Genomic DNA, 119,112 nt, shown 5'->3' with positions numbered 1-119,112 from the left:
GGGACAAACAGGAAGATTTTCAACTGCGAACTGCTGTAAAGGGTATTAAAGGGATTTTTTTTTTCAGCCTTAAATGATTTGCAAACTCAGCCTGAAAATGTATCTCCACCGGGAACAGCTTTCCGAGACCATGCTAACCTCCGTCAGAATTTTAGCAGAGGAGATTCATGCACGAATCATGGAGCGAAAAGCCAGCAATGAGTAATCAAAGGCACGCACCAAACTCCAAGGACGATCTGCAGCATGCGCAATCTCCAGCGGTAAAGTTTTCCACTGAATAATTACTTCTGAGAAAAAGGAATTCGTTGAATGCTTGGTCTGGCAATTGCTAATACATTTTTTTTTAAAAGAATGACCTACTCACTGGAAAGAGAAGGCTGCTCAGAAAGGCACTGGTATTTATTAATACCAGCTCTACCATTTTACATGAGTATCAGGTAGCTTTTTTTCCCCGTCTTCTGTTTGCAAACACAAAGGAAACCAGTTCCTTCCCTGCACGCTTTAACTTACAGGCTCTTCTTCAGCACATCTGTCGGAAAGAAGTTCAGCGGCTTTCCTCCGCGTTGTCTCCAATTTATTAATCAACACCTTCAGCTCCCTACTGAGTTACAGCCAAATTATGGTCCCCTTGAAGTCCATGGCAGCACTTCCACTGCCTTCATTAGGACCAGAAACCGCCTCTTGAAGTCTCTGCCAATTCCTTAAGTGCTTTAACTTCAGCGTTGGAGATTTCTTTTTTAATCGTCTTATGCCTGTTTCTGACACGTCATGTGCATACACAGACTGCCTTTCTGAAACTAAAAAGGCCTTAAAAGTGAATGGAAAAGCTTGCTTTTTTTTTTTTTTTTTTTAACCTGTGAATGGCTGCATTTGAGGTCCTGAATTTCTCTTTGCCAGGGCTATTAGAGGACAGATATCATTTTGGGGGCCGGGAGCTGTCGCCCACCCGCCCCACAAGAGCCCAGACTGCAGACCCTGCTCCGCACCAGGCAGACAGCAAGGGTTCAGCCTCCGGGGAAAGTTTTGGCCTCTTCCAGCTCCAGTCTCTGCTTTGAGGCCATCAGTAAGGCCACCAGACCGGTGGCTCGTGGGAATGAGATGCAGCCACAGAAACAGTGACATCTGAGCGCCAAAAATTCCTGCTTGCGGGAAGCCCGGAGCTGGGGTCTTCGCAGGTCAGGCCAGTCACTTCCCGCTGAACCCTCTCAACCAGGACTGGTTTACCGCAGAGCCAAAGCCCGGGCAAGAGAAAAGGTCGAGAGCCGCGTTTCCATTTGCCTTGGCTCTCGGGCTCCCTTTTTGTTTAGTCACTGGCTGAGTTAGCGTCACTGTGTCTGTGGGTTTCCCATGGGCTGGGGAGGCTCTTACCAAGGAGCAGCTGGAATGTTAATTACCCATCAAGGAACTAAATCTGGGGGATTTCTCAAAGCAAATAGACAGGTCTCTGGCACTGACCCCACCACCGCCTGAGCATCCTTCCCTGCCAGGCTGGAGGACGCAGTCCTTGCAGCAGTCCTCACTCATCCCAGCCTGGGAAGGTCCTCAGTGCTGTCCTCGGCAGCTAAAACAGCCTGGTCGGGGCTGGCATTCAAACCCCAGGAACATTTTGCAGGGCAGGCAGTTCCCTTGCAGACACGCCAGAACTGGTACAAGGCAAAGCGAAAGGAAAGAATTTGTCCCGGGGAGCAGAGAAAGCCCCATCCCGCACAGAGCCTGGAGGGACTGGGAGCAGCCTGCCTCCCAGCTGCTCTGGGGCTGAGGGCAGCGCTGGATTTTGAATCGCTGTGTTGTTTTTTTTTTTTTTTTAGAAGCTCATCTGGTTATTTCAGCCTGTTCCCCCATGAGTGGAGGCTTGCTCGTTTCCTTGCCTCTGGCTTGCATCTGTTTCAGGGGAACATCTGTAGGCTGGTGCAAGCCTCGCGGCAGATTATCACAGCCTGCCCTGCACGCATGGCTTCTCAGGGAAAAACCCACCCTGCCCGGCTCAGGCTGCCCACGCACCCTTCGCCGTCCCCACGGCTCCTTCCCAGAGGGGTCACCCGCAGCCACCACGGCACACGTGGCACGGGCTGACCTCTGCAGCGCTCGCCTGCTGCTAGCCCCTTTCTTCAAATCAGGCCACGGCCGGTGTCACTGGAAGCCCTGGCTGGAATTACAGCAGTCCTGCCAATGTATATTTTAAAAGCCTCTCCTTCAATATTTAAACAGGAAGATCCCTGATGCAGCAGCAAACTGCTAACAAAAAAAGGGTGGCCCACGGGGCCAAGGCGGGCGTTACGGTGGCAGCCGTGAGCACTTAGGGACCAAAGCTCTTTCCCTGGTGGCAGCTGAGAGGTTTGCGGACTGGAGGGACCTGGGATGCTTGGCCAGGGAAAGGAAAAGGTGGCCCAAAAGACATCAGCCTCGCTGGGCACGTGGACGCTCCCCTAAAAACACGCAGCACCCCGGAGCTGCGGAGCTGATGGGCGCGAGAGGGGGGTCAGAAGTTTCCCATGGGCCAGCAGCAAACGCTGTCGGTCGAGCAGAGGTGCTGGACCCTCCCTGACGATGTGTTTTCAGGCCTTTGGGCTGTGTAATCCCGCTAGTGGGGCCATTATGAGGAGCTTCCCTCATACATCTGCAGCCGTCTGCTTCTCCTCCGGTCAGATCGGCTCTGAACGCAGCTCCTGGGTGCAGATCCGAACACCTCAGCACCCACGGGTGGGCTCCCGGTCTGCCACCCATGACGCAGTCCCACGTGGCTCTGAGCTTCCTGCTTCCTGGAGGGCTAAGCGCCGGAGGCAGCCCAGCACATCTGGAATCAGGGCAGGATCAGGCCCAGGAAGCGTATCACAAGCACTACCAAGTCAGGTTCAATCTGCCTTTTTTCCAAAGGTCTTTGATGTTTCCCATCCTGAGCCCTACTTAAATCAATTGGAACCAGACAATATTCGCTTGCTGGACCACCTTAACGTAAAACTTTACAAATTTGCATTCTCTTTGCTGTAGAGGTAGAAAAAATCTCCCCCGCTAAGTGCTCCAGGAGAGGGTCCCTGCACCATCGCTCACAGCTGCAAAGTCTGCGCCACTCACATCAGCCGCCTGACCTCCCGACAGAGAATTACAATTAAAGAATTAAAATTTTAATACCGACGTGTATTAAAATCTCTCCTCTTAGCTCCTTAAGAGAAAATATGCCAGACTTCCACATATATGTATATATATTCCCCCTGCAATGGGCACTGGTGAGGCCGCCCCTCGAGTGCTGTGCTCAGCGCCGGGCCCCGCACTCCAAGGCGGCCATGGAGGGGCTGGAGCGTGGCCAGAGCAGGGCAGCGAGGCTGGGGCAGGGGCTGGAGCACAAGGCTGGGGAGGAGCGGCTGGGGGAGCTGGGGGGGCTCAGCCTGGAGGAGAGGAGGCTGAGGGGAGCCCTCATCGCTCTCTGCAACGGCCTGACAGGAGGCTGGAGCCGGGGGGGGTAGGTCTCTTCTCCCAAGTAACAAGTGATGAGGGGAAATGGCCTCAAGCTGCGCCGGGGGAGGTTTAGGTTGGATATTAGGAAAAATTTCTTCCCCGAAAGGGCTGTCAGGCCCTGGCCCAGGCTGCCCAGGGCAGGGGTTGAGTCCCCATCCCTGGAGGTATTTAGAAGATGGGCAGATGTGGTGCTTAGGGACATGGTTTAGTGGTGGCTTGGCAGTGCTGGGTGAGCAGTTGGACTGGGTGATCTTAAGGGTCTTTTCCAACCTAAACGATTTTGTGTTTCTGTGACTCTATTAAACTGCTATGCACATCCCTTAAGGGTAAATTCCCAAACACCTCCTGCAGTCAGGGGCAGAGACCAGCAGCTCCCGGACCCCCCCGACACCCGGCCGTGCTCAGCCGCCCGACAGCGGAGCGGGGGGGCACGGCCCCAGCCGAGCCCGGGGAGCAGCGACTGCGGCTGCTTGGCCCGGAGGAAGCGGGCTGCGTGCTGGCACCGCACCGATTTTCCTCCAGCTGTTTTTTTCAAAGCGATTGGGGCCTGGGTTTCCCAAGCTCTGCCGGCACGGCTCTGCCAGGAGCACACGCTCCGCGCCATCTTGGGGAGGGACGCCGGGAAAGCGGCGGCCGCCGCCACCTTGGGGAGGGACCCCGGGGAGGGACCCCAGGGAGGGTGGCGCCGCCATCTTGGGAAGGGACCCGGCCGCGCCATCTTGGAGAGGTCGGCCCGGCTTGGCGTCGGGAGCGCCGTTCGCGGTTTCACGGCGGCGGCCGATCGAGATCGAGATCGGGATCGGGATCGGGATCGGGATCGCGGCAGAGTCCTGCGCCTGCGATCGGGGAAACGCCGCTTGCCCCGCAGCCCCCGGCCGCCTCCCGCCATCACTTCCGGGTGAGCCGCGGTGACCTCCGCCCCCCGACCCCAGCCGCTTCCTTTCCAGCGGCGGCCGCCGGAGGAGACGCGCAGGTGAGTGCGGGGCCGCCGCCATCCGCCGCCATCCGCCCGCCCGCGCGTCGCCGCCGCCCCCTCCGCACGCCGCCCGCCTCCTCGGGCCCGGGGCTCCGCGGGGCAGCGCGCCCGGCGCGGGGGAGGCGCGGCCGGCGGAGCGAGGCGCTAGGCCGCGGGCGAGCCGGGGGCTGGCGTAGCTGGGCGCCCGGGGGTGGGCCGGCGCTCCCGGCTGGGGGTGGAGGAGCGGGCAGGCTGGGCCGCGGGGCAGGTGTGAGCCCCCTCCCGCCCGCTGGACCCTGTGCGGTTTCAGGCGAGCAGCGGGTTCGTTGCCGTGAGGTTAATGCCGGTGTTATGGCGCCCGCGGCTCGGCGTTTGCTCTGCCTGCCGTGTCGGTGTCGCTGGGCTTTATGGGCCCCGGTGGGGGACGGTAACGTCCACGGGGCCGTTGGCTGGCTGTGTCCTGTCGGCCCCGATGTAACAGTCGGTGCTCAGCATCGCTCTCCAGAGAGCGGACGGTCGGGCTACGGCCTGTGGGTGCAAGCAGGTTGTGCTTGGGCTGCTTTCCTTAATGAAGCTGCTAGACTTTTCTCTTCTGCGAGGCGCCAGGTGTAGCAGGTATTTGGCAGGAGAGGAGCAATATGGAACCGTGTTCCCGTGCTCAGGAGCAGATGCACGGGGTCCCCAGCCACCGTACCAAGCGCTGCCAAGTGCCCCGGCTGCTGTCTTCCACAGCTGGGTGTGGACTGCAGAAGGCTTCCCTGGGCTGGTCCCAAGGATGTGGTTAGGGGACCGATAACATGGAAGAACCCAAGTTGGTACTTGAAAGGTCTGCAGAGTCAGAGCTTCGCAATAGTACCCAGGTCTTTAATAATTGTTCAGTTAGGTATTTTCTTTGCGTAAAGTCATATAAATGAGCAAGGGGAAGCTCAGCATTGCTGGTTCTCAAGGAAAGGAGCTTCCTTGTGCTCTGCTGCGGTGGTGCCTGGGGACATCAGCCGCCGTGAAGCACAGCGTAGGCAGCTCCTGCTGTGAAGTGCAGCAGGAGAGACCCCACTGAGCAGCTGCGGGTGGTGACCCATCTGCCAGCCTACAGCAAAGCTGGGAATCCTGGGTTTTACAAGAAATCCGCTTGTACCCCAAAATGACTACCTGTGGTTTACCAACAGTAACTCATTTATCTTGCTTGGTAAAAAGTTGCAGTAGCAGGGAATTTCATAAAGTCCTGTAAGAGGATCCCCCATCGCTCATACTTCTTTTTTGTTGTTGTTCAGAAATGGCACCTCGTAAGGGCAAGGAGAAGAAGGAAGAGCAGGTTATCAGCTTGGGACCTCAGGTTGCTGAAGGAGAAAATGTGTTCGGTGTCTGCCATATCTTTGCTTCCTTCAATGACACCTTCGTCCATGTGACCGATCTCTCTGGCAAGTGAGTACTGAACGCTGGGCACATCCCTGCAGTACCGGGCTCTGTTTTGAAAACAGAAATTAGATTTGGCAGGAGGCTCCGCTGAAATCCTTGAGCTTCTGCTGAGCTGTATGATAAGATGGCGTGCATAGCTGAGCATAGACTAGATGGTTTGGTGTGCTCCTCTGTGATGAATATTGCACTCAAGGTACTGGACGGCAGCTTATTGATCCAGTAACGTTCAAAATAACAGGTTCTGTCTGTACCCTGAAGCTGGTTTGTGGGGAGGAAAGAGGAGGGGCTCTTTTCTGAATGCCTTCTTTCCCTTCTGTAGGGAAACCATCTGCCGTGTGACTGGTGGCATGAAGGTGAAGGCGGACAGAGACGAGTCTTCTCCCTACGCGGCTATGCTGGCAGCCCAGGACGTTGCCCAGAGGTGCAAGGAGCTGGGCATCACGGCCCTGCACATCAAGCTGCGTGCCACTGGTGGAAATAGGTACGCTGGAGGGGCTGGGCCCTGGCATTCCCAGAGGATGCGTCCGGTCTTAGAACCCTGCCAGATTGCACCACGTCCCTTCTTTGCGCTGCCTCAGCTGGGGAGGTGGATGCACCCCAGGAATTTGACTTTAAACTCGACCCGAAGGGTGTCTGTCACATTGTATGGTGACTGGGTGACGTGGTCATCTCTCGCTGAGCAGCTGGGACCCGCTCTGAATGGGCGTCTGGAGCTGACTGGCGCTGCGGTGTGCTCTTATTCATCCATAGCGGATGGGGAGGTGCTGGCACCGTGGAGATGTGTTACCTTGGCGTGACAGCGACGCGCCTCTCTGGTGGCTGATAGCGTGTGAATGATTCGGGTCTGGGGACAGGAGGAGGGTGAGCTCTGGTATCTGGATGTTTTGGGGTGGGGAAACTGTGATTTTAAGTCAGTTGTTTGTGAACTGTGTTCAACTTCTGAGTCATTCAAGGGACCGTGGGTTCTGGTTCTCTCCTCCAGGACCAAGACTCCTGGACCTGGTGCCCAGTCAGCCCTGAGAGCTCTGGCCCGATCCGGAATGAAGATCGGCCGCATTGGTGAGTGATGGAGAGAGTGATATATCAGTGCGGAGCCTTGCTACCTCAAAAAAATCAGTTTTGAGGGATTATTTAGTAAAAGGAGCTCTGCAGGCATGTACGCTGCTCGGTATGAGGGTTTGAATTTGGGATGCCCTGCTTGGCCTCTGTCAGATGCCGCTGCAGGGATGATTTAATTTAAACAGATTCTCAAACTGAGGGTTCGCCAGGAGGTGGCGTGAGCAGACTTCAGCAATGAAGTTTCTGTCTGCGCGATAAACCCCCGCTGTACGGCAGGGTGCTGCCGCCCCTCTGATGTAACAGCATTTGTGCCAGAGCCGTTCAGCCACCCAGAAATACTGGGTTGGTTTAAGAGTGACTCAGTAGTAACGGAGTTCCTTCAACTCCTTGAGGGAGAGTCCCAAACTTTGTAGGGGAGTCAGAAGAAGCGGTGGTGGTGGCTGCTCTGAAAGTTACATCATGTACCTTCTGTTTCTTCGGAAACGCTGTGGCTGCTTGGTTTAAGTGGGATGGGAGATAAGGATTTTTTGCTTCCTAAGCGTTAACAGCCCTGGGTACCCAGCCCTCGGCGAGTTCACAAATATCTCGACTCCCCCGGTGCGTTCGTTCTGCCCGTGCGTGGCTCCTGCGGTGGCTGAGGTGCGGCTGTGGGATGTCGGGGTGGCTGCGCCCGGTTGGTTTCTGGGGCTTCCTCCGGAAGGTAACAGCGCGGGTCGGGTTTCTTGTCCCCGCAGAGGATGTCACCCCCATCCCCTCCGACAGCACTCGCAGAAAGGGTGGTCGCCGTGGACGTCGCCTGTAAACAACACCGCACCTTTTGTCATTAAAGCTCTCTTTTAAACCTCTCCTCAACCGTGTGTTTTCTTACTGAGGTACGCTCAGAAGTTGAGCGGCTTTGGTTTAATTACATCCACAAATGGCGTATCCTCTGGGGCGGGTTGGGGTGGTACCACTGCACCAGCGGTGCTTTTGAACGTACATGGGAAAAGCTTCTGAAAGCACTGGAATTACGTGCAGCTCCCTCAGCCGCTCTCTTTATATATTTATACTTCCAGAGTTATTTAAGAAAAATGACTCCTCGCTTTGTCACACCCTGCCTCCTGCACTGCTGTTTGCCCTCTGCGAATGTGCTGCCATCACCTGGAATAAATAAATGCCCATTTCCACTTTTGCCAATGTTCTCTTCCTAGCTCTCCAGGCTTTGAAATCGCTCCTGTTTCTGTCACTTCCTCAGCTGTAGCAGGATTTTAGACTAAGAGAAGATTTGTGGGCCTACAAGACTTGAGTTTGAGTTTGAGATAGGCGGGTTCTGTGTGCTTGTGGTGTTGGGGTTCTTTGTGCTCGTGGTTAAAGTTGCTGTGGCTTCTACAGCTCCAGAGAGATGAAACGGTCAAAATTCCTCAGGTGAAACGGTGACTTCAGCCCTCGTACAGCGTGGTGCCTGTTCCGGCGTGGGTCTGCGCGGCGCTGTCTGCGATCTCCCCGGCAGCGCGGGGTGCCGTCGGCAGGAGCTCGCAGAGGCAGCCGCAGCGCGTCGTGCTTTGCCTCCGCTGTCGCAGGCACGTGCTGTTCAGTGGGACTCGGCAACGAGCGAGTGAGCTCATCTGGAGCTGGTAAAATGATTGTCCAGGAACACTTGTGGTCAGGTTTAAGTGATGGTTATTTAGTAGAAGTGGTTGAAAGACCTTAGGATTCTTAGCGTGGTTATGTGGCCAATGCGAGTAGTCTCATACGTGATGATGTGTGACCTATGAAATGAGGCTGGAAGGGGACATTCTGGTGTCCTGGGCTCTTGGGCAAGGTCTGCCTCCAGATCCCGAGGCTTGAGAACCTCCCTGCTTCTGCGTGGGCTCTTTCCCACGCCTCTGCATCTCAAAACACTTCACGGGGGATTCCTTCACCTGCCCGCTCCCGAGCCTGCCTCCCCTCACCAGGAAGGACGCTCCGACGGACGGAGCTGTCGGAGGCACTCTGCTCTCAAAGCAATCTGTTCAAGTTACTCAGCCGGGATGGGATCCAGGGCGTGTTGCTCCTGCCAAGCTCGGCCTTCGGTTGTCGAGCGCTAGCTCTTCTTGCGTGGTAAAAAGGGGATGAGTTTCACAGCGCAGGAAACCAGGCTGGCTGATCCGAAGCCGTGGCGCGTCTTGGTCTTCATAGCGAAAACTGCTTGGATGGTTGCGGTTTCAAAGTGAGTCACGATCTCTTGGAGGTGTCCCTGCTGCGGAGAAGAAAGCTGGGCTTGTGAGCGAGCTAACTGCTGCTGGGTTTTCTGCAAACTTGCTTAATACATGACTTCCCTTTTCTCTGGAAAAAAAATCTCTGCCTGGACAGATGTTTCTAAGCCAGCATTTCCCTTGGCGCAGCCATGGTGTTTTATTTGTAATTTTATATGTGGCCATGGAAAACTTTAGAATAAACTTCCCTTACTGTCTTAAAAGTGCGCTATTTGCCGTTCAAATCACTGTTTTCCTGTACTTGAGGTGTTCTTTGAACTCTGCGTGGAGAAGGTGCTGAAAACGTGAAACCAGCAGCGGCTCAGCCCAGGTGGAGCTGAGCTGGGGAGGGAGCAGGGCCGAGGCGCGCAGGGGAGCGGGAGGCAGAGCGGTGGTGTGTTACTAACGGCTTCAGTCGATATTTTTTTAATACATACAGTGAAGCTTGTTGCTGTTCGGGTAGGTGTTACTTTGTCCCAGGTGCCATTAATGCTGCTGCTTCACAGGGTACGTTTGGGGAAAGCTCTACAGGAATATAAAATCCAAGGCAGGACCTTCGCGCGGGACAAATTTAACAGAGCCCTCTTGTCTTTTTGGGTGCAGGTCGTGGTGGTTTCTGACCAGTTCCCTCTCCCGCCTGCTGCCCACCAAGGCGCTGGTTGGTTCAGCCCCGCTGTTTTTAAGGGCAGATGTGGAAATGGGAAGGTGTCTGCTCAGCACTGCGCCGAAGCTGCGAGAAGGGAAGCGGCTTTTCATCTGTCTGGTGGGTTCCCCCGCACGTAGCGGGGTCAGGACAGCCTCTGGGCAGCAGGGACCTGCCTGGCACTCCGTGGCGGTGGCAGAGAGCAGGGTGCCGAAGCACCAGCTGAGACCTTCGTGTCTAACCCAAGGCAGGAGGAACCCGCACCTACAGCCCTGCTTGGCGTATCCTCCCCCAGGGAGGTTTTCTGGGGCTTGCACAGGTGGCAGGAAGGTGGATTTGCTTGTTTAGCCCTTAATCTTTGGGAGCAGGAGGTCCACTGGGTGCGCGGGGCTGTCGGGGCCGAGCTGATGTAAGCCCAGCCCGTGCCATGGGCGGGGTGTTCCCTGGGCTTTCTGCACAATTAATGGCAAAAATGGCTTTTATTTCTTAGCCGATCTCGTGTCTTTGAAACAACTTCCCGTGTCGGTGTGAAACCCCCCAGGGGAGAAACGGTGAATGAGGAAGAGAAACCGGAGAGCCCGACGGGTCCCTGCGCAGAGCGGGCTGCCCGGCGCGTGTCCCGGCGCTGACTGGAGGGAAAGGCTCTCCCGGCTGAGCGCTGCGGATGGGTTTCATGGCTCTCGCCTGTTCCTGCCGCTACCCGGCTGGCTTGTCTTGCGTGATCCGGCGAGGAGACCCATCACCTGCAAACCCCGGCTGCAACACATGTGGCTGCCCACCCTGCACCTCCCCGACGGGGATCACAGAATCATTTAGGTTGGAAAAGACCTTTAAGATCACCAAGTCCAACTGCTCACCCAGCGCTGCCAAGCCACCACTAAACCATGTCTGCAAGCACCACATCTCCCCGGCTTTTAAATACCCCCAGGGATGGGGGCTCAACCACTGCCCTGGGCAGCCTGGGCCAGGGCCTGACAGCCCTTTCGGGGAAGAAATTTTTCCTAATATCCAACCTAAACCTCCCCTGGCGCAGCTTGAGGCCGTTGCCTCTCGTCCTAGTGCTTGTTACTGCAGAGAAAAGATCGACCCCCCCCGGCTCCAGCCTCCTGTCAGGCCGTTGCAGAGAGCGATGAGGGCTCCCCTCAGCCTCCTCTCCTCCAGGCTGAGCCCCCCCAGCTCCCCCAGCCGCTCCTCCCCAGCCTTGTGCTCCAGCCCCTGCCCTGCTCTGGCCACGCTCGTCCCGCCGCGGGCGTGGGGCTGCAGCACATCCCCAGCCCACGACGTCCCCAGGGACGGGTCTGCGCTCGCTGGCGAGCCCTGTGGCTCGGCCGTTCCCCTCGCGTTTGCCCGGAGCCCACCCTGGGCTGGCGGAGGGCGTTGTTTTGCGAGCAGTGGGAAATGTGGGTTTGTTCCCCAGACGTCAGTCTCTGCAGGGGCTGAGGGCTGCGAGACGGAGGCTGAGCTGGTAACGAATGGCTTCACGTGAATGCCCGCGGGGTTATTTCCACCTCCCCGCCTGAAATAATTGTTCTGCCGGCTTGGGTCGAGGCCCTTGGGGAGCGGGCAGGTCCGAGCTGAGTCCTGAGACTGCTCCCTGCTCCAGATGGCCTCTTTCCCCTCAAAAGACAGCTGGTTCCCCGGCCTCCTGTAATGGTGCTTGGCAAGTTTTTCATGGGCAGCACAAAATACAAAGCCCTGGGGGTGACGGGGGGGTGAGGAGCCTCTGCTGGGTCCGGCTGCGGGCCTCAGGCTACGGAAGAAAGGGGGAGGGATAAGGCAGGCTGAAAGCAGCTCTGTAAAAGGGTCTGCATCTTCCCAGGAAAATCAATTTATAGGCTTAAAACACTTTAGATGCCACGGCCCTGTTCAGAAAGGCGTAGTGGGGGGGGAGTACCGAAGAAGTTAATGGAGATGTCTGTGTGCAGAGCGAGGGCTGATTCGGTCCCCAGCTGGGCTGGGGGCTCAAGGGTTCCCCCCCCCAGTTTATCGCCAGCGTTTGTGGTTTGCAGAGTCGGGCCCAGCTCCATGAAATCGCTGGAGGTTTCACTTGCCCAGTTCCTGTTCAGCTTTCTCCTTAGTTCCCCTTAGGGCTGAGCCCAGTCACAGAATGTGCCGGCACCGTGGTCCCCAGGCGGGGGGCTTGCTGCCCCACGTCCCCCCAGGCCCCCCAGCACCCACCGTGGGCTGAGAGCCAAGAAATTTACGGAAGGGATTTATGTGCTTTTTGCTTCCTCCCCGCTCCTTTTTTTTCCTCCTTTTTTTTTCCAGCACCTCGGATGGTTTCTAAATGCAGCATCACCTAAAAAGCAGCAGATAGATAGTTATTTGTCTTCAAAAGAGCCTCCGGGGACGTGGGGGCCTGGGCCAGGCTGGTGGGCGCCCTTGGGCAGGGGCCCTGTGCGCCCCTGGGTGCCCCGGGGCTTTCCCGGCTGGGTGGCCTGAGCCTGGGGATGGGACCGGGCTCCGAGCGCCGAAGCCCTTCCCTCGCACCATGGCTGTGATTTCCCACCCGGGAAGCCAGAGCATCGTCCCACCAGCTTCTCCTCCGTCTGCCGGGAACCCCTGCCCCGCTCCTTGGAAATGCTTTTAGGTTATTCCTTACCGGGGCTCTCCCAGCGTGCAGCCGGGGGCTGGCTGTGCCGTGCCCTCCGTGCTGGCGGGATGGCTCTGGGGCCGATCCGGGAGAAGGGATGGAGTCACTGAAAGGGCCCGGGCTCATCCCAGCCTCACCACTTTCCAGCCCTTGGGCCGCGCGTGGGGAGCTCTGCCTGGTAACCGGTGATGCCCGGGCGGGTTGCTTTTCATTTCGCACCCGCGGTTTCACTTTTGGCTGAACCCCGGCCACGGTCGCGCTGGGTCGGTGCTGGAGCTGACTCGGTGCTGGACGTGGCATGGCCGGCGAGGCCGAGCCCCATGGCGCAGCGCTGGCATCGGGGACGTGTTACCCCCGGGGCTGCCCCAGGTCCTTGTCTAAAATCACCTAAAATGAGCGTTACGGGGGTGCCTGGCTGCTCTCGCCCACGTAGCGCTAGCGGGGCCGGGGGTGGGCTGGGGACCCCCGCCGCCACGCTGCCCCTTTGGGGTCACCCACCTCGAGGGGCTGCTTCTCCTCTCTTGCATTTGGGGGTTCAGCCCCCCGAAGGTGCTGCAGGCAGGGTGAGAGGGGTGCCCCGAGAGGGAGGGGGACCTGACAGCACTTGGTGGTCCTTTAACCATTACCCCCGCAGCCCGAGAGGCGCTGGCCGAGCACCCCCACCCGGGGGGGTCCAAAGTGACCCTCGAGGCGGGGGGTTTGGGCCGAAGCGCGGCTTTTCCCTGGCAGTGAAGGTGAGCGAAGGGCAGCTGCACCCTGACGGCATCCCCCCACGGGGGGTCCTGCTCAGACCCTGGTGTGGGGAGCATCCCACCCCTGCATCCCATCCCTGCATCCCACTCCTGCATCCCACCGCTGCATCCCACCTCGCCTCCCACCTCCACATCCCACTCCTCGCACCCTGCACCCCGTATCCCACCTCCTGCCCCCCCAGGGCTACCGGAGCCCCCCCGTCCCCAGCCCACCACACCGGGCATGGCCAGGTTGGGCGTCGTGACCTGCCCACGGCGGTGCGGTGGGAAGCGACGCCCCGCAAAGTGGCTGTGGTGCTCATGGCCAGATCCAGCACCATTTCTGGACTGGAGACCTGCTGAGCAGAGGTCTGCCTGGCAACAGGTGATGCAGATGCCAGCAGCCAATGGGGCTTTTTTTTTGGGGTCCCCCCCCGGGAGTGATGGGGCGGGGTGGGGGCACGGGGGGTATTTCCAGCGACAACACTCGGGGTGCTCATTGCCCATCGGGGTGCCGACAGCGGAGCCATGGCCGAGGAGCAGCGGGACCTCATCTCTGACCGCGGCAGCGGCGTGCTCAACGTCGGGGACACCCAGAGGTGCCGCTGCCGGGGGCACGGGGGCGCGGGGATGGGGGGCACAGGGAGGGCAAAGGGGGCACCACGGGGACGTGGGGCAGAGGGGGCATTGCATGGCCGCGGGGTGGAAGGGATACGGTTGGGCCAAGGGGGCACAGAGTGGCCATGGGGTGGAAGGGGGGTCACACCGTGGCTACGGGGCGCCGAGGCAAGGGGGGATGCAGTGGGGCCGTGGGGTGGAAGGGGATACGGGGCTGGGGGCCGTGGCGTGGCTGTGGGGCAGAAGGGGCCGGAGCATGGCTGTGGGGCACGGGGTGGCTATGGCATCAGGGGGGGGTCAGAGTGTGTCTGTGGGGCAGATGGGGCCATGGCGTGGCTATAGGGTGGCCAGGTTCACGGCATGGCTATGGGGCAGATGAGGGCATGGCACGTCTGTGGGGCAGGCAGGTTCAAATCATGGCTATGGGGCGGACAGGAGCACGGCTGTGGGGCAGGCAGGCTCAAGGTGCGGCTATGGGGTGGATGGGAGCTCGGCGTGGCTATGGGGCAGGCAGGTTGATGGCGTGGCTATGGGGCAGGCAGGTTGATGACGTGGCTACGGGGCAGGCAGGGACACAGCGTGGACCCAGAGCCCAGCCGGTTTTGTGGGGCTACCCCCCATGTCCCCACCAGCCCCCATCTCCCAACCCCCTTGGCGGCCCCCCCCCCCAAAAAACCACTTCCAGCCAATCAGAAGCCCGGGAGCTCTGACATCATCAGTCACCAGGCAGACATCCAGGCAGCAAGTCCAGCTCTGGACATTGCCTGCAGCAGCAGTGGCAGCAGGCCAGCACCCATGGGTGCCTCCACCTCATCGGGCAGCGGAGGCAGCTGGTGGCTCCCTGGGGCACCCCTGCACCCCACCAGTGCCCCGTTCACCCCCGTGGGGCAGGATATGGCCCGGGGAGGCCTCAGCAGCGGGACAGGCAGCCACTTGGTGCTTGGCTTTGCCTTCCCTTGGCATCCGAGCGCGACAGCAGCGCTGCGACCCACCTGCCCGGCCTGCCTGCGTGCTGCCTGTGCGCTCGGGGTGCCCTGCACCTTCGCTTTTTGCACAAAATTTTAAAAATTAAGTGCAGTCCGGCATCCGATGGGATATGTCCTCTGTCCCCCGGGACCAGTGAGGCTTCAAGTGGCTTCATCGTCCTGCAAAAGGCAATGCCCAGAGCGATGCCATGCCCCAGAAATCCCCTGGCAGCACCCTGCCTGCAGCCCCCGTCTGCCCACGTGCTCCTCGGGTGCCCTCCCGCCCCCCCCCCGCCCCCGCCATGGGTTTCGGTTCCCCCGGCGCGGAGGAGTGACCTTCACGCTGAGATTTCACTTCTGCACGCCACAATGGGGGAATTTGCATTTGTCTGGCTGCAAACCCCCCGGGAGGGGGGTGTTTGGGGTGGTGTGGGGGGGTGATGTGGGCTGCAGGAGGGGTTTTTGGGGTGGGGCGTGATGGCAGGGTGTGAGGGCGGCTCCTCCAGCCGGCGGCCGGGACTGAGCTCCCTCTCCGTGTCCCGCAGGTCTGCGTTGGGCCGCAAAGCCGCCCTCTCCACGCTCTCCATCCTGGTGGCCCTCCTGATCGCCGGCCAGGCCGTCACCATCTACTTCGTCTACCAGCAGAGCGGGCAGATCAGCAAGCTGACCAAGACCTCCCAGACCCTGCAGCTGGAGGCACTGCAGAGGAAGCTGCCCGCCAGTCAGTAGCCCCACGGGCACCAGTGTGGTGGTGGGGGTGACCGGGGAGAGGGGACGGGTCCCCCCAGACCACCCAGCCCGGCACCCCTCACACCACTCCTTCCTCGGCAGGTGCCAAGCCGGTGAGCAAGATGAAGATGGCCATGGTGAACACGCCCCTGGCCATGAGGGTCCTGCCTCTCGCCCCCTCTGCAGGCAGCATGGTAAGAGATGCCCGCTCCTGCCTGGCGCTGCCCGCTGCCCTCGGGGCTTGCTGCCAGCCCTCCCACTCACGCTGCTCCTTTGCCTTTTCTTTTAAGGACACGGCCCCTGCTAGCAACAAAACCGAGGACCAAGTGAAGCACCTGCTGCTGGTAAGGTCCCCCGCTACCCCACCGGCCCCATCGCTGGCCCCTGCGCTGCAGGAGGCGATGGGACCCTCCGCTTCCAGCTTCAGGCTGTCGCTTGGCTGGCTCTGGGGTCTCTCGGGGTGCTCAGAGCTGGTGCCAGAGCTCCTGCAATGGCTGGCTGGCTGATGTAAGCAAAGCTTCACCCCCCACCTCCTTTTTCATTGCCCTGTCTCACCATGGTGGTTGCTCTGCAGCAAGCAGACCCCAGGAAGATGTTCCCAGAGCTGAAGAACAACCTGATGGACAACCTGAAGAGCCTGAAGAACACCATGACCGATGCGGACTGGAAGGTCAGTGCTTGCTGCTGTCCTACCTCTTCCCCTTCCAGGCGCACCCTGCTTTGGGGAGGGACTGGGGTGTCCCCACCTGGAAAAACAAAGCCCTGCTTGAGCCAGGCTTGGGTTACCCCCAGCCCAAGGGAGGTGGCGGTGCTCACGACCTTCCCCGGCCCAGGCTGGAGCTTGCTCCCCTGCAGTGCATCCCCCCGGCCCGGTTAACCTGCCCGTTCCCCTTGTTGCAGTCCTTTGAATCCTGGATGCACAAGTGGCTGCTGTTTGAAATGGCCAAGAGCCCCAAGACGGAGGAGCACAAGGCGATCCCGGCGGTGAAAGGTATCGGGGCTGGGGGCTGCTGAGCTGGGGAGGGTCGGGACTGGCCCTTCAGGAGCAAGCCCAGGAGGTGCCAGCATGGGGCATCCCAAAGGCAACCGGCCCCTGTCCGATCGGTCCGAACCGATCCCTTCATCCCATGGGGAGCCTTTGGTTGGGGGCCTTTAGGACACCACAGAGCCACTGCCCCCGGCCTGCGGGACAGTTGGGATGAGCAAATGTCTGACAAGCCGGAGCACTGCACCAAACCCTCGGTCCTTGGCTAGCCTAAGAGCTTTAGAAAGGTCACCGGGGTGGGGCTGGTTCTCCTTTTATATTTAATTTAGCTGCTGCTGGATAAAACGCTCCCACCGAAGCTGCCGGGCGGCAGAAGGGCTGACGGTGTCTCCCCTTTGTTTTTATTGCCCTAGTGCAAACTAAGTGCCAGGCGGAGGCCAGTTCTGGGGGCGTCCGGCCAGGTCGCTTCCGCCCGCAGTGCGATGTGAACGGCGACTACCTGCCCAAGCAGTGCAATGCCTCCACGGGCTACTGCTGGTGCTCCCACAAAAATGGCACCAGGATTGAGGGCACTGCCACTCGGGAAAAGCTGGACTGCCCTGGTAGGTCACCAGGGAGGGGATGGAGGAGAGGAACGAGCAGCGTGCATGGATGCTCGTGATTAGGGAGGAGAAGAGCAGCCAGGGAGAGGAGGGTGCCCAAGCTGTAGAGTGTCCCTCACCCTTCGGTGCGAGCATGCTAAGGCTCAAGGGGACCCTAAAAACCACAGCCCCCCCGGCTAGCTGCAGCGATAGAGGCATGCATCAAGGCTTTCCACAAGCCCCCCTTGCCCCCAAACCCGTGGCAGCCTCCACCTCGGAGGGGTGGGGGCGATGGGGCAGCCCCGGGGCTCCAGCACCCAGCTCCTGCCCTCCCTCTGCAGATGCCGCTTCTGCCACCACCGCGGAGCCGGAGGAGATGATCTTCTCCGGGGTGGACATGCTCAAGCTGGGTGCGGATAGAGGTGAGGGCCGAGCGTGGTCAGAGGGCTGGGGGTGTTGGGGAAAGCTCTTGGGGCTGGGGAGGCACAGGTCCACCCCCCCCAAAAAAGGCACAAAAGTGCTGCTGGGGCAGCCAAGGTCGCGATGGAGACGCGGGCAAAAGCAGCCTGGACTTTGGGAAGTCCTGGAGCCATCTTACCAACTCCCTCCTCTCTTTCCCCCACAACAGCCAAGTAGAAGAGGATGCCAGCAGCTGCCTGTCCCCTCTTCAGCATCAAAGCTCCCACGTTTTGGGTTTTTTTTTTTTGCTCTATTTCATTTCTGCTCTCACATTGCTTTCCCGAGACGATTAACAGTGGGCACCCCTGTGCGCTCCTGCCCCTCGAGGCACCGGTTGTCACCCTTCCCCTGCTGCAGGGCACCAGACGGGGCTGCAGCTGCCACCGGGGTCAGTGCTAGAGCCGAAGCGTTCCCGCGGAGGGTGGGTAAAGCAGGCTGGAAAGTGATTTCAACGATGCCAGACCCATAAATCCTGTTCGCTTTTGCTCAGCGGCACCCAGGCAGCGGCAGGCGCAGAGCTCACCCCTGCTGAAGAATGAGCCACTAACGCTTTCTTACACTGAACGAACATTAAAAGCAGCAAAACAACCTCCACCAGCTTCTTAACTGACCCCCATAGGCTGACGCCCTGTTAAATTACTGGAATTAGGATTTTTCTTACTGGATTAGGGTTTTTCTCGTGGAGTGCTCAGTTTGGTAGAGATAGATGCTCACCTTCAGCTTTTGCCTTCAGGCTGGGGAAGAGCTGCAGCCGCGGGTAACAGCGGGCAGAGGAGCTGACCCTGGAGTCAGAGGGGCTTCTAACTTCTCTGAATATCTGATAGTTCCTTTACAAATGACCTCACAAGCTAATATTTCAAATAAACTTTTGAACACAAAAGCCTTGTAAGCAACTCTAGCAGGGCAGCGCTTGCAAACAGTTTGCAGCTGTCCTAGGTTAAAAATAAATGAATCTTAAGAAAAAAGGGAAAAAGAAAAAATCTCTGCAAAGACCCTTGAACATCTGTGCCCCCACCCAGGCTCACACATATTCCATGCCACATTCCTGGCCCATCGCTTGCTCAATCTCCCCTGCACCCTGGGGTCCCCCTTGCACCCCCTGGGGAGGCTGAAATCCCCTTTAAGCGAGTCGCAGCGCGGGGGGAAGAGGAGGAGAGCGGCCTGGTGTGAGGGTGGCAGCCGGAGAGCTCTGCCCTCGCCAGCAGAGCCGGCACCCAGGCTGCACAGCAGCCGCGCAGCACGGGAGGGAGCAGCACAAGGGGATCCGGTCCCTTTTCCCTCACCTGCTAAACGCCAGGGCTGGGAGCGAAGCGAGGAAAGCGGGCACGAGGCCAGGCAGGAGGCTGGGTCCCTGCAGGGCGATGCACAAACCTGCTCTCAGCACCTGCCCCTGCACAGCGTTTTAGTAATGGAAAAAATACAAACCAACGCTACAACACAGTTCACAGCTGAGGAGCAACAGCGTCTGCTCTTCCTCAGGGAGCAGGCAGAAAGCAATTAGTTTTTGCCCAGGGGCTGAAGCGGTGCCTGTGAGCCTGGGTGGAAAGTGGGCTCTGCCCCCCAACCCGCACTGTCCTCCAGAGACGGCCGAGCACCACCCCGGGCTCAGCGCCAGCGCCCGCCCTGCCTCCCTGGCCTGGGTTTGGTCCCTGAACCAAAGGGTTTCTCACCTCCCTTCCTCCCTTGAAAGCAGCTGAAGCAAAATCTCACCGTTCTTTTCTTTTTTTAATTTTGTATTCCATAAAAAAACCCACAAAAAATTACACCGCCTTGGCCGAGAACAGCTGCTGGACACAGCTGTTCAGTGCAACTCCAGGGACACGATCATCACTGCCGTCAGTGTTAGAATAAAAAGTAAACCAATAGCTCTCTTCCATAGTAGCAAAAGGACTGACACCACAAATCACAGAAGAGGGAAGGGGGGGGGGGGAAAAGTAAAAGTTTCCGTTTCTCTTAAAAATATAGCTCTGTGATGAGAAAGAGATGGCTGGGTGTCAACTAGGAGGAAAGCAGTTTATGCAAGCTGGCTCTTCTCTGGTCAAACTGCCTTCTTCAGTTCAGTTCTTGTGCAACAGGCGAGCCGTGGGGAGGGGCGATAAACACGTCTCTGGGCCCCAGTGGAGCAGGAGGAGGCAGAAAGTTACACTGCTCTGCTCTAAAAGTCACAGTTAAAAGAAGTTATAAATTATTATTTAAAAAAAAGTTGGAATTCTCCTGATGAGCTTCCTTTTCCTCTCTTCTGTTTGATCTTCACCCATAAATCCTTAATCACAGGGATGCGGTACCTTTGGGGAGAGGAGTTAAAAGAGTTAGGGATGGGGAGGAGGAGAGCGGCCTTACAGCTGAGCAGAGTCATCTGGTCCACTTCCAGGTGGCTACACCACCACCATCTAATCCACATTACTTTTCCAAGCTCCCTGTGGTCAGCAGGGACAGAGAGACACTGCCAGAGGCCGCTTATCTCTGCTGATGACAGAGGACAGAAACATCCAGGCTGGACATCCAGTTCTCAGTAGCTAAAGAGTTGAGGTCAAACACATCCAGAGAAGCCAGCACGCTGCTGCGTGACTTTCCTCACACCGCTCCGCTCCCTGGCCCTCTAAGCTAAGGCCAGGCTGACTCAGTGAGCTTTTAGAGGGCACATCGTCTTCCCAAGACTGGCCCGGGAGTACCGAATTTGGCCAAGGTTACCGCCATTCAGAGGTACCAACTGATAGTCCCCACAGGCCGTGTACCTTCTCACAATCCTTCAGGCTCAGCTGTTTTCTTCTTCTAAAAAGAAAAGGGTGAAAAATAAATCAGTATCATCTGCACCACAAACACGAAGGACCCAGCAGAGCCACAAGCCACAGAGGCTTCTTGGCTGCCGTCTCTACAGGGACATATCCGTTACAAGGAACATCCTATAGTCTCCCTCTGCCCCCCTTCCCAGCCTGTGGGATGGGATGCAGTAGCCTGCCAAGCCCTCAGGAGCTCCAGTTTCTGCTGAAAACAACTAGATGAACAGAGAGCCGAAGAAGAGCACTTACTCCTTGGCAGCTTCTCTGCCACCAAAAGGGCCCCTGCGTCTGACCCTTCCAGGGAAAGGGATCTCTCCCACAGGAGCGATACAGGAACAAGCCCTTCTTTGAGCCACCCCAACCCCAACCAACCAAAGGTCAGGCTGTCTCAAGACCAGCCACAATTAACTGCAGCCTCCTCTGTACTACCAGCAACGCCGGGACACGGCTCTGTTCCTCTCCAGCCTGGCATGCTGCAGGGATGAGCACTGCAACCATGGTTCAGGACAGGTCGCCCCATGGTACCCCATCCCAGGGTCTTGCACATACCTTCTTCTTCTTCTTGTGAACCTCAGCAGAGCCGTCTGCTATAGGCTCCCCTTCTGAAGACACCTTTTTGCTCTTCTTCTTTTCTTTTCCAGCCTTTTTTTCTGGGAGAGGGAAAGAAAAGTCAACTAAGAGAGGGATTCTGGTATTGCTAGCCTCTGAGATGGAGCACGGAGTGGTAGGAGCATCTCCAGTAAGTTTTTGATCACATCTGAACCTGAGGAAGCTTTCCAGAGCAGTAACTGGGTGAGGGCAGAGCCCTGCTACAAGGCAGCTGTACCCAGGGCTGCTCCTCCAGTCCCTCTGAGCCAGAGCAGTTTGATCCCACCATCCACGCACACGTGTGGGCAGAATTACATAGGATCCCCTTCTTTCCACCTCCTGCTGCCCACCCACTCTGAGGAACGGCTTCAGTGCTGGAGTAGCTGGGCATATGCCAGAAATTAGAGCAAAGGGAGCCACCAACACTGGATGGACACAAGGTTTGGCTCCGCACGACTGCTCCAAGAGGCTCCAGCTCATTCCTGTGCACACACAAGGGCTGACAGACAAGTCTGTCTCCTCCAAAATGAAGGGCCGCACCTCTGCTGAACAGAAACCCCGGCAGATCTGGCCCACCCATTCCATCTCTTTTTTTTTTTTTTTTTAAAAAAAAAAAAGTCTACAAGATCCAGCACAGAACCAGCTCTAATTTGCAAATGCAGTCTGCACTGTAAAGAAAAAAAATTGCCTTTGCATAAGGGGAGCAAACAGAGCATTATGGAGAGGCGTGCAGACAAGAGGGGCAGGAAACACTCTTTATCGGGAGCAACGAGCAGGAGGCTGGTACCATCCTCCTCTTTCTCCGGGGGTCTAAAAGCAGCAGTAATAGCCCCGTGTCAAATCTCTCGAATGAGCTGCTCACTGTGGTGCAGCAGACACTGATCAGGCAGGGTCAGGAAGGGGCACTGTCGCCCCACGGGGAACAGCAGCGGCTGACATGGCAGATGACAGCGCAGATTTCAAGGCTGATCTCTTTTAAAAAGGCTGCCAGCAAGAGGCCGCGTTCGGGAAGCTCTGACTAACACAAAGCCCTGCACGTGTGCACGCTGCGCTTCCTCTGCCGTGCCCACAGCACGTCAGGAACCTTCTGCCTGCCGTCCCCAGCCACGCTGCACCTTAGCTCTCCGCTAGCACGTGTTGTGTTTGCCACAGAGGAGCCAGGGCAGCCAGCTGGGTTAGCAGAGCTGTTCTGCACCGCGGACACGGCGCAGGGCGCCACGTGGCGGGCTGAACACAGGCCTTGTGGCTTACAACTAGAGAGAACTCTCCCGAGCCCAGCGCAGGCGGGCAGGCCACGCGCGGCGGGCAAAGAGGCCTCAGGAGGGTCAACGCAGACTCGTGTCAACCCTCTGCCAGCCCTCAGCCACAGCTGCTTCCAGCCAGGATAAAGGCCAGGAAAGGAGAAAGCCCTGGAGGGGCAGGTCATGCCACAGAAGATGCACGGGGACATCAGCTTGCTCTGCAAGCAGCAAGGATCAGCGCGATTATTAACACAGTTCTGACTGCGCCGGGCGCAGGACGGAGGGGCAGGAGAGCCCAGCTTGCTGTCTGCAACACGACCTGCTGCTGAGACTGCAGAAAACCACTGAAATGGGGTGTTAAAAATCCGGCATTGGCTTTGGGTGGGCCAGGAGGGAAGCACCCAAGCAGGAAGCTAACGGGAAAGTGGGTGCTACTTACAAGGCCCCGCAGCAGAGGCTGAATGCGTGTCAGCTGCAAGAACCCATTGCAAATGCAGCCCCAAGTGAGGGATGCTTACTTTTAGCCGATTTTTTCTTTTCCTTGCTGCCTGGCAACTTCTCCAGGTCACTAGCTGCTTTCTTCTTTTTCTTTTTGGGTACTTCTTCGTTAGCTTGCCCTTTCCGCTTCTTCTCCTTAGGCTGCCCAACAGCCCCATCCTCTCCTGGCAGTTTCCGCTTCTGAGATGTTTTCTGCTTCTTATTCTCTTTGTCTTTGCTCTTAGATGTTTTCCCAGCCTTGTCTGCCGTGGAGGAAGATTTCTTCTTTTCCTTCTTTTCTTTTTTCTCCTTTTTCTTCTTCTTCTTCTTCTCTTCCAACCCTTCCAGCGTTTGCACTGCAGGAACTTTGGCAGCAGTGGTGACCTCGGTTTCACTCCCTGAGCTTGACTCCTCTGTTTGTGGGATGGAGAACAGTGCATGTGATGCTGCGGTCACCTGTGCCCCTTTTGCCCCAACATCATTCTCTTTCATGGCCAGGGCTTTCTTGACTGGGGAAGGTTTGAGGCTGGCATGACCTGGCTCTGTTTTTCCTGCCACCTTCTCTTTGTTGGAGGCTCCTGTGGCTTCCTGCCCTGGAGGGGGGTTGTTTTCTGCAGAAACAATGACAAGAAAGAGAAGACAACTCAGAGAGCGTTCGTTACACAGACCACAGAGTTACTGGAGGATAGAAATACGCTTGAGTTTGAAGAGGAGCATCCAGTTCTCCCTCAAAAGCAAAGCCTGCTGGCCATCCTAACTAGAGCAGAGCCAGAGAAAGACGCCTCAGCCTGAGATCAAGTATCTGGCGAGGGAAGTGGGTTACAACAGCTGCAACAGCTTTGGCTACATCCATGGAGAACAGGGACTAGACTAGAAGAAACTGTAGCACAAGACAGGTGAGCACAGAGAGAGCAGTCCTTCCCCAGGACACCACCCCCAGTAAGCCAGGCACTTCCCAAGGTGGAGGGGGTATCCACGCCACCAGCACCTGGGCCTTCGTGAACCTATGAACAGTTCCGACCTCCTCAACAGCCCTTTGCACAACTTAACGATGTGCCCATGAAGCCAACAGACCCATTTGAGCCTCTAGAGTGGGCCAGAGCTCACAGCCAGGCCAGAGCTCATCTCAAGGTGCTGGAAGCAGCTTCCAGCTTCGAGTTTTACAATTTGCCAACAAACCAGGGCGATAGGGAAATGGCAGGACATCTCATTTCTCCATAGGTCTTCCCACTTGTTTCCCCTCCTCTGCCCTCCAGCCACACTACAGAGCCCAGAAAGATGAAGAGGAGGCTTGAATACCAGCACTGTATAGCAAACATTCTTCAGCCAGTGTTTAAACGTTCCCTAGGAGCCACCACTACCGCAGCACACCAATGCAGTGGGCATAGGTTTTAGGAAGAGCCCCACCTACTCCCATTAATTGCATTAATTATTGCAGTTAAAGCTGAACTTGGAAGAGGCAAAGGCACAGAGCCTCAGAAGCCAGCCAGCGCAGGAGAGGTGTTCAAGGAGAAGAGGGCTGTGTCGTGGCCAGGGGAAGCCAGCAGACGGCAGCAGCACTCTATGCTAGCGGGCTCTGCAGCGGAGACACACTGGGAACAGGGCCCTGTCCCAGTGTCACCCTCCTGCGCCAGCACGGCTTTGCTCCTGGGCCAAGCAGATTCCCAGCCTTGCCAAAGGAGACCCACCTGCTTTGTGGTTTGCAGCCACCTGGTCAATGTCTGTGTCGGAGTCACTGCTGTCACTGCTGGAGCTGTCAGCTGGGGCTGCCTTCACGGAGGCCTTGGCGAGGGAGTCTGGAGCAGTCACGGCTGCTTTCCCTTGCCCCGCTTTGCCTACAGGCTCGGGGGGAACAGTCTTTGGTGCCTGGGGTGCTGCTGGGGTCCTGGAGAGGCCCAGATAGCCTGTGAGGAGGGACTGGAACAGCACAGACACGCTGAGGAGTCACAGCAGGGCAGCCTCCCACACACCAGACACACAGATCTGTCTCTGCTGCTATTGCCCCCATACTCCAATCAAAGGGCCCACCTTTGGCCACCCACAGAGTGATCCTGTGCTGCTCAGCCAGCCCTGCAGAGAGGCCAGGGCTGCCAGGAGAGGGGGCCGGCACTGACAGATGCTGGCTGAGCTTACAACAGCAAGAGCTGATGGTGAGAGGGTCTTCTCTTTGTTCTCACCCAGTAAAGCAGGCTTGGGGGAGGCTCCTGGCCATTAGCATGCACCCACGCACAGCTAATGCACTGCAGATGTACTGCACGCCCTGCACGTTACTTACAAAGGGAATTTAATGGCTTGGACAGGGGTTAAGTTACAAATAAAAGTGGGGGAAAAAAATCCTGATGCTGTTGGCACTGTGCACCAGTTCTCCCAGTTTAACCCTTGCAAGGCACCACCTCCCATGCCTTCACCTGGGGAAGGTACCACAAGCCCTGGACCCAAGGCCCAGCTGCCTGAGGAAGCATTCCAGGTTCAAAAGTCTCTCTCTGCCACCACCAAAAGGCCCTGCTCACAGCACCGCACTGGGGAGCCCCCACTTCTGTACTGGCAAGCCCACTCAGCACCCCGTTTGCTATGGCTGAGAATTCAACCCTCTCTCCGTCCTACTTAGGAGCCAGTTGCAAGACCCAAGAGGATCCCAGCCTGCTCAGGTACCATACCTGCGATGCTGCCTCCTCCTCCTCCTCACTGGACTCCGAGGAGGAGCTGTGGGCTGGCTGGGTCCCTCCCGGTTTCTGCAGCGAGCCTGCTGGAGGAGCAGAGTTCATCCCATTAAACCCACCGCTGCTGCCCGGGGTGGAGCTCACCTACCCAGCACAGTTACTGCCACCAAAAGGCCTTCTGCCTCCAAAGAAAGGGGAGTGCTCCACCAAGCTGGAGAGGAGGAACCCTTCTCCAACAACTACGTGAAGGTGACACACCTCCCACAGGGTAACAAAACGCTGTTCCCACCCTGGCCTGGCCAGCAGCACTGACAGCATCTTCTTGGGAGAACTGACCAGGTTTGGGGGGCTGCTTGGGTGCCTCCTCCTCCTCGTCACTGTCTGAGGAACTGCTACTGTCCGAGGTCTCCTCTGCCTGGGCAGGCTGTGCGGCCTGGCTCAGCCGGGCGTCCTGCGCTGGCTGCAGGCTTGGCTTCCTTGACTTGGCAGTGGGATTTCCCAGGAGCGAAGCAGCCTGCGGGGCGGCAGTGTTGGCTGGAGAAGCTTTTCCCACAGGAACCGTTTGCTTCAGGCAAGGAGGAGTGGGGTCCTAGGGAGAGAAAGACAAAATGCATCTGGAAAGAGAGGAATAACTGCTCATGTCCATGAACTATAAGAAGCAGCCCAGAGCAGATGGGCTTGGACCACCTCGGCCCTTCTTCAGCTGTACTGCTCCTGTTCGTGTCAAGGTTAGCCCAAGAACCTCTCATGTAGGGTGCAGAGACCCCCATCTCCCCCCAGCCCACAGATGAAGCAGGCAGCTGTGGCCAAGCAGAGAACTCCTGACTGTACCAGACACTGCAATCACAAAAGAAGGAAGAAACCTGCCAGCCATCGGGGAGGCAGGAACAGCAAAGGTACCAGGCCTGCCCTCTGCTCATCTCCCTCACCTTATGGTGTGATAACAGTGGTTAAAATAGAGCAGCCCCCCTCACCCCGCCCTCCACGAACACGCTCCCTCAGCTGGGGACACAGCACCAGCCTCAGGCTCCAGCACACCCATCTGCCTGCTCTCCCCAGGGAAGCTCCCCACTTTAGTCTCCTCCGTCATTACCTCTCCTGCCAGCACGTCCTGCTCCGAGGAATCGCTACTCGAGCTCTCAGACACTCTGCTAACTGGAGGGACAGCAGGCGCTTTTATCCCCTTCCCCAAAGGCAGCGTGGCATTAGCCTTGGCAGCCGCTGCACTCGAAACCTTGGTTGGTTTGACGTTCTGCTGGGACAGACTCTAAAATAGATGAGACAGAAAATCAGGACAGAGCACAACTTGGAGGGAAAAGAAGCATACACCAATCCACCACTAACTCCTGAGCCCTTCCATCATTTTCAGCACAGCACCAAGGCTCATATTTTTTTTTTTTTTCCCCTTTACAGGCCAGCTCTGTCTCCTATGAGCCTCTGAGCAGGGCCTCTGGCACAGCCAGGAGCAGAGAAGTGAGAGCCAGCACCCCGGGAGTGCCTAAAGCATTAGCTCAGTGCCCCAAAGGCACCCACCCTGAGGGCAGGCAGGCAAAATGTGATGTGCTTGCAGGCTGCGAGATCCCTACCCACTGCAGCACCAGCAAGACTGCAGTTGCAAACCCTACTTTGCAAAGCAGGCTCTTGGACTCCAGGATGTTTCCTACAGTCTAAAAATCACACATCAAGAGTTAACTGGCAACAGAGATAAAACAAAGATGCCAGCCACAGGGCAAATCTGCCTTCAGGTCCACAAGCAAGCCACAGATTAGAAACCAAATTAGCAAGAAGCAGTTTTGTTGCCTCACATTTGAAACCTCTCATCAAACTAAACCTAAGAGGGGTTAAAAATAGAAGAGCCAGGGGCATGGAAATCAGACACTGACATCAGGTCCAAGACACAAGTGCCAGCAGAGGAGGGAGCAGGAGCGACGAAGGAGTGCTCAGCCTCCTGGTTTGTGTTACAAACAAGGCTATGTGAGCAGCCCTCCCTCTCCAGATCTCTGACAAGCTGGGCCTTTGTGGGCTGACATTTCCCTCACACAACATCTGGCCTTCAGAAAGCAAGGCAACGCTCCATCATGCAGAGAGCCGCCAATCCGACGTGAGCTCTCAGCCGTCTTGCACCAAGCTCAAGTTACAGGGACTGCGTTATTTTATACAATCTTGGTACTATAAACACGCTTTAATCAAGGACAGCTCAGGCTGGCTGCCTGCCCACCAGCGAGGGGGGAACAGCCTTTCCACTGGCCACAGCATCAGGCCAACATGGGGAAGGGTTTCCTTGAGTGCACATCATCCCCCTCTCCCAGCAAGGGCACTGGCCAGACAGGGGTGCATACGAGAGGGACAAGAAGCACAACTTGGCCACTAAGCCCTGGGCTCAGAGCACCAGCCAAGCCACCACCACGTAGGAACAGCAGCCATGTTCCTCAGTCAAGGCTGGTGGTTTCTTTCTTGGGCTCAAACTGCAGCAGAGGTGCAGAGACACCCGAGGCAGCTTCACACCGAGGCAGCTCAGGCCCCAGGGAGCTCAGCCACAGCCCTGCGCGACTGGCGTGGAGACACGAAGAGACTCAGGTGAGAGAGCTGGGATCGGCTCGACACTCAGCCATGTCTCTGCAGAGATACAGGGGTCACCTCATTTCTCCAAGGCAGGGGTCTGGCTCTTCCAGCTGAAAGGCAGAAGGACCACTGTGCTACCCTTCAGGGCAGATCCTTCCAGCCTCCCGAAGCTTGTGGAGGGGGAGTCCAGAGAGCTCCAGCTGCACCCCACACCCAGGGGTTTGGGAAGAAACAGGGGGACGGGTTGCCTTGGAGCTACACAGCTCATGGAAAGACTCTGCCTGCAAGGATTTGGCTGCTTTTCCAGTCTAACTCCCTGGAGTAGGGCAAAGGAGACAGAATCCCAAAGGAGGTCTGGGCTCGTGCGTCTACTCATGTTCCTGCCAAAACATTCACACCCTCCACGACTCTCACACAGTGCAAGCTTGCTCCAGCTGAGACATGCACCCAGAGCCAGGGTCAGCGAGACCCAGGGATGCCGCCAAGAAAAACAGATCCAGCCAACAGGAGGGCTTCTCTCCGCACCGCTCATCAGCCACCCAACTACCACCTTGCAAGTCCTGAGACCTCCGGAGCGTGCGGGACTAACAGCGTCCATGCTCATTGGGTCAGCGGCTCCTTACCTGCGAAGGTGGGACTATTTCTTCCTCTGAATCCGATGTCTCGCTGGAATCATCGCTGCTGTCCACGGGTGGAGGGGCTGGCACTGGTGCTGGAGCCAGTGCCTTCTTCACGTTTGTTGGCTGGGGGACAACATTGTTTTTCACTGCAGGAAAAGCATAAGAGATTGTCACCATGAGAAAGAATTGCTCTCCGTGGCCCTCCAGAGCAGGAGCTATCACAACAGGCTGGGCTGTTCCATGTGCAAGGGAGAAAAGGAAGCCCATGAGGCCAGGAGGTATCCTGGCCACTACCAGGAGTCTTACCAGCTTGCGGAGGCTGTGTCTGTGCCGCAGGGGACTCCTCTTCGCTGTCAGACGAGTCACTGCTCCCACTTTCTGAGGCCTGGCTCTTCAAGGTGCTTCCCACTGCTTTTTCAGGCAACCCAGCTTTAGCAGCCTGGCTCAGGTTGGGAACAGGCCCAGGCTGTTCTGTTAACCTCTTAACAAAAAAGAAACACAGGCCCAGAAATGTGGTATTAGTACAGGTGTTGTTTAGCAGTTGAAGTGCAGTTTCAGCTCAAGCTGGGTTTTGTTTTACCCTAACACAGCTGCTACTAACACTCACTCCATCCTTGGCATGTCAAGATTGGAAGGGGCTTCAGTTACTGCCTGGACTGAGCTGCTGTAGAGACATACCACTGCAGTTAGCAATATGCTTCTGACAGGAAGCCCAAGCGTGTTTTACCACACGAGCATGCAGGGCCAATAAGGTCAGAACAGCAATTCTTTCTTGAGGCTGAGACACTGGCTGGACAGGAGAAGCACTGCAGCCCCGAGACCCCCATTCCAAGGAAGGCTCTCATTTAAGCACGATCTCCCCCCAGCTTGGGGAATCAGTAGGAGCTGGGAAGCCTTGTGCCAAAACACTTGCAAGATTCAGAGACAGTATCAGAGCAGCTACATCCTAGAGCTGCTGGAGAGCTCAGCGTAGACACAGGGCTGACATAAGCGTTTGGGAACACAGAGGGCAGGCAGAGACAGACTGGGACCCAAGATATGACTGAGCACCTTGGAAACTGATCTGTCAACAGGTCTAAGAATTTAGAAATCTCCAGAAAACAAAAAAACCCCGCAACTCACTTGGCCTGTGCCTTTCTACAGCACCCATCAACACTCTTACATCCCAGGACAGGCCACGAGCCGCTGCCCCAAGCAACTAGTGTGTCAGCACTAGGAAGCCACAGTTATCGCAGCACCAGATACACAACTACCAGGCGAGAGGATCTCTTCCCAGCCCCTCTCCCGGCTCAGGCCGAGGGCTGCAGACACCCCTCCTGCACACTGCTGAAGGCTAACGGTGGCAGAGGGAGAGGGAGAGCTTGCCGAGAGATCTGGTAACCTCACCACCTGCAGATATTCTCCAGGCTTGCAGCGCTCTGCGCCCACTCAGTTTACTCCACTCATCGCTCATCTCCGGGCTGCTCTGCCAAAGAGTACATCACGCTTGCCAGGGCCGGCAGACCCCATCCAACCCGCACGTGACAGCAGCCCACTTCGGCGCTCCGTCTCCGGGCCTCCCGCGAGAAGGTGAGAGAGATTCCTGCCCAGCTACCCAGCCCCTGCCACGCTGCCAACGCAGCGATACCCTCTCAGCCCGCAGCAGGACCAGGAGGACTTCAGCAGCGCCGGCCCAGCCGGGGGCTGCTCCTGGCCAGCAGCCGAGAGCACCAGCCTAGCAGCCTCCCGGGAGGACAGATCTTAGCGTGCTTCCTGGCACAGCCCCACCGAGGGCTTCCACTGGGGCAGTGTTTATCATCTCCAAGCCAAACACTAAACAGACAACAGCATCTGCATGTTTACCCCATTACAGAACAGCTCTGCGAACAAGCCAAGCACATTTTGACTCTGCTTAGAGAAACAGAAACCTCCACAAATGCTTGGGGAGGGGGGATTGCAAACCTAACTTGTCTGTTTTGTTTTGATACCAGTGAGTCACTATCTCCAGGAGAGAGGCCAGATTTGCAATCCTGTAGAGAGACAACTACTTCAGGCAGACACAAGAATTCACACGCTCTACTTGAACGCGCTAGCTCCTCTTCCTCTCATCCCAAGCGCTGCTGTGCAAGGGAAAAGTCTACGAAGATCAGACCCCACTCACTCACTTTTAAGACCTTCACAGCAACAGGACTGGCTTCTCCCCCTACTCGGATGCACAGCACAAGGGCTGCTTCATTTTCTAACTTAGCAAGAGATTGGGAAAGAGCTGCCGTACAGAGGCATCCTGACACAGAAAGAACATAACAGCATCCAGAGAAACCACCATAAGCTTTACACAGCCTCAGGACTCCTCAGATCTTCCTGGGAGGAGGCCAAAGTCCCTCCATCCACCACTGCCCGATGGCTGACAGCCACCACGTCCTATGGCATGGCCCCAGGTGGGATCAGGCCAGCAGCGTGGCTGAGTTACACCCAGGGAGAGAGCTTCTGACAACTTAAGGTACTGAAGTAACTCAGAGAGGAGGAAAATAATTCAAGAGGAAATAATTTTTCCTGCTCCCTCTCCAGCCCCCAAACCAAGAGCTGCCTGCGGCTCAGTACGAGTGTGATGACTCAGCTCCCGCACAACCCATCTGCCACTCCGCTGGGTCCATTTGCATCATGCAGCACTGCATGACAAGAGGGGGAAACAACACTGAGCCACGTGCGCTGAGCACGTTGTAACAATCACACTCCATTGCTGCCTGTGCACCGCGGAAGCACCGCCAGCGTATCAGGACTGGGACCGGTATCTCAGCTGTGTCACGACACAGCAAAGGTATGACTGTCACCTGCAAGGGAGTGGAGACAGGGTTCAGGGAGGGAAAGAGACCCCCTCCATCTCTTGGGAGATTTAGCCTCTCCCCACAGGGCCTGCAGAGAAAAACTTGCAGGCACAACTTCTACCACTGCAGCCTGCATGGGTTTTCCTGGGATGCCCAAGGAAGACACAGGTTCCCAACACGTGTGTGCATGTGCTTCTCATGCCCAGTCCTGGTAAGCAGGAGCCGAAGCCTGTCCATAGAGGGCTTGAGTGCTGTCTTTGGCTCAAAATGTCCAGGAAAGAGGAAGCAGAGCAGAATTAGCAGTTCCAAAAGAAAAGCAGCTCACAGCATCTTTAAGGTCAATGCAGACTGTCCCCCATCACCATCCTTCCCCCCCAAAATATGCAAACACCTTGTCAACTTCTTTGACTAAATATTCTTGAGTCTTCAGGGGTAAACATACCAATTAAGCAGTTCAATTTAGGCATGATGTTCATTTTAATTGTGCTAATCCACCCCCACAGGGAAAGATGAAGCAGCTTCCAACGCTCTGTATCTGTTTGGATCTTGCACAGAAGCCAGAGGAAGTTGCAGGATACAGTAAGTCAGTGGTTAGCATATGCCCAAGTAGCAGATGGTGAGGATGAGCTAAGAAGAGTTTGACTGGGAGGACAGGACTGTGGACACAGCTAAGCCTAATGGTTTATCTTCAGGCTTCACTCGTGGTCTCTGCTGTAGGCTACTAACAAGGGAAGAAACAGCCTGTTTGGCAAAAATAGAGCTCCCTCGATGACAAGCTCTTCCTTGCTGACTGTGGCTGTTGAGGGGTAATCGCCAGTTTGCAAGAGGGAAGATGCTGAAGTGGTTAAATAGCCATCGGCAAGATGGCTACCTGCTGCTGCCAGCTTCAAATGCACACTGGGGGGAAACAAACCTACCCCAGCAGGTCCTTCACCTACAACCCTGCCAGAACGGACGAGTCTCGACAGTTTTATAGTGGGACCCCATGGCACAGCTATCAGAATAGCTGCTCCTGCCACCGAGAGCTGAATCTTTACATATAATCACGCAGGAAGAGAGCAGCACAGAGCCAACTGTTAAGAGATGCGTCCCCCTCCACCCACCTTAGCAGACCAAGGCTATAAAGACAAAAACGCAGAGCCTCTCTGGCTCCTGCCTGTCAATAGTGAAAGGACGCGTTGACAAAGAGCCTCCTTGCAAGGACACGTGAGGCTCTGCCCCCGGCTTCCCTTCCTCCCTTGCAGATAATAGCTGCCATCTCAAAAACACTGCTTTCAGGGCACTTTCTGAAGGGCTCACAGTCAATGCAGAAGGTCTCCGTACAACGTGCCTAAGGATGCTCTCAGGAAGGGATTTGCTTCCCTACGAGTTCAGCCACCTAACTGCAAGTCCAGTCTGACTTCACGGTCCTTCCCTCAAGAGAGGTCTAAACAAACCCTCACAGGAGAGCCAAGCCCAAGCTGTCTGTGACCCTGCACACAAAGCCCCCTCCAGAGGGGCAAGGCATGAGTGGACTGAAACAGTTGGTATCAAATAGGTTACCCCCACCCTCCTCTGGTATGGCTGGGTGAGAAGAATTAGGCTATGCTTGTTTCCAAGCAGAAAGAAAGATCTTCCTCTCTGAGGGACTGAGATACACCATACTACATGCTACTGGTGTTTCAAGATCAATAGCAGCATTTAAGGGCTCAACAATTGTCTTGCATATTCCATCTCTCGGCACTGAGCTGAACGCGGTATCACCTACCTTCTGGCTGACAGGCACAGGGAGATCCTCCTCTTCACTGCCTGAGGAGTCAGAGCTCTCCACTGGCTTCGTACTTTCAGCAGGCTTCGTGGGAGCAGCAGTCCTTCCCAGTGTGGTTTTGGCCTGCTTTGGCACTGCTGGTTTTGGTGCTGGCTTCCCTTGGGACAGCGGAAGTGTTTTTGCTGGAGCTGCTTTGCTGGAGAGTGGTGCTGCTGGTGTAGGTTTCACTGGGGATGGGATGGCCTGGGAGGATTTTGGAAGTGGCTTTGTCTGGACAAGACAAGAACAGTGTGAAACAAGGCAAATCCCACAGCAGCATAATTCAGTTGCTCAAATTGTAATCAAGGGAAGAGACTTCAGAGCCCCCCAGGAAAGGCAAATGCTGAAGGAAGATTAGCAACTGGCAGGACACAAGACATCCTTTCATCTAGCTGTGTGGGGATACTCTCCCAAGATGAGAAAGCAAAACCAGACATTCTTCATCAGCCTACTGATACTACCAGTCCCCTCCAGTGAGGTACACTGCAGTACTTTGCACTCTCCACAGCAGGGAAGCTAAGCTGCACTACAGTTCAACAAATTAGATGGTATTTATTGCAATTTATAGCTGAGAGGCAAATTCAACCATGACAATTTGCCTCTTCAGGTGGGACAAGAATTGCTGGGGGTTTTTTTATTTAAAAGTACTGATGGATTTTATTTTTTTTTAAGAAAGGCACAATAGCTTGATTAAAGCTCCAAGCAAAGACATTGATGTGCCTTTAAACACCCCATGCCTCTTTCCTCCCACCCCCAACAGGACTTTGCTATACACTACATGCATTTACAAAATTTTCTTTTCACTGCAATTCCTAGCCCTGGAGAGGCGTGCAAGGAGAGACAGAGTCTCGAATAGACGCACTTGCGTTACTGATGGAGGTTCCTCATCTTCGCTGTCTGATGAGTCGCTGCTCTCTGATGTGTCATCGGGCTTTGCAGCTGCAGGAACCGTTGTGGATGTGGGTTTGGCCTGGTTTGGTGCCAGGGCCGTTTGCCTCGCTGCATTCTTCTTGAGGGACACTGGAGCAGCAGGTGCACTTTTCACAGGTGCTGCATTAACTTGCACTGTTTTCACAGCTGGTTTTGCCTGGGAAGAGGGGGGAAAAAAGGGAACAGGAGAATCAGGTAACATCTCAGAAGAAACCAGTTCAGAGCTGTAACTGCGTGGAATCTGTTTTAAAGAAGGCTACCTTGCTCACTTTGACCAGGATAGGCTTGTTCAGACCCATGGGCTCTGGAGTATCTGAAGCAAGCCACTTTCTCCACGGACTGCCTGACTACATCCGTGGAGTTGCACACCAATCACCTCCTACAGATCAAAGGATCTCCCTCAGCTTCAGGCACTAGGAGGAACTGGGATGGAACGGCTGATGCTGGCAGGGGTTAGTGGGGCTCACGGCGGCTTTCTCTGGCCTTGGGTTTGGGGATCCCATACACCCAGGGAAGGGGGTGTTGTCAGATGACAGCATTGCAGCATCTCCTCTCTCCTTCAAGAGAAGGGAAGTGATTTCCTAGAGTCAAGGATCCCGGGTTGGAGAGGTTACCTGGGCCGCTGGAGTTGCAAGCTCCTCCTCAGAGGATGTCTCATCACTTGATTCCTCACTGCTGCTCTCAGCAGCCCCAGCTGCCTGCTTCGGCTCTGAAACACAAGCAAGATGTCACAGCTGCTGCCTGCTCCGAGCTCCCAGAGCGTGATGCTAATGCGGCTTTTGAAGTCAGGAAAACAAAACAAGCTGCAGAGAGGGCTAAGGGGATTTGCAGGGAAGAGGACCTAGTCCTGCTGAAAGCATCCATGGCCTGCTGGGAACAGCTTCTCCAGACAAACGCTGGCCCACAAACACCACTCCCCTGAGTGCAGGCAGAGATGGGAAATCCTTCCTGGCCACCCTCTGACCCTGTGGGGAGCTGCCCAGCCACACACAGCTCCCTGCAGGGGCACCCAGCCCGGCCGGACCTCCTCTGGAAAAGAGCCAAGAGAAGGACCATTTTCAGAGCTTCTATGATCTATTCCTCCCCCCCCGCCCAACACACGCACTTCAAAGCAGTAAAAGATTTCCCTAAAGATTTCAAAACCCCAAAACAACCACTTTGCAATTGTGAATAAAGAGATGCTGCAGTGCCTCTCCAAAAAGCTGAAAGCATCTGCAGTATTAGTACTGCGTCTCCTCCAGATAAGCTATGCTGTTATCTCCAACGCCGTAGTGCTGGGTGCTGCCAGACAGACATCTTAGCACAGAATCTGCCGCTTGAAACGGGAGCAAGCATGCTGGATTCATCCCACAGAGCTCCGGAGCTGGCTGCTTTGCAGTATTCTCACAGCCTCCCCAAGGAACGAGCATCGCTCTGAGCTTTCCAGCAAGGGAGCTGAACAGAACATGCTGAAGGCACGGCTCAGACCTGATTCGCAGCAAAGCTGGAGGACACATGCAACTACCGCACCCCGCAGGCTCCTTACCCACTTTGGGGGCTGGAGCCTTCGCAGTCGGCGTCTCTTTTTCCTCCTCACTCTCTGATGAGGAGCTGCTGCTGGAACTTTCCGGTGCTTTGGTTGTTACTGGTGCTTTGCTTTGACCTACTTTGGCCACAGCTGTTGCAGCATGTGCAGGCTTCTCAGGACCGGGCAGTTTCTGCCCAGCCTTGGCCGGAGCTGCAGATGCAGCTGGCGCATTGGGCTGCTGCTTATTTGAGACCACAGTTCTGTTCGCAGCAGAGAGCGCCGCTGCTTTGCCCGCCGGGGCATTGGCTTTGTTAGGAGAATGCAGGGAGTTGGTAGCTTTGCCACTCGCCACAGCTGGTGTCACCTACAGGAAACAAAAGAAATTAGAAGCCTATAGACAGATGAGGGGCTAAATTGGACACAATATACCTTAAACAGCAATCTGGCAGCCAGGCAAGCCACAGAGCTCTTTAGAGAAGCACTTGGGGGACAGATACCTAAGAGAAGGCTTAAGCCAGCATAGGAGGGTCATTTAAATTTGAATTCCACCCCAGCCCACAATTCTACACATGCCAACGAGTCTGGGACAGTCCTGGCCCCAGAGTACTATCAGCCTTCAAAGCCAAGAGAAGAATTGCCTTACCGTAACTGCACCTTTTCCAGCTGACGTCTCCTCTTCTGATGAGGAATCATCATCTTCACTGCTTTCTACATTCACTCCTGAGTTCGTGGCCAGGGAAAGGCTGGCTGCTGCACAGGAGAGAGCCACAGAGCAATCGTGTGAGCGTGTCTCTCACATTGAGATGGCCTCTGGTTTGCAGGAAGGCCCCAGCAGGCAGGACAGGGTCCCATCCCCAACACCACCGCCACTGTCCTTCTGACAGGCAAGTGCTTTGCTCCTCCACCCCATCCTTCTCCCCACCACCAAGACAAGGAACCCGCCAAGATCTGCATGTTTCCAAGGGCTGGTCTACAGCAGACGAGACTGAGCCAAAATGTATCAGACACATGGGGTTTTGTTAGACTACGCAAGCCAATGCCTCCCACGTCAGCTGCACCAGGGATCCATCCCCACCTCAGACAGAGGGCACTGGCTTTCCCGACCAGCTAGCAAGTCCTTCCTTCATTCATGAAACAGGCCTGTCTTTGCTGGCCCAGCAGACACCTGGGACCAACTAGAAGGTGCTCCACACTGGGCAGCGTTAGGTTCCCAAGGCTTCATCCAAGCGACAACACCCATCCCTTCCCAATGAATCATAACAGGTTTTTTCTAGCTTTAGCAGACATCTGTGCTCCTCAGAAACTCCACATGAGAAGGGGGTGCTAAATTAGTTGTCCTATTTTTCTAAGAGCACAAGGGAATAGCCATCACTTTAAAAGCATTTTCTCTAGCCAAGGAAGCCGGGCTGCTCCTACACAAGCCTCCGGTCCCACTCTGTCAACTCCAAGGAGATGAAAGGCTCCTACCGTTTGCAGCTTTCGCCTTCTCTTTCTCATCCTCTTCCTTCTCTGAGCTCTCAGAGCTGCTCACAGGATCAGGAACTCTAATCTTTTCTGGGATGGCTGCCTCCTCATCACTCACCTTTCTTCTCCTGGAATTCGAGGGAGTTCTGAGGGAACAAAATTTGCATCAGAATAGGGAAAAAAAGTATCTTCAACAAATTGGAATACAATTATTCATCCACTCTCAGGTCAGGCTCCAGCCTAAGGACACACAGTGTCATTCCTCTACAGCTCCTAAGTGGGTGGGAGAAATACTTCTCTGCCCTGCGAGGGACATCTCCAGTCCTCCTCAGGCAACTCCTGAGAACAACACATTCCCGCAATACTCAGAGGAGATACTGAACTTTTTTTCTGTGTCCTAGGCAAACTCCTCCTCACTGTAGCAGAGAAATAAAAATGTATATGGTCAGGCCAGTGCTCACCACAGAGCAAAGGCATCCTACAGAACAAATTCCAGCTCCAGGAGGCAGCTGTAGCCAGACAGTCAGTAAGTGCAGCCCCAGGGTTAGGGCACTGATCCCCAAATGGGTCTTGGTATTCCACAAGGCTAGAAGTCAATCTAAAGGCTGCAAAAGGCATTTGAACTTGGGCTCACAGGCCAAAAGGACAGAAAAGTAAGGTTGCAGAGAGATTTAAGAAAGGAAGTGGCTCGACCTACAGAAGATGTGTTGAAAGAAGGGGAGGAAGAGGCCATAGACAAGCATTAAACACTTAAGCTGTTCAATTGGGTTAAAAACATTAAGCTGGAGAAAGATGTCTCCAAGCTCTGAATCCTACCTGTACCAGCACAGATGATGTGGCTAAAGTGATCTTCAATTTTCAAATTAAAACACAGGTAATACATTTGCTTTATTACGAGGATAACATTGGCTGGGCACGAGTCTCTGTGATTCACGCATGCAATACTTCTACGCCCTGAGACACACAACTATCAGAGGCAAAACCCTTCACTTTTGTGCCAGTTTAGCTTATTTTATTTGTTCACCTGATTTAAAAGTAAGATTAGTTTAACAATTTGGCCGCTAAAGGTTGTGCTTACTATTAGAACGTTTTAGTAGCATAGCTATTAAACAGCAAGTTTTTTTGCAAGCAGGCTAAGCCAAAGGCACATTTTGCTATTACAAAGTCCCATTAACTACGCTAATAATCCTTTTAATAAAATAACAGAGCAAGCCACATGGCAGCTATGATATCGCAATGCCTTCCTGATTCAGTGGCAGCTGATAGCTCCACAGAGGCTACTGTGAGAATCTGTTGTGAGCGACGGGGCCTCAGGGATACCGCGCAGGGGAAAACAGCAGTACCCGCAGGTTCTGGCCCTACAGCAGCCCGGAGCGTTTGAGGGCTGCAGGGCTCCAGCTGTGCTGGTCCAGCTTCCCCCTGCACCCAAGCAGCCTTCTGCCCCTTCCCAGCCTCCTCTGAGACTAAATGTAGCCGTGGAGGGAGGCCACACTTAAGTAACTGCAAATCTCAACTGTTAGGTTCACTTTGTAAGAGTTTCTGAAGGAGAGCACCAAGGACGGCCTCAGTTAGACTGGCAAGAGCCACAGCGCAGGTGGAGGAAAGGCATTTTCAGGCCAAAAGCCCATGAAGCGACAAGATGTGAGAGTCACAGCTCACCCACACCAGAGCACTCTGGCTAGGCAGGGCACCTTCCGAATAAACAACACTACTGGTCAATACATGCCTTGCTGTGACTCCAAACCAGGCATAACTCAGGGGGACCGGGAATAAAAGGCATAGCTGTACGGTGGGACCAAAACAGAAGGGTGACACTACAGAAAAAGGAATTAAATGTGATGTGAGTGCCCCATTGCGCCCCAAGCTTTAAAAGCAACAGTGTCTGGAAGGGTTTGCTGTAGCACCCAGGATAACTAGCACAGAGAAAGGTCACCGTTAATACCCGAGAGCAATAAATTGCCAGAGGGAGGAACTGTAAGCCTGTTTCTACACTGCTACATCCTCACCTAGATCTAGTCTTTCTCCTGCTCAAGTAAGAAAATCATGGAGACACAAGAGCAAGGACCAGGGTAGCGCCAAGGCACAAGGTGTTCTAGCAGAAGACACCTTTGAAGCAAACACCCGCTTCCCAAGGCTGCTGGCATGGCCATGCTGAGGAGCATCTTCACTCTTGCGCTCCTCACCACGGGCACAGAAGCCCAGCTCCACTGATTCCCTGATAACCCGGCTCTGCGGCTGCCACCAGGCCTCTCTCTGCAGCACCGCGCTTCAGCATCAAACCAAAGCGAGCAGTGCACGGGGTGGGTGCAAACGTCACAGCACCCCACAGATGGGAAGCCTCCCCGCTGCAGACCTTCACATAGGGTACTCGGTGCAATAACTACGCAGGAAGGCATTGGGCTGAACGTGTATGGGCTTGAAAGGACAGGCTGAAATCAAGAGACTTCCTCCGAGTCAGAAGATGAATGATCTATGCCAAGGTTTAAGTTCCTGTAAGAGCCTTGGCATTTCAGCATCTGCTCAAATTCTCTGTTCTTGGGTCAACATTCCTGCAAAGCACATGGCTTTAAAAAGAAAGTGAAACAGAACTGGGGAAAAGATTTTTGCCAGCAAAGCATGACTCTGAGCCCAGTACTCCAGTATTAACCCCAACCAGCAAGAACAGCATCAGCTCAAAACTAGAGTAACAAGTTATCTCCAACCTCAGGAAATCTTAAACCAAAGTAACTTTTAACATCTGAAACGAATCGATCTGAAAGCAGAGTCTAAGAGGAAAAATCTGCTGAGCACAGTCATCATCGGAAATACTCTGACAGCGGGAAATTCCAGCAAATAAAGATCACACGTGCCATGCAGCCTAGATGCTAACGCAGTCTGGAATCTATTTGGGAGTTATTTCCTCCTTTGACTTACTTTTCCCAGTGGGTAAAGATGTCCTCGAGAGAGGTCGAGAGGGAAGGGAGCAACTTCTGTGAAAGCAGAGGGAACACGAGTCAGGCATCGGCCCCGCTGCGGGATGCGACCACCAGGCAGAACTGGAGACCCCAGAGGCCCCTCCGGGAATCCCCAGGAAAACGGGACCGTGTCCCCCCCGCACACACGCTCCCGGTAAATCCCCCCACCCCCCACCCCGCCGCACCCAGGGCCGCGTCCCCCCCTCGGCGCAGCTTCACTCGCAGCAGCGCGTGTTGGGGGAGCTGCTGCCCCCCCGGTACCGGACGGCTTTATCCGGCGGGCTGCCGGCCTCACCCCTTCTCCCCGGCCTGCTCGCGGCCGGGCCAGCCCGCGGGGGCACCGGGAGCACCGGGCCAGCACGTGGGGCCGGCGTGGAGCCGCGGGCCGGCGCGGAGCCACAGGCCCACGGCAGGCCCGGCACCCCCAGCGCGGGCCCGGTGAGGGAGCAAGGGGGAGCGGGCCCTCTAGGCCCCCGCTCCGGGGCCGGTCCCCCCGAGGCCCCCGCTGCCTCCCACCCCACCCCGCCCCGCCCGGGCCCTGTTGCCCGTTACCTGCCCGGTCTGCGCCTGGAGCTCCCGGGCCGCCCGGGCGTACCCGCCGCGGAGGAGGTGCTGGTGGATGAGGGCGAGCAGCTCCCGCCCCCCGCGGCCGTCCGCCGCCATGGCGCGGCCCGTTCGGCGCAGACTGCGGGCGCCGCGTGCTGCGCGGCCGCGACGTCACATCCGCTTCCGCCACGAAGCCCGCTGGGAAATGTAGTGCCGGGGCCAGGGGGGCACGGCATGGCGGGGCCTCGCCTGGGCCTGGGGTCCTTTCTAGGCACCCTGCGGGGGAGAGGGCGGCCAGGGGGGAGGCAGCGAGGAGGGCAGGCCGCTGGCCGACGGGGGTGGACAGGGCGGTGGTTATCTCAGCAACATCATCACCAACAGAGCCCTCATCGCTCTCTGCAACTGCCTGAAAGGAGGCTGGAGCCAGGCGGGGTCAGTCTCCCCAGTAACAAGCGATAGGACGAGAGGCAATGGCCTCAAGCTGCGCCAGGGCAGGTTTAGGTTGGATATTAGGAAAAAATTCTTCACCGAAAGGGCTGTCAGGCCCTGGCACAGGCTGCCCAGGGCAGGGGTTGAGTCCCCATCCCTGGGGGTATTTAAAAGCCGGGGAGATGTGGTGCTTGGGGACATGGTTTAGTGGTGGGCTTGGCAGTGCTGGGTGAGCAGTTGGACTTGGTGATCTTAAAGGTCTTTTCCAACCTTAACGATTCTATGATTCTAACATCCACTCCATTTTCCAGCTGTGAAGGCCTACAGCACTCAGGGCTGATTTAGCATTGGGTAGACATCAAGCTGCTCTGGGGAGCTGCTCAGGCATTTGTTTCGGGCTAAAGCAAGCAAACAGTGAGAGGGAAGAAAGAGCTCCTGACACGGAGCAGCTGTTGGAGAGGGGCCGTGCGGCAGAGGGGCTGCCCCGTCACCACCCCCCCGCCCCGCACTGAGACTTTCCAGGAAGAAATCTGGCTCCCTTCACTTTGGCAGAGGTTTATTTTTGGAAGGTTTAATAACGTCCGTGGTGCGCCTGTCGCTCGCTCAAAATACAGACCCTTTATTTGCATTTATAGGCAAGATTAAATATAAAACTGGCTCGGCTCCAGCTGGCTCTTGCACCAAACGTCTTTGACACCAGCATCATCCAAAGCCGTAAAGCCACTGGCCAGGTGGCAGTTTTACAGCTCCTGTAAACGAAAGGCAGACCTGGCCAGTCCTTTCTGGGACTGACCTCCCCCTGCACAAACGGTCATTGATGCTCGGCGTAAACGTGGCCACGGCACACGCCGCGACAGGGTGGCTGGCCCGGGTCGGTGTCCCGGCGCGACTGCCGCTGCTCTGAGACGACCCGAGGTGCGAGGTCTGATCAGCCAGCGGCCTGGTTTGGAGACCAGATTCTCCTAACGGGAGGGGAAGAGTCGGGGAAAAGCATCCCAGGGCAGAGAGACGCGACGGGTGTCTCCTGCGGAGGCTGCGGACCGGGGCTGAGCGGATGGAGGCAGCCTGGGGCAGAGCCTGGGCAAGCTGACTTCATGGGCCCCTGAAAACGATGAGGTGGGGTGGAGATTCAGCTCCCCTGGTCTGCAAAGGGCGCTGCCTGCTGCAGGTATATTGATGAACAGATTTGGACCTAATTTGACATGGCCTGGAATGGTTTTATACCCCCAGGAACTGTTCTGTTTGCTTTGTTAATTAAAAAAAAAAAATCCTAACAGCAAACCAACCCTCCTCTGCCCCTGTCCCTGCTCCATGCATACAGGAGATTACAGGAGGTGCTGCCCAGGCCTCGGGCAGAAAGAAGCAGAGGGTCCCTCCTGGGCAAGGAAACTCTCCAAACAAACGTCAGCAGGGTTAATGGAGCCCTGTCTGGTGCAGGGAATTGCAATAGCACTGTTTAGATTGGTCTGAATGGAGGGTGGATGGGACATTTAGCACTGGCAGGAGAAGGGCTGGGAGGAGGGCAGGCGACCGGATTAGCAAATCATCAAGATGCCAGCAGAGAGACAAAGGGGGGTGAGTGGGTCCTGACACGGCTCAGGGCGGGGACAACGCAGGCAGAGCCATCAGCTCAGGGCATGGTGGCGGTGGGCTGGGTCTGGCTTGGAGGTGCACGGCCAGCTTTTCCAGAGCTCTCTGTTCTCTCTGTGCTTTGCAGGGTGCCTGGGGAAACCGGGTGCCTTCGTTTCCCCCAGTGTTGGGGTCCCAAGAGTCCAACAAGCCCCTGCTGTGCTGCGTTTTAAGGCCTCCTCTCGTCTCCCAAGACTTGAGACTCTCATCCTCTAGCAATTGGTCTGTGATTTTATGATTCTATGAAAGCATAAAGGGTTTGGCTTTTACCAATTTCAGTAGAGCTTCAAAGGGAAGAAGATAGATGAACCTATGCTCATCAACACATTCAGGAGGGACTGCTCTCAAGAAAGGCAAATAGAGTCCTTTAAAGCCCTGAGTGCTCATGGAGAAAGGGCTTGAAAAACTGACTCCATTTTTTTCCCCCAAGTCTCTTTGCAGGTCTGCTACAGTTCAGGGTCACTTGAGTCCAAAGCTTCATACCCTCAAACCATGAATACCCTTAGCAAACCGCAGCGCGGGGCCTGGGAGTAACACAACCCACTTGAATGAAGAAATCTGAAAAAAAATAATATGTATGCTGCACCACAATTACAGGTAGAGAAGGTATTTGGGGCGGTTAGTAAACATGCCAAATAATAAATAGAGCTATTCAGTCAGCAAACGGCTGCATGATTATAAATAGGAAAATCTACCCCAGCCCAAAGCCAGCTGAGACCCAACAACATACACTTATTAAGGAGTTATTTTTTTGTGTGTGTGCATTTTTTGGAGGGAGGTTGAAAATATTTTGCCCGCTCTTTATTTTAGGAAGGTGAAATGTCCCTGGTGGATTTCAAAAGCTAACCTCTCGGGTATGCGATCTCCGTGCCAAGACACTGAGTCACGAAGAGATTGGAGGAAGCTGTTTCAAATCCAGACAGGGGATAAAACAGCTGTAATTGAGTAGCCAGCTCAGCTCAGTCTGCTAATAACCGCACAGCCCCGTCCCTGCCCGCAGCCGCACAAGCCGAGAGCTTTGCTCCCCGCCACTTTCACATGCTCTTTGGTTATCGCTTGGGGTCAAACTTGTCCACACCTATTCCGTTCTGAATGACTGCTTGTGTCCGGGCCAAGCCCGGGTTCAGGGAGCGTGCTTGCAGGCTGGAGAGTGCTGCCCTTCCTCCAGTGCGCCCGATGGGAGCTGACAGCCTCGAGGCACGTCTGCTGGACCCTTGGGCTTGCAGGGATGCTTTGCTGCTCTGCCAGCTTCCATTTAATGTATTTGTCCACCCATAAGGTTTTGGCATATAGGGTGTTGTAGCGGTGGGGGACACCTCTCCCATCACAGTCTGACCTTTTTGTTTGGTGGATGCGGGGTTGTTTATGCCTGTTTGGGGTTGCAGAATGAAGGGACTTTGTGATCCGTAGGGATGCCAGGGTAGTGCGTAGCACTTATAGGATGTAGATACTGGGAGATACCAAGCTATTTGCTCGAGGAAGTTTCTGCCTCTGGCTGCTGGTCTTTACACCACGGTGGTGGAGCAGAGACAACAGAAAAGGCGTTCTGCCTGTTTCTCAGCTGGTGCAGCTCCTCGGCTGACACATTTCACGGCTGCTGGTACCAACTGGAGCACGAGCTGCAGGCACATTGCTCCTTCTGCCTCAGCTCCGAGCAGGGTTCCCCAGCCAAGGGGTGGGATGGGTGGCCAGGGGCAGGACCCTTGTTGCCCCCAGCAGGTAACTGTGATGTGTCTCGTGATTCAGACCATTTGCTGAAAGTGCAGGCCACGTTTACGAGGATAATCTTCGTGGCCCAGTTCAGAAGCTGAGCTGAATTTCCCTGCTCTGAGTGCCCTGCCAAGAGGGCTTCGAGCTCTCTCCCTCCTGGAAAGCACCCCAGGGTGCCACCTGGGCTGAGAGGAGGAGGAGGGAGCATGGAGAGGGTGGGGATGGGTCAGGGCAGGGGAGAGATGGAGGTGAAAGGAGGAGGATGGTGAAGTGTTAAGGGACAGTGAGAGGAGGAGGTGGGAACCCAGGCAAAGAGAGGAGGGGGTGGTGGTGAAGGGAGCAGTAGGGATGCAGGAAGGCGTTCTCATTCTCAAGGGAAGATGAGGCAGGGAGGGGAGAGGGCAATGGAAAATCAAAGAAGAGGAAATGGCCAAGGAAAAATAAAGCCACAACAGTGGTTAGCTTGGGGGGATTTGTTCACTCCTGCAGTTTGGCAGTCCTTAGCCCTGGTGCTCCTCTGCGGGGCTTCGAGTCCCTGCTGATATCAGCATCCCTCACCACAGGCCTGGGGAGCGCTGGAGGTAAAATTGCCCACAGCCAGTTTCACTGCCCTCTGCCCGCAGGGTGGGCTTGGGCTTTGCAAGGACAAGGAGCTGCTTTGGGAACAGTCTGACTCAGGAATCCCGGTTTTTTCTCCCCCTCTTTGTTTTTGCTGTTCTCTCCCCCCTCCTCCTTTTTCTTTGTCTGCTAATGCACAGCAGATGGGAGGAAATGCCATCTTAAATGCCACAGCATCCTGATGAAACGCGATGGGTTATGGCAATCTCAGATGAATCATGGCATTGTTTTGTGTACAGGGCCGCTGCAGCTTTCTGCCCGCAATTTTGCAGATACACTTAGGGTCATTTAGGTGTCCACGACAGCTCGGTGGCAGGTGCCCTCCAGGGTCTGGGTGTTCAAGTCGCATTAATTTATTAACCATCCGCATTTGAGGAGGCAAAACCGAGCCCACAGTGCTTTACCAGTGGTGAAACCAGCAGTTAGCTTTGAAACATCTGGTCCGCACTGCCTTTGGGGACGTGGGGGTTATAAATTACACTCAATCCCCATGTTACGTTTATAGGATTTCCACACAAGGTGCAAAAACAGAATCGAGAGAACCCGACCCGGTGCAGCACAGCCCTCCCTGCCACCTCCAGCTTAGCCCTTGGCCCCTCTGGAAAGCGGGGCTGTGTCCCCACACCTGCCTCTTCCTCGGCCCCACGGCCGGGACGGATCCACGGAGCCAAGGCTGAGGGGGGTTTCTGTGATGCGGCCAGTTCGTGCTGGGGCTTTGCTTGGGGTGATGGGATCATTTCATGTAAGCCATCAGGCAGGCATCGAATAATACTGACTCAGTCACTGGCAGCCTGCTGCCAGATGAGAAGGAGCAGCTCAGAAGTGGGGAAAAAAAAAAAAAAAATATATATACACACATATCCCAACAGCTCCATCACTGAAACTCGTAGCGACCCAGCCCTGTTAGTTTCAAACTAATTAAATTGTGGGAAAAAAGTCACCTCTCAGCATATAAACCAGTCTTTTAATTTCGGTAGCTGAAAGAACAGATTTAAGAACTCCAACGAGCAGATAGACGTGACATTAAAATTTGGTTGCAATATGCTTAATTTTAACAATCTAGATTGGAAATGTATCTCTGGCTATGTCTAACTGCCTGTGTGTCTACTGGCGTGGCAGTTATTCAATGCTGGCACTGAAGAGCTAGTAGCATTAAGCTATTTAATTTCTTATTTTTTTGGTGGTAGATCTAATATATGTCGATGCAGCAAGCAGAAGGGCTGTTATTATTAATCAACCCCCATCCCAGCCCTGCTTTCCCCCAGGCTCTTGCTCTCGTTTGTAAGCATATCCCCGTTAAAAGGCCTGGCAGCCTCGCGAGCAGCACAGCCAACACCAACAGCCACAACAGCTCCGCTGTGTTTATCCAGATTTCAGCAGCTCTACCTGGGAGGAGAGGGGAAGGGGGCTGTGTTTGCGTTCACGAAGCCAGAGGTCCGGGGTATTATTTTTCTCCTGTTGGGCATCCTTTGCTGCTTTAACTTAAGTCAAAAGCCGTGTGGCAGGAAAGGGAGGGGAAGGAGGGAGTGGGAAGAGGCAGGGAGTGCTTGCACCGGGGTCGTGCTGCAGACCTGCACCGTGGCTTGCGCCTTTCCAGCATCCTGAGCTTTCTCAGCTCAATTCTGACCAGAGCAAAACTCTTGCTCCTGGTTAAGTGGCCCAATATGAGCCTGAGAGAGGAGAAACAACTCCTTGTTTTTCAGCAGTGATCTGGCATGGCTCTACCCTATAACTTTGCCCTGGGACAGTCAGCTCCTGCTCATGCTGCTACCAGCCCAGGACCATTTGCCCCACAGCCCAGGACCATTTGCCCCACAGCCCAGGGATCTCTGCTCCACAGTCCCTGACCATAACCTCCACCCACAGACAGCCAGTTTGCTCCAAAATCCTCCCGTGGGTTGTGTGTGGGAGGCTGGGAAAGTGAGGAAAGCTTGCTGGGCAGGATGGCTGGGCAGAATGGGTCACCCAGGGGAGGGTACATGGCGAGGGGCATCACTGTGCGGCAGCGTGTCCCACTGCTCTCCCCTGCCGGCACCGTCCTGGCATGGGCACAGCCATGTGCCGGCGGTGGAGATGCAGCCATCTGAAAACAGGGAAAAAAGGAGGAAAAAATAGGTAAGAATTCATCCCTCTCTTTCTGAGGGTTTCTGCTTTGTACATTAGCATCTGTTCCTGGTCCCCCTCGTGCCTGGCCATGGCTGCTGGGCACGAGGAGAGCGCCATTAACGGGCTCTTGGCGTGTGTTTATTTCGTTTAGCACATCCCGAGTGCCGTGGTGAGAGCTTTAGAGATGTTCGTTATGGTGATTGCTTTCCCTGCTTATGAAGATGGAAAAAGCCGCAGTGGTTAAGGGAGGGGAGTGGACAGATGCCAGATGCATTAGTGCACTGGGCAGTCTCAGAGGGCCCGTTCGTTAGGTGGTTTTGTATCAGAAGGAGGAGAGTTGTGAAGACGATGGCTTCCCCGTGACCTGCACCCCTTGTCCAAGTGGCTGTGGGTAGAGGGTCCACCCCCCAAAGGGACATGAGACCCCGCAAGGGACATGAGACCCCGCAAGGGTCTACCCTCGTTTGGCAGGGCTCAGTCTGAAGGCAGAGGAGACTTGTGTGAGCACATCCAGCACGAGCCTCGCCTCATGCCACGGTGCTTCCAGCCCTCCCTGATGCTTGCGGCGTGAGCAGCCGAGGCCGGGGCGATGGTCCTGCTTACAGCACCCTCATCCTCCAAAAGCGTGAGTGCCGAGCCAGCCTGGCCGGCTGCAGACTGAACGCCCTGGCCCTGCCCGGGACAGGCAGCCACAGCAGGGGCGGTGGTTCACCCAGCACAGGCAGATGCCTGCTGGTGCCTGCAGTGACATCCTTCCCTCTGGGTCCGTTCCGAGGTGGCTTTCCCTCTTGTGATGGGGGATTTTGCTGTGAGGTAATACAACACGAGGACAGGATGAGAACAAATGGCCTCAGGCTGCACCAGGGGAGGTTTAGGTTGGATATTAGGAAAAACTTCTTCACCAAAAGGGCTGTCAGGCCCTGGCACAGGCTGCCCACGGCAGTGGTTGAGTCCCCATCCCTGGAGGTATTTAAAAGATGGGTAGACGTGGTGCTCGAGGACATGGTTTAGTGGTGGGCTTGGCAGGGATAGGTTAACGGTTGGACTCGATGATCTTAAGGGTCTTTTCCAACCTTAATGATTTTATGATTCTATGATTCTATAACATGTGCATGGTGTGGGAGCCAACTCAAGCAGAACAGTGGGTGATGCCCCCCTCCTCCTGGCACAAGGAGGTCCTTCTTTGAGCAGGCACTCGGTGAACTTGAGCCATTACCTGGCCACTCTGCCTGCTCCCTGCCAGACAAGGGAGTGGGCAGGATGGAAAGCTTGTGCTCCTGGTACCCAAACCTGTCACCTCCTGGGCTTCCCGGGTGGGCTGCGGAGCTCTCTGCCTCTGCTCGGGTGAGACACAGCCCCACGCTGGCTCCAGCCACATTCTCCAGATCAATGTGACTTTGATGTAGCAGAAAAGCTCAAATTTCACGCAGGAACAACACGTACACATGGGCTTGCGTAGAAGTAACATGGGCAGTGGGAGAGGACCAGGCTTGGACCTGCATCTGCCTGACGGTGTGGGCAGCAGAGATGGGCTCCTGGAGCAATGTTAGTCCCTGTCCTCCCTGCCTTGCCGAGGGGACAGCGTGGCCGGAGATGCCTGTTTATCCGTGTATGACAACAATACACGGGAATTGCAAACAGATTCTTGCCTTATCTTGCTCGAGGGTTATTGCAGTAAAGGGATTTATTTTGTTTTTTCTGCCAAAAAATGTACGCAGAGATTCCACCAAAGCACATATATATGTTTCTCTTGGAAACAGAAAAAACCCATCATCCAAAAAAGCCCTGCACTGTTATTAATCTCTGGGGTTTTATCCAAGTTTCATTATGAATCTGGACATACTTGAAATGGCTTTCAGATAAAGCTGAATGAATCTCCCTCTGTCTTAGAGGCTGGTGCGGCTTAATTTCCTAGCTGAGATTTGGGTGGGTTGGGAGTTGGGTAGGAGATTTCCAGCCACCTAAACTGGGAAAGAGGGAGTGCCTTAAAGCAACGCAGTCTGAATGACTCGCAGATGCTTTCAGTGGCTTGCCGGGAGCGTGGGGCGAGCAGGGGCGTCCCAATCGAGGGAAGCTCTTCCTTGGCTGGTATTGAACCAGATGGGCAAGAAATTGCTCTCGAGACGCGTGACTTGTAGGGCAGGAGAGCCGGGAGAGCCGATCCTCGGGGGGTGAACAGCCTCCCCAAGCCCCTGGGAGCAAAAGGCCAAAGCAGGGATGCTGGGGCAAGGAGCAGTCTGAAGGCACTCCCCTGCCTTCCCTGGAGCAGGAGGGGGCTTGGATGTGGCCACCTCAAAGCCGCAGCAAGCCTGCCAGCCCTTGTAAGCCACAAGAGGGTGACAAAGTCCCATCCTGTGCTGCGGTGGCCCTGGACAAACCAGAGATGTCCCCAGCTAGCAGAGGACAGCCAGTCTCCCTTGGAGATTAAGCCAGGCTGGGCAACCAGAAGGTCTTGGAAAGCCCTTGCTGAAGTCCTAGATGGGAGAGAGCGCTGGCTGGAAATGGGATCCTGGTACTGAGGAGCTGGGGACTTTTTTCTTTCTGCCTCACTATAGTTAGCATCAGTGCTGGCATCAGCAAACCGTTCCTGTTGCCAAAAGAGGGGGGAACTCCCCAAAATCGCTGTAGCAGACAGGGAAAGAAACCTCGCCCTTACTCCCTGTTGGTGGTCTAATGTGAAACCCACGTTTTAGAGTAATTCTGGAAAAATGGAGAGCTGCTCCGTAACTGTCCTTTGTGCTCATCGGGGAGCTGCGCGGCCAGCCTGTCCTGCACATCCTGGTGCTCCAAAGATGTCAGGGCTTGGGGACACAGGTTGGTGGAGAAGCTCCCCCAAACTCAGACAAGGCTGGGTTGGAGGCAGCTCGGTGCCACTGCCAAGGATGCTCCAGAAGCATCCGCGCCTCCCGGGAGTCGTACTGAGCAGGGAAGATGCTCTTGCTCCAGCCATGCTCCAGCTGCCTGGGCATGTCACACCACGCAGGCTGCAGCCTCCTCCATGTCCATGCGCTTGGGCTGCTGGTTGTCTTTTGGCCCCACGGGGAATCTGTTGCAGAACTCAATCCCTGTAGCTTTCCTTGGGGAAAAGCAGTAGTGCCCACTGCTTCTTCCCTCTCCTGCCTGCTTCCCAGGCTGCAGCATCCCCCTACGGCACTATGTGGGCAGGGAGCATGGGGCTTCTCACAAGACGATCTTTGCAATTCTGCTTCTAGAGGGACAACCCGCCCGTTTCTGAACAGCCGCCTGAGGCACTGTCCAAGACAGAAGATTAAAGTGCTCTGGGAGATTTCCAAGCCAGCGTCTCATCCTCCTCCCGTCCCAGGAGGCCAGGGCAGCGGGTGTGGGCTTGACGGCATCTCCGGCTGTGAGCTCCAGCCAGCTCCCTTGTAACTTCATCCATCGCTGGGATGGGAAGAGCCTGCAGCGCACCAGACAGGAGAGTGGCTCTGCCAACCTCTGATCTTATCTGCTGATGAGAGCGGCTGTCGGGCGGGGAGCTGGCCGTGCCTCCCTGCGAAGGATGGGCTGCCTGGCCCGACAGCCAGGCGCTGTTTTCCCACGGAGCGTGGCTTCATTTTCCCCCTCATTCTGTTGCAGGAGCGTGTGCGTGCACCAGTGCATGTATGGATGTGGTATATTGGGATGTGTATTTGCAAATCCCTTTGCTCCCATCTGTTTCTTATGCTGTTATTGATGGAAGGACGAGGGAAGAAAGGGATGGTTGCACCCCTGGGTGCTTTGGGGGGTGCCTGTGGGCCAGGGATGTGGGGTGCTGGGGTGCGGCTGTGCAGCCTGATGTGAAGGAGGGTGCGTGTCCGGGTAACACGGGCTCTCTTCTTGCAGCTGCAACTTCTTCACTGAGTTTATACTCCAAGGAGATTCTTCTGTTTTCTCTTTAAATACTAGAAGTAATTAGATGCTGCTTATGAGTAATCGCTTGGACTAAACAGTCTGGTTTCATTTAAGTGGTCAGTATGAGATGCCTCATGATTTGGTAGGGAAAAAAGTAAGAAAGACTCCTTCTCTCTCAGGCTCCCGGGAGCCGCCGTGGGGTTAACCCCACCTTTCCTTGGGAGGAGGGAGAAAACATCGCCTGCCTCGGGAAGGGGAGTGAAGGTGGAAGAGGGGCTGGTTACGCTGAAAACAAGGGGGCCGTGGGGTTTGGTGGGGAACAGCCGATCCCGTGCTTACCTACAGTCCCACGGTAACACACAGAAATGTTTGCTGCTGCTTCCCAAGCCAGAACCATGAAAGCCTAAAGCCAATGTTAACGACTGGCTTGCAACACGCTGAATTTTACAGTCCTCGGTGAAAATTGTGACAGTAAATCTGCCTCAGGCTTCAGTCGTTAAGTTGCCCTCAATACCACAAAAATCCCTGCAAATTTCATGTTGACTTTGGCCGTGCAGACGCCGCGCTCTGTTGCAGTGCTAATAGCAAAAGAGATTTTCGAGGCCTTGGATGCGGCGGCGCTGGTTTGGATGAGCTGGCGGCAGGGAGCGGATGGAGGGAGCAGGCTCCGTTTGGTTCGTTCAGCACATTTTATCAGCTTATCCAATCCGTAGGCAGATGAAACAGTGCAAGTCAGGCGGGGTGAGAAGAGATTTCCCAACAGGGTAAGCAGGCATTTGGAGGCAGGAGGAGTGTGGGAACTGCAAGGGAGAAGTTTTGGGACCTGAGGCTGGGGAAGGCTCTGTGCCCTCCCTGCCCGCAGAGATCCTGGGCTGCGGGGCAGAACCGTGCGGACCCGGCTGGGCTCTCCAGCCGTGCCTGGCATCCCCCTGGCCAAGCTCTGTATTTGCCCCATTCCTCATGCCGCTCCCTGGACATGGAGCCGCGTCCTGATGCATCCCAGAGATATGATGCTGAGAAGCTGGACCAGGGCTGACCTGCGCAGCCATTCCCACGTTATCCTTGCAGCCCTGAGCTCCGGTCACCTAGCAACTGTGCATCGGATCGTACGGCAGCATTAAATAAATGGTGTTCAGCAGGACCGCGAACCCTGCCGGGCCCCACATCCGCATCGCCACAGCTGGAGGCTTGGCTCTGGCACCTCCGAGGTTGCCAGCCCGCAGCCCGTCATGTGCCGCCAGGGAAGCAACATAATCCGTGTTCGTGCTTCCCCCTTCCCAAATCCTCCCCGTCATCCCAGATTTAAGTCAGTCCTGTGGCACCCGCTGCACTGGGAGCCGCTTTCAGCCTGTTTAAGAATCAACTTCTCCCGGGGCGGGATCCCAGCCCCGCTTTGACTTGGATCCTGGGGCTGATCTACATCCCCTGCTTTCATTTAGCTCAGTGTTTAGGGGAGCTGAATATGGGTTATACCTTTCCATTTATAGTTTTAGCAAAGCATGATTGGATTTTGTTCCAGTCATTTTTTGTCTTGACTAAAATGTCGGTTTTCAAGACCTATTATTAGCAATTTTGTATAGCTTCTGGATTACTGCAGATAATCATGAATCACCCTCTGCAGTATTGATATAGGTACTTTAAGCCTCCCAACAACCACCCTGTAAGTTATGCCTGCGCCTGAGAGCAGAAAACCCTCGATGGTAATGGGTGGGCTTGAAATACAGGGACGGCGCTCCAGATCTGGTGTCTGCAGAGCACATTTATCTGCCGTCCTTGCGTGCGACAGGAGTCCTGGTGCACATGCCGTGGCTCAGCTCCAGCTCCCAGCACCAGCTCGGCACTTTGCTTCCAGCCCCTTCCCCACATTTTTTCCTGCTTGGTGCCCACGTTTCCTTGCAAGCTCCCCCAGCGCTGGGTTTGGTGCTTTCTGTTTGGGTAACCACATTTCTTTGCTCGATCTGGTGGTTTTACTGGTGCCTGTTGGGCACTGCCTGTGCTGGAGTAAATACAGCTCGCCCTGACCCATGGCTCCGGGAGGAGGCTGCTCCAGGCCCCTCTGCTTTGAAATGAAGTTATTTCCACATATCAATCTCAGCCTGCAGAGTTCAGCTGCAAATGCAATGTGCTGCCCCTGAAGAATCACTCCTGGAGTTTTCCATTCGAGTGAAATACTCCAGTGTGATCCTCAGTAAATTCAGCTGACAGAAACTGTTTTTTCTTCTTATGATTTTGCTCTGTTTCCCATTTGGGAGGGAGGAATCCAAGCTCCAAAGTTTAATCCTAGATTTCTCTGCTGACGGAGCTCATTGCACAGCTAGGAAAGGAAGCTCTGGTAGGCTTTGGGCACGACTGATGCAGCAGCACGCTCGTCCTGGACCTGTTCTCTGCTGGTTTAGGTCCAGAAGTCAGACAGATCTCTGGTTTTAAACAAGGACCTTGTGGTTTGACTCATCTTGGGAAGCAATAGCAGCAACAAGGCTGGTGCGTTACAAACCCAGGGCAGAGGGGAACGCGAGCGCTGAGCGCTCGAAGCTCCATCCCTTTGTATCTTGCTTTCTACCCTGATAAAAAGTCTGTGAGCACCCTGGGCCTTCGAAGAAACTTCAAAGGAGGCAGCACACCCTCTCCTGTTAGCAATGAAGGCTGATGAATAATAGAGTGGACCCACCCACTTGTGCTTTAATCTGTCATGTTCTATGGAAATTAAGCCTTTCTCTTACAAGAAGGCAATTTGTGCTCTTGGCATCCTCAGCGAGAAAGAGCTCTCATCTCTCCTGCTGGATTATTGATACCTTTTGTATTAAGTAATGCAATGTGTAATTGGGCTCTTTGTCTGTTCTGAGCTGCTCCCCAGCCAGTGCTCGACAGAACAGAGACCTTTTGAGATGGTGGGAGTGGGTGCTGCCGGCGCCCGTGCCCAGGGCTCGGACGGGGTGGGCAGGGAAGAGTCGCAGGCGCCCGGGGTCTGGCCGGCCGTGCTCCCTGCCCTCTTCCTGCTCCGGCGGCTCGGTTGCGGCCAGCCTTCATGCAAAACCCTTTGAAATGCCCCTCCTGAGCTTTCCACCTTCCTCTCCTGCCAGGAAAACAACCCTTGGTGCTGGGTGAGAAGCAGCCCCTCTCACCAGCCCCCCAGGGTGCTAAGGAAGCACATCCCAGGTAAACAGTTCACCCAAATGGGTTACAGGTGCGAGCCCAGTTGGCACGGGCAGGTGTGTTTTCCTTGTGCTGAACTGGGGTTATAAACAAGCAGGGAGCTCAGGCCATCCTGCCCAGCCCTGCTGTGAGCTCCCCTGGTGAGAAAGGGCTCCTTGTCTGCAGCAGGCACCCGAGCCAAGCTGGGGAGCACAGGGCTTCATCCTCCTGCTCCATCCCTTGGCTTGGGGCGGCGGGCAGAGCTCTGGGCAGGCATCCTGCCCACTGGCCGTCGCATCTCCTGCCAGCTGAAACCCACTGGCTGCCTTTGAAGAGGTTGCACCTGAAAGGGGAGATGGAAGCTAAGGGCAGGCAGGAGCCAGGAGGCTGCCCAGCCCTGGGGAGCGGGTGGCTAGTCTCCCCTGTACTGTGGCTTGGGAGGGGAGCTGGGACCCTGGCGGGGTGTTAGGAGGTGGAGGGGCTGGGGCTGCTCCCCTGGACCCATAAGCGTGCTGGGTCCTGGGAGGAGAGCAGCCTTCCCGGGGGCAGCGATGGTGCTGGCCTTGTGGCAAGGGGGGAACAGCCCTCGCCTGTCCGGGGTCTCTACCGAAGGCGCTGGGGTGCAGCCCGGTGTGGCTGTGGGATGGAGGGATGTTTGCCAGGTGGGTGCTGGGAAGAATTGCTCTTTCTTCCCCAGCCTGGGTGAGGCTGGAGGTAATGCCAGCATCTTGCATACTTTGAGGAGTGAGGAGTTTCTGTGTATCCCACGATAAATCGTGTCAGGAATGAAGGTGGGGGAGTCCAAAATCAATAGGCTGGGGAAGCCAATGTCAGGGTCACACAGCAGCACTGCCAGAAACCAGCTATGCTAAATGCTTAAATCCTTCCTTCCGCCGCCTTGGGACCTTCTCCTCTGCTTCAAAGGGAGCCCTTGGAGGCCAGGGAACCACTGACTTTTTTTTTTTATATATATATATATATATATTTTTTTTTTTTTTTAGTAAAGGTCAGCCTTTCTGGAAGGTGCGTGTGTGTTGGGGGCAGAGCAGTGTCTGCCCCAGGAGTTTGAGCCGTGGGAGCCTGATGGGACCAGGCACAAACCCACCCACTGCCTGTGCTCCCTAGCTTTCCATCGAGCGCCGCTGCACGCAGGCAGGTTCCTCGCCTCCAGCCCGTCCTGCCTGCGAAGCCAGACTCCAGTTGCTTCCCCTGACGTCCTCTCCAAATCCCACAGGGGATCCACGTCCCAACGCATCTCTGGTTCACATCAACCGGGAACTCTCCAGCGAGACCACGAGCCCCTGGGGCTCTGCTGGGAAGCTGCAGCGGGAAGTGCCTCGCTTCCAGGGGGGCTGGATTTTGGGCTTGGGAAGGGGGGGCAGGACGAGGAGGGAGAGCACCCAGGCGATGTGGAAAGCTTGCCATAAGGCATGGGAAGAAAGGAGCGGTGCCAAACCCACGGGCTCCTCTCCAGCTCTTCAAAGCAAGCACGCCAGTCGTTAGAGAGAGGAGAGGAGAAGGCGGCGAGCTGCAGCTTCCCGGGAGGTGGGGAAAGGCAAGGGGAGGAATATTGTATCAAGGGAGGGGAGCTGATGGACTCAAGTCTCCTAAATGAAGGGGAAGGAAGAAAACAAACGTGAGCAGAAAGGTGTAGAAGTCTTTTTACGGGAGAATTTGCAGAATCATTGAGATGCATCATCAGTGACCAAAAACGAAAGAAAAATTCCTTAGCCAGAGATGAACTGCTCTTATTTAGGGCTCTTATTTTGTGTTTTGCTAGTGCTGGGCGACTGGGAGAGGAGGAAGGGGAGCAGCAGTGTTTTGATCAGGAACAAACCCTGGCCAAGCCCAACATGTGTTGTTAGAGGCTATGGTTTACATTAGAAAAGGCTCTAATATTGTGCTACGGCTTCTAAGTGCATTTTGATGTGATGATGACTATTTTCAACTGCGCAAATGGCAGGAAACACAGGCAGGGTATTGAAAAAAAAAAAGGCCATTTGGCTCCAAGAACAACATCCACCGGTGCTGGCGAGCCCTTGTCAGAGGGACGGCCAATGCTCTCCTCTCTGCCCCCATAACGTGCTACCCCCCGTGGCTTTGGCATCCTACGTCATGGCTGCTGCTGCAATGCTCCTCGTTCCTTTAACGATGATGAGGGTTGCATAAGCAGGAACTGATGCAGATTTGCTGTTGTCTCCTCCCCTGGCTCCAGCTTCCAGAGAGCGAATTATGGTGTGTTCAAAACCCTCTGAGTTCCCCCAAACCAAGCCCCATCCCTGTAATCTGGTTGAGGTCTTGCCGCAGCGGTTGCCGCTAGAAAATCAGCTTCTACCCACAGGGTCTGTGTGGCCGGAGGTAGGGAGGTGCTGGGCTCGGGGTGGGCAAAATGAGGTCCTGGAGAGGGGAAAATGTGATTTTGGGGGCTGGTGGGGAGGAGGCAGGGCCCGGAGCTGCGTGGCAGAAGTGCTGCCTGCCCGCTGTGCACCAGGGAGGAGAGATGGTCCCGGGGGATATCCCTGGAGGATAAGACACCAGGGGAACAAAGAGCACTCATGGCAGGGCGAAGACTGGGATAGGACTGTGATCTATCCCCAGGCCAAGGGCACGATGGCCAGGGCCTCTCGGAGGCTCCCAAAGTCAATGGAGAGCTGTTCTCCTCCAGCCCCATCCTCTGCTGGGCTCAGGACCGGCGATGCCTCCAGCCTCCTTCCTTCCCCATGGATTGCCTGGCTGCCCCCTCCTCTCAGCCTTTTTTCCCCCCTTCTAGACAAAATAACAAGCTCTCTCCATTCCTGGGACTGCTCCCTTCTTTTCCAGACTTGCCTAGGCTCTTTCATCGTGCCAATAAAAAAGTAAATGCATCACACGTTGGCCGGGGAGAGCGGAAACCCTTAAACATCTAAGAGGCGAGAGCGACGCGCTGTGTTTTTTTGAGGCCGGGCTAAGCTCCCCGATGCCCTGTTAGGTCAAATGTCTTGCTCTGAAGAAGGAGAGAGGGGACTTATTAAAAACCTTTCATATTTCTTATTTTTAAGGTCCCATTTCGGGAGGCCGAGGCGTGAGCAGGGCTGCCGAGGGGGAAGGGCACCGAGCTGGCGGCGTGCAAACAGATTGTGCAATATTTGCCTTGCACAGAGCTCCCATTGTAAAGCCTGGGAGTTCTGCTTTCAATAATTCCCCTGCCATAATGCCCCATTGATGGGGAGAAAAAGGCAGTATTGAGGGCTGAAGGGGCTCTGGCCCCAGGAAGGGTTAAAAAATAAAGAAAAGGGGGGAAAAAAAAAAAAAAGATTTGAGGCTTAGTTTTAAACTTTGCTGTGTGGCCCTCGTGGCAGATCGCAGCCGCTGAGAAATATGCGGAGCCTGTTTGCATAACCCTGTTTGCAGCGAGGGCTTTCGAAGCCAAAATGCAAGTGCGGCCGGAGCTGGGGGGCGGTGGGGAGAAAAAAGCAGGAAGGGCTGTGATTATTTTCATTCTTGCCCCAGGCCACATAAAATTAATAAAAATAATAATTAAAAAAAAAAAGTAATATTCAAATATTTGGTTAGAGAACCAGCTGTGCAAATGTGAGGAGCTGTGCCAGCTGCAGGGACATGGAGGGACCTGGCCCGGGCACTGGTCAGGGTTTGCTGCCTCGCAGGTCATGCCGCAGGGCTAAAAAGCACCAAAAAGGAGCATATGGGGCTTTGGGTGATGGCTTTACTCTGGCTGCTGCGTGATTTCTCAGCGTGGGGGGCTTGGTCCCAGCTGGAAAGTGTCCGCAGGCACGTGGAAGCGCTGGACTGGGGTGCGAGTGGGTGATGCTTTGCCCACGGAGCAGCTGCGGGCCCTGCAGCCAGCACCCGGCTCACCCAACGGGGCTCCCCATCGCCTTGGGTTTGGTCACAGATCAGGCTGGGAGGGAGATTGAGCATCTTTTCTTGCAGCAGCTGATGCGACGGGGAGGAGCGGGGCTGTCCTTGCCTGGGCAGATGCAGGACCAAAGCAGGCAGGGTCCACTGGCTCGCTCAGCATCCACGGCCAGGCCAGCTGCCAGGGGAAACCTCCCCATTGTGCAACGCGCCAGAGCTCTCCAAGGAAGCTCCTGGCTCTTGAGACATCTTTGAGCGAGGCTGAACGAGTGACTGCCTTGAATTAAGAGTGGTCAGGAGGGGGGTTGCTGCAGGCCCTGAGTACTTTTTCCATCCCTAGACCTTGTGATGCATTAATCACCCCCAGAGCAGCCTCTCAGCCGGCTGAAATTGTCCTGACCCTGAAACTCCAGAGCTGTCATTTCTTCCTCTCCCTCCCTCCTCCACCTCCTCCTCCTCCTCCTCCTCCTCCTCCTCCTCCCTCCCAGCCACTCCCATCTCCTGCCTCCCCTTCAGAGGATTTCAGTGGGGCTGGTTTGAGGGTCCCACTGCACCCCATTTCTTCTGGGGTCTAGAGCGGTTTCCCCGTACCCCTTGCCGCTTTTCACCTTTTTATAATTTCTTGGAGGAGAACCAGGCTGTGCATGCCCCTTCCCCAGGAGGTGTCCGAGTGCTGCTGGGACCCCGCTGGCTGTCCCCAAACCATCAGAGCAGGGTTGCTGCCAACAAATCCACTATTTATTCACCCTTTGGCTCTTGGAAAAACTCCCTCCTGCTGCCCACCTCCTGCACCTCCCTCCCCGCTCAATCCTCTGGCCCCAAACACGACACAGTTTATCAGCAGTCTGTGCTGCCTTAAACATCTGCCGCACCTCAGCCCTGACATCTCCAATTTCCTCTCTAATCTGTCATCTTCACCCAAACCGACTATTATTTATTATTTGGAAGGAGCTGTGGTTATAATCCCTGGCGATAACTCTGTCTCCGGTCCAAGGTGTGCATGGAGCCATGTGTATGGGGCCGCAGGTCGGGGTGCTCAGGGAGCCCCGCAGCCCCAGGTAGCTCAAGGGGGGCACAGAGAGATCTCCCCAGGCTGCAGGGGTCCATCGGGAACAGTGGAGGAGCACACGGGACCCAGGAGTTGGGGTCCCAAACCACCCCCCACCTCTATTCCCTTTCAGTCAGGTCCAGATTTTTCCAAGAGGAGGGAATTGTTCAAAACTACAGATGTCAGGGGAGAAGAGGGAGACGTGCAGGAGACAGGCAAGTGGTGGGAAGGAGCGAGGGGAAAGGAGAAGAGGAGCGGGTGGAAGAAATGAATGATGAACCCCCAGGGATTAATCAAACCTTGCTGAAGGGCTCGACCCAGCCCTGCCGCGCTCCTTCGAGCGAGCAGGGGTTTCTGCCAGCAGGGAAAGGCGCAGAAAACAGCTATCCATCCCTGCCTCCCACTCCTGTCCCCCTGCACCCCTCCCTGCACTCCCGCAAACCCCCCAAACCCCGGCTGAAACGGGCTCTCTCCTTGTCCATGTCCTTGTCCCTGTCCCCTCTGCCTGTGTCTAAAGCCAGGAGGGAGAAGCCCACCCTCCCTTTGCCTTTCCTGGGAGCGAGGAGCCTTTTGCTCCCCCCTGCCCGCTCCTCCACAGTGCCTGAGGTGCCGTGGGGCGGGCTGGTGTGGGGCAGCGGGGAGATGTGGGGCACGGGGGGCTGGAGGCATCAGGGGAAGGACAGTGCCTGGGGTGGGGAGCGTGGGGGGAGCCCAGAGAGGGGACCCAGGGGAGGGGACACGGAGGGGACCTGGCAGAGGGAAGCCTGGGGATGGGGAGCAGTGGGGAGCCCAGGGCAGGGGGCCAGGACCCCTCAGGTCCCCATCGGTACGGTACAAACAGCCACAGGGCTTGGCTCCCAGCTCTGCCAGGGGTGGGTGAAGGTGGGTGGGTTTGCACTACCCAAATCCTCTCTCCTGGGCCACGTCCTGCCCTGGGGAAAGTCGAGGAGGCGAGATGCGTGCCAGGCACGATGGCTTCCTGATGCCTGATGAATGCTGGCCCTGCGAAAGGAATTACACAGGAGCGTTGCTCATCTCTCCCAAAAGCTCCCCTGAAGCATCAGGGCACCGACCTGGCCCCTCGTCCCAGCACCCCAAGCTCAGACCAGTACCCCTGCATGGGCAGAGGTCTCTAGTTCACATCAGACCTTGCTCCTGGCTGGCTGTGGTCATGGTCAGTATGAACGGCCCCTCTCTGCCTCAGTTTCCCCACCTGGAAAATGGGTGCAGCAACACCCACCCCACTCCGTAGTGCTCTGCATGCCCCTGGGTGGTTTTATTCAACACTGGGAGTGTCCCAGCAAGTTTTTGCAGTGTCCCCTTACCTGGGATTTATTTTATGCTGTGGGGGCTTCAGCTGAGCATCCCACCAGGACCCTGGCCCACATGTCACACGTCTCAGGGCAAGCAGGGAGGGAAGCATCCGCAGCTCAGGGAACGCCACGCTTAGGACCCTGCACGCTCCGGGGCTTCCCAGCTTTTTCCTGGAGCTGCTGAGCTGGGAGGGGCCGAGCCTGCAGCTCCCCATAAACCTGGCGGTTTAGCCCACGTCCCGGGCAGATGTTGGGACACTCTGCCTTGGAGCGGAGGGTGGGAAAAGGAGAGGGCGGCTCTTTCCCGGAGGGTGAGGAGGAGAGCTCGGCACCCCTGGGCTTGAACTTTAGCACCCTCTTCCGCAGGAGTTTAAAGAAAAGGATCATCGTATCCCAAGCGAGCCGTCCGGACAGCCAGGCAGGCACACGGCTGGAGCAGAGGAGAAGCCAACTACTTTCTCCAGCGAGGTTTTTATAGGATTCTTTATAAAGAAATAACACCGGCGAGAAAACACCGAGAAGCCAGGGAGTGTTTCTTGCGCTCGGGACGCTTGGTGAGCGGCTGTGGGGCTGCTGTTAATCACTGCGAGGAGCCCGTCCTGCCGTGCAGATGTGTTTGATTGGAGCGGCGCGAGGGTTATTTTCTTTTGACTGAAGGCAACCCAGCCCCGGCGGATTAAGCCCTTTGTGTGTGTGCGAGTGCGCCTTCATGGGAACTGCTCCCACAAAACCGGCTGCAGGGGTTTCAGGGACCATCCTCTAGGTCGGGGGGCTCTCCCGGAGGAGGGGGAGTCCTCCTGCTTCTGTGGGTCTGAGACAATGCCGAGACAGTAGCTCCCTTCGCGGGCAGCGCAGCGTGCTCCGGGATGGCCGTCTATGCCCTCACGGGCTTCTCGCTCGTCAGCCTGCTCAGCTTTGGCTATTTATCCTGGGACTGGATGAAGCCCAGTTTGGTGGCTGACGTAGCCACGGACCCCATGGAGAAATCGCTGCCTCCCGCCTTCGCCAGGCCACCCCACATCATCTTCATCCTGACCGATGACCAGGGCTACCACGACGTCGGGTATCACGGCTCAGATATCCAGACGCCAACGCTGGACAGGCTGGCAGCGGAGGGCGTTAAGCTGGAGAACTACTACATCCAGCCCATCTGCACCCCGTCCCGGAGCCAGCTGATAACCGGCAGGTAAGCCAGCGCCTGCTCACACCCCACTCGTGTCCCCCTTTCCGTCCTTTCCTTAGCTCTGCGGGGCTTAACCCCAGCTCACCGCTAGACAGATGCCCCGGTGTATTGGCAGATGATGGAGATCCTCCAGAGAAAGGCATCTTGCTGGCTTTCTCTAGAAGGCTCCCTGGGTAAATGGTTGATTTTCGCATGAGATAAATAGCGGCACATGGTAAGGCCAAAAATGCGGATGTCATTGGGCAACAGACGTCACTTTGGGAGGGGGTGGTCTCTGGCGAGGAGCTGTGTCCCCAGGGCAGTCCCATCCTGCTGTCACACTGGCCCTTGGGGATTTGCTGCTGGGCTGTGGGGTCGAAGGATCATTCTCCCCTGCATCTACAAGTCCCTTGGACCGTGCTTTTCCTGCTTGCGCGTTCAGCACTGCACTGGCCAGGGCAGGCTGGGTGCCGGTCCGTCACCCTCCTCCATGGAGGCACATCCAGATTTCCCCTGATCCTGGGCCCTTCTGCCTCCTGGGACAGATGGGGCTTTCCCTGGAGCAGGGCTGGGAAGTCAGCACTCACCATAGGAGGCAGATTTCATCAGATCGTCTCCTGCTGAGGAGTGGGCCCCAGGGAGGTGCCTATGGATGTGGTCACCTACTGCCTGGGGGTGGTGGAGCCCACTGGGGTCCAGGCAAAGGCCTCTCTTCTCTCCTGGTGGCTCTGGAGGGATCCCAGGCATCTCCGGGGTGTGCAGAGCAGGGGAGGGCACCCAGGTGGGGCACTGCAAACCCCTAGGGATCAGTGCACAACTCTTGCGTGTGCTGCCCAGCCCTGGCAGAACCTAGCCAGCAACCCTAGGTTGGCAGCAGTGGGGTCAGCTGCTGGTGGCACCCTGGGAGAGCAGCCCAGTGTGCTTTTGAGATGTCTGCTGAGCCCCCTCTCTCTTTATTTGCATCTGCTTTTGGTACTTCTGGATGGTTGAGGAGCTCCCTGTCTCTGGCATGGAGCTTGCTCCATGGGGTTGGGCTGGGTGACACGGAGAGCTGCATGCATTTGGGGTCTCCGATACATAAAGCTCCACCATCTCCCCACCCAGCGCTGCTCCCCATCACCGTTGATTCCTCCTGGCTCTTCCCCGGCAGGTACCAGATCCACACAGGGCTGCAGCACTCCATCATCCGCCCTCGGCAGCCCAACTGCCTGCCCCTCGACCAGGTCACCCTACCCCAGAAGCTGCAGGAAGCCGGCTACTCCACGCACATGGTGGGCAAGTGGCACCTTGGCTTCTACAAGAAGGAGTGCCTGCCCACTCGTCGGGGCTTCGACACCTTCCTGGGCTCCCTGACAGGCAATGTGGACTACTACACCTATGACAACTGCGACGGGCCGGGTGTCTGCGGCTACGACCTGCATGAAGGGGAGGACGTGGCTTGGGACCAGAGCGGGAAGTACTCCACCTTCCTCTACACCCAGCGTGTCAGCAAGATCCTGGCGTCCCACAGCCCCAAGGAGCCCATCTTCATCTACGTGGCCTTCCAAGCGGTCCACACACCTCTGCAGTCACCCAAGGAGTACATCTACCGCTACCGCTCCATGGGCAACGTCGCTCGCCGCAAGTACGCCGCCATGGTGACGTGCATGGACGAGGCGGTGAAGAACATCACCTGGGCCCTCAAGAAGTACGGTTATTACGACAACAGTGTGATTGTGTTCTCCACTGACAATGGCGGACAGACCTTCTCCGGGGGAAGCAACTGGCCGCTACGGGGCCGCAAAGGGACGTACTGGGAAGGGGGAGTCCGTGGCATTGGTTTTGTCCACAGTCCCTTGATCAAGCGCAAGCGCCGGACCAGCTGGGCGCTGGTTCACATCACGGACTGGTACCCGACTCTGGTGAGCCTGGCCAGGGGCAACCTGAGCAACGTCCCAGGCCTGGATGGCTACAACGTCTGGCCTGCCATCAGTGAGGGCAAGGAGTCTCCGCGAACTGAAATCCTGCACAACATCGACCCCCTGTACAACCACGCCAAGTACGGCTCCTTGGAGGACGGCTTCGGCATCTGGAACACGGCCGTGCAAGCCTCCATCCGGGTCGGGGAGTGGAAGCTCCTCACCGGTGACCCGGGGTACAGCGACTGGATCCCCCCACAGACCCTGACCAACTTCCCGGGGAGCTGGTGGAACCTGGAGCGTCTCACTGATGGCCTGAGGAAGTCTGTGTGGCTCTTCAACATCACTGCTGACCCCTACGAGCGCTACGACCTCTCGGACCAGCGCCCAGATGTGGTCAGGACCCTCCTGATGAGGTTGGTGCACTACAACCGGACAGCCATCCCAGTGCGGTACCCTGCGGAGAACCCGCGGGCTCACCCGGACTTCAACGGTGGTGCCTGGGGACCTTGGGCCAGCGAAGACGATGCGGAGGAGTGGGAAGGCATCGGGAAGCCCCTGAAGAGTAGGAACAAGAAGAAGAAGTGTAAGATCTGCAAGCTGCGCTCCTTCTTCCGCAAGCTGAACACCAGGCTCATGTCCAACCGCATCTGATGGGAGGCTCCCCCACCATCGACCCAACCTGGCCAGGGTGGAGCTCCGGACAGCAGTGCCGCGGGGTGGGAGTGAGGGAGAGGGACGGACGGAGAGGTGGCCAGCACCTTCTTGCTTTCCCTTGCTCCAGGGTTCACCCCAAAACACCTCTCCTCTCTGGCTGGACTGGTGGCTGCAGGGAGGTGGTCCCGGTAGGTGAGGCAGGGCGATGCGGGCTCAGCCGTGCTGCTCAGCAGTGGTGTCCAAGTCCGCTGAGCTGGGCTGGCCCATGCACAGCCCCTTCCAAAGCGAGAGACCCTTTTCTCAAGGACTCTGCAGGCAATTGCAAGCTTTAAGTGTTGGCCATTGCAATGGCAGAAGGAAGCACAGGACCCTGGGGTGGCGATGCAGAGGGGCTGGCCAGCCTCGCCGGCTCTGCCTGCAGGTTGTCCCTCCTCATTGCCCTGTATATACGTGCTCCTGACTTTCTGTGTGCTGCCAGGCAGCTGCCTTGTTTGCTCTTGCTCTGGGAACTCGAGGGCCTGCCCCAAACCCAAGTCTGCAGCATTTCCCTGTTATACTTCTTTGTGGAAGGATGAATTCCTGACCATGGATGTCAGACCTGAGACCACCAAGGCTGGACTCAGCCTTGCTGCTAGAGGGACCTCACGTGGGGCTGTGGCTTCTCCTCTCTGCTGGCTTGGGGTGCCAGGAGCAGCCCCGGTGAGGAGCTATGGCCCACGGAGATGTGGCTGGAGGCACTCAGAGGACAGATGGTTCTCCACGGCCCCACGTTTGGGAGGCAGGTTTGCCCCAAGCTCTGGTGGACTTCAGTGGGTCAGCCACCCAGCAGACCCTTCCATCCACAGTTCTGCCTGGCCAGACCCCCCAGGTGCATGGCTGTCAGCACCTATATATTCCTCCCCATGCATCCAACCAGCCAACCACCCCAGCTGCCCCTTCCCAGTGCTGGGGCTGTTCCCGTCCCCACGTCCCCACTGCTGAACCTATGGCAGACGGAAGATCTCAAGAAGGTCTCTGCAGAGGCTGATGTGCTGCTCTGTAGCTGCAGGACTTCGAAGCCGTGGGGGGGTGACGTGGACGACTCCCGGCTGCCAGCGTCGCACCGTGTCCCCTCGTCGCAGATGGGCACTGCTCTCCCAGCAGCGCACGCGTAGGGGGGGAAACACCTCCCCATCATCCGCCTGCCATGGGGAGCCAACCCATGCGATTGCCAGGGGCCAGGCAGCTCGGGAGCCGGGGCAGCCAGCAAAGCGCCGTGCCCCCGCGCCTTCGGCAGGGTGCAAGCGTGTGTACGTGCGCTCAGAGGAGAGCTGGCGCGGATGAAAGAGGGTAAATAGCTTTAAAAGCATTTTGGATGCATGGTGCATTTCCATTTACACAATGTGTTTTACATTTCTCCCCACAGGTTTCTCTTGGTGCAGCGTGTGTAGGCGAAGGCCCTGCTGTGAATTTTGAAAATAGTTATTTTTGTCTCTGGAAAATGAGGCCCGTTAGGACTTGTCAGCTCTTGGATGAGCAGTGTGGGCTTTTTTTTTTTTCCCTTTTTTTTTCCCCTTCTCTCTCCTTTGCAAAATAACATTCATTTAAAATCTGTCATTGAAAGATGTGACAATTGGCAGCGTGCACGCTGAATACCTTTCAGTATGCTTTCAAGCCCTGTGTGTGAGAGAGGGACGGGGACGGGAAGAGAATGCAATGACACATTTGTATTTCTTTTTTTTTTTTTTTTTTCTTACTCTTAGCTGGATTATTTGGGGGAATTGGGATTTTCTATAGAAACAAAGAAAAAAAAACCTGCTGACAGCAAGGCAGAATAGAGGAGGCCTCTTGTTGCAGCGATGGGAAGGAGTTTGCAAAGCCAGAGCGTGGCAGTGTGTGCGCCGGTCCCAGCTGCTCCGCACACGCCCATGACCGTGCCATCCCGTCGTGCCGTCCCGTCGGCCTCCCGCATCCCTACGGGCATGTCCCTTGCAATGGCATCAAGGCCAGGTTTCACAGGGGGACTCAGCTCCTCTATCAGCCCCATCTCCATACCCAGATCCCTTAGCACGTCGCTCCATGGGGACTGGGCCCCGCGGCATCACCCTGGCCGAGGCGAGCCCCGGGAGGATGCTGCACATCCTCGAACTACCTCAACCGGCCAGCCTGGTCCCCCGGGATGTGCACTGCCGGCGTGCCCGTCGGCAGCGGGACTGCGGCACCGGCTGCCATTTGGCAAAGCCAACCGGTTGCTGAATATAAAGCAACACTTTGCTGAAGAAGAGGAGGCTGCTGCAGGCTGAGCCAGCACTGGAGGAAGGCAGGGGGTGAAGGCTGCGGGGGGCTCGGGCATGAGTCTCGGCAAAGGGGGAACCGGTGCTGGAGGGAGCGGGAGAGCGGGGCTGGCCGTGGGGCGGCGACAAGGCTCGGGAAACAGCTTTCATTTCCATATTTATATAAACGCATCCAAGTTTAGTCCTTCTTTTAATTTTTTTTTTCTTCAAAAATGGAAATTTCCATGAAAACATGTTTGATTTTTCTCCCTTCAGTTTTACTAATAGCCCCATGAAAAGGTTCGTCTGGTCTTGCTTCATTTCCAATTTCTGATCTGCTGGGCTGATGCCGATGACTTGCATAGTCAGCCTAGCCATAGCATTGGGTCTGCGTTCTTTTTTTTAATTAAAAAAAGTTGCATTCTGAATTTTTACAAAAAGAAACAGTTGAAGGAAAGTCTTAGTCCCCCAAAAGCAAGAGGAAAAGTAGGCAGGAGCATCTCTGGGTGCTTGGAGAGCTCAGAGCCTCCAGCTTGGGGACAGCAGTTGTCCTTCACTGCGTTTCTAGTCCTGCTGTATCTGAACCTTGGGGTGGGAAGGGGAGGGTGGTGGCCGCTGCACGGGCTCCCCATCCCTCATTAATGGTCTCCGTGGGGAAAAATGCAGCGATGTGCCAAAATCCCATGTTTTCACACAGTTCAAGCCCCTTGGGAGCGCCTGTGTGCTCTGGCTGCCGTGGGGTTAATGCAGCCGGTGAGATGCTGCTGAGCTGGCGGTGTTGCTCCCTGCCTGGCCCTGATGCTGCACCAGGAGGGTGCACAGGCAGGCTGAGCGCTCCCCTCCTTCCCCACCGCCGTTCAAAGAGCCACGCAAGCCCAAGGCTGCTCCTAGCACCGGGCAGGAGCTGGGTGCAGGATGGGGCCCTGCGGAGGGGACGGGGCAGGGGGATGTGTCTGGGGCCATCGGGACTCTGGGCTGGGGGGACGCGAGAGCGGGGTGGGATGGAGGGGTAGTGTCTGCCTCTCCTCCGTTGGGAAGGACGGGCTGCCTCCAATCTGATGGCTGGAGGGAGTCGGGATGGGGGTGGAATGGGGATGGGATGGAGATGGTGGAGTTGGGATGGGATGGAGATGGGGAGGGGGGATAGGATGAGGATGGGGATAGGGATGGGGATGGGGATGAGGATGGGTGGAGTTGGGATGGGATGGAGATGGGGGGGATAGGATGAAGATGAGGATGGGATGGGTCAGGCAGGACTGGGGATACCTGGGAGCTTCTCCAGCCCCACAGGAATCTTCCACCTGAGAGAAGGAAGGCAAGAAGCCCAGTGTCAGGAATGGGGATGGATATCTCAGCAAACTGCCGTGGTGGAAGGGTGGCAGGACACCCTGGGCACCTCACGCTGGGGAGAGGGTGCTCTGGACCAAGGTATCTCATGCCAGGCAGTCATGCTCTTTCTCCTTCCAGGGGTCCGAGGACGTGTGGTTTTGCAGAGGTTTCTCCCCTGGCAGAGCCGGTGCGCGATGGCCTCAGGGGGCCGCATGGCGCCTGCTGGGGGTCCCCACGATCCACGGCCATGTCTGCAGGAGGGTGGCCCACGGACCCTGGTGTCGGGGAGAGGGTGGCCTGGGGACACCCTGATGTCAGGGAAAGGGTGGCCCTGAGAACACCCCATCCCAGCCAAAAGCAGTTTCATGTGGCCGCAGGAGCAAGCGCTGGAGCCCGCAGGGACAGGGCACGTTTGCAAACACAACCCTAGATGTAAATCAGCTCTCCTTACCATAGTATTTATAAACCTTATCTAAAAATAACCCCAAATTCAGCTTCCCAGAGGACAGCAACTGAGCATCCCCCAGACCCCAGCTTGTGTGCGAAACTGTCCCAGTAATTTTGGGATCTCTGCAATATGTAATTGGCAGCCCCGCTGGTTTTGCATGTGTGGCACTGCTGCAAGCTCCCCGAGGCCCATGCGAGCCCCGTCCCCTGGGAGGAAGGGGGACCTGCCGCAGCCCCCCGGGGACATGCTGGTCCTCCCTGAGCCCCATGGGGCAGCTGCCCATCCAGTGCATTTGGGGTTTGGCATCAGACCTCAGGTGCCCATCCTGGGGCAGTCCCATGCTGGGATGCAGAAACTAAATATCTGCAAGTAGAGCTGGAGCAGGCGTGGGGAGAGCAGGAGGCATTTCTGGAGAGGCAGCCAGGTGATGGAGAGGAGCCACTGGGGATGAAGGTCTCCATCAGGTGGCCAGACCCCAGCATGGCAGCAAGAGAGCAGCTTGGCTCTCCAAAGCCCTGCAGGAGCAAATCTTGGGGTGGCCAGGAACAGAGACACTGGCCAAGGAGAGACACCCAAAGAGGATCCTGAGGCCCCTGGGAGAGGGCTGGGACTGCTGCGCTCCCCGGGAGCTGGTGGGAGAGCCCCCAGCCCGGAGGGGGAAGGTCCCATCCAGAGCTCCTGCTCCCCTTGGGTTGTCCCCAGGCACTGGGGAGCGGAATCACGCAGCGGTTCCTGCTTGGGAAAACATCATCGGCAAAGCAGAGTGCATTCAGCACCCAGAAGCCTGACACCCCCTCACCCTCAGAGAGGGAAAAATGCTGAGGAAAAGGGAAAAAAACTAAATAGAGAGGAGGGCTGGGAGGGAGAAGCCCTTCCTGGAGAGCCATGTCTCTGCCAAGCTGGAGGAACCTGGGGAGGGAGGCAGGGTCCCCGTGGGGGGCTTTGCCATCACCCCCTGCCCCAGGCGAGGGGTTCAGGGTTCAGGGCGTGGGGGTCAGGGACGCAGCGGGGTCCCTGGGGGGAGGAAGGGGCAGATCCCTGCTCCCGGCTACGGGAGCACGCAGTCACGCGTGAGGGGCTGAACACGCGTGCCAGCGTGGGGGTGGGCACGGGAAAGGGGGGGCAGGTCACACTGCGGCGCCCACGGGGACACGTACATTAGCGCAGGCGGGAGCAAGGCGGGGGTGCGCAGCCACCCACGGGCATCCGTGGGTCTCTGGTGTGGGGGGCTCCCGCTTGTGGGGCTCTTCCTCTCACCCTTCGGCTCCGAGGGGCTGCTGCGGGCTGGCAGCAAAAAGCTGGAGGAGGAGAGCGCTCCCCCGAGCACCCAGCTGCACCAGCCCCCGCAGCAGCCCCCTGCCTCCCGGCACGGCCCGGGAATGGTGAATGAAGCCCCCTTTGGTGTGGGAGTGGGATGGGGAGGAGACGTGCACGGACAGGGAGGTGTTTTGGGGACCATCACATCCCCAGGGCACAGATCGCGCACATGCATCGCCCTCACCCCAAGTGAGGGTGCCCAGTGTACTCTGCCTGCGTGGGGCATGGCCAGGGTGGGTCCGGAGGCCACCAGCCCTTGGGAACCGTGGCCCTGTCCCCATGCCTGTGAGTGGGAATCAGGCCCCCAGGGCCACAGGGTCCCCTCTGGCTGGGCCACACAGGAGTGGGAGACTGGATGTGGGGATGCAAGGTGGGGATGAAGGTGGGTAATGGTGCAATTAATGGAAAAGCCATTAGACCTTTCTCCTCCTCCCCCTCTTCTTCCTCACTCCGCCACTTGCTGTCCTCCTCCACTTCCACCTCCTTTCTTCTCTCCCTCTCTCCGCTCCTCCTTCTCTCCTCTCAAAGATTTCTCCCTATTTTTGTCTGGTTAGAGCCTTTTCTTTTCCTTTTAACCCTTCCACGGCAGCCTGAAAGGGAACTCAATCCATCTCAGCTGCCAAAGGCAATGCCCTCGCGGCCAGCAGTGGGAGCCCCTTCTCCTGGGGCGGCAGGAGCTGCTGCTGCAGAATCATCCAGAAATGGGACAAAAGCTTAGCAGAAAGCTCTGCTGGGGGGGTCAGAAGGTGGGAGGGTGCAAGGGGTGGTGTAGATGGAGGAGGGGGTGCTGGGTCCCCAGTAGGTGCTGCCAGGGTTGCTGGCAGCAAGGTGGGCTCAGAGGGAAACCGCTCCCCCGTGGTCTTGGACCTCGTTACTCCACTTTTATTCGCCTTTTTGTCCTTTTTTTATGTTAAACACAGCAGAGGGGTGGCTCAGCAGCAAAATGCCCAAGGAGGAGCAGGACAGACCTTCCTCCTACCCCGGCTCTGAGATCTCCCCACCTTTCCCCCCCAGCTTGGGCACCGCAGGGAAACGGCAGCCCAGGACACAGCCTTTTTGCTCCCTCTCTAGCTGTGCTTTAGGCCAAGCCGCTCGCCCCACGGCAGGGGGGACCCACAGGACCTGCTTCCCCCCAGAGAGAGCCAGCAGGCAAAGCAGGGAGCAGCTCCCCGGTGCATCCAGCCCTCCCCTTGCAGAGAGATCGGGGCCAGCCCCCCTCCGGGGAGCCCGGCTGATGGCAGGCCGCTCTGGGGACCTGGGGACCTGCCATGGTTTCTCCAGCTTCTCCTGACACACTTCTGCTCCATCTGCTCCCACCTGCCCCGACCCCGTCCCACAGCCCCCCAGGCCCAGAGGGATGCCGCTGCGGGCACCAGCAGGGCCTGTATTTTGGGGGGGAGCAGTTGCCGGGGCGACAGCATCCTCCTGCAACATGGAAACCATGGTTTCCATGGAAACCTTTTTTGCCCCAATTATTCTACCACTACCACATCCTTTAATTTGCCTTTAATATTTGCATTTTAGACTTCTCCCCCCCAGCCTGCAGCAGCCAGGTGACCCCCGGGCAGCCCCCGGGGCCGGGTCCCCAGCAGGGCCCTGGTCCCCACGGGTGGGCGGCCGGTTTGGGAAGCAGTTGCCCCGGCAACAGAAACAGGGCGTTTCTGGCAGCGGTGGTCGCCATGGGGACGGGGATGCTGACGAAGGCTTGTGAAGCTGAGAAGACAAATTGCCCTCATCATTATCTCTGGGCTTGTCAATCAAACATATTCCCTTATTTACCTCGGTGAGGAGAGAGCCCCGGGAGCACACGAAGAGGGAGGGAGTGAGAGGAGAGCTGCTTGCCCCAAACTCCGCACTGGGGAGGGAGCATTTCCAGCCCCTCGGAATGGCCACCATCACCTGCAATCGCTTCACCGAGGAGTACCAGCTCTTCGAGGAACTGGGCAAGTAAGTTGGGGCTGGGATGCTTGGAGTGGGGCTGAGCCCTGGCTGGGGAAGAGCCTCAGTGGTGCTGGGAACTGCCAGAGATGGGGGAGAGGAGACAGGCATGGAGCAAACGTACCGGGGAGCGGTGGGGGGGACTCGGGTGAGGATGGGGGCTGCCAGCCCCAGCCCTGCCTGCTCTGTCCCTTCCCGAGCTCGGGTGGCTGCTGGTGGGTGCTCGGCCAGGGGCTCGGGTCACCCCAGGGGGCTGGAGCCACCCGGGCAGGGGGCAGCTGCCCTGCTTATGGAAAAGCCGCTCCCGAAAGAGGATGCTGCTGGCTCCCCTGGGAACTTCTCCAGTCAGGAGGAGGGATGGGACAGCCGAGGAGGAAAGCCAAAGCGGCGGGCGCCCCTCACATTTCTTTTGGGAATTTCTCTGTGTGGATTCACCGGGGTTTGGCTAGTCCTGCAGGAGACCCAGCCCACCTGGCAGCCCCTGGAGAATCCCGGCGGCTCTCGGACAGACGCAGGGTGTCTCCCACCCCTGCCCCTGTCCCAGCACGAGTGCCCCGGGGTGAGCCACAGCCCTGCCTGACCCGGCTCTCCTGCTGCGGAGGGCTCAGCTCGGCAGGTCCGGGTGTCATCGCATGTGCCTGGATCAGGGTGCGTGTGTGTGTGCAAACAGAAATGCCCGTGCACGGCAAGGCGATCCTGGGGGACACTGAGCAGGAGATTTCAGGTCCTCCATGCGGGGCAGAGGGATGCTCCGTGTCTCACCAAGCGTGTGGCTGTAAAACGGGTGCAAAAGCGAGCAAACGTGTGCCTGTGTTTTGGTTTCTCTGCCTTTTTTCGGAGCTGGTGTGTAAATCTGGGGCGTGCAGCCACGTTCCCCTCGGAGCGGCTCAGCGGCGTGGTGGCGGGCTCGGGGTGCCCGTGCCGGGTGGCTGGTGCCTGTGCTTCAGATGGGCGGCTGTGTCCACCCGTAGGCATGGGCACTTGCTCCAGCCCCGCAGCCCTGTATCGCCCGGGCGCCGGGCAGCCTGCGCCGAAACGTGCGCCCGCATGCGTGGGTGTGCGAAACGGGGGTGAGGGAGAAAGGAGAGGACAAAGATGGAGAAATCGAGAGGCTGAAACAGGGGAGGACTTTGTGCCAGGCTGAACGCCGCTAACATTCTCCATCCTAATGGGGGGGCCAGGTTGCTGCTACAAACAAAGTGCAGCTCCTTGGAGGCGAGCAGACTCTCGGTCCCAGGACGTGCACGTGCATCCCCTTGGCGTTGGGGCGGCTGCAAGGGTCTGGTGGGGAGCAGCAGGTTGGGGAGCAGGTCCCTGCAGCAGGGACAGTCCCAGCCGGTGATGCAGGCAGGGGGGACGGGCACCCGCCGGGGTGCTGGTGGCAAGGTGGGGTTTGGGACCTGCTTTTTCCAGAGGTTTCTCGGGTTTTCTGGGCTCTGAGGCTCTGCGGTGGTGGCAGCGGGTGGGCAGGGAGTGGGCAGGAGAGGCAGCGGCTGCTGGGTGCCTGTGGGGAGACTGCTGGGCCCTGGCTGGGCAGACATGGCTGCGGGGATGTGGACGGGAGCTTGGAGGCCAGGCGCGATGGGGGAGGACCAGGAGGGCTCCCGGAGGCATTTGGGGTGCGATGCTTTGCTGGGTGGGCACCAACATGGAGGGCTGAGCACCCAGACCCAGAGGCTGCCCGCACCACCCGGCACCACAGTGTAAAACCACCTCAACAGATGCATTTTAACATGTTCACGAATAAAGGAGCAAAGCTGGAGCAGGGGCTTGCCAGCCCCCCACCAGCACTGCGCCCCGGCCAGCCCAGCCCCTCCGACCTCCCGGGGTGATGCTGGGGCAGCGCGGCTCGGCCGGCGGCTTGGGGCAGCGTCCCCAGCTCGGAGCATCCCACAGCTTTCCCCTCTGCTCCGGGGGTCAGGGACCACCACAGCACTGAGGCATGTTCCTGAGTTAGGGGATTCACTGGGCTGGTCACAGCACCGTGGAGCTGGTTGGGGATTTTCCACCGGGATGGTTTCTAGCACATCCTGGCACATTCAAAAATCAGCGGTTTCCCATGGGGAAATTTCCGCTTCGTGGGCTTAGAGAGGGAAACCAGGATGAAGTGCCGCACCTCTGCTCTGCTGCAGCAGCTGCTCATGGTGGGAAACAGCGATTTTCCCCCTGCGAGATGCTCCGGGCGCTGGTTGGGGTGGGGGCACCCCAGCGGGTCTGAGGCAGGGTGGGCAGCACGGCTCTCCCCGACCCAGACCTCAAAGGGGAGCAGCATCCCACAGGGGCTCAGAGCAGAAAGGCTCCGTCTTGAGTTTGCTGTCCCCAACGGACTGGGACAGTGGGGGTGTCCCCAAGTCTGGCTGGCAGGAGGGGAGGTGTTGGGTGCCAGGCTGCTGTGCCCACTATGCTCCTTTGCCATCTCCTCGGCTGTCACCCATCCTGACACCCAGGCAAGCCAAGGGTTTGAGGTGCTACACACCCAATGGTAGCACCACGATGGGGCTTCGTGGGGGGGCAGAGATGGGGAGGGGGTTCTGCAGAGGCTGCCCATGGGGCACGAGCCCTTGGTGCATCCCTGCACCTCCCAGACAAGGGGAAGGCATCTGTCCCGAGCAGGGGACACGGAGCTGGGGAAAAACCTGCTCCCACAGCAGTCTCAGCAAAGCCCAGCAAGTGAGGGGCTGCTCTGATCCCCCCCGCCGCCCTGTGCTTGCAGGAGGGGATGGGGTGAGGGCGAGGGGCAGCGTGGAGGGGGATGGGGAGAGGATCCTGCCCACGGCCCCCCAGAGTAGGACAAACATGAAGTGCAGCTCCCTCGGTGCCTCTGAATCCGCCCCCGCAGCAGGTTCAGGGAGAGGCTGGAGACAATTACCGTGCCGAGCCGTACGATCAGCCCCTCCGCTCCCAGAGCTGCAGGAGAGGGGTTTTATTAAAAAGGAAAAAAAAAAAAAAGATATGGAGAAACAAAAAATCCCCAGCCCACACGCTTCTCTAGAAAGGAGATAAAATGCCTCGGAGGAGGAGGAGGTGTTGAAGAGAGGGAGGGCGGCAGCAGCGCAGCCCGGCACTGGCAGGGAAGGTGTGAAAAAGGGAGAAGCGGAGCATCCCAGAGCTGCTGCTCGGGCTGGCAGGAGGCCGTGGGGACAGGCCATGGGGGTCACACCTGGCCCGGGGGACCAAGGGGCTGCAGGGCTGGGACCCAGCAGTGCCAGAGCTCGGGGCTAGAGGGACAGGGCTGGCTGCTGGGCTGCGGGTCCAGCATCACCCTGAAATGGCAGCTGTCGGGAGGGACATGGACGCGGTCTATACCCATGGCCCTGCGGGTGATGTGCCCATCCAGTGCTAAAACTGGGATATGCTGTCTCCTCTGGGATGAATTCCCCATCTCCGAGCCAGGCAGAGATGGGAGCCCCCGGCTGCCACCAGGGTTGGGGTTGGCCCCATCCGAAGAGCCAGCGCCCCGGCAGGGAAGGGACCCATGCTGCTGCCCACGGCCAGGGAACAGGACGCGTCTCCTTCCAAAGGGGTTTCTTGCACCAAGATGGGGCTGAGCTCCCTGCCTGGCAGCCCCTGCGCTGCCCGCGCTGCCCCACAAGCCCCCGCTGCAGTGGGGGATGCCTGCGCTTGCAGGGAAGGAGATGCTGGATTTAGACGGAGTCAAGGGGGAATTTTTCCCCCCAGGCTGGGAAGATCCCACATGGGGCTGGGAAGCACAGGAGCAGCCTGGCATGGGGACCAGAGCCCGTTTGCTGTGAAATGCCCAGTGAGGTCAAAGACCCAAGGTGGGGGGGGTCTCGGCCAGCGCAGACCCCCTCAAGGACCCAACTGGGACAGGGCTATGGCAAGTGTGCTGTACCCCTGGGTGTCCTGCACCCACACCCAGCACCTCATGTCCCCCTCACCCTCCGGGCTCACAGGGTCTCGCTTGTGCTTCACAGAGCACAAATCAACATTTGGTTTCTGTTAAAAAGGCTCAGAGGAGACAAAAGCAATGAATACAGTCGGGGGTGTGAAACCCTGCACTCTGTTGGTACGGTGCATCCCATCCCCAGCCGCCGCATCCCGCTTCCCACGGCTCCCCCTTCCCCACAGTTTTGTTTAGCTCGAATAAATGGATGAGCAAGTGGCTGTGGGCACTGGGACGAGGAGTGGCCGGGGCTCCCCACCCTCCAGGGGGTCCGGGACACCTATGTCTCCAACCCCACATCAGGTCCCGCAGCAAAACCTTGCAGCTGGGGTAGAAACCCCGAGCTGGGGCGGTGGGCATGGGGGCTTCCCTGCTTGCCGCGCTCACTCCTGCAGGCTTTCCCGGCACTGCAAAAGCAGCACACGTCTTTAGGAAAAAAATGGTAAAGATGGGTCACAGGGGCTCACAGGAGGCCCCAAACCCTGGGCAGTGCAGGGTTCCTGGTGGCATGGGGAGAGCGGCACCGTGGGGCTGGCGATGGCTCCAGTCTCCCCCGTCCATGGCAAGCTGGATACGAAGCATTTTGCCCCCCCTTTCCAATTAATTCCCCCCAGACTACAGGGATATTAACAGTTCAGCTCTTCCAGCAGCCAGGATTAAATGGTAGGACGGGGAGGCCGGGAAGCGCCGGGGTGCTGTTCCCCCGGCTCCCGCCTGGCACGTGCCGTGAGCGATGCTCTGCGCGGCGGCACTGGGCGCGTGGGCTGCCGGCTCCACCGGGGCTCCAGCCCCATCCCTGCGCACCCTGCCGCTCGCCTGTTCTCCTAAAGATCACATGCAAACCCAAATTGCCCGTCTCCACCCGCCCCCACCAGTAAAATCAATTATCCGCCGCCGCTCGCCAGCCTGCGGCCTTTTATTCCTCAGCAGGGAGCAGGAGCAGGGCGACGGGGAGCGGGGGGAAGGTGGAGCAGGAGGTGGGATTGCTTTTGATAGTTGTTATTTTAGCGATCGGAGAGGTTTGGCAGGAAAGGGAACCTGGTACAAAGGTTGTGCTCAGCAGGGCTGGAGCGTGCGTGTGTGTGTGTGTGCAATGCCGCAGCTCCCAGCAGCGCGCTGGCGTGCTTTCAGTGCAACGAGCTGGCAGAGCTCAGGGTACAGGGGCAGAGGGCCTTCTTTGGAGCATCCCAAGCGCCTGCGTTCATTTGCCTGCCAGGCTTCAGGAGACCCCTGCATGTTGGTTCACGTGTGTGCAAGCCACAGCACCGTCAGTCCCCATCCTGCTTGGTGCCGGTGGTCCTTGCTCACAGGGTCCCCTGCACTGTCCCTGCCGGTGCCACAGGTTTGCAGCTGAGGGGGACCTTGCACCGCTCACCTGCACTGCAGCTGGTGCTCGCACCAGCTTCTGCAAAGTGCTGCTGTGATTGCAAGGTCTAGAGCATGCAAAGACGCATACACAGGTAAAAGTGAAGCGGCCGAGTGCTGCGTGGCAGCTGCAGCCATCCTGGTGTCCCTCAGGAGCCAATACAGGGTAAATCACTGCCCCTTCTCTCCCCGGGGATAGGTAGGGCAGAGCCTAGGAGGGAGAGGAGGAAAGGTGCATGATGCCGGGCTGTCCCAGGGGAGCAGGGAGGGTGAATGCTGCATTCATCCCCAGGTCTACCTGTGTCCATCATCCCCCAAGGACAGCGCTGCAGGGAAGCTCACTGAGAGCCCTCCGTGTTTTTCCCAAGCCCCTTCCCCAGCCAGCACCCATCCCCGTGCCCGTGGCTGCCCCTTGCCCCACAGGTACGTCAGGGCTGAGCCGTGCCCTTGCCCGTACCAAGCCCTTCACCTCTCCCTCTGGTTTCTTATCTTCCCAGGGGCGCTTTCTCCATTGTTCGGAGATGCGTGAAGGTGTTGGCAGGACAAGAGTATGCGGCCAAGATCATCAACACCAAGAAGCTGTCTGCTCGAGGTAGGTGCTTGGGGCATTTTCACAGAGGCGAGAGGCAAGCAGGGTTTGCAGAGCAGGGAATTTGTCCCCTCTGCATGGCGCCGGCATGATGCCTTGGACGTGCGAAGAGGCAGGGGGTGTTTGATGTCCGGTGGGGGACCCCCTTATCCCACCCCGTCTCCACTGCGGTACACACTGACCTCCCTGATGGATGGGGAGAACATCCCAAGGGGGCATCTTGGTGGCTGCTCACCGCATCCCGTCTGATCACAGGGATGCGCCTGCAGCTCGGCTGTGCCAGGGCTCGGGGGGAGCTCCCGGACCCCAACCTGCCCGGGGAGCTGTAGGACCCCATTTCTCTCCCTGAGATCCCACCACCACCCTGCATGCCACGTCACGGCAAAATCATGGTTGCAAACTGCTGCTGGCCTCGGGCGCTGGGTAGCACAGTTATTTCGGGAGCATCACCTCCCCAGGAGGCCCCCCGCCGACCCCGCTCTCAGGGACTGCGGATTGCCTTACTCATGTACCTACATCAGCGAAACGGGAAGGTCTTTTGGGTGGGGGATTGATTTCATTCCTGTCTGGAGATGGGCCCTCACCCCTCGCTGCCATCTAACTAATCACTCCGGTGGAGCACGCTGGCTGCTTTGCTGCTGGAAGGGGCACTGGCCGGTCTGTCCTGGCTGCTCCTCGGGGCAAGGCTGAGCTGAGCCAGCACAGAAGAAGCTTCAGCCAGCCCTCGCCCCGAGTCAGGGACCCCTCTGCCCCCAGGCATCTGGCAGAGGAGCTGTGATGAGGAGGATGGAGAGGATGGGACAGCAGCTGCTGTGTCCCCGGCTCCGGCTCCTCCTGGCTGAGTGCATTGGGGAGCGCAGGATGGGTGCCAGGAGCGAGCACCCTGCTGGGAGGTTTTAATTAACTCGCTCCCTTGGTTTCTCTCCCTGACGCCACTGCTCACCTCCGAAGGCAAAAATGAAACGCAGAAAACAGTGACAAACTCCTTTCTGACCTCAAATTAAACCAGTCCTTTGCAATCTCCTTCCCACAGTGCTGCCAAAGTGGCACAGCACTGACACTGAGCTCTCCCAGCTGCTCCCCTCTTTGGGGATGCAGACCATCGCCTTCCTCCGAGGCCGAAGGCTCCCAGCCCCGGGCTTGGCTCCTGCCTGCGCACCCCAGCTGGCAGCGGGGCGGGCAGCAAACGCCTCCCGGTTTGCAGGGGTGCCTGGAGGAGCAGATTGAGCCGCCTTCCCTCTGCTCCTCCTGCCTCCGCTCGCCCGCTCCGGCAGTTTGCCCCTCTCCATCCTCTTCTGGGGTTTGCACCATCCCTGCAGTGGCTCTGTGTCCATCTGTCCCCTGGAGAGACCTCGCCAGGGTTATTTTCCCTGCTCTGCCAGCTGAAATCACTAGCTGCTTTTGCTAACAGTCTTGAAATCCCCATTTCTGCAGTGCTAGCGTGAGGCATGGCGCTTCCCCAGGCTGGGAGCAATCGCCAAAGGGACACATTGCCACCGGGATGTGCCACCGGCTGTGTCACATGCGAAGGGCAGGAGGGAAGGTGTGCAGGGAGGAGAGAGGTTGGGGGAAAGGTGAGAGGAGCTGCGAAACATCCCCATGGTCTCTTTGGACATCCTCCCGGTTGCCTACACGGGGAGTCAGCAGGAGAGAAACTGGAGTTTTTGGAAGAGAAATGGGTTTTGGGTCCAGGCAGCAGCTGGATTTGTGGGGCAGGAGAGGGGCTGCGGCCACGGCTCGCTGCCCCCAGCAGCACTTCACTACGTGGTGGCTGTGCCGTGCCACATGGGTGGGAGGATGCTCTGACCCACGGCAGCTGCCCCGCAAGCTAGCAGGGTCCCTCTGCCTGAGCGACATCCGTCTGTCCCTTTGTCCTTCTGTCCCTCTGCCCTGCTGCTGTGGCAGAGCCATCCCACCTATGTGCAAAGCCCCTGCAAGCCGTGTCCCGGAGATTTGCACAGCCAGGAGGCTCCCTGCCAGCCTGTGGCCCCGTGCAGCGGTTGTATCATGATGCTCAGAGGAAACTGCAGACCCGGAGACCCAGCCCTGGGCTCTGCCCCCGCTCCCAACCCGTCCTTGCTGTGCGTTGATGGCAGGACAGCTCTGCCCGAGCGGAACGCACGCAGCCTTGGAAAGAGCAAAGCCCCCGGAGCGCAGCCTGCCTTCGCTCCCTGGGCAGCGGGTGGCTCATTTCAGGCAGCTCTTCCCCTTGCATTTCGCAGCTGAGCCCATGACACCAGGGAGAGCGATGGCCACGCTCCCTCGGGACCTTTCCTACCAGGTGCTCGCACGCCGGGGTGTGCCGAGGGGAAGAGCCGGGGTTACCCAGGGCTGCGTACCCAGGCGCTGCAGCCTCGCAGGCATGGCAGCCTCCTCTGCACCCGCATGGTTTTGCCCTTTGAAGGCCAGCTGGATGCGTCGGGGTTTGCCCCGCCAGGGCATCGCTGCTGGGGACTGCCCGGGGGTCCCTGGGCCAGGGTCCCTGGCCCTCACCCCATAGGGATACGCACCTTTCCCAGCCCCTCCTGGGTGCTGATGGGTCCCTGCTGCTGTCCCCTTCCCCTTCAGAGGGACCCATCTCTGCCCCCCTTTAAAATCTCTGATCCATTTTCCATTTTGCCTGGTTTTCACTGGTCTCCCACCCCCTCCCCATACTGTTTGGAGTTTATCGAACCCCACCAGCCTCCTGGTGCTCCCCACCAAGCCGCCTGTGCCGGGCTTTGCCTTTGCAGGCGTTTTGGCAGCAACAGATTGCAAGGGTACAAAGAGGGGGGCAGCAGCTGGGGGGCCGCACGGCGCTGCTGCCGCCGCGGCTCAGCCGGGGAGCCGGAGCCGAGTCAGGCGGCTCATGGCAGGGAAGGGACGGGGCAGCCTGTTGTCCCCTGCCAGTGGCCACGCTTGCCCCCAAGCAGCCAAAGGCTCTTCTGGCAGCGACGTGCAGGCACACAGAGCGGTGCCGGGACCTGCTCCATACTTGGGGTTGCATTCACCTCTCTTTCCTTCGATCTCTGGCCTCTTCTAAGCAAGCAAAGGAGCTTTACTGGAAACCAGCAATGCTGGGCTTCCCCATTTGGCACCAGCCTCCAGCCTGCAGATGGGGAAACTGAGGCAGACAGTGATGATCAGTGACTCAGCTAAGCCCTGGGGTGACTTGCCCATGTCGAGCCCCACAGTCACTGAACGGGGGATATTGAGCCCTGGGGAAGGCTCCAGCCCCTGCAGGGAAGGGGCTATGTATCCTTCACATCTCAGCGGTCGGAGACACCCGGGTTTGGTTTGATGCAGAGCGAGACTCTGGGGTGCGAACCTGCAAGGTAACAGCAATAGCGCTGAGAGACGAGCAGCCCTAATTATATCCTCGCTTCTCCTGGCTGCTGGGTTCCTGCTAGCCCAAAATACCTCCAGACAAGGCACCTCCATGCAGGGTGGCTGGGTCAGGTGTAAGGAGGCAGAAAAGTGCAGAGGCAGGGAAAAAGAAACAGAATGATTTGAGAATTCTTCCTCGGCTGCCCCAGGGCTGAGGCTTTTTTGGCTCAGCTCAATTGGCTTTGCCCAGAGCTACACTGTCTCACATCCCCAAGCCTGGCAAAAGCCGGGGAGAGGGACCCGTGCTGCCTGTTTTGAGCCAGGCACCAGAGCAAAGCAAATTTTCAGAGCTAGGGTTTTGCGATGTAGGAGAGCAAAAACACGACGTGAAACGGCTGGGGACAGAGAGGGGGAGCGGAGCGGATAGCCCTGTTTCAGCGTGACATTTCTCGCTGGTCGGCTCCATCTTTGATTGTTCAAATTGTACCAGTCGGGGCCAGAAATGTCCTTGCTGACTGCCTGTGCTTGGCTGAATAAGAGAAAACCGAGCAGGCGCTGCTGGCACTGATAACTCAGGCAGCTCCAGGGTATTCAGGAGGAGATGGGGACTCGTTCAGCAAAGAGAAGGGAGAGAGGAGAGCGAGGGACCATCCAAAGCCCAGGACTGCCCATGGCATGGGTGCTTGGGGGGTTGGCTGGGGGCTGCATCTGTGTGGGATACCGTCCATTGGGTTCCGATGCTGAACGTGTCCCCAAAACTGTTATTCTTTAGCAAAAAAAAAAAAAAAAAAAAGGACAGGTTTGTTCCTTGCTAGCTGCTCCGTCCCCCCCAGGTTTCCCGTGCTGGCAGCTCCTCCGAGAGAGCACGGCAGGGGCTGAGAGCACTTTATTCCCTTTCCCCAGACCCTAATTTAGGGCCGTTGCCTCTTTCAGATCACCAGAAGCTGGAACGAGAAGCCCGGATCTGCCGCCTCCTGAAGCACCCCAACATCGGTAAGCGCACCCTGCTCCCCCGCCGCGGGCCAGCTGAAGAGCCGGCCAAATCTGCCCGTGCTCCGTGCCCAGTTCTGCTGCCCGCCCGTGCCCCCGCTGGGGCTGGGGGGTCCCCACCAATAATTCAGCCCTGCTCGCAGCAGCATGGGCTGTTTGTCCTTCCACCGCCCAGGAGATGGAGAAGGGGCTCGGTGGCAGCCCACCCTGTTGATCCGTGGAGCTGTCCCTCCTCTTCCTCATGGGGAGGCAGCATCTTCAAACGGGCTCAGGGAAGAAAGGCCCTCACCAAGCATGGGGGGATTGAAGTAGGTCCTACCTAACCCACTTGGCCAAAGCTCCCTCAGGGAGAAGCAGGGCCCCAGTAGGCTGCAAGGGGCTATTTTTAATCCTCTCCCCCCCCTCGGGTGCTGTATTCCTCTGCATGCTCCAAAAAGCGGCTGCAGCTCCGAGCAGCAGCAGCAGCGCGGGGCGTGTAGGAGGAGCGATGGAGGGGGGGAAGCGAAGACTTTCCCACCGACCGTCCATCTGAGAGTAGCCTCCTTCGGAAAAGCTGTTTCAGGAAAACTCCTGAGCCCCTGCAAAAGACAAAAATAGGCCAGAAGGAGAGAGAGAGAGAGGGGAGGGGAAAAAACTGCAGTAAAAAAAAAAAATCCCAAACCCCAGCCTTGAGAGTGATGCTGATGCAGGCTGTCGGTCCCCAGGGATGGTCTGGCAGTGGGAGCGCGGCGTCCAGAGCCATGGCTCTGGGGATGAACCCCCTCTCCCCTTCGCAGCAGCGATGCACTGACCCTGCTGGGATCCTGCAGCTTTTGGGAAAGCATTTGGGAGTAGGACAGGAGCTCTGCAGCCCTCTCATCACGCAGCCAGGAGCTGGGAGGTTTCCCATTTTGGCTGAGCTCCTCCCTGTCCCCCTCGCTGCTCCCAGTGTCCTGGATCTGTCCCTCCCTAGGAACCGCTGCAGCAGATCCAAGGAGCCAGACCCAGGGCCACTGGGACCAGCAACGCCGCTCCTGCCCCATAAATATTTCAGTTCGGAAAAAGCCTGTCAGCTTCCAGCTGCCTCAGGCACACAGCTGCGTGGCAGGTCCTCTGCATTGCCGGGGCACCGGACCCCGCAGGATCTGGCCACCATCCTTCCCCCTGCCTCTGCTCCTGCAGGACCGATGCCCGGCACAGAAGCTGCCCTGCCGGGGTCCTGGTGGGGCATCCAGCCTCCCCCAGTCAGAGCAGCAGCCGGGGCCTTTCCTCTGCACCAAAATATGCGTGGGGATTACTGAGACCTGAAGAAAACACACCGTGAAGTGTGTGAATAGCAAGAAATATTAAAACTGGAGGAACCCACCCTACGAGGACTTGCAGGATGGTAGCTGCGCCATGCAGCTGGAGCTCCCCAGGCTCCCAGCCTGGCACCAGCTTTTCCCTACCGCTGCCTGCCTTCCTCCCTTCCCTCTCCATCCCCTGCCCGTGGAGCTGGCAGGGTCTCCGAGGACAGAAATGCCTTGTCCTGCAGTTCAGCCCCTCTCTGCCTCCTTCCCATCCCTGCACCACACCTCGATGTTTGGCTGTGACCTGCAGAGATAGCAGGCTTCAAGCAACCCTGCTGCACAGGGCTGGAAGGGGTTAATGGCATGAGAGCCTAACGAGCCCAGTCTTGCTGCTATTTATACCCAGGAGGCTCTTCTCCACCCCCCTACCCCACACCCTCACCCCCCCACTGCTCCTGCTGCCTGGAAACTTGGGCTCGCAGCTTCCCTTGCATGCAGCACAAGCCAGCTAATTACCCACCCCGGAGCTGGAACGAGCTGTGCCGCTGCACACCAGCCCTAATGAGAGCAAGAGGAGTCTGTGCTACCAGGGGCATGGGGAAGGCGAGTCAGAAAAATCCCTCTCCATCCCTCCCCAGGAGAAGCACTGCAGCTGCTGAGGGGCTTTGCTGGCCCCTTAATTTGTTCCTTGCAGCAAGGTGGGGTCACTCTGTCTCCCATGGGAATGCTGTGCTCTGCAGGTGAGGGTTATTGCGGCTGTGAGTCCGGAGGAACCAACCTGCGCCTTGCACCGTGCCTGCAGGAGAGCCTTGCGTAGGAAGCCATGCACAGGCAGTCAAGGGCAGGTCCAGGACCCCACAGCACCGGGTGATGGATTTGGGATACCTGCTGTTTCCCAAAGTTGCGTGTCCTTGCAGGGAAGTCTTGCTTTATCAAGGAAACTTTGGTTACACCCAGCCCTGGAGTTTCAACTCCAGGTACCCATTGTCTTCGGTCCCTCAGTCCTGATGCTGTGTCCCGCTCCTGCCTTGGCTCTTGGCACTGGGCTGGAGTGGTTTGGCTGGCGCGGCTCTTTCTGACTATGGTCAGTAACAGATACTTGCAGGACCTGGCTATATTTAGAGGGGCTGCTCCTCCTTATACCTTCTCGGCTCCTGGCAGCCATGGGCATTGGGACTTCCCCAAGCAGGGGACATATCCAGACCATCTGCTTATAGTTACGCTGGCCCTATCCGTGCCGAACTCGCCTAATCCCCCTTTGGACGCTTTGGCTTCTGCGGGACCCCAGGCACAATACCCCCAAATTCCTCTCGGGTGAGATGAAACGGGAGAAAACGTGTTTCCTCCAGCAGAGGAGGGCAGAAAAGCTGGTATTATGTGTCATTGAAAAACAGGGAGCAGACACAGGTGTTGGAGCGCAGTGGATGTCTGCGGAGGCCGGCAGTGGGGAAGGATAACCAGGGAATAAGATGAGAAACTTGTGTCCACAGACAAGACCGCAGGAGACCCCAAGAGGAAAGATGCCGTCTGGCTCAGCAGACCTCCTCGGCCCCTTGCTCGGGCCGGGTGAGGCGATCCCGCTGGCAGCTCGCTCTTGGGAGCTGCTGGATCTGCCCACTGAGCTTGGAGGGGCAGGACCACCCCAGCGGCGTTTGCTGGCCTGGGAGATGAGAGTGATGCAGCGCAGCGTCTGCACTCAGTGGCAGGGCTTGTTATCTCCCCCGGCTCAGGCTGGAGTCTGGAGGATGTTTCCGTACAGGGCTCAGCTGATTTAGCTGCAGTAAAATGGGCTAGGAGCAAGCATTCCCACAAAATCATTCACCTGAATGTTTTCTTTTCCTCCCTGGTTTCCAAAAATCTCAAAGATGTTGAAAAGTTGTATCAGGCTGAAACCAGGTGAGCAGAGAGGAAGGGTTAAATATTTACAGCCTCAGGGAAATCGGAACAAAATGTGAGGTGGGAGGCATAGGATGCTGGACCAGGCTCTATTTATATGTCCTACCTGCTTCTGTCCCTGTCCCCTTGCTGCACATCTGCCTGCTAAGCTGTGAGCAGGGATCTAAGCCTGAATAACCCGAACCCAGCTGCAGGGTGGCAGGTTTGCACCAGGCTCTATTTGGCAAGACGTGCCCAAGGGGAGAGCGTGCCTTCCTCCAAAGGAAACTCATCCCGCAGTGATTCCTGGATATCCCCGACCTGAGACCTCCCAAGGAGAAAAGCAAGGTCACGAGCAGAAAATAAAAAAGCCCTGTCAGTGCCAGGGCTGGCAGCCCAGCGCCCTGGCTGAGCAATCCCTGCGCCCGGGCACCTCTCCTGACGGGGCAGAGGGCTGGGGGCACCCGTGCCCAAAGCCTGCCCAGTGCCCAAGATAGCCCAGCAGCTGCCCAGGACCTCGGCCAGGCACCAGCCTCAGGCAGTCCCTGATTTGGATCTGACCTTTGAGCCTTGCACCGCTGCCCGAGGCTGGGGCCGTGGCTGGGGTCCCCCTTTGAGTGGGGGGACCCCCACCCAGCTGGCAGCAATAGCAAGAGGAGGATGGAGGAGGAATAGCCCCGCTCTGCTCTTCCCCAGCTCCTGCTTGTGCCCAAAGGGGATCAGAGGCATTCCCGGGGAGTGGGGTGGGAGCCAGGCGTACCCTGTAACCCTTCTGTCTCTGCCACAGTGAGGCTCCACGACAGCATCTCCGAAGAGGGCCACCACTACCTGATATTTGACCTGTGAGTAATGGTTAAATGCATCTCTTAATCCACCAGCAGCTGCATGCTTCCACCCCAGGGCGACGTGCCCTGCACCCCCGCAGCCCCCCTGAGCTTTCCCCCATCCTCCACCTCACCCAAGTCCTTCCTGCAGGCTGGGTTTGAACCAAGCTCGGGTCCCCCAAGCCGGGCAGAGGGCAGGTCCCTGCCCTGCACCCCCACGGGCCCCCCGTGCATGGTGCAGCAGCATTTCGGGGGGGTTTGCCAAGGCTGAGTGTGCTGTAAATCAATCCAGCTCCCCTGCATGCTGCGCTGAGATGGCTGAGCGTGACTCCCCCCGTTTCCTCGCAGGGTCACCGGTGGGGAGCTGTTTGAGGACATTGTGGCCAGGGAATACTACAGCGAAGCGGATGCCAGGTGAGCAGGGACACACGCCAGGCCATGGAGGGGACAGCAGTTGTCCCCTTCTCCTGTGAGCTGCTCCCTCCCAGGGTCCTACGTGTCTGGCTTTCTGCGGCATAAGCTCCTTCCATGCTGGGAGGTGTTTTACAGCCGCTCCGCAGCGTGTACTCATAAACCAGATGTGTAGTGCAAAAAAAAAAAAAAAAATCTCTTTTTAACTCACTCAGCTCCTGTGCCAAGAAGTGCGTGTGTTACTGCAGGGCTGGTCCCCACCTCGAACCAGGCAGCTGCCAGCCATCGCCCGCAGCATCCTCCGTCCTTCCCGGGGCTGATGGCATAGCCCGCATCTGACCTCCCTGTAAAGGAGCAAGGCCTCAGGGCTCCCTGGGCTGGGGGCATCGGGGCTCCCCAGGCAGGGGACAGCAGGGGTCCCCAGGCTGGCAGGGAGGAAGCCCAGCATCAGGCTGGTGCCCCAGCCGGGAGGGTGGTAGCACAGACACCCTGCAGTCCTCATCCTTTTTCCTCGCAGCTACAGTACAGAAACAAACATTTCTCTGGCATTTACCACTTGAAAGCACTACGGAGGAGCAGTCAAGACAGGCTGGGTGGGAGGATGTGCTGGAGCTCCGCTCCGTCCCACGTTCCCGCTGGCACTTTCCAGGTACCCTGCTGCAGAGGCAGGGGGCTGGGTACCATTTCAGCCACCCCTTTGGTCCTGGCAGCTCGGCCAGGGGACACCATTAGCCTCATTGTTTTTTGAGGGGATATGATTTGGCTCTCTCCAGTCTGCAGATATCCCTGTGCCTCTTGGCTTTGCCCCCAGGATAAGCATAGCCCGTACAAATGTCCAAGGGGGTGGAAAGCTCTACGCTACCTCTGTCTGCATGGAAACATCCCTTATTTCTAGGCAGAAAGCAATCTCATTTAATGGACTGCCCGCACTGAATCCACTTACAACCCATCCACTTATTAGTGTCATACAAATAAAATAAAATACATGTAAATAAAGACCTTCTGCCTTGCATGCAACTGTTTTGGAGCAGAAGTGCTCATCGCCTCAGTCTTTTTCCCTTCCTTTCTCACGCATGCAGCAGAGCTGAGGTTTAATGAACTAGATATAAAGCAAACAGACGCAGTGAGAGACGCCTGCGTTAGAGGAGGCCAGGGAAATGGGGCCAAAGCGAAGGTTAGCTCTACGTCTGAGGATCACATCTGCTCTGCCTGGGTTTGGAGACCAAATCTGGGCTGGTGTTGCAACTCCACCACTGATCTCTAGCTCCCCCCGCAGTGTTGCTTCTCTGGGGACCCCACAGGCTCTGCCGTAGCCCCTGTGCTCCTACTCGCCATGGCTGGGTGTCCAGCAGCTCTGGTGGGGTCTTACTGGGTTACAGCTGCTCTCCATGGGTGTGTGGCTTTCGGTGGAGGGGAACACTGAGCTGTGCTCCGGGGCTGCTGGTGGGAAGCACGATGGGGAGAGGGGCAGGAAGGATGAAGTGCAGCCAAGTAGAAGTGTCTAAGTAAACTCTGCCTCGCTGGACACTTCTGTGAGCTTTTCTCTTCTCTCCCACAGCCACTGCATCCAGCAGATCCTGGAGGCTGTCCTGCACTGCCACCAGATGGGGGTGGTCCACCGGGATCTGAAGGTAGGAGCAGCAGAGGAAGGGCCTGTGGCAGGACGTGGGGACCCCATTTGCGATGCAAAACCCTGTGGAGCAATGCCCAGGGTCCTCCAGGGCAGCTGAAGCACAGCAGGGAGGAAGACCATGTAGGGCTTCTGGAAAGCCACAGAGCAAAGACCAGCTCTGGGGTGAAAGAGCATGAGGGAGAGAGGGTAGGGAGGTCCTTGTAGTCCATGGTCCTCTAAAGATCCACGGACATCATGACACACAGAAGGACAAACCGGTCAGGAGGAGCCCTGACCTTCCTCCGTGCTGTGCTGGGAAGCTCCCCCGTGACGGCAGAGCCCCCGGGGGGTTTTGCTCCTCTCCAACCCCTGTCTCCTCCTGCAGCCTGAGAACCTGCTGCTGGCATCCAAGCTGAAGGGTGCCGCCGTCAAGCTGGCTGACTTCGGCCTTGCCATCGAGGTGGAGGGGGACCAGCAAGCGTGGTTTGGTGAGTAGGACTGGCCTGAGGTGGGCATCCTCCAGCCCTCATTGGTGTGTTTGGTCGGGGGGTCTCCAGGAGGGACACACATCCCCAGGACCTGAACCCCGGGCTATGGGAGTGGCCCAGCAGCACCAGCCTGGGAGGCATGGTGGATGAGGATGGCTCCAGCTGTGCCCCTGGAAACAGCCCAGTATTGATCCAGGGCACAGGCAAACAGCTCCACAGAGACTTGGTGAGTCACCGAGATGTCCTGGTGAGCTGGACAAGCTGGTGACAGGGGCAGACCCAGGGAAGGAAAGCTTCGTCCAAGAGCTGGAGGTGCATGCCAGAGCACCCCAGCCTTCTGCACCATCCTGGGGTTTGGCTGCTGTTGCTGTTTGCTCTGCTCTCGGGGGACACAGAGGTTTCTGGAGGGAGGGTGCCCGTCCCGCCGCCTTGGCGTGTGTCAGGGCTCTCTGCTCTCGCGGTGGCTGGCCGGGCACCAGGCAAGCTGTGCGGGGATGGGTGCTGCCTGCCAGCAGTGCGTGACAAGCTGTCTGTCCCAGGTTTCGCTGGCACCCCGGGATACCTCTCCCCTGAGGTGCTCCGGAAGGACCCCTATGGCAAAGCCGTGGACCTGTGGGCTTGTGGTAAGTCAGACGGGGGCTGAAATGCCGGGAGCGGGCTGGGCTGGGTGGGATGAGTCAGGCTGTTGATCCACTGTGTCCCAAGTCACAGTTGCTAGACACATCTCGGGGAGGTCAGGGCGGAGGATTTACCCAAGAGGTCGCACATTACCCTGGGCCGCCCCAGAGCAGCACCCTGCTTCCCAATCCAGCAGCACCCTCCTCTGAAGGATCAGCCCCCCCACTGCGCACCCAAAGCCCCCAAGCAGGGGAGATGCCAGCTCTTTTGCCCTGCGGTGCTCGTGGAGTCAGGCGATGCCTCTGCATAGCTGCAGCCGCAGGGGAGCCTTCTTCCACCCGCGATGGGGAGGAGGCATCACCCAGCCCTGATGGGGCTGTGCACGGTGGCTGCCAGAGCCATGTGTCTGGCTCAGCCATGTATCTCCCCAGCCGCTGAGCACGTCAGCATGGAGCTGGACCCACCAGCGAGCCTTTTGCTTTTTAATCAGAGAGCAAATCCTTCCGTTTCCCTAATTTCTCAGTTTCTCTGCTTGAGTTGGGCCAGTCCACAGGCTGGATCTGCTCATACCTTCCACAATGAGCTCTCTCCCACTGATCCCACATCTCCTCTCCTGGGCAGGTGTCATCCTCTACATCCTACTGGTTGGGTACCCGCCCTTTTGGGATGAAGACCAGCACCGACTCTACCAGCAGATCAAGGCTGGGGCTTATGATGTGAGTGGGTTTGTCTTGCTCCCCGCTTTCACTGTTCTCCCCTCTCTCCTGCTGTCCCCACGTTGCAGTCTGCTGCTCCAGAAGGCAAATTCAGACAGATGGGAGCAAGTTTCTTTCCTCTGCTCTGATCACAGAGGGTTGGCCAAGCTGCCGTGCCCAGGTGCACACACTGGCACGTTTCAGGTCCACTTTGCAGGACAGATAGGTCTTGTCCTGGGCCTTCCACCTTTCTCCCTCCACCCCTGCTCTCCAGTTTTCCAGCTGGCAGCTCTTTCCAGTTGCTACTGTCTCTCCAACCTATCCCATGGGCGGGAGCAAAGGGTTGCAGGAGAACCAACCCAAGGGCAAAGGGACTTCTGCTCCTTCCATTGCTCCCTGCCATTTCTCACCTTGGTCCCTTTGTTTTGGCAGTTCCCCTCCCCTGAGTGGGACACAGTCACTCCCGAAGCGAAAGATCTCATCAACAAGATGTTGACCATAAACCCGTCCAAGCGCATCACGGCAGCGGAGGCTCTGAAGCACCCCTGGATATCAGTGAGTTTGGTGGCACTCACCAGTTGGGGTTGAAGGTCCGGAGATGTGGGGGTTTGCAATAGGGGAACATCTCACTGAGGAGCACGTGTTATCAAACACGCTGTCCATCTCTTTTCTCCATCCTGGGAAGATGGTTTCCTGGCATGGTTCCTCCCAGTGCTCTCGGAGCAGCCTTTTCCCCAAAGCTTTACAGCAGAGAAAAGCCCAGAGTGTGAATGCAAACAGCGTGTCCCAGGGGAGCTCCTGATGGGAGGGACACGCACGTTCCCAGCCCTGGTGGGGACAGGCTGGTTTCTTGGTGTCACGCTGTGCTGGGGGGGCCTTTCCTCGGGGTGGGTGGGAGTAATCTTGTGTTTATCCATCCGTCCACCCCAGCAGCAATCCTCCCCTGCCCCTCGCTGCACCCCGCTGCTCCGGCTGCCGGTTCTCACTCTGAATCAGCTCCTAAAGGCAGGAGGAGTCCATGGGCTTAACTCTGGGACCCCACACCACGTGCAGACCCGGAGCACACTGCTAAACGTGGCCAGTCAGTCGAGGGGTTAACTCAGGGGGCAGCCAGCTCTCCCTGCAAACCCCCCCACCGCCAGAGCAGATCCTGCTGACTCCAGAGCTGTGATCTCACGCTGCCTATTAAAGTTTTATCTGCTGCTGCTGCTGCACAGCGTGCAGCACGTGTGCATGCGTGTGAGAGCGGGGCCGGGGGAGCCCCTTCCCCCTCGGCGCCTGCTCTGAGCCGGGTCTCTCTCCTCCCAGCACCGTGCCACCGTGGCGTCATGCATGCACAGACAGGAGACGGTGGATTGTCTGAAGAAGTTCAATGCCCGGAGGAAGCTGAAGGTAACTCTCATAGTCTCCAAGCTGGCTGCAAAATGCATGATAAGGTCATTGGGGGGTTTGTTCCCCAAGTGGGAAAGGACAGGGTGGTGTCTCTGGGTCAGCGATATGGGGGTGATGGACATTTGGGGATCCCTGTTGTGAAGAAGGGAAAAGAGGCCAAGTGGAGTGGTGGCTGCATCTGGCTGGGGTTCCCAACTGCTTAGAGGAAAGCCGTGGTGAAGGAAAGCACTGAGTCACACAGCAGCCCTGGACACTGGGGCGAGGACTTTCCAACTGGAGTCAGCGTAAAGAAAGCTCCTCTTTGGGGCAGGACATGGATCTGAGCGGCACAGTGAGACCCCTTTGCCTGATGGCCAAGCCATGTAGCAGCCAAGGAACAAAGTCATCTATAGACAGGCAAAAAGCTCTGGCTCACCCACACCAGCAGCCCCACAGGCTTTCCCTTCTCGGATGCTGCCGTGTGCCGCAGCCCGTACCCCCTCCGAAATCACCATCTCCCCAGGCTTCACCATCGAGCTGGAGCACCTCCCTGAAGCACCCATCTCCCGGCTGCTGCTCAGCCCCAGCCAGCAGCACGGCGCTGGGAACGGGCTCTGGAAATCGCAATGCATCCTCCAGAGCTGGAGACACAGAATGGGACGGTGCTGATCTGTGCCGCAGTCAGACCCATCATTGCTCCAGGCCTGAACACGATGTGGCACAGAGCAGTACAGCTGCAGGCTACTAACAAGATTATCAAAAAAAGAAACTGGCTATAAACTATTATTACTTTTCAGCTAGACAAGTGATCAAATTAGTTCAGGCATACACTTCAAAATAGTAATCCATTACTGTAAGCAATTAGTCCAAAGTAATCTCATTATATGCTGAGCAACTAGTTAGTAGAGTCAGCTGGAACAGAGGAAACATTTTTATGAATGTTATTTTGCAATGGTGATCTTTCCGTAGCTCCCATGAAAAATTCCTGCCCTGCTGCACGTAGCTGGCACGGCTTTAATTGCAATTAAATCCGGTTCCGCTCCCGGTGGCTCCCCTCACCGCCAGCTGCCGGACCTGGTCAGCGGAGTCGTGCTACATCTAGGGCAGGGTAGAACGAGACCAAAATGCACCCCAGGGATATTTAATATCCCTTTAATCTTGGAGGGAAAGCAGTTTTGGAGAATGCAACCCAACACCCTGGCGCTGGGGATACGGAGTCAGGTACCGAGGGCTGCTTTTGATGACAGGAGGAGAATATCAGCCTGTGGGCCAGTTTCCTTCCAGCGAGGTGGCCAGGGGACAGGTGACGCACAGGGCTTTCCTCCCCCAGGGCTGGGGGGAGCGGCAGGGGTGTGGGGGGCCGGGGCCCAGCACGCCCCTTTCCTTCTGCCTTCTCTGTCTTTCAGGGAGCCATCCTCACCACCATGCTGGCCACCAGGAACTTCTCCGGTAGGTGCCGTCTCCGGGGGCTCATCTCCTTGTCTTACAGGGTGCCCAGGGCAAACCCGTAGGGTCTCTGAAGAGCCGGCTTTGCCTCGGGTGTCACAGCGGGGCTGAGGTCCTGGTGCCTCTGGGGATGTGTGGCACTGGGTGGTGGTCCAGGCCAGGCCACCTAGTACCTCCAGGCTGCCTGCTGGCTTAGGATGCAAGAGAAAAAGTGTCTGGCTGAGGCACAGCAGTCCCCAGAGGTTTAGATTTTTGGGATTTGTATGCACCCGCCCATCTGGCTTGTGCTGGGGTGGGGATGTGAGTGCTGGGGGCAGCCAGGGCTCAAGGCAGCTGGTTTTGTGTCCTCCTGGAGATGTTTGTGGCTCAGGGAGAGCATCCTCTGCACCGGGAAAGTGTCAGAAAGGTCCCCAGGTGCCATTGGCAGCAGGGTCCCTTGGGTCCCTCCCCAGGCAGGAGGGTGCTGATCCTGCGGGGCCCCCCACTCTCCTCCTGATTCCCTACATCCCGAGGGCTGCATGGAGACAGAGGAGCAGGGACAGAGCACGGCAGCCCAGCCTGTGCACCAGGAATGGTCTCTGGTGCAGCCACAAGCTGCCCCCTGCCCCAGTGCCCTTGCTGAGAGCTGTCGCCTCTGGGGACACCCTGCTGCCTCGGAGCAAGCCATGCAGCTGGGATTTCAGAGGCAGGGATCAGCGGGTCCCAGTGATTCCCAGGCATGGAACCAAAAAGGAGCCGGGTGACTGTAAAGCTCATCCGCTTGCTGTCACCTCCAGCCATCCCCAGCGCTGGGGATGGCCCTGGCAGAGGTGGGACGAGCCAGCCAAGCCTGGCACATGGGCTGAGTGGGCTGGTGGCAGCTGTTTGGTGTTAGATGGGTGTTTTGGGGTGTTTCGCCAAGGCGCCTCAGGAGTTGGGTGTAGTAGGTGGACAGGGGGTAGATGGGGGCTGCTGGCCCAGCCAGGTGCTGGAGGAGAGGGCCACAGCCAGGGCTGGTATCTGCATTTGTCGTGGGGGGATCGTGCTGACACATTTAGCACTTGTGGGCAGCGTGCGGCAGGGCTGGAGGAGTCCAACAGCTGGGGGGATCTGGTGTCAGGCCCCGCGCCGGCAGACGCGGCGGACGCGAAGCATCAAAGGGCAGGAAATTCAAAAGCATCTCTCGTGCCTGTCCCACGCACAGCCCAGGGGCTCGCCGGTCCCTCCTGCTCAGGAGCACAGCGGGGCCAGCAGGCGATGGGATCCTGTGTGGGGCTGAACCCCATCGATCCCACCCTGCCCTGGGGGCGCAGGGGGAGCGGGGTGGCTGGCGCAGCCTGGGGGCTGGGGCAGTGCCGGCAGCGGTAGGTGGGCACCAGGGAAGGCGTCTGCTTTTCATCATTGTCAAAATGTGGGCTGCAGCTGTTGGGCCGACGGGCCGGCAGCACATGATCCCGGCAGCATGGGGCTAAAATTAGAGGGCAGCAGGCGGGCAGCCCATTCCATCGCGCTGCGCCGCGCTCGGTCATCAGCACCCCCCGGCCGGAGCCCGCCTGCCGCCGGACAGCCCCGCCAGCCCTCTCCGAGCCACCCCGAGGACTCGGCATATTGAGGAGACGGGTCATGCCCCTGGCTGAGAGCCACTGGGGTAGGACAGGACGGTGCCGGCAAGGTCGCCCCTGAGCTCCCGGGGGTTGCACCAGGGGTTGCTGGAGAGAAGACAAAACCCACCGGCTGGTCCCGCGGGGTCCTGCCGCTCTGCCACCCGGCACCATGCTGCTGATCCTCGGCCTCCTGGTCTTGGTGCCCTGCCTGGCTCTCCTAACCTCCTTCCTCCTCTCTCCAGGAGGCAAAAGCGGTGGCAACAAGAAGAATGACGGCGTGAAGGTAAGCCCCCTCCCCGCCGCCCTCTCCCACCTGCCCCTCCGCTGCTGGGGCAGCGGTGGGGGTCTCCGTGCCATGCTGGCAGTCCCCGCGACACCCTACGCTTTAAAGGGCAGCTGTTGGCCCGGCTGTCCCGGTGTGTCCCCATGCCACCGGCTCGGCTCCTGCCAGGACAGGCGGTGCACAGGAGGCTTTGCAGCGTGGCGAGCAAGGGGTGCTGGAGGGGTGCACGGGGGGAATTCACTGCTGTTTCATTGCCTGCAAAACACGCTCGCCCCTTGCTGCCCCTAGGGACGGGGAGAGGCAGAGGCTGGACCATGAGAGGGGACAGGGGGAGGCAGCTTTGCAGCCCGGAGCCACGACTTCAGCCTGGCATCAGCCATCCAGCCAGATGGGCATGCACCCTGCTGCGGCTGGTGGGGCTGGGCTCACCCCCCAGCTCCTGTCCCATCCCATCCCCAAGGGCTGGTGTGCTGTTGGGTGACGTATGGGTGCCTTTAACCCTCTCGGCAGCACTGCTGGCCTCCTGTGCCCAGTGCAGACAGGGCAAAGGAATTTGGTGATGCTTGACAGAGCAAATGGCTTGGTGATGCTCTAAAAACAAGCCGGTGCTTGGTGGACATTGTTTCTTGGGCTGCAGAGCCCTCAGGTTCGCCTGCCCCTCCGAGGTGGGGCCACAGCTCTTCTCCAAGACAAGGTGGCTCCTGGAGGCAGCAAAACCCTGCTGCAGAGCAGCTTCTTCTGATGATGCGGAGATGTGTGGTTAGCGAGCTCTGTCAAACTCCTCCTGCAGGAAGGAATGGTCCATGCGAGGGTCTTTCTCTCCTTACCTGTTCCCTTCATGAATACAAGCGATCACTCAGCAGGGCAGAGCTGGCGTGATCACATCCACCATCGCAGGGCAGGGGTGCGAGGTGTCAGGCAGAGCTTTGGGACCCTGACTGCAGCACGGCTGCTCTCCTTCCTCTGGCCCTTTTGTAGGGACCCAGCTGTTGGGCTGTGAGGGGCGCAGGGGTTTGGAAGAGCAGAGCCTTCAGCTGGCTTCTTCCCTCCTCAGTCCAAATGGTCAGTGGAGCCAGAGGTCGAGGGATGGCTTGTCTTTCTCCCACTCCTTCCAGACCCAGCGGCTGGGACAGGACAAGCCTGCAAGGCTTGAGACCATGCACAACCCTCCAGACCTGGGCTCAGCTCCACAACAGACTGTTCTGGCCATGCAGCGTTATTCTGCAACATGAAGCTGATGGCCTGCATTGCTATGAGAGGACATTGCTTTGGGCTGTGGTGTCAGGATATCACGTGGCTTCCAGGACAGCATTGCTAGGTTTGGACAACAGTGCTGGCACAGAGGGGACAGGTCCCATGGGAATCACAGCAACCCATCTGCCAGCCACTGCTGGCCTGTCCTCCGCTGCTCTGAGGTCCCAGCTGCTTTTGGGAGTCACCTGAGAAGTGACACCACACGTAGAGCTGACTTGGTACGAGTTGCTGGAGTACAGGTGAGAGCAATCAGGAGATGTGTTTTTAAGCAGTAAAAGGAGAGATTGGTGGATGGAGAGGCTTCATCAGGCACAGTCCCGAATCTAATTTTCCAGCAGAAAGGGACAGCCTTGAATTTAATCTGTAGCATCGCCAGGATGGTGTGGTGGTAGAAGACCATTTGCCAGCCCAACTTGCTAATGATGCTCCCACTTGGAATTCAAAGTAGCTTTGAGGACAGATGTTATCCTGGGAAGAGGGGCACTTGCTTGGGTAAACAGCCTTCTGGCCCATCACTGAAACTCGGCAACGAGGGTCTGGTTTCAGAGCAGGATCAGAGTGGCTGGTTTGTATCCCCAGTCCTCAGCCCCTCGCTGGTGAGCGGGGAGCAGCGAGTGAGGCTTCATCCTGAGTGCAGTCTACCAGCCGACACTCAGCTCAAGAGGGTGTACAAGCTCTGGAGATTAAGATTGCATTTTATTGCCCCCTTTCCAACAAATGGAGGCGAGACAGCCTGGCTAGATGGCCAAGAAGGTAGAGGAGGAGAAGACAAAGTAGGGGCAAGCTCATTCTCTAACAGGTTTCTTGTGTTGGCCACCTTCAGCATTACCATTCCCACCTCTCATTCCCATGCTCAGCCCAGGGGAACTCTCAGCGTAACCCACTCACGGGGGCACGGGGAGGCTGGGTGCTCTGGGCAAAGCTTTAATGGCCCACCGTGGGCAGCTGGCAGATGTCAGGGCATCGCTGGGCAGTGTTCATTTCTTTCCATCTTGCTGGAAAAGCAAGGCAGGAACATGGAAACCTGCCTTGGGCGGGTGGGAAGGGAAGGGTCCTGCCTGCTCAGAGCAGGGCTGTAAGTCAGGCCACATGGTGTGGTTCATTGTCGGAAAAGTTGTGTCCCCATTTGGAGAAACCCGCTGGACTGACCATCCCCATGAGAGCAGGCAGGTCCCAGGCAGCCACCCCTGCCGTTCCTGCCCAAAGCTATACAGGTGGGCAGCAGGTAGCTGGTGCTGCCCTCCAGCCTGCCCGCACAGTCCTCCGGCACCGGGATGGTGCTAGCCCAGGCTCAGAGGGCTCGAAACTCACCCTCCCGAGGAGGTTCCTCCCCTACTAAAAGCATTCACAGGACCAAAAATCCCCCTCGAGCCCTGCTCTGGGGTCTGTGGGAGGTCTTCTGGTCCAGCAGCTATGATACCTTCACTGCCCTGTGTAGTGTCACATCTCGTCACATTGTAAACTAATGAAATCACTGCCCCGTGTCGCATCCTGTCCCGTCCTAAATTAATGAGCTCGCTGCCCCGTGTTGCATCCTGTTACTGTATGTCCAGACTCGACGCAGTCACTGCTTTGTGTTGCATTCTGTTGCGTCTGAAATTTCTGCAGTTTACTGCCCCGTCTCATGTCCTTGGGTAGCAGAAGCTGTCAGCCCTTCCTGCAGACAGCCCAACTCCGGCAGCTCCATTTCCCATGAGATTCCTTCTGAAACACTGCAGCTTGCTCTGCCCTTTAGGACATCTGTTGTTTCGGTGAAGGAGGGGTGAGGATTAACATAGGACCTAGCCAGGGAGGGGAGAGCTGCACTGCAGAGGGGGAAACTCGGTGACAATGCTGGTGGGAGCCACTTAGGATGTGAAAGGAGCAATGAGGGGGAATGGATATCAGCAGTTTTTACACTGCAGCCCACCCATGCACCCTAATGGGTCGCTCCATGGACTTTTCCAAGAGATTTGCACTGTGTGTGCTGCTTTTCCCTCTGCAGGGCAGGCAGAGCCGGTGCCTCGTTAAATATGCTAGTAAAACACTGTGGGTTTTGGCACTGCAGCTTCTGATTCCTGCATGCTGGTGTTCCCTGTCACCTGCTGTGATTCATCCCCTGGGAGCTGGAGGTGGAAAAAGGGCCTGAGGCCAGCATGTGCGCCCCTCTGTCTCCTAGCTAGATTAAAGATGGAGACGGGGAGCAAAGCACAGCAAAGAAGGAGAGCCTAGAAGTAGTTTGGGACTGCAAGCAGAAACATGGCTATGGGGTCATCCAACCCAAAAGCCTTAAAGCCTAGTGGTAGTGGTCAAGGATGGAGATAAATATGTGCTTGCGTAAGGTCTTCTCTTTGGAGGAGACTTGTCCTGATTTAAAGCACTGGAGCTGTGTGCTCAGGACAGCTTCCCACACGGTGTGTCTGCCTTGCGGGGTTGAGTAGCAATAGCCACGCTGGCTTTAAACCAGCCAGCTTAGTACTGGTCTAGGTCCAAAGCTAATTGAGCATCTCCATGCTAGTCAGCAGCATGGGAAGATGCACCCAGAACAGCTCCAGAGTCTGTAAACATCAGTACGGCATTCACACCGGGTGCAGGGCTGTTCAGGTGGTGGAGCTGCCTTAGCTTTTCAGCATCCCACTCCTGTTCCTGTGAGCTTGCTGGCCCGGTCACAAAGCCAGCAGAGTGGTCATCGACTCCTAGGGGACTCCCTTTTGGACTAGGCAGGTCCTTGGGATGAGCAACTCCAGAGATTATGGCAGGTCAAGAGAGAAAGGTGCCAGCAGGAATGCGGGGAGGGAGCTGGCATGGCACCACCAGCACCGCAGCCAGCGGCACGTCCCTACGGGAGCAGCAGGTTGCCCCCCATGCCTTTCATTTGCCCCTCCACGAGGACCACGAAGGGTGGCTCAGGAGCTGCTGCCTCTCACGTGCCGCTCTCTGCCTTTCTCACTCTGTGTCTCTTCCTGTTCCATCTCTTCTCCTTGTTTTTCCAGAAAAGAAAGTCCAGTTCCAGCGTTCAGTTAATGGTGAGTGTCCTTCGTCTTCCTCAATGCCGATATTGCTGGGCCTCTCTACATGTTCCAGCTTCCCCCGTTTTTGGAAGTTACCTCGGGGTAGGGAAGAAGGGACACTGGGGTTGGAGGGAACATCCTCAAAGCCGTATCACCCACAAACCCCATTAACAGGGTTGGTGCAGGCACTTGCTGGCCACCAGCTGGTGGGAAGCCAGCCCTGGTTCTTGCTGATGGGTTCTCATGCCGTTTCTCCCAGTTCTCCTGACTCAGGTCTGCAGGCTGCATCGGTCCAAGGAGCCTTGGAGAAACACCTTCCATGCCTCTGCGGGGACTGTATGGTCATGGGACACCTTGCCAACCTACATCGGGGTATTATGGGTAATACATAAGCAAGGCTCTGCTGGGAAGAGCTAGCAGAGCCATTGCTCTAGCTCCGCTAGCAGAGTCGCCTTGATGGGGCTCCTGGAGAGAGACGGGGGGTCAGTACCCCCCTCCCCCCCAAATCTGTGTAGTGCTCAGCTGTTTCTTGAAGGAGCTGTGTCTCAGCCTTCAGTGGTCCATGTGGGTCTTGGAAGCACTCTGTTTTATTGTACATTTCTCTCCCTACTCTGCGGTCAGTGTGGTCTCTCTCACTCCTGCACAGTCCCCTCTTTCTCATCCCAGCTCCTCCTCGCTGTTTAATTTGTACATCTCTCTCTTTATCGTACAGTCAACATGGTGTCTTCCACCCCTGCACAGCCCCTCTCCCTGCCCCTCCTGCAACGCTCCTAGGAACCCACCAAACCCCCGCGGACCTGCCCCCGTCTCTGTCCCCACAGGCGTTGGTAGGAAAGGTAGCGCCGTTCCTACAAGACCCTCCACAGCCCAGCTCTTGTGCCCTTGGCTACAAGGAGTGGAGGTCAGGGAGGGCTCTGCCAGCACTGCCCTAGAGCTGTGGTTGAGGACGGGTTGGACCTGCTGGCGTTTTCCTTGGTTTCTGTCCGTTGGCACAGTCGAGCTCTGTGGGGTCGGACTCGGGGGGCTGTCGAACACACGAGCTCCGTCTGGTGTGGGGCAAAGACCCCTCTCACCGTCCCGTCTCTCCTTTCTGTTCTTTGCTCAGGAATCGTCGGAGAGCACCAACACCACCATCGAGGATGAAGACACTAAAGGTACCGGCGGCAGCACCTGGGAGGGTGGGCAGGCTGTTTCAGGGGGGTGCCCCAGGGTCGTTAGTCCGGCCACCCTTAATGAGATATTGGCTACGGCAAAACCCATGACCATCAAGCTGCTTCGAGGCCCTTCAGAAGTGGCTTTCGTTCCTTAGGGATGAAATGCCACAGGTGGTTTTGCTGCTGGATCACCACCACGAGCAGCTGGGGCACTGCTGGCGAGGAGCAAGGGGCTCCCAAAAACAGGGATGGTCCCTGAAAACACCCATGGAAATGGCAGAAATCTGCAGGGATAGCAGCCCGGCCGCCTGCTCCTCCAAAATAAATGGCCCTTTGGGAAAAGCCTCCAGCCTCCAGGGTAAATCCCTGCCTTCTGCCTGCCAGAGCCAGCTTTCTAAGAATAACCCAGGGAATAATTTATTGGTGGTAATTTGTAAAGTCTCTCAGCGAAGTGATCTCAGCACAAAGCAAGATGGACTGTGGCCTGACATGAGAGTTAATGGGACATTTGTCCTCCTGGAGAACGGCTCCTCGAGAGCAGACACGGAGGCAGGTGGTGCTTGGGAAGTGATGGGGCTCCCTCTCCTCCTTTCTGAACGACTCTCAGGAACGTGATCCCTTTCTTTCCTTTCATTAGCCACAATACAAAAAAAAAATTAAGTCAAGCATGACGCCGATTTGCATTTGAAGCAGAGCCTCATTAATAAGCCCAGGGTTACCTCTGACAGCTCCTCCTGCATCCCGGGGAGCCAAACCCACTCTTGCAGCCCGGTCCCTTCCCAGCTGTGCTGGCAGTGCCACGGTGCCGTGCTCTTCGTGGGGTCCCTCCTTGTCTCTGCTGGGGTGGATGGCCACATCACCCACCTGTCCTCCCCCGCAGCTGAGACCCTCTGCTCCTGTCTCAGAGGGAGGTGAGGGCATCCTTGGTCCAGCCTGGCCTTGGCTGGCCCCTGCTCTGAGTTCATGGAGTAGAAAGTCCTGGCTTGGCAAGGCTTTGCAGCCAAGACCAGCCTGTGCCACCTTTTTGGGCTGAGGGCAGCTCACCACTTGGTGATTAACCCTTTTGCTCTTTAGGAAAATACAGGGGTTTTCAGTTTTGCCCTGACTTTGGAGGTCTTTCCTCTCTGGGGATGAAGAGCCCTTCCCCACATCTCTCCCCCAAGTCCCTCTCCTGCTTTTCCCCTGGGCAGTTTCCAATGGCCCCCAATGTCCCGCTGTCTGTTTCTAATGAGAAAAAGATACCTCACTGATATTGCAACGCCAGCACTTTTGGTTTGTTTTCTCCTTTTATTTTCTTTTTCTCTTTAAACCAACAGTACGAAAGCAAGAAATCATTAAAGTCACAGAGCAGCTGATCGAAGCAATAAGCAATGGCGACTTTGAGTCCTACACGTGAGTGTGCCCAGCGCGGGCTTGGGCTGGGGTAGGGGCTCAGCCTCCCGGAGCGGGCGCTCTCCCTGTGACAACCCAGCCCAGGAGGTTTTACTGCTGCCCAGGTTGACATGGAGGTGGTGGGGCATGGAGACCATCCAAGAGAAGCAGGGGACATAATTTTCCAACCCTGGTGCTTCTCTCACACTAACTTACCATATCTCTCGGGTCTCATTATTATGGATGAGCCCATTTTCTGGTTTGTAGAAAGATGAATAACTGTAAACGTGATTTATGGTGGAAGAAGGAACATTGCATCCGTGGTATCCATTATATCCAGATTGCCGCAGGCTGCTTGGAAGCGTAACTGCTTTCTACTCGCTGAGCTGATGCTCCTAAGAGTACGCTTCTTCTGTGTTCAAGGCCGATTTAATTAGCGATTTCTGAGCAAGTGCAGGTCTTCATCCCTGCCTCAGAGAACTGCAGCAGGGATATTTTGATACAAAGCAGAGAATATGAGGTTTTCCCTGCTGTTTTTCTTTCTTACAAAGAAGATGGCAATGTTTTGGGAGGTTTAATTGGAGATGGTGACTGATGGAGAATTCACCCCGCCTCGCTGGGGTCCTGGCTGCAGTCGATGGGTGGAGGTGAGGTGGGGTGGGCTTCATGCAGAGTGCAGGGACGAGGCCAAACTTCTGCTTGAATTGCTCACTGGTGCAGAGGCTCCTTGGTCTCAGGCTGAGGGGGAGTCATCCCGAGCACAAGCCATTTGGGTTTTACAGGCTCTCCGCCAGAAGCAGTGAGATAACCTCTCCCTTTTTTCTCCCCTTTCCACCTCCCCAGGAAGATGTGTGACCCTGGGATGACTGCCTTTGAACCCGAGGCTCTGGGCAACCTCGTGGAAGGCCTGGATTTCCACCGATTCTACTTTGAAAACCGTAAGCAGCCCCCTTGCCTCCCGAGGGACCCTTCCCACCTCCCATGGGCCCAGCTGTGTCTTGACCTCCATCAGCTTGCTGGAGGGAGGAGGGTAAGGGTGGCTTTGGGAGCATCTGTGTCTGATCTGGAAGATCCTAGCAGGAGATGAATCAAGCCTGTTAGGTCACCTGGGTCCGGGCTGTATGCAGAGTTGTTGTTTGGTTAGCTGCTTTCTATGTGGACCCATCCTGAACCCACCCGTGCAGCATTTACTCAGCCCCTCCAAGCAGAGAGCTTAACCCAAGCATCTCCCCTTCCCACATTGCTGCCGCCCTGGGCAAGAGCCACCCAAACTCCTTCCCCTGCCTAAAGCTGCCTGTACTTGTCCCCTCTCCAGTGTGGTCCCGGAACAGTAAGCCCGTGCACACGACGATCCTGAACCCTCACATCCATCTGATGGGAGACGAATCCGCCTGCATCGCCTACATCCGCATCACGCAGTACGTGGACGCGGGAGGGATCCCCCGCACCGCCCAGTCCGAGGAGACTCGCATCTGGCACCGCCGGGATGGCAAATGGCAAATCGTCCACTTCCACAGATCCGGCGCGCCCTCCGTCCTACCGCAGTAAGCCCTGTGAGGCTCCGGGGATGGGGCAAGGGGGGCATGGAGGGGACGGTATGGGCTCCTTGTGGCATTGAGGCTGCAAAGCGGGTGGGATCCTGCCCTGAGCATCTACGGTGGGGAGGAGATGGCCGATGGCTGTGAGGTAGCAATGGGGACAGGGATGCTCTGCCAAAGGGATGGTCGAAGCAAACTCCCTCTCCGCCTGGTTCGTGTTTTGCAGCTGAAGCGTGGTCCTGCCCGTGTGGGGTTTGTCACTGACTGACTACCAAGGGGAGACCTCCTCCAACATCTTCACCTACGGGACTTTGGCTGTTGGCTCTGCTGCTTGGTTCCCGCTGGAATAACCCCTCGCTTCTCACCGCACACACTCAACGGCCCTGCCGGCACCGTGCAAGCATCCCATCAAACCCCCCACCCACTGGGGCCGTGGCACTGGGCCCCCTTCCTCTGCATGAATGAAGAAAAGAGAAACCATGAACCTAAACCCGAGCATCTGGCCAGTGAGATGATGTGTGCCGGGGTAAACGCCTCCCTCCTCGGCTGCATGGAGTTGCCACTGCCCGGCACATCTCCTGAATTGGGCTCGGACTCATCATCCACCTCCATCCCCGCCTCTGCTGGGAGCCCCCCCGAGGAAGAGGAGGGCAGGGGGGCAGTTGTGAGCTGCTCTGTGCCGCACCCTCTCTGCGCACTGGTGGATTTTGCTTTGCTGCTATCGAGGTTCCCATCTGCCGCCATGGCTCCCGCCTGCTCCCAACCCGAGCTCCCGCTTCCTGGCAGCCTCAGCCAGGAAACTGGGGTTTAAACCCTTCGCAAAGTCCATATTCCATGCGCCCCCGGGCAAGGAGGGCAGTGTTCGGATGGGTGAGTAAAGACTATCTGTTTGTTTTCCCTTCCCAGGAGCGTGGGCTGGCTCCTTCCCAGGAGAGCGAGTAGGTTTGCGCCCTAGCTCCAGGCGGCTGCTGTGCCAAGAGGGATGCTCTCCCTCCTTCCTCCCTTCTCCCTTCGGAGCAGGGACTGGCGAAGCTGGGAGAAGAGAGGAGGAGAAAGACGACTGCTTCCCAGCACCGCATCGGCATAGCCGGGAGGGGGGCTCTCCCAGCCACGCCATGGCGGTAGCACCGCTCCCGCACCCTCCTCCTCACCCACCACCGAGCCTGGATCCTTTACTCCAGCACCCAGCCCCGCGAGCACCCACCCCTGCCCCTCGCATGCAGCACCCGGCGCTCCCCCTGCTCCTGGCTCCCGGGCTGGGATGGGGGCGGCCGAGCTGGCCACCGATTCGGGGCGCAAACCTCCATCGCCCACACGACTCCTTCCAGCGACGACGAGGAATGCAAGCTTTATAAAGTAACAAAACTCTGCAGAATCTGATCGTGCTTCGAAGAAAACAAACAAGCCTTTAGCTGTCTTCTACTTTGAGCGCATGCCTTTTTATAGGGAAAAGAAAACAATATCTACTGTGTATTTCGTAACTTGATTTTGAGTATTTGCTGAAATGGATCTTTATGTAATAACTAGAAACATTCAACTGTTTGGGGCAGGGAGGGTGGGGGGATTTTCCGGGGTTGCTGTTTTTCATTGCGTTTACGTTTGGAGAGGGGTTGTGCCTCCACGATGCTCCTACCAGGGGTCCCGTGGCTGCCAGCCCCTACCCTGCGCCGCGGCGGCTCGTCCCATCCCGTCCCGCAGCACCGGGCGGGCGAAGGCACCCGCCTCCCCGGGGCACCCACCTCCAGGGGCACCCACCTCCAGGGGCACCTTCCCGCACCCCACGGGTCTTCCTGCAGGGCAAACCCAGGCGGTGGCTCTTGGGGAGCCACCGGGATGTGGCTTTCAGGACAGAAGACATGGCCGGGAAGGGGAATTTTGGTCTCACCTCTTTGCTGTCAGGTAGAGGTCCGATGGTGGGTATTTTTCTGGCAATTCTTCTGTTTCTTGTTTCTTTTTTCCAACTGGAACCTCTTTGCTCGTTGACATGAGACTCCTGCAGCACTGCTGCCCCGGGGGACTTTCTAGCTGCACTCTCTTCATCTGCATGGCGTTTAACTTTCTAGACGGTGCGTGTGTTGAAAAACAAAGAAATGAACAAAAACCCGCTTGTTTTGGACATAAAAAAAAAAAGGAAAAAAAAAAGAAAAAAAAAAAGGAAATGTTTTCTCCATGTAAATTCTGAGCGTGTATTTTGCCTTTTCTGTGGTTTTGAACGCTTTGCTCTCTGTCGAGGCACGGACGGCCGCTGCGCGAAACGCAGCCACATCCTTGCAGACTGCAAAAATATTTTCCCACTGGATGGAGGGGTAGAAATCCAAACTGTTGGGGCATGAACAGGCCCTGAGAGGTGTTTTGGTGTGTCCTGTTGTGCCGGCGGTGCAGCAGTTGCTTGCTGGCGATGTGTGTAGGAGATGCCTTTTTGGGGGCAAATCACACAGGTTCTCCATGGGTGCAAATGTGTGTCCCCATGCCCCTGGTAGACCTGTGCTGTTTGACCATGGAGCTGCATTGGCTTGCAAGAGATGGCCCCAAAGCAGGGAAATCCATGCAGGGAGAGGATTAGCTTTTAAGGTAGTGTTTGGGTGTTTTTACAGATCTGTTTTTCTTCCTGTAGTCACGTAGTGCTGAAGTTTTTTTCATTTTTTTAAAGGAAGGACTCAGCTCTTTCACAGTTCTCTCTGTCCCTCTCCAGAGCTGGCTCTGAAGCCAGCCGTGGTGAGTGTCTCATCCACCTCCTGAAGCCCAGGCTCTCTGGGTGTTAGGAGTATTTCTGGGGATCGATATGAGATGGATGAGGAAGGAGGAGGTCATGGCAGGGCTCTGCATGGGGGCTGTAGCATAGATGTGATTTCAGCCTGGTTTTGGAGCTGTTGGTAGCTGTGGACCTCGGGTGGGCTGTGAGGATGAAGCTGCTCCAGCAGCTGCTGCTGGAGAAAGGTCGGGGACAGGGGGTGCGGTGGGGTTTGCCGGGGACGATGGATGAGATGCTGGGGTAGATACAATCTCTTTTCGCTGAGAGCCCACTTTGGGCAGTTGCTGCTAGGGAGGAACATCTTGGTTTCCAGGGAGGCTTTGGGCTGTCTTCTTGGAGATGGTTTCTCCTCTTTGAGGCTTCCCTACTGTCATCTCTCCAAGGACAGGATCCTCTGGAGGCAGCTGGATGTCCTTGCAACATCTAAAATGCTCCTGATCCTTTCCAAGGGAAGCAGAGTCTGGGGTTTCAACTCCTTTCTAGTCTTCCAGTCAAGCTGAAGTCTGACCAAGGAAGACCCAACTTCCCAACCTGCCCATGTTGGCAGCATTAAGCACCTGCACTTTAGGGGTCTGTTCTGCCTGGTTTCTCTTCCCCACCTCGCCCTGCTTCTCCAGAGCAGGTTCTTGTATCCCCAGAGCATCTCTGAGCAAGCACTGATAAACCACCGCCCTTTCTTTTAGTAGCCATGGTGAACAGCTTCTGTCTCTGTCTTCCTTCACATTTCCTGATTTCTCCTAAACTTGCAGGAAAACAAACAAACAAACAAAAAAATCACCAACTGCCACCGTCCTTCTTTGGCTCACAGGGGACGCTGCCCTTACATCTCTACTTTAAGCTGTTGGCACCATCCCTCACACATACTAACTAGCATCACCCCAACAATCCCACCATAGTTCTGGGGATGACAACGTCCAGGACATGTTCCCAATAAGCGCTATGGACGAGGCCACCTTGTTGGGATGGAGTTCACCACCACGGACCTCCTGTCCCCATCAGGCTATGGCATGTTTCATTTCCTAGCACAGACACAGCCTGACCCACCTGGTCGCCTGGCCATTGGGGTCAAACCAAACTCAGAAGTCCTCCAAATTGATCATCTCTTCCATCTCTCACAGACCACAGGGGATATCCGAGTGGAAGCACTTGCTGTGGCAGCCTCAGGCTCCCAGCTCTGCGGGTGGGCTTGGGAATCTCCTGTTTTCCCTTCCTGGCTGCTAGGGTCCAGGTCCAGCTGCAACATCATCATTTCTCAGGTCTTGCTGGTGTGGCCATTCTGGAAGAAGAAGAGGCCACTCCTGGGCCTCTGCTCTTTGCTGGAGGAGTGGGCGCTCCTCTCCTTACCCCAGCCAGGCACGGCTGGGAGAGCTGTCTTTCCCCCCAGAGTAAATGCCCCATCTGCCAGGCACCGAACCCCCATCTGACCCCAAACCTGCCTCCCCTCCCTTTGTCCTCCATGAGTTGATGCCCCTATGGAGCCCCAGAGGTCAGAGCAGGCAGCGGCAGCCATCTGCCCCCACTCTGAGCTCCCAGTCTGCTCTGCAGCCCATGGCAGGATCACTGGTGAGGACCAGCAAACAGCAGTGCCCTGTTTGAGAGGGCAGCCACATAGCCCCGTGGACCCAGAGGTGTCTGTCAGCAGAAGATCCCATAACCATCTCCTCTGATCATCCCAGGAGCCGAGCTAACACTTCTTCCCCACTGCAGGACACATCTCATGGTGTACACCACTCTCTTGATGCAACCACCATCCTCCTGATAACGGGGTAGAGACCTCACCGTTACCTGTTTCCAAAGGGTCCAGTTCAAATGTCCCAGCTCATCCATACCAGACAGGGAAACCCAGACGTGAACAGGCTGTGGGAACATCAGAGGAGGGGCTGGTGGCCCCTCTGGCAGCCGTCCCCAAAAGGCCACCCACCGGCTCCCTGCCCCTCGGCTGAATGTCCTTCCCACCCGCAGGTCGACAGGGAGTGGAAGAGGGGGCGGTGGAGGGGGCTATATCGAGCGGCTCCTTCCTTCTTTGAGTTGTTGTCCCTTTTTTCTAACTGTTGCACAATTTTAGGGCTTTTGTAACATTTTTTTGGACAAGCAGGGAAAATATGTTAACAGTGGTTTAAGAAAAAAAAAAGAGATCTCTCTCATATATTATATATATAAAAAATATATCTATACATACAGGAAATCTCTATGGAAATATTTATTTAAGATGGTTGCAAAAAATATATTATAATTAAGAGTATACCAAGCTTTGTCAGGTAACAAAAAAATCAGGCCCCAGGGAGGGGTAGCTGCCTGTCCCCTCGTGTCTGTCAGTCCGTACGGTTGCAGCTGAAGCCTTTCTCTTATCTTTTTGTAAGTGCACTCGAACTGTCGAGCAGTGTGACCGTGTTGGATTCAGCGGGAGCTTGATGTGGGGGGAGGGATTGATTTCGTTTCCTTTTCCTTTGTTTTTTTGGAACCTGTGGCTGTGAACAGAATGATCACTGCTCAAATCGGATGCTCTATTTGGGGAGGGCGGCGGGGGGACCGGGCGCGGGGTGGGTGCGGGAGGGAGGGCGAGTGTCAGTTTTATTCTTGGTGTTCAAGTGCAATAAATAGCTACCAACTTCTGAGCATGGAAACGGATGATTCTCCGTCACTGCAGTGACTCAGACCATCTGCCACCTCCTTGTCCCTCCGTCACCGCGCTCCTGTCCTCGAAAGCATCAAGGCCGGGATCAAGCCTTGGGCAGCGGCTGCAGGCAGCAGGTGTTTTGCTCCTGCCTGCAGGATGCTGGTACCCTGGGCGCTGCCTGCCCCTGGCCACCAGCATCCCTGGGGCTTCAGGAGAGCTTGATGTCACCCCCAGACTTGGCTCACCCTTTTCCAAGGGACAGAGCTCCGGGGGGGCTGCAGGTGCCTGGGAGACCCCCTGGGGCTGGCTGGGAGGTGGGGACCGAGCTGTCACCCTTGCCCACTAAGAGTTTTGGGGGAGCTGGTGCTGCAGGGTGGGGGGCGCAGAAACCCCCAGCCGAGCCCGGGATGGGTTTGAGGGGGCTCCCAAGAGCAGCTGCCTGGCTTTGCCCATGCAGGCAGGTTGGTAGCCCGGTGGGGCTGGGGAAGGGATGCGGCAGTCCCTGCCGCTGCCCCGCGCACCCCACTCGCCCCCGCGGTCCCGCAGTGGCCGGGGTGCCCCGGTGCCGGCCCTGCCGTGTGCCGCGGCCCCGGCAGGTGTCAGCACCGGACCGCTGCCGCCACCGCGCCGCCCCTTCCCCAGCCCCGGCAGGGCGAGGGGCAGGGACCCGGGGCACCCTTGGGCCACCCCTCCCTGCCCAGCCCATCGCCGCCCCGGGAGTGCCGAAGGGTCTTGGGAAAAGCCTGGGAGAAATCCCGGGGCTCACCGGGAGAGCAGCGGGACAGGCTGGGAGGCCAAAGCGTGAGGGTGCCCGTCTCCGGGGACGTGGCGAGGATGGCATCGGACCCCAGGCCGCATTGCGGTGCAGGGTACGGATGCACCCCTGCCCTGAGCGAGCCCCACGCCTCCCCGTGCGCAGCCACGCGTGGCCCTGGGGACACGTCCTCCGGCTGTGCCGCTGCCCCGGCACCTTTTGCCCTTGGTTTCCCCTCACCGCTGTCAGCTTTGCTCCCCACCGCATGCCCGGCATAGTCTCTGCTCCGTCCTTCCCATCGGTCTGCAATGCAACGCTGATTGACGGCAGCTGCCAAGGGAGAGCCCAGAGGATCCCGGGATTACAGCAGGGATTTGGGGAATGTGGCAGGACCCCATGCGGGTAGGAAAAGATCAGAGACATGCAGAAACCGAACCAGCTCGGTCAGCCCAAGGCACCTCCATCTCCGTGCCGTGGGAAGGTGTCAGGCTCTCCTGCTTGCTCTGGCACGTTGTGGCTGGAAGCGACATCATGAAACGCCCGAGCCCGTCACCTGCTGCATCACACCATGCAGACCCCCGTGTGTGCCCCTCCGGGGGCCAGCCCATCCCGGGCTCCCCAGCCAGCACCCAGAGCGATGGCTGGGCAACACCATGACCTCCCAAGGCCTCCCTCTCAGTAAATAGTGTCAAGGTTAGAGCGAGGGATTCATTGGGGCCATAAATGTTTATGGCAGGCCCTCCCCGCTCCGCAGCCACCATGGCCTGAACTTTCCATCAGCGACACTTTTATGGCTGGCCTCTAATGATTAACCCGGGGGCTAGCGGCTGAAGGTGCTTTGCAGTGTGGTTGTGCTGCCAGAGCCCCACGCGCCCGGAGAAGCTGGGGCTGGGGGACGCCCATCATGCCATGGTGGGGTATGGCAAGGAGGATGTGGAAAACCATCGGTGGTCCTCCAGGGAAAAGGAAGGGCAGAGCTGGCCGGGGAGGGCATGGGGAGGCAGGCAGGCAGGAGGAGAAGGTGTGGGAGCTGGCCCTATGCTCTCGGAGGGGTGAAGGCAATAATTAAATCTCTTCCACCCTAGGGAAGGGTCATTAAGAAAAACCGCAGCCTCGTGCCAGGATTCACCCTGGATTCACCCTGGCCCACGGTGCTGGACCCAGGGCTGTGTGGCCCATGGGGTTAATAGCCCAGTGCACTGGGGCCACATGCATAATCCAGACATAAACCCTAATTTTTCTGTTTATCCTGTTTTTTTTTGGTTTACTTGACCAGGACAGAGATTTGCAGGACAAAGCCGGGGAGACCTGTACCCCCCATCCCTGGAAGCCCCCCTAGATGTGCCCTTCTTGCATGCTGAGGACCCCCCAAATAAGCCACGCGGAGGCTGTGTGACACACACCTTTTTAATGGCGAGCCGACAGTACACGGGAGAAGGCGCACACGACACCGGGGTGATGGGGACTGGCAGCGTCGGGTCAAACAGCTCCATCCAGGAGCTCACCGGCACCCCCCAAGCCAGCAGCATCGGCAGGAGATGGGGTCTCTGGGACGTGGGCCCCAGGCTGAGCTACCCCAAAATCACACGCAGGCACTGAAACCCAGCCTTTTGCCTTTCCCTGGGAAAAGCAGCACCCAGAGCAAGGGACAGCCCTCGGATCCCCCTCGGGGATGGACACGGATCCTCCTTTGGCACTGGGTCCAGCTGAGACCTGTCCCTGACCTCCTGCACACATGGGGAACAGGTCACCCAGCCTCTTCCCTTCCTTCAGCTCCCCCCAGCCCTGCCAGGCACCACGGGGAAGAGCTGCCCTGACCCACTGAGGTCCCTGGGGGATCTACAAGCTTGGAAAGGTCCAGGCTTGTTTGTTTATAAAGCTTTTTTTTTTTTTCCTTCTAATTGTTTTTAACTGCTCATTTATTAGGTCAGATTTCTTTAGCAGGGCACTGATTTGTACTGGTTTTGCTGGAGTACCTCCACGTGAGCGGAGTGTGCTGGCACACGCTGTCCTCAGGGTATGGAGGATATTACAGTCCTTTCTCACATGTGTTTGTGGGTTATTGGAGTTAAATACACATGAGCAGAGAACAGACCAATGCAGAGGACCTCCTCCTCCTCCCCACCTCCTGCAGCCTGAACATACCTGGAGCCCGAGCATCCCTGCATGAGGAGGGCAGGGCTGGGGCCGAAGGTGGGAGCGGGGCAGCCCGGACGCTTGAACCAGACACCGTCACACGAATGCACGGACTCGTCACACAGCTTGCCACACTGAACAGAAGCACCTCGGGGGCACCAGGATGGGCAGCAGCTCCGTCCTGGCAGGGCCAGGGCAGTGGTAAGGAGGCTGGCAGGGCTGGCAGCTCCTGACTGCTCCCCGAAAGACCCCCATGAGCCATCCTGAAGTGCTGCAGTGCAACCTGTGCAAATTAGGAGGGTGAGCCCTGCTCCAGACTGTGGGGCTCTGGGTCCCCTCACATCATGGACTCTTCCTCCTCCTCCTCCTCCATCTCCCGGTCCACCTCGATGGCCGTGTTCTCGTAGCTGGTGATGCCCCCATATTTCCGCATGTGGACCATCAGCGGCTTGGGGGACTGGCTGCCGGCCAGGCTCGCCACATACATGCCAGTCCGGTTCTCCTCCAGCGACGGTCCCCAGTCCATGGCGGGCCGGCTGGCTTGCTGGACTCGCTGCGAGGAGACAGGGGAAGGGAACACGGGCACCTGGCACCGGCACCCTTCCGCTCCCCGGCTGGCACCCCCCCCAGCAGCTCACCCACCCCTGCCGGGGGACGGTGTGCTCTGCCAGCCCGAGGGACTGGAAGGGCCCCCGATGAGGACTGGATGGGGCCAAAAGCTTGTCCTGAAGCTTTTTGAGAAGGCAGCTCTGTATAAGTGCCCTGCTGTGGGCTGGGGAGGTATTATGGTCTGTGGGTGCCAGTGGCGAGGGCTTGCAGGAGCTAGGGGCTACTGTAGGGCTATGGCCCTGTGGTGTGGGGTTAGTCACCCAGGCAAGGGGTTAGCCTCAGCCAAGGTGGTTCCTGGCCATGCCACTGTGCTCAAGGCTGTGCCCAGCCAGGTTGCAGCCAGTAAGTGCTCCAGCTGGTGAGTTGCTGCCTGGGGAGGGCAGCAAGCTCTGCTGCCTCTGCTTCTAACAGCCTGGGGAGAGCAGCAAAGCCCAGCCAGGGCTGGGAAGGCTGTGAGCTGCCAGGAGCTCCGTAACCTGCTCCTAGGTGAAACCTTTCAGCAGAGGGATCCCACCTGTGCTGCCTGTGGCTGCCTGCACAGTCCGGCAGCTGCCTTCCGTGCTCTGTCATTGCTGCTGCAAAATGGGTGCAAAGTCCCACGTGCCCATGCCCGCCCTTCGCTAGGAACAATGTACTTCCCCACAGGGGAAGACATAGCAGGCTTGTTTTGGAAGGGGGATGCGCACAGGGCTGCCCTTTGGGAAGCAGCATGACTCAGTGCCTGCCTGGCATTGTGGGAGGGGACACTGCTGGAAATGCCCTGGGACACGCCATCTCTCACACCCCATGGGCAGCAAGGAGGGATGGGGACATACACCTCCAGGAGAGAGGATACAGAAATTTTGGGAGGATACAGGCTCAGCAGCAGCTTGTGGTCACCCCTGCTCATTTCTGGGCTGTTCCCCAGCAATGCCAGGCCCCAAACACCTCCTACCTCCCACAGCGTTCCTTCTTCTCGGAGCACAGCCACCACCATGCCCAAGGGAATCATCAGGCAGGAGAGGACTCCCATGAGGATGCCCAAGACCTCAGCCCAGGTGGGGAAGCGGTAGCTGCCATACTCAGAGGGCTGGTACTTGACAATGTTGTACACCAGCAGAGCCTGTGGGATGGGAAGAAAGCAAGGTCAGCCCAGAGCCCTCTGAAGGTGTCATGCTCAAAAAAGGCCTGGAGACCTCCCAGCAGAACCAGAATGGTCCCTGGGGCAGGAGATGCCAGCACAGTGACTTCTCGCAAGGGGAGGTCATCTAGGGATGCTGGCACCACTGCAGCTCTCCAGCACCATCCAGCACCTCAAGCTGAGCAATTACCATCATTGTTGGCGGGGACAGGACCATCCAGCAGGCTCTGAAGTAGGGCCCTGGTTTGAAGCCCAGCATCATGTGGATATCTCGGCAGAACCTCTTCATGCCTGGAGGAGGGAGAGGGACTCAGAAGCCGTGATCCCTCCCCCAGAGCCAGGTGCCTGTACCAGGTTGCCCTGCACTGACCAAAAGCAGTGGTTTGCATTCTCTACAGCAAAGAAGTGTCTCTCCTCCCAGACGGGGGATGCAAGAAGGGGAGCCCAGCTGGTGCTGTCTGAGGGACCAGGCTCAGCAGCCCAACTGTCTCTGGAGAGGTGAATCCAGTGATGGCCAAGAAGAAACAAGAGGTTGGAGCAGAGGTGTTTCATGCTCCATTGCGAGGCTGCTGGCTCCCCTACTACTCCCTCTAAATCCCTCCATGCAGAGCACACTCCCCCCTGTGCTCCTGTGGGGACAGACCCCCTTACCATAGACACGTGTCACCACCAGGCAGGTAGTGATCACGACCACCATGAGACCGAAGCCGGCACTGTAGTCATCCAGTAGTACCAGCCAGTACATCCCACCCTGTGGAGGCAAAGCACAGTGGCCAGCATCCCTGGGACCAGCATCCCAATAAACCCCCACCCACGTCCTCCCCTTCTGGGGACACGTCCCCTTAGCCCCTTTGGATGCACTGGGGATGACAGCGATCAGGCACCTTCAGGAGACATCACTCTCCTTCTGGGGTTGCTGCAGGGACAGGAATAACGCTGTGTCGCTCTTCTTGGACCTCACATCCCTAGGAAGCCCAGGCTCATCGATCGTCTCTCTTCCACCTTGTTAGCCCATGTGAATACATGTGTCTCTGCAAACTCGTCCCCTGCCCTAAGCTCTCCCTAAAATGAGGCCCCAGCTGGTCCCCACGATGCATCCAGCCCCACACCCTTACCTCTGTTGTGAGGATGAGCCCCATCAGGAAGAGAGCAATACAGATGACAGCTGAGAAAGAAGCTTTCTTTGGCCGCAGGTAGTAGGGAAATTCATCTGTCACTGCCGTAACGATGGTCTCCATAAAGGCAAACTGCACACAAAAGAGAAGAGGGTCCCCTGAGCCCCCTGGGCTGCCTGGGCACCACGGCTGGCTTGGTGGGCTCTGTCCTTACCTGGCTGTCCAGGCCCAAGGTTAACAGCATGAAGAAGAACAGGAAAGACCAGAATGGAGAAAGGGGGAGCATTGTCATGGCCTGGGGGTACACCACAAAAGCCAGGCCAGGACCTAGGGAAGGCAAAGGACAGCAGGGTGAAAAGGGGGTGACAGTGCTGGGCACAGGGGGACGGAGGAGAAGAGAGGAGAGCCCAGCAGAGCGGCACCACAGCAGGGACCTGCTGGGGCTCTTGCAAGATGGGCAGGAGGGGTCCTGCAGCAGATGGTGGAGAGGTGCAGGAGAACCAGCCTGCTCCTTGCTCAGACCTTTATTAGACATCACTTGGTGCTGCTCAAGGTTTGCAGAGCAGGAACCAGTCTCCCTTCTGGCCAGCTGAGCATACAGCTCCAGCCCTCACACCGACACCCTCAGATGCCTTCCATCCTGGAAGGGGTGCTGCTCAGTGCACCCAGGCAGAGGGTGAAGGAGAAAGGGTCTTCGTTTGGCCTCACCTGCTTTTGCCACCTGGTTAACAGGGACCCCAAGCTCCTGGGACATGTATCCCAAAACGGAGAAGATGGCAAATCCTGCCAGGATGCTGGTGATGGCATTGCCCAAGGTCACTATGAACGTATCCCTACAGAGGAGAAAGAAGATGCTCTGAACATGCCCACTCCTTCCCATCCCACACCAGTGCATGGTGGCATTGCCAGCCGCAGGTGCCATAGTAAAATGACCCAGTGTGATTCTCCTCCAGGGCCTCTCTTGGCATGTGCTTTCCAGGCTCAAAAGGAGCATATATCTAATGACTTGGGTCATTTTGTGGGGTTCCTCCCAAGCTTGCTTTCCCCAGTGGAAGAGATCAACCCAAATGTCCAACACCCAAACTCTCCTCTCTCCTGGTAACCTGCAGTGGATGCTGGGGACAGGACAAACATGCATAACTAGCCTCAAATATCCTCAGCTTTCAGCACCTGCAGCCCAAAACTTCTGAGCCAGGCACTGTGTCTTGATGCTTAGGAGAATTTTCTTCCACAGATCCCTGTGTCCCTCTCGAGCCTGTGCAAGCTGCCAGGTATCTGCAGGTGCTTGGGCAAGGAGCAGCACTGGGTGACCGTGTGCTGCATCGCCTGCTTCTGCCGACTTTGAACCCACCAGCTGAGATTTTCATGGCTCCCCTCAACCCACGATTTTTATGAGACAGCAGCTGGCTCCCACCTGTAGATATTCTGATGGAAGGTGTTGTACGAGGCAAAGGTGAGGAGGCCCCCAAAGCCTACCCCAAGGGAGTAGAAAATCTGCAAGGCTGCCTCGATCCACACCTGGGGGAAGAAAACAGGTCTGAGGAGAGCAGGGGTTTGGAAACCTCCCCCTGAGGAAGATGGAGTTGGAAATATGCTTCCGCAGAGCCCCTGGCACATCTTCCCAGCCCTCCAGGCATGCAAAGCCTGCACGGTGTTTGCCTTTCCTTGCTAACACACTCACCACTCACAGTGGGTCAGCTGGATAGTGGAAGGGTTGATGAGAGCATTTTAGAGCCAGCCCAGCATGGCATTAAATGCCCTTGTAAAACTGGGTGGTCTCTGCTACCAACACTGCTGACTCGAGGAAACACCCAGCTCTGCATGCCAAGAAAAACAGAACAGCCGAATCCACCATGGGCACCCATCACCACCCCCAGCCTGTCACAGGGGCTGGCCTAATCCTGCCCACAGTCCTGGTACCCAGGGGAAGTGGTGAGCACACCATTCCCTGCATGGACAGCCAGAAATGCAGCCACGGGGCTGGGCCAGGTGGGAAGAGCAGTATAGACAAGGTGTGGAGCAAAGAGAGATTGCTGAAAGACAAATACTTTTGGTCTGGGAGCAACTGAGAGAGGACTATGGGTGGGGGGTGGCCAGAAAAGGCACTTGAGTAAGGGAACCACCTCTGTTGCATGCTGGAGGTGGCAGGAGAAGGTTCATTTTAGTGTCTTGAATAAATTGCACAAGATCCTGCTCACCTTGGAAGACAGCAAGTGATCAAACTGGGGCGTGAGGTAAAACCGGATCCCCTTCCAGGCCCCCTCCAGGGTCACACCACGAATAAGCAGCATCACCAGGATGAGGTACGGGAAGGTGGCAGTGAAGTACACAACCTGCGGGATAGCAGAGCCAGCTGGGAGAGCCGGGAGTGAGAGCATAGCACAACTGCTCCCCCCTCAGCTCTGTCCCCAGGGTGGGACATCACATCACCCGGCATCACCCTGCAGTGCTGGGGTCCCTGGGATGCAGCAGGGCCAGTGGGGTCAGCCCTGCTGGTGTCTGGGTGTGCAAGCCATCCCCGAAGTGGCCTGTGTCCAGCTGATGCTGTTTATGGGTCTCAGTTTCCCAGATGTCCAGAGAATCACAGGCGCTGGTGAGCATCGCTGTAGATCCCCCCAAAAGAGCCTGTCCAGCCCTTACCTTGCCAGAGGATTTGACTCCCTTTAGGATACACAGATAGACGATAGTCCAAGAAAGGAGCAGGCACAGACACAAGTTCCAGCGGATCCTCCCAGGATCCCCGATCCCAGAGCTCCCTTGGATGTGCAGGACATACCGGCTAGGGCGAAAGGAGAACCGCAAGTAAGCAGCCACAGGCACCCCCTGCCATCTTCCAGAGACCCTCTCTGAACCTAACAATGCCTCTGCTGCAACAAATAACCTTGTCAAAAATCTCAGCAATGAGAGAGCAACAAGGCGCTGGCACCTATTTGCTGGGGAAGGGGAGGAGTTGGTGTGATTTCTCCACCAAGCATTAAAGAGACCAGAGGGGATGCCTGGTGGCTTGAGAGCAAATTCCCAGCCGGCCCAGGGATGGGATGCGTTTCAGTCTAACATATCTCCAGGCCAACAAAGCAGTGCTAGATCATGGACACCTCCTACATCCCAGGGACATGATCCCAATGGCTAAACTGAGATATCACCCACAGCTGACCCCAAGAGCTCATCACTGCACCCACAACACCCACCATGAGTGTCCACCATGCCATGAGATACGCAGCACAGACCTTCACCCCTCATCCCATCCCCCTGCTCTCCCCAGTTGGATGCCAACCATGTCCCCACGGCCAGATCAGGCTGACTTCTCTACCTCCAGTACTCCTCGCTGGGGCTGACGGTGTTGGTGATGTTGACGGGGAAGGTGGTGTTCCCCGCCTTGATGACGTGGTGGTCCAGGCACAGGTCGGTGTTCCACCAGTTGCCGCAGTGCTGCCAGGGCAAGTCGCTTGTGAGGGATGCAAAGAGGTAGAAGAGAACATAAGCAATGATCATATTGTAGTAAATGGCCACCAGGGAGACGATGAGGATCGTGCCCATGCCAACGCCTGGAGGAAGGAGAGGGTAAAGAAGGAGTGAGCCATCTCTCTGGAGCGGAGCACATCCAAAACCAGGGTCAGACACTGGATCTCAGCAGCCAAATGTTTAACCAGTCAGAGGTTCACCTGGTGGGGGAAGCCTCTTATGCCATTATACCTTCCGGACATGCCTTCTCTGAACTGATGATCTATTGCATCATACAGATGATTTTACTCCAACTTAATCTTGAGAGTAAAAGTATTTGATTTGACCTTTTTTTGAACTACCTTTGTCTTTAACAGTCATTGCTTGGCTTTGATGCTGGATTTTGTAAACTAGCTGGCTTAATAGTTCTCATACAATTGCTAGAGCTGGTCATGACATCATGAAGGGTGATAGATCTTATATATATCTTGCAGCTACTAAAACAGCTAATCCAGAAGTCCAGCCTGCTCCACCAGGATTCCCTCAGGATTTAACCATGGATTCTCACAAGAGCTTTGAGGATCATGGGACGAAGCTGCTCGTCTATGTCCTCATCAAGCAGCTCTTCCAGAGGCCCTGCAGAGGCTCTGGACTTCACTCACGCACCTTTAAAGAGAGGGCTTATCTTCCAGACAGCGAGTGGCCCCAGGCTGGAGAACTGGCCAAGTGACAGCTCCATGAAGAAGATGGGGATCCCACAGATGGCCAGCATGATGAAGTAAGGAACCAGGAAAGCTCCTGCAAGAAGCAAGAAAAACACCCTAAAAATAACACAGAGCAAACACCTAAAGCCTATCTATGACAAGGAATGAAGTTCATTTGACATCTGTGGCCCTAAGGGATCTACACCAAAATCTGGAAGACAGCAAGGGGTGGCAGCTCACCATTAGTGCAGGAGGAAAGGGCTGGGATTCACCCGGTGCCATGCTTTCCCACTCCGCAAAAACTCTCTTTTCTCCTTGAATCTTTTGCAAACACCATGAAATTCTCCAAATATTATTGCATGTGACAAGCAGTTACTCTGGGAGTAGTTGAACAAGCTGGTCACTTTGCACCATCACACCAGGCTCTTGCATTGCAAAAGGCTTGCTCCCTGCCTTCAATACCTGGGAAGCATTTGCTGACCCCACTGAGTCCTGGAGGACACCAGACCAAGAAACTATTGGAAACCAAGGGGGATGCTCAGGAGGTATTTGGTCCAGCACGGAGCTGGGGATGTCTCCAAGGCCATGAGTGCAGAGATGGACTGGTGAGTCCCTTCCATACATGGATACACGTGGTTAATGCCCTACAGCAAGCACAGGGGGCAGGAGGAGGCTTCACCCCGCAACAACAAATGCTACTTCCCAGCCCCAAGGAGAGGAAGGGGCATCTCCTCAGAGACACATCCCACCAGCCCAGCTCAGTGAGGGGGAGACGTGGCCACTCCAAAGGATGCCCATGTACCTCCTCCATTGGTGTAAGCCCTGTAGGGGAACCTCCAGACGTTTCCAAGGCCCACACAGTATCCGATGCAGGAGAGGAGGAAATCCAGCCGCCCCGTCCAGTTCCCTCTGTCTTCTGGACACTCAGAGCCCAGGTCCCCGTCCTGGCTGCTGGGGCTCACCAGGAGGTCAGGCGTCACCGGCTGAGCGAGAGAGCAGGGGATGGGAGAGGGCAGCCGGGGGTTGAGGAAGGAATAAAAACAGGGGATGAAGAGCCAGAAAGAGGGAAGGAGTGCCAAGAGCTCGAGTGTGAATTGGTGACCCTGAGTCACAGCGTTGATGCTTGTGCCTTAGGGACACCCCGTCCCAGCAGTTCTCTGTGCACTGCCCCAGCTGACATCCTGCTCTGCAAGGAAAGGGGATAAATGCGATCCCACCTGGCCAGAGCTCCCCTGGGAAAGGCAGGATCACCCCGGTTCACCCTGGGAGACCAGGACCCATCTCGCAAGCCCAGTTTCCCAAGAAATCCTTCCAAGGGGCCATGATAAACTTTCCTGATCTCCTGCAGAGCATGGGCATGAAGACAGCAGGGGAGGACGCATCGCCAGCATGCCAGGGAGCGCGATGCCCCCAGCCCCTGCCATGCCAGGCACTCAGCTGCCATTAAATGCTCCGTGCGTTTTTCACACTTTTCCAACTGCCAAAAGCCTACACTGTGGTGGTTTAGTGACATGCTCCCAGTTGTCCCTGCTGAACAAGCTCCTTCCAGCTTTCCTAATCTGCCCTGGATCAGTGAGGCACAGGCAGCTCTTCAGCAGGCAGGGGATTAACCCATTCCCTTCCTCACTGGAGCTGCCTCAGCTCTGCAAGAGGGAGGTGTGAGTCCTGCAATACATCTAGGTTGGGGTTATGCACCAGGAGGGCTCCTTGGTGTCTGCGTGTGTGCACACATCGGGTCTGCAATGAGATGTTTGGTCTATCTAAGCTTCCTCAACCTCCTGACCCTGGGAGAGCAGCGAGGGCATCCCTGATGACTCCCATCCCACTGCCAGTCACCAAAGTTGAAAGCCCCAGCCAGCAGCTGCTGGATGAGATCCCATTGCGGATATCTCCGAGGCAAGACTGGGAAGCAAAAAG

At 57.2% G+C, this 119,112-nt stretch overlaps 6 protein-coding genes across 10 annotated transcripts; 4 read left to right on the top strand and 2 right to left on the bottom strand.

Moving 5' to 3' along the window:
* The first annotated feature begins 4,180 nt into the window (after nt 1-4,180).
* Nucleotides 4,181-10,151, top strand: RPS14 (ribosomal protein S14). 2 transcript variants are annotated; one of them, XM_082324180.1, is made up of 5 exons: nt 4,181-4,426; nt 5,680-5,830; nt 6,144-6,305; nt 6,807-6,883; nt 7,618-7,730. In XM_082324180.1, the coding sequence occupies exons 2-5, from the start codon at nt 5,682-5,684 to the stop codon at nt 7,683-7,685; spliced, it is 456 nt and encodes a 151-aa protein (XP_082180306.1). In that variant the 5' UTR covers nt 4,181-4,426; nt 5,680-5,681; the 3' UTR covers nt 7,686-7,730. The 2 variants fall into 2 exon arrangements, with proteins under 2 accessions (XP_082180306.1, XP_082180307.1); XM_082324181.1 differs by lacking the exon at nt 7,618-7,730 and adding an exon at nt 9,700-10,151 and having other exon boundaries at nt 4,183-4,426.
* A 3,353-nt stretch (nt 10,152-13,504) lies between these two features.
* Nucleotides 13,505-18,289, top strand: CD74 (CD74 molecule). The gene is made up of 9 exons (XM_082324179.1): nt 13,505-13,662; nt 15,192-15,367; nt 15,478-15,569; nt 15,666-15,719; nt 15,950-16,045; nt 16,276-16,366; nt 16,774-16,962; nt 17,283-17,363; nt 17,570-18,289. Exons 1-9 carry the CDS (start codon nt 13,592-13,594, stop codon nt 17,575-17,577), a joined length of 858 nt encoding a protein of 285 aa, XP_082180305.1. The 5' UTR covers nt 13,505-13,591; the 3' UTR covers nt 17,578-18,289.
* Nucleotides 18,290-19,117: 828 nt separating this feature from the next.
* TCOF1 (treacle ribosome biogenesis factor 1) lies at nt 19,118-40,473 on the bottom strand. 3 transcript variants are annotated; one of them, XM_082324177.1, is made up of 18 exons: nt 40,326-40,473; nt 39,733-39,788; nt 36,823-36,965; nt 35,999-36,105; nt 35,374-35,719; nt 34,463-34,557; nt 33,781-34,005; nt 32,880-33,149; nt 28,635-28,809; nt 28,332-28,474; nt 26,240-26,413; nt 25,483-25,735; nt 25,144-25,232; nt 24,175-24,403; nt 22,528-23,097; nt 20,730-20,830; nt 20,136-20,172; nt 19,120-19,685 (listed from the first exon to the last, which is right to left on the bottom strand). In XM_082324177.1, the coding sequence occupies exons 1-17, from the start codon at nt 40,434-40,436 to the stop codon at nt 20,140-20,142; spliced, it is 3,120 nt and encodes a 1,039-aa protein (XP_082180303.1). In that variant the 5' UTR covers nt 40,437-40,473; the 3' UTR covers nt 19,120-19,685; nt 20,136-20,139. The 3 variants fall into 3 exon arrangements, with proteins under 3 accessions (XP_082180302.1, XP_082180304.1, XP_082180303.1); XM_082324176.1 differs by having other exon boundaries at nt 19,118-20,172; XM_082324178.1 differs by having other exon boundaries at nt 19,118-20,172; nt 25,144-25,229.
* Nucleotides 40,474-60,877: 20,404 nt separating this feature from the next.
* ARSI (arylsulfatase family member I) lies at nt 60,878-63,725 on the top strand (the record flags this gene model as incomplete). The annotated part of the gene is made up of 2 exons (XM_082323860.1): nt 60,878-61,197; nt 62,324-63,725. 2 exons carry the CDS (start codon nt 60,878-60,880, stop codon nt 63,723-63,725), a joined length of 1,722 nt encoding a protein of 573 aa, XP_082179986.1.
* A 7,234-nt stretch (nt 63,726-70,959) lies between these two features.
* CAMK2A (calcium/calmodulin dependent protein kinase II alpha) lies at nt 70,960-101,957 on the top strand (the record flags this gene model as incomplete). 2 transcript variants are annotated; one of them, XM_082323719.1, is made up of 18 exons in its annotated part: nt 70,960-71,021; nt 76,779-76,873; nt 81,110-81,169; nt 85,097-85,151; nt 85,482-85,547; nt 87,103-87,175; nt 87,542-87,644; nt 88,184-88,267; nt 88,884-88,978; nt 89,390-89,512; nt 90,266-90,349; nt 91,735-91,777; nt 93,600-93,640; nt 97,867-97,899; nt 98,990-99,038; nt 100,355-100,430; nt 101,253-101,347; nt 101,725-101,957. In XM_082323719.1, 18 exons carry the CDS (start codon nt 70,960-70,962, stop codon nt 101,955-101,957), a joined length of 1,470 nt encoding a protein of 489 aa, XP_082179845.1. The 2 variants fall into 2 exon arrangements, with proteins under 2 accessions (XP_082179845.1, XP_082179846.1); XM_082323720.1 differs by lacking the exon at nt 97,867-97,899.
* Nucleotides 101,958-110,543: 8,586 nt separating this feature from the next.
* On the bottom strand, nt 110,544-118,172 carry SLC6A7 (solute carrier family 6 member 7; the record flags this gene model as incomplete). Its single annotated transcript, XM_082323949.1, has 13 exons — nt 117,998-118,172; nt 117,158-117,289; nt 116,361-116,595; nt 115,691-115,829; nt 115,249-115,383; nt 114,465-114,568; nt 113,759-113,883; nt 113,265-113,377; nt 113,051-113,182; nt 112,587-112,686; nt 112,126-112,226; nt 111,750-111,917; nt 110,544-110,759 (listed from the first exon to the last, which is right to left on the bottom strand). Exons 2-13 carry the CDS (start codon nt 117,261-117,263, stop codon nt 110,544-110,546), a joined length of 1,674 nt encoding a protein of 557 aa, XP_082180075.1. The 5' UTR covers nt 117,264-117,289; nt 117,998-118,172.
* Between the last annotated feature and the right edge of the window lie 940 nt (nt 118,173-119,112).

Source organism: Platalea leucorodia, assembly GCF_965183815.1.
Source record: "Platalea leucorodia genome assembly, chromosome: 11".
In the NCBI taxonomy this organism is placed as follows: Eukaryota; Metazoa; Chordata; class Aves; order Pelecaniformes; family Threskiornithidae; genus Platalea; species Platalea leucorodia.
This window is presented reverse-complemented; position numbering and strand designations above follow the sequence as displayed.

Coding starts and splice junctions, on each gene's coding strand:
- RPS14 (XM_082324180.1), top strand. CDS start 5,682: ATGGCACCTCGTAAGGGCAAGGAGAAGAAGGAAGAGCAGGTTATCAGC. Junction 5,831..6,143: donor GTGACCGATCTCTCTGGCAA/GTGAGTACTGAA, acceptor TCCCTTCTGTAG/GGAAACCATCTGCCGTGTGA. Junction 6,306..6,806: donor CGTGCCACTGGTGGAAATAG/GTACGCTGGAGG, acceptor TCTCTCCTCCAG/GACCAAGACTCCTGGACCTG.
- CD74 (XM_082324179.1), top strand. CDS start 13,592: ATGGCCGAGGAGCAGCGGGACCTCATCTCTGACCGCGGCAGCGGCGTG. Junction 15,368..15,477: donor GCAGAGGAAGCTGCCCGCCA/GTCAGTAGCCCC, acceptor CTTCCTCGGCAG/GTGCCAAGCCGGTGAGCAAG. Junction 16,963..17,282: donor GGAAAAGCTGGACTGCCCTG/GTAGGTCACCAG, acceptor CTCCCTCTGCAG/ATGCCGCTTCTGCCACCACC.
- TCOF1 (XM_082324176.1), bottom strand. CDS start 40,436: ATGGCGGCGGACGGCCGCGGGGGGCGGGAGCTGCTCGCCCTCATCCAC. Junction 35,720..35,998: donor CTGGAAAAGGTGCAGTTACG/GTAAGGCAATTC, acceptor TGTTTCCTGTAG/GTGACACCAGCTGTGGCGAG. Junction 20,831..22,527: donor AAAGAAAAAATCGGCTAAAA/GTAAGCATCCCT, acceptor TCCCTCTCCCAG/AAAAAAAGGCTGGAAAAGAA.